At 37.8% G+C, this 144179-nt stretch overlaps 1 protein-coding gene across 1 annotated transcript; it reads right to left on the bottom strand.

Moving 5' to 3' along the window:
* Positions 1-18276: 18276 nt before the first annotated feature.
* On the bottom strand, positions 18277-90080 carry FAM83B (family with sequence similarity 83 member B). Its single transcript, XM_032649504.1, has 4 exons — positions 89637-90080; positions 32391-32555; positions 31573-31697; positions 18277-20578 (listed from the first exon to the last, which is right to left on the bottom strand). Exons 1-4 carry the CDS (start codon positions 90078-90080, stop codon positions 18277-18279), a joined length of 3036 nt encoding a protein of 1011 aa, XP_032505395.1.
* Positions 90081-144179: the final 54099 nt, after the last annotated feature.

Consider the following 144179-nt stretch of genomic DNA (forward strand, 5'->3'; position numbering starts at 1 on the left):
ATGATCTATAGATTATATGGATTACATAATTCCAAATTTTTTATTAAAAATAATATACAAATAACATTTGTCCCAATAAAGCAAAGTAGTGTAGATCCGATTCCTCTCCTCTGCTAATATATACAGATAAAAATATCTCTTAATAGCTGAGCAAGCAAACCTACAAATTTGGCTTAGGTGGATATTAACTAACTTTCAACAGGTTGAAGAAAGAACCATTTTAGTGGAAAACTATTTAAGCTTAAAGATGGAGCAAGCATGATTTATCTCTAACATAATGTCATTCATCAAACATAGGACCTAGGAAACGTGTGAGCATGTGTGTGCACCGAGGTAAAGGAGTCAAATCGATCCTAAAGAAACAAGTTTTAATATTTTATTTTGGTAGAATATACTATAGTTAAATGTTGTGATTTCAACATTAAATTCTGGCAGTGTAAACATCCCTGAAATTATTGAGGCTTAAGAATCTTCTTAGAAGCACAGAAATTTAGCTTCAATGGCTCTCATATTTCTATCCCTAGGCTACCAGCACGAACATCATCTGGGGACTCAGAAAACGCACATTTTAGGCCCCCCTCCAGACCTACTAATGTAGAAACTCTAGGGGTAAAATTCAGACATCTATGTTTTCATGAGCTCTCTAAGAGGTTTAGATGCACACAAACACTTGAGCATCTCTTGTCTAAATCAATTCCTCACAAACGGGAGCAATTTGACGTATGTGCCAAGAAGTCTGGAGCAAACAAAAATCATTAGTTTAAGTAGAATGTTTGCCATTGATGCCTTTTCTAGATCCTTTCAAGTCCTGTCTAGTTATGTTACTCCTTTGACTCAATTAGAGAACGTTTTGTACACCACCATACCTCCTCCCCGTTCTCTCTTTAACAAGCTCAAGCTCAGCTTCATTTTGGTCTTTAAGATGGATCTTGATTCTGGTCAGTGATATTCAGCTAACTCCAGACCCTCCCTTTGAGGGTCAGTGTCATGACGCTCATTGACAATCTGACTCACCCTATTGACTAGTTCTACTTTATCTGGTTATCAAATCATTTCCCTATTTCTGGAAAACAGTTTAACATTTATGCACCTCTTATATTTCCACCTTTTATCCCAGAGGACAGAATGTCCACCCTAGCATGTTCTTCTGACCCCCCTTCTTATTAGCTGTTCTTCAAGGCTGCATTGATTAGTAAGAAGACTAATTAGAGATGAAGCCAATAAACAGGCCACTTTTCACCAGCATGCAAAAAACTGTGTGCTTGTATGAGGGTGAAACATAGTGGGACAGGAAACGGGGGGAAAGAGAGGGAGGAGGACAGTGGGAAGCAAACAACATCCCCCTGGGTGTAAGCCTTAGCCCTGCTTCTCAGCCAAGCCCTGAGTGTGGTACAGAACTAAGGCCAGCATGTCAGGTACTTCCTTATCAAAGAACCCTAGAAGGTACAAGGAATAAAATACAGAATACAAACACTAAAATTTCACTCCCCTAAATCCTAAATTTCTCAGACCCAGCCAGTGTTTTCCCATTTTGTTCTCTGAATCCAGAGTTTTGCTTGGATACCCACCAAAGATCTCCAGTTTTAGAGGAATTTAGTTGTTTTAATAAGTCCCAAAGTTGCTGGAAATCTCTATGGAGGAGCCTCCTTAGCTAGCCATAACTCTCTATGCCAACTACTCCCAGTTAAATCAGCAGTTTATGTGCTTTATATGGTTCACATACCAACCTTTGGGGGCTTCATCATATTCCTTGTTAGTACCATAAAATATTGAGTTCTGTGTTGGACTATCTGTTGTGGTCCCTTGTTACACCTCCAATATTCTAAGTTCTACCTTCCTCTCCTCTTTCCAGCTGGAGTAGCTACAGTCTCCCCATGCCTCATTGGAAGTGATTCTAGTTTATAGCTCTAGGCAGATCTTTCTTTGACAATTCTGCTATAGTTACTCAGTCCATGTCTGATTATATTTTGAAATATAATAACTTTACTTGGCAAATAATATCAGGACAGAAGAGATCCTTTGTGAAAATGCTTCACCACTGAGTTTGTGTTTTTATCATGAAAAACCATCTGGATAAAGAGAAATTCAAGAGATGACATACTTAGGAAGTCATCAAAGCCTTCCTTTGTTGTTACATTTAGCCTAAGGCAGTTTTCTGGTTGCTACAATTGAGAAATTTTGGTGTGTATTTTACACATTTATATCCTCATCATAAATGTGGAGGAAGTATTTAAGATACACAGCCAGCATCTTGGATTTAAATACATGGTTTCTAGGAAAGTGCTCAGGAAAACTCTCATCGACTATTTAAAACATGCAATAAACAGCAAAATAAACATATTTTCAGCAGGGGAGATTCATTGGTTTTGTGGTCACTGGTGAAAAATAATAAGGCTAAAATCACTGCCATTTGCTCTTCTTTCCTCTCTCTCTTCTCTTGATTTCTTTTCTCTTCTCTTTTCTAGCTGTCCCTGGACAATCTTACTCAGTGTAATTATCCACTTCAATGCAGATTACTTCCACAACTATCTCACTCTTCTCCCCTGAGCCCCAGATATACACCATTAATGACTGCCTACAACCTAGTGTCTGAAATATAACAATTACAAATGACTCAGCATCCTTCCCTCCACACACTACCACACACCACGCCTGCCCCTTCTTCTATATACTTTACCTCAGGTAAGGAAACTGCAGCCTTCCAAGCTAAAAAACTCATATGATCAAAACTCATCCCTTTCCTTTAAGAAAAATCATATTTTTGGTTATCAACTATTCTATTCTAATTCCAAAACCTTTTCAAGTTTGTTCCCTCTTCTTCATCCCCCAAGGCCACTGCATTTGTTCATCACCCATTAAAAATTTCTTAGATTTCCACAGTAGCTCCCCAGTTGGACTCTGGATCTCCACATTTTCTCCTCATCCATTTTTAGTAGCACTTCCTAAGATAAATTTTTACAAAAAAAAATTTTAAAGGTCATTCCAAGCTCAAGAGCCTTCAAAGATTTCTCACTGCTTCCAAGATACAGTCTAGACTTTAGCTTGGCACATAGGATGCCTTATAATTTGGCTCTAAAGCTTCTTTTTTGACATTTACTGTTCCTTCTTTGCACCCCCATAAACGCTAAGATCAAACCACACAAACCTCTCCATTGTTTTAGAAAAACACCACACCTTTTATATATTTCTATCTTTGTATACGCTTTTCCTCTGCCTACAGTAGATCCTCCACTTTATCTTACTAGCATACAGAGACTCCACTGTGGCTTTTCACATGGGGTATTAATTGTTTATTTGTGACTCAATCACTAAATTATGCTTCTGGAAGGAGGAGATTGTGCGTACACCATAGGTATCCAGCAAATAATAGACATTTAATTTCAGTGAATGAATACTTAAATAAATCCAAGGCAACATCCATAGTAATTACATCCATAAATAATGATCTTAGTGATGTTAGGATAAGGTCAACAAATCAGTGAGTAGTAAATTGTTCAGGAGATACACATTTCAGGGAGGATGAAAAATCTGGAAAGATACCATTTTCTCTTCTCTTTTTACTTTCAGAATGAAGGAAAATTTGACTCCACATTTAAAAGCAGCCTGGTGAATTCTACTTTACATCCCTATCAAAATCTAACTCAGAAATGATGTCATAAGTTTCCCACACCTAATACTGAGTCAATTCCCCATGTGTAGTGTTAGGGGCATTACTTCTTCTAAGGGAAATGCAGATGGTGATCATGAATGACACAAAGAAACACATTTTGGATCTTTGATGATATTAAGGAATAATTGATAAAGGTATTATAAAAAATATCCTTAAATATTAAGGATATTTAGAAAATATCCTTAACTTTTAGTGATACATAATGAAAACACAGAAGTGACATCTGATATTGATTCAAAATAATATGAAATGGTGAAACAGTTAAGAGTGTGGATGATACATTTACCCATGAGTTAATGGGTGATGGGTATTTATTAAAATATTTGTCCAGGTGTCTATATGTTTGAAATTTTCTCAATAAGTTAAAAAAAATACATTTTCCATCATGACCAATGCCTCCACAATTGTGAACAATTAAAATGACATCAAATATTTGTTCTTGCTATTTGTGAGGCACTCTGATATTTTCTATTCTAGTCTCTCTCATTCTATTTTTAAAATATAATTATGGACCACTAAGTTTATTTGTTTTGATAGTGGGTAATGGCAAACACTCTGTTACACAGTGGAATAATTTTACATATGTTAGTCTCCCCCTGTCCAATTCTCCCTCTAAGAGTTTTCTATATTACACATTAATTAGTAACCACCTCATAAATCGCCCAACCTCTTAAACATCGTATCTTCTTGATGTTGCTCTAATTCTGACAAATGGCTCTTGCCACGAAGTCTGCTGCAGAAAATTTTTCTAGAATTGGACTAAACAGATGAAGATTAAGGCAGGCCATGGATAAAGCTAAGGCAACCTAGGAAAGACAATTCATGACATCATAAAATCGTTTTCCTGACTCAGAACAGGCATAACTTTTTTTTTGTGTGTGTGTGTGTGATATACGGCCTTTATTACGTTGAGGTAAGTTCCTTCTATGCCTACTTTCTGGCGAGATTCTATCATAAATCGGTGTTGAATTTTGTCAAAAGCTTTTTCTGCATCTACTGAGATGATCATATGACTTTTATTCTTTAATTAGTTAATGTGGTGTATCACATTGATTGATTTGTGTATATTGAAGAATCCTTGCATCCCCGGGATAAATCCCACTTGATCATTGTGTATGATCCTTTCAATGTGCTGTTGGACTCTGTTTGCTAGTATTTTGTTGAGGATTTTTGCTTCTATGTTCATCAGTGATATTGGCCTGTAGTTTTTTTGTTTTATTTATTTATTTATTTATTTATTTATTTATGACTGTGTTGGGTCTTCGTTTCTGTGCAAGGGCTTTCTCTAGTTGTGTCAAGTGGGGGTCACTCTTCATCCCTGTGTGCGGGCCTCTCACTATCACAGCCTCTCGTTGCGGAGCACAGGCTCCAGACGCGCATGCTCAGTAATTGTGGCTCAGGGGCCCAACTGCTCCGCGGCACGTGAGATATTCCCAGACCAGGGCTCAAACCTGTGTGCCCTGCATTGGCAGGCAGATTCTCAATCACTGCGCCACCAGGGAAGCCCGTCCTGTAGTTTTCTTTTTCTCTGACATCTTGGTCTGGTTTGGGTATCAGGGTGATCATGGCCTCAGATAATGAGTTTGGGAGTGTTCCTCCCTCTGCTATATTTTGGAAGAGTTTGAGAAGGGTAAGTGTTAGCTCTTCTCTAAACGTTTGATAGAATTCTCCTCTGAAGCCACCTGCTCCTGGGCTTTTGTTTCTTGGAAGATTTTTAATCACAGTTTCAATTTCAGTGCTTGTGATTGTAGACAGGCATAACTCATTTTATTGGACTTTGTCAAATTTGGGGTTCACTGGAGAGAACTACTAAGAAATTAAAAGTTATTACTGACATTATCCAAGTAAAAAGTATTCAAAGCAATGCTAGTGGAATGATAATCGTATTATGCTAATATTTACCTGTGCTCTTCTTTCGAGGGGACCAAATTACAAAGTAGATGTGTTTGATATTTACATACTCGTATGAAGTACAAAATATTACCATTTTCATTTAATATAAAAGAAATCAAGCATAAACAGTGTTTCTTAAAACACTCATGAAAACTGGCTTCACCTCCTGATGATCCAGACATTCTTTCTTCTTACATCAAAAGTCTACTGCAGAGATGGTGGACAAGTAAGATGCGGAGATCACCTTTCTCCCCACAGATACACCAGAAATACATCTACACGTGGAACAACTCCTTCAGATCACCTACTGAATGCTGGCAGAACACCTCAGACCTCCCAAAAGGCAAGAAACTCCCCACCTACCTGGGTAGGGCAAAAGAAAAAAGAATAAACAGAGACAAAAGAATAGGGATGGGACCTGCACCAGTGGGAGGGAGCTGTGGAGGAAAGGTTTCCACACACTAAGAAGCCCCTTCAGGGCGGAGACTGCGGGTGGCGGAGGTGAGGAGCTTCGGAGTCACGGAGGAGAGTGCAGCCACAGGGGTGGGGAGGGCAAAGCTGAGAGATTCCAGCACAGAGGATCGGTGCCACCCAGCACACACCAGCCCGACAGGCTTGTCTGCTCATGCGCCGGGGCGGGCGGGACTGGGAGCTGAGGCTCCGGGCTTCGGTCGGACCACAGGGAGAGGACTGGGGTTGGTGGCGTGAACACAGCCTACAGGGGGTTAGTGCACCACAGCTAGCCGGGAGGGAGTCCGGGGAAAAGTCTGGACCTGCTGAAGAGGCAAGAGAATTTTTCTTCCCTCTTTGTTTCCTGGTGAGCGAGGAGAAGGGATAAAGAGTGCTGCTTAGAGGAGTTCCAGAGATGGGCACGAGCCACGGCTAACAGCGTGGACCCCAGAGACCAGCATGAGATGCTAAGGGTGCTGCTGCCGCCACCAAGAAGCCTGTGTGCGAGCACAGGTCACTATCCACACCTCCCTTCTAAGGAGCCTGTGCAGCCGGCCACAGTCAGGGTCCCGGGATCCAGGGACAACTTACCCAGGAGAATGCACAGCGCACCTCAGGCTGGTGCAACATCCCGCCGGCCTCTGCCACTGCAGGCTTGCCCCGCATCCGCACCCCTCCCTCCCCCCGGCCTGTGGGAGCCAGAGCCCCCGAGTCAGCTGCTCCTTTAACCCCATCCTGTCTGAGCGAAGAACAGACGCCCTCCGGCGACCTACATGCAGAGCCAGGGCCAAATCCAAAGCTGAGCCACCAGAGCTGTGCAAACAAAGAAGATAAAGGGAAATCTCTCCCAGCAGCCTCAGGGGCAGCGGATTAAATATCCACAATCGACTTGATGTACCCTGCATCTGTGGAATACCGGAATAGACAACGAATCATCCCAAATTCAGGAGGTGGATTTTGATAGCAAGATTTATGATTTTTTCCACTTTTCCTTTTTTTGAGACTGTGTATGTATATGCTTCTGTGCAAGATTTTGTCTGTATAGCTTTGCTTTCACCATTTGTCCTAGGGTTCTATCCATCTGATTTTTTTTTTTTTTTACTTTTTATAAATTTTTTTTAATAATTATTTTTTATTGTAATAACTTTATTGTATTATCTTTTATCCTCTTTCTTTCTTTCTTTCTTTCTTTCCAATTTTCCTCCATTTTATTCTGAGCCATGTGGATGAAAGGCTCTTGGTGCTGCAGCCAGGAGTCAGTACTGTGCCTCAGAGCCAACTTCAGGACACTGGTCCACAAGAGGACTCCCAGCTCCACATAATATCAAATGGTGAAAATCTCCCAGAGATCTCCATCTCAACACCAGCACCCAGCTTCACTCAATGACCAGCAAGCTACAGTGCTGGATACCCTATGCCAAACAACTAGTAAGACAGGAACACAAACTGACCCATTAGCAGAGAGGCTGCCTAAAATCATAAAAAGCCCACAGACACCTCAAAACACACCATTAGACTTAGACCTGCCGACAAGGACAAGATCCAGCCTCATCTACCAGAACACAGGCACTAGTCCCCTCCACCAGGAAGCCTACACAACACACTGAACCAAATTTAGCCACTGGAGACAGACACCAAAAACAACGAGAACTACGAACCTGCAGCCTGCAAAATGGAGACACCAAACACAGTAAGGTAAGCAAAATGAGAAGACAGAAAAACACACAGCAGATGAAAGAGCAAGATAAAAACCCACCAGACCAAACAAATGAAGAGGAAATAGGCAGTCTACCTGAAAAAGAATTCAGAATAATGATAGTAAAGATGATCCAAAATCTTGGAAATACAACAGAGAAAATGCAAGAAACATTTAACAAGGACCTAAAAGAAGGAAAGATGAAACAAGCAACAATGAACAATACAACAAATGAAATTAAAAATACTCTAGAAGGGATCAATAGCAGAATAACTGAAGCAGAAGAACGGATAAGTGACCTGGAAGATAAAATAGTGGAAATAACTACTGCAGAGCAGAATAAAGAAAAAAGAATGAAGAGAACTAAGGTGAGTCTAAGAGACCTCTGGGACAACATTAAATGCACCAACATTCGAATTTTAGGGGTTCCAGAAGAAGAAGAGAAAACGAAAGGGACAGAGAAAATATTTGAAGAGATTATAGAGGAAAACTTCCCTAATATGGGAAAGGAAATAGTTAAGTCCAGGAAGCACAGAGAGTCCCATACAGGATAAATCCAAGGAGAAATACGCCAAGACACATATTAATCAAACTGTCAAAAATTAAATACAAAGAAAACATATTAAAAGCAGCAAGGGAAAAACAACAAATAACACACACGGGAATCCCCATAAGGTTAAGAGCTGATCTTTCAGCAGAAACTCTGTAAGCCAGAAGGGACTGGCAGGACATATTTAAAGTGATGAAGGAAAGAAACCTACAACCAAGTTTACTCTACCCAGCATGGATTGCATTCAGATTTGATAGAGAAATTAAACCTTTACAGACAAGCAAAAGCTGAGAGAGTTCAGCACCACCAAACAGCTTTACAACAAATGCTAAAGGATCTTCTCCAGGCAAGAAACACAAGAGAAGGAAAAGACCTACAATAACAAACCCAAAACAATTTAGAAAATGGGAATAGGAACATACATATCGAATTACCTTAAATGTAAATGGATTAAATGTTCCCACCAAAAGACACAGACTGGCTGAATGGATACAAAAACAAGAACCATATATATGCTGTCTACAAGAGACCCACTTCAGACCTAGAGACACATACAGACTGAAAGTGAGGGGATGGAAAAAGATATTCCATGCAAATGGAAACCAAAAGAAAGCTGGAGTAGCAATTCTCATATCAGACAAAATAGACTTTAAAATAAAGACTACTAGAAGACACAAAGAAGGACACTACTAATGATCAAGGTATCGATCCAAGAAGAAGATATAACAATTGTAAATATTTATGCACCGGATGTAGGGGCACCTCAATACATAAGGCAAATACTAACAGCCATAAAAGGGGAAATCGACAGTAACACATTCATAGTAGGGGACTTTAACACCCCACTTTCACCAATGGACAGATCATCCAAAATGAAACTAAATAAGGAAACACAAGCTTTAAATGATACATTAAACAAGATGGACGTAATTGATATTTTTAGGACATTCCATCCAAAAACAACAGAATATGCATTTTCCTCAAGTGCTCATGGAACATTCTCCATGATACATCATATCTTGGGTCACAAATCAAGCCTTGGTAAGTTTAAGAAAATTGAAATTGTATCAAGTATTTTTCCAACCACAATGCTATGAGACTAGATAGCAATTACAGGAAAAGATCTGTGAAAAATACAAACATATGGAGGCTAAACAATACACTACTTAATAACGAAGTGATCACTGAAGAAATCAAAGAGGAAATCAAAAAATACCTAGAAACAAATGACAATGGAGACACGATAACCCAAAACCTATGGGATGCAGCAAAAGCAGTTCTAAGAGGGAAGTTTATGGCAATACAATCCTACCTTAAGAAACAGGACACATCTCGAATAAACAACCTAACCTTGCACCTAAAGCAATTAGAGAAAGAAGAACAAAAAAACCCCAAAGGTAGCAGAAGGAAAGAAATCATAAAAATCAGATCAGAAATAAATGAATAAATAAAAAAGATATGAATGAAACAATAGAAAAGATCAATAAAACTAAAAGCTGATTCTTTAAGAAGATAAACAAAATTGATGAACCATTAGCCAGATTCATCAAGAAAAAAAGGGAGAAGACTCAGATCAATAGAATTAGAAATGAAGAAGGAGAAGTAACACCTGACACTGCAGAAATACAAAGGATCATGAGAGATTACTACAAGCACCTCTATGCCAATAAAATGGACAGCCTGAAAGAAATGGACTAATTCTTTGAAATGCACAACCTGCCAAGACTGAATCAGGAAGAAATAGAAGATATGAACAGAACAATCACAAGCAATGAAATTGTAACTGTGATTAAAAATCTTCCAACAAACAAAGGCTCAGGACCAGATGGCTTCAAAGGTGAATTCTATGAAACATTAGGAGAAGAGCTAACACCTATCCTTCTCAAACTCTTCCAAAATATAGCAGAGGGAGGAACACTCCCAAACTCATTCTACGAGGCCACCATCACCCTGATACAAAACCAGACAAGGATGTCACAAAGAAAGGAAACTACAGGCCAATATCACTGATGAACATAGATGCAAAAATCCTCAACAAAATACTAGCAAACAGAATTCAACAGCACATTAAAAGATGATCAAGTAGGGTTTATTCCAGGAATGCAAGGATTCTTCCATATAGGGAAATCAATCAACGTTATACACCATATTAACAAATTGAAGGAAAAAAAATATATGGTCATCTCAATAGATGCAGAGAAAGCTTTCAACAAAATTCACACCCATTTATGATAAAAACCCTGCAGAAAATAGGCATAGAGGGAACTTTTCTCAACATAATAAAGGCCATATATGACAAACCAACAGCCAACACCATCCTCAATTGTGAAAATCTGAAACCATTTCCACTAAGATCAGGAACAAGACAAGGTTGCCCACTCTCACTACTCTTATTCAATATAGTTTTGGAAGTTATAGCCACAGCAATCAGAGAAGAAAAGGAAATAAAAGGAATCCAAATTGGAAAAGAAGTAAAGCTTTCACTGTTCGCAGATGACATGATACAATACATAGAGAATCCTAAAGATGCTACGAGAAAACTACTAGAGCTAATCACTGAATTTGGTCGAGTAGCAGGATACAAAATTCATGCACAGAAGTCTCTGGCATTCCTATACAGTAATGATGAAAAATCTGAAAGTGAAATCAAGAAAATACTCCCATTTACCATTGCAACAAAAAGAATAAGATATCTAGGAATAAACCTACCTAAGGAGACAAAAGACCTGTATTAAGAAAATTTTAAGACAGAGATGAAAGAAATTAAAGATGATACAGATGGAGAGATACACCATGTTCTTGGATTGGAAGAATCAACATTGTGAAAATGACTATACTATCCAAAGCAATCCACAGATTCAATGCAATCCCTATCAAACTACCACTAGCATTTTTCACAGAAATACAACAAAAAATTTCACAATTTATATCGAAACACAAAAGACTCCAAATAGCCAAAGCAATTTTGAGAACGACAAACGGAGCTGGAGGAATCAGGCTCCCTGGCTTCAGACTATACTACAAAGCTACAAGAATCAAGACAGCATGGTACGGGTACAAGAACAGAAATATAGATCAATGGTACAAGATAGAATGCCCGGAGATAATCCCACACACATATGGTCACCTTATCTTTGATAAAGGAGGCAGGAATATACAGTGGAGAAAGGACAGTCTCTTCAATAACTGGTGTTGGGATAATTGGACAGGTACATGTAAAAGTATGAGATTAGAACAGCCCCTAACACCATACAGAAAAATAAGCTCAAAATGAATTAAAGACCTAAATGTAAGGCCAGAAACTATCAAACACTTAGAGGAAAACGTAGGCAGAACACTCTGTGACATAAATCACAGCAAGATCCTTTTTGACCCACCTCCTAGAGAAATGAAATAAAAACAAAAATAAACAAATGAAACCTAATGAAACTTCAAAGCTTTTGCACAGCAAAGGAAACCATAAACAAGACCAAAAGACAACCCTCAGAATGGGAGAAAATATTTTCAAATGAGGCAACTGACAAAGGATTAATCTCCAAAATTTACAAGCGCCTCATGCAGCTGAGAAACAAACAACCCAATCTATAAATGGGCAGAAGACCTAAGTAGACATTTCTCCAAAGAAGATATACAGATTGTCAACAAACACATGGAAGAATGCTCAACATCATTAATCATTAGAGAAATGCAAATCAAAACTACAATGAGATATCATCTGATACCAGTCAGAATGGCCAACATCAAAAAATCTAGAAACAATAAATGCTGGAGAGGGTGTGGAGAAAAGGGAATTCTTACACTGCTGGTGGGAATGTGAATTGGTACAGCCACTATGGAGAACAGTATGGAGTTTCCTTAAAAAACTACAAATAGAACTACTATATGACCCAGCAATCCCACTACTGAGCATATACCCTGATAAAACCATAATTCAAAAAGAGTCATGTACCAAAATATTCATCGAAGCTCTATTTACAATAGCCCGGAGATGGAAACAACCTAAGTGTCCATCATCGGATGAATGGATAAAGAAGATGTGGCACATATATACAATGGAATATTACTCTGCCATAAAAAGAAACAAAACTGAGCTATTTGTGATGAGGTGGATGGACCTAGAGTCTGAAATACAGAGTGAAGTAAGTCAGAAAGAGAAAGACAAACACCATATGCTAACACATATATTTGGAATTTAAGGGAAAAAAATGTCATGAAGAACCTAGGGGTAATACAGGAATAAAGACACAGACCTACATAGAGAATGGACTTGAGGATATGGGGAGGGCGAAGGGTAAGCTCTGACAAAGTGAGAGAGAGGCATGGACATATATACACTACCAAACATAAAATAGATAGCTAGTGGGAAGCAGCCACATAGCATAGGGAGATCAGCTCGGTGCTTTGTCACTGCCTAGAGGGGTGGGATAGGGAGGGTGGGAGGGAGGGAGACGCAAGAGATATGGGAACATATGTATATGTATAACTGATTCACTTTGTTATAAAGCAGAAACTACCACACAATTGTAAAGCCATTATAATCCAATAAAGATATTAAAAAACAAAACAAAACTACAAATAGAACTACCATATGACCCAGCAATCCCACTACTGGGCATATACCCTGAGAAAACCATAATTCAAAAAGAGTCATGTACCAAAATGTTCATTGCAGCTCTATTTACAATAGCCAGGAGATGGAAAAAACCTAAGTGTCCATCATCGGATGAATGGATAAAGAAGATATAGCACATATATACAATGGAATATTACTCAACCATAAAAAGAAACGAAATTGAGCTATTTGTAGTGAGGTGGATGGACCTAGAATCTGTCATACAGAGTGAAGTAAGTCAGAAAGAGAAAGACAAATACCGTATGCTAACACATATATATGGAATCTAATTTAAAAAAATGTCATGAAGAACCTAGGGGTAATACAGGAATAAAGACACAGACCTACTAGAGAATGTACTTGAGTATATGGGGAGGGGGAAGGGTAAGCTGTGACAAAGTGAGAGAGTGGCATGGACTTATATACACTACCAAAAAAAAAAAAAAAGTCTACTGCAGGGCTTCCCTGGTGGCACAGTGATTGTGAGCACGCCTGTCGATACAGGGGACGCGGGTTCGTGCCCCGGTCCAGGAGGATCCCACATGCCGCGTAGCGGCTGGGCCCGTGAGCCATGGCCGCTGAGCCTGTGCGTCCGGAGCCTGTGCTCTGCAACGGGAGAGGCCACAACAGTGAGAGGCCCGCGTACCTCAAAAAAAAAAAAAGTCTACTGTAACCTGCACACCTTGAAGAAAGTAGGTTCCCAGTATGAGTGGTGAATAAATAAATGAGCTAGATTATTGAAACAGTTATGGGAGAAATGTCCAATCAGACGTGTTATACTTTTCTTTGTTAACTCAAGAGAATTCCTCTGTATATTTCTTTTTTCTGTTTTTAATGCTTTCAGCTCAGGTAAACCTACCTCAGGTAATTCTTTTCCTCAATCAGGATACAAACTTACTTCTTTTAAGGCCGTTCTATTTTTTTCTAGTTCAATTACCTCAGGATGGTCTATGACTCCTTAAGTCAATTGAGCCTATTCATAAGTTTCCTTTAGTATGGCCGCAAAAGTAAAACCTCATCTGTGTCCCATACTATCCCATTGAACCAGAATTTTCTTAAACATCGACATTTATGGTGAATGTAAAAAAAGTCAAAGTTTGTTTTTACTTAACTATTTAAAATTTTTGTTACCTACTTAAAAATCACATTTGCCTTTAAAAGGCCACTATTTAATTCAATGGCATCTTAATCTGTGATATAAGGGACATTTTTTTCTCCTGAGGAAAATGCATTTTGAGTTATAAGTAACTTATATTATAGGTTACTTATAAGTAACTTATAAGTAACAGATTCCAGGTTGTATAATGTCACTAACTGATGCAATACAAATGCACATTCAGAATATCTTACTCAAACTAAATGCTACAAAATTCTACAAAAATCAGCTATCAGTATCTTAACAAAATAGTCTCTATTTTTCAAAATCACAAGTTATTTAAAATAACTACTATATTCCAGTAGAAATAGAAAGAGAATGAGTGTATGTGATACTGTTAAGGGAAGAATACTGTCACTGGATATCAAATGTGGATAAATTATTAAATGAAATGGTTAATCCAAAAAAAAATTAAGCATTAAGAGATTATTTCAAAATTTATGGAGAAATATTTTAAAATGTGTAAAAATCTAAATTCATTATATAATAACTAAGTGAAAAACATCAGTGTCAGTGGCAAAATCCAGGGTATGAAGATAAAAAATAAACAACTTGATGCATAGATTTTGTACAAAATTATTTAATATTCACTTATTAAATCTAATAACAAAAGTTAATTTGGAAGAATATTTGCTAACATTGTACATGTATAGAAAGTTGACTCTCTGGTTTATAATTTCATCTTTTTCTTTTTAAATATTCTAGAACCAAATGAATCTTATGATAAACTTTTTTTTTTTTTTAAAAAAACAGCATCACACATAGGTCACACATTATGTAAAACAATAATTCTAATTTATACTTCTTAGCCATAGGCACATTAAGAATCAACAGATATCCACAAAAGACAAATATCTGTGGGATAGTAGTTGAATAACTGGAAAATCTTGAGTAAAGTTATAGTTGAGTGCAGCCATAGTTCAACCTTATCTGGGTCACACTAGATGCCATCTAGATTAAATAAGATATTTGTTTCCACAAATGTAGATGGCCACCATACACCCAGACCTCAACACATTGCATCAGAATTGTGGCCAATCCCAATCCCTGAAGCAGAGGGATAGCAATGTGTTCAGGATACAGGCACTTAAACTATTCTGAAACTGTCAAGAGCTACTTTGAAATCGTACCTAATTTTCTGAGTTTCTGCTTACAAACTAATGTCCTATGTAGACAGTAAAAATTGCCTCACCAAACTTTAATATAAAATTGCATCTAAGTGACATTATCTTTCCACCAAAATTAATATGGGGAGAAAAAGAAAATATATTGCTTGAAATGATTACCTCCATGAAGCTTTGGTGTGTCTGTTGAAAAATCAAAACCCTGAGTAAATTATCTGAAGCATTGTATGCTTGCTCAGTCTTAACCCTGCGGAGTTTCTCAGACTCAGAAACTTTGGAAAGTTACTGTGTATAGATGCTGACATATAGATATTTCTGGAGGAAAAATATAGAATGAAAATAAGAAAACAGGCAGAGGGGAATAAATCTGCCATGAAAAAGCCCAAGCTACCCGTCACAGGTGGATGGAATGAAACCCTGGGCTTCCAACCCTACCAGGGAGAGGAGGAACTCAGGAACTACTTAAAACCTATCTGTGTTTCCAGAAATGATGGCAGCTGCTGTACAAAAAGGCAACAGGCTTTTGCATATAATTAAACTGATTAAAACTCTATAGTCTTTATGTAATTTCAGCTTTGTGCAGTTTCAGTTGCATTGATGTAAATTTCAGGACTTCCAATTTCAGAGCTGCCTAACCACAGCCCATTAGCCCCTTCACTCTGAAAGATGCCCTATCTCACTATAACAAAGAATGGGTAATATTAAAATCAATCTGGTTTGGTTAACTCCAGATTCTCCTTTGATAAATCAGTAAATGACTATGGTCCAGAATCATAGAAGTGAATTTTTCTAAGAGCAAAATGAAAAATCTCTCTCACTCATTAAACCTCAATTCTAATGCTTTTTAATAATCTGATACTAATCTGTGAAGATCATACAATTGCCAGATGACTCTAAAATTTAAAACGCTAACAGTTAGAAACACTTTTCTTATTGTGACTGAATTCCTTATTTGATTATAAGGAACTACACATTCCAAAGGCCACTTTCTTAAAAAATACATTTTTTTTTTGTAAATATACTTGGCTACTTTTCCTGTGAAAAATGACTGTTCACTCTTAATGTTTATGCTGTTAAATTATTAGGAAGTGTGCAAATTTTCCAATCTTTTACACTCAGCTTTCCAAAACAAGCAAATCCCACGTTGTAGTACTTGGAAATTCCCTATGTTATAGCAGGAGTTTTAAAATCTACTTTTATGAATGATGTGACATTGAGTACTATATTCTGGATTTGTGTATATAAAATGCTATTGCTGTACAGTTAGTTGTATATTTCTGCAACTCTTAAAGAGAGCAAAAGAGAAAGACAACGAAACCTTTGCTAGCTGATCGTTGTTGAGTCAGGAAATATAAACGTTCTCTCATTTAATTCTCAACAGTTTCGGTGAGGCAGGTGTTGAACACATTGGGGAGGTAATAGGATGTGACAGTGTTATAGACACTTTAGTACCATGACTCACTGGTGATGTGGTTTGGGGCATTACTTCTCTGAGTCTCAGTGTCGCAATTATCACCTGTAAATAATGAGGACAATGGTAGCTGCAAAATAGTGCCGCGGGGACTTTAGATTCTAGCTGAGGACCTGGTCTATGAATGTTAGGTTTTCTTCTGCTGCTGTCGTGTATTTTCCTGACATGTTTCTTATCATGGTTTTAAAATACTGTGGAAAATTTTTTTAATGACATAGATATTTCAATATCGTTATTTTAATTACTTAGTATTGACGTAGATATTAATATTTGACTGAATTTTGAAAACAACATGCTGCCTCATATAGCAACTTAGAAGGTGTTAAACGATATATTTAAAGTGTCATAGGGGATTTCCTTGGTGGTCCAGTGGTTAAGACTCCGCTGCAGGGGGCATGGGTTCAATCCCTGGTCGGGGAACTAAAAAAAAAGTTTCATAGGAACACTTTCCACTTCTCAAATTATGCATTGTTTCTTGAATTCTGTTCTTTGTGGATGAAGTAAAGCCAAGTTAAAGTCTCTGTAATGGATATGGAGCTTTTATTTCATTACTCTAAAAAAAGCAAAGTGTATCTTATGAACTGCATATCATCATCAAATTAAGATATAGAAAGATTTAAAACTTTCAGTGAGGCCCCAAGGTCATGGAAGAAACAAGCCAGATAGCACTTCTCATTTTCATCAGGGTTCTCTCAAGAAAACACTATGCAGTCAGAGTGTATTTGGCACAGTATAGAAAAGAACAAAGACTTTTGCAAGCAAAACACCTAAGCACTGTCGTACTAATCCAAGATAAAAATTTATGTAGAAGTTTACATTTCTAAAATCTTCTTTGTATTAGAAAAAAGAGAGGAATAATTCAGGTTTTCCAAATTCCTGTTGGCTTGCTATAAATTTGAAGGAAAGAATGACAATAAAAGTTCAGCAGCTGATGGGTGGAGTGCAGTACAGGCTCCCTTTGTCCAGAGTGGAAATAAGCAAATCCTGAAAATAAATTTCTATGGTGTACTTGAACTACCTGAGACTGATACTTTGCAAACACCTCAGATAAACTAAAAAAATGTGCTGTGCTATACGGTTTAAATTGTACTGTTGCTGCCCAACCAGTTCCACAGAAAAATTAATAAAACATTAATAAAATACAAGTTATCTCATAGAATTTAAAGGTAATTAAAAACCACAAAGGCTTTGTCCTATTTTCTCATAATTTGAAGATATGAAAACCCCACAAAGATGTACTATAAAGGACCGTTGACAGCGTTATGATCCATGATCCGTTTTAATAAGGAAAGCATTTGCAATGAATGGTTAAAATCCATATACCATCTCTCTGCCAAAGTTTCCATTTAAGACTTAAGAAGATCTTCAGTCTGAAGAAAACAATTTCATTACATTTGTCTTACTATTACCATTTAAAAATCATGTATTTATGGACATTCCATCTCTAGTGTAATTAAGCACAACTAAATTTATCACACAGAACAATAACTTTACTATACATTAGTAAGTTGGTAAACATATACTTCACACCCAAAATTCCACCCCCATAGAAATCTATTAGGATATTACAAAAAAAAATCTACAATGTTCTCTGGACAAATATTTATAGCCACATTTATTTTGTATTTTAAAGTCTATTTGTAGTTACAGTATTTCATTTATTTTTGTTTATGAAGTTTCCAAACTTCTGTATAAGTCCTCGAAACTTGTTTTCATTTGGCTGATATGAGTGGTAAACACCAGTGTTGTAATTAAGCATTGGGCTGGACCTGCCATAACTATTGCCCATAGTTGAGGATTTCATTTCTGGGTGGTGTGTACTGGTATTTGGCATGTTGCTTGTTGGCTGAATAGAGCTTTCAATACTACAAAATGGCTCAAAACGACTGTAAACACGCCGGTCAATTGAATGAGTTCTTATAAGCTCATCATTGAGTTTTGGTCTTAGAGAAGAAGCTGGTTTTCTTTCAGGAACAACAATTGCTTTAATCTCCTTCGAATCTCGGTACTGGATCTGCTCAGTGTTGAATCTCGGGGCAGAGGCACCTCCTGCTTTTTCCAAGAACTTGCTTTCAACTGGACCTGAAGAAGGTATAGTTTTGTTACTTTCATCAGATGAAGAATGTATCCCCTGAGATGAACGAACTGCTACATCTTCCTTACCCTTGTGGATGCTGCCTGGAGAGCTGGATGAAGAGGAATGTTTTCTTCTAGGAGATGAATCAATTTTGGGTTCTGATTTTTTTTGTTTTTGATTCTCTTCAGCTTCAGAAACTAAAGTGTCAGAACTACTACACATTCTATAAAAGGCAGGTGCTTTATTTTTGGATAGATTTTCTTTCTTTTCTGGGGTAAGGCTAAGTAATGACCTTAACTTCAGAGATCCCCTTTTCAAAAAACTTGGGGAACCCTTCACTTCTTTCTTGGAAGTGAGTTCTTTGTTGGGTTCTTCTTTATTCTCATCAAGCAAAGCAGCAATGGAAATTGACCTGATAGAAGTGCCACTTGGAGGGTCTCTCTTGGTAACCTCTTCCTCATCCACTTCCATGGCATGGGTCACATTATGAACACTTCTAGAACTTTTTAACAAATCCTCTTTAGTTTTTTCTGGTTGTCTAATTCGATTCCTGGTAAATGTACTATACACATAATGCTTACTATTTCCATGATTTAAATTGTCTTTTGAGTGGTCAGTGAATGGGAAACTTCGCCTTTTAAACAGATTCTCATTTTGTTGATTCTTTAGGTTTTCTGTCTGCTTATTTACAGACAAGGTTGTATATAAATGGTTGTTTGAGTCCGTAGGGCCATTTGTAGTTGGAATTAAAACTGCCAGGTGGCTTTCGGGAACCTGTAGGGTGTGCGTTTTTGGTGCCTCTGACTGCAACGGGAGCTTGGGGGTTGATTCCTGCGAGGATATGTCTGTCGGATGCTGTGCACCTGTTGGGGTGTCTGGGATCTTTTTAGGAGTGTCATTTCCCTGGGAACCAACGACTGTTGAATTTGAGGAATCAGTTGTACAACTGTTAACTTCCTGTTGCTCAGGTAAAGTGGGTTTAAACACAAAAGAAGAACGAAGCCGAGAGTGAGTATAAACGGTATTGGCTTTCAAATTCTCGGGACCGTCGTAGCCCTCAAACTGATCACCTAGAACCGATCCATTGGAATCACGGGAAGCTTCTGAATGATCATTTAAGTAGGATTCAATTCTCCAGTTACGCAAGAATGACTTGGTGGTATGTTCAAGGGTTGGCATGTGTTGTTGCAAAAAGCGAATATGATTATCTGTCCCGTTAAAAGACCTCCACACGTTGGAATTCCTTTCTGGAAGGTTTGTCGTCTTCCTCTGGGCAAGTCGGTCAGCAAAACTCTGGGCAGGTGTGTTCTGGTGGCCTGCATAGCCTCCCTGTGACAAGGATGCCACACTGCGACTATCTGAAGGCCTTTTCCAATTATAGGGAGCATTAACGGTTCGATTCAGAGCCCTGTTAAGCAGCAGGTATGGTGTTGTTTCTGGCTGTTCCCCAGCATAACTATGCCTCTTCCAATTTTCATTTATCTGACTGTGTTGATGCCGATGGATTGGATCATTAAAGTTGGGAACAAAATGAGGTTTGTATGCATGATTTCTTACATTATATCTGTCACGTTGATTGAGAGTATATATCCCTCTGTTTATGAAGTAGCTAGAATCTAGTTTATGAATTTTGTCTTGTGTACCAAAAAGGTTTCTTTGGCTGGAAATGGAAGCTAAGGAAGACACTGAATGCTGGTAAATGCCATTCTTCCAGAGTGCTTTGCTGTGCTTCACCCTTGCTGACTCTTCCCATGCAAATGAGCTGGGGACACAGGACCTGGCATAGAGAGTCCTAAATTCTTCATCAAAGGACTCAACAAGTTGTCCTGTGATTATCTGAACCATGCTGAGGTGTGCTTTTTCAAATGACCACATGTAGCTGGGAAAAAAAAAATAAAAATAGGCAAATTTTAATTGTGCTGACAATATTTAGCTCTGTTAAGAAAAGTGTCATTTAATGTTGACAAAAGAGTATTTTTCTTTATTTTCCTTAACTACCATAATTTAGAACATCTTCAGTCATTACATGCTTGCAGTACATGTCTCCCCACTCCCATATTCATATGTTAAATAACAAAGCAACATAAGTCCTGGCTTTCAATCCATCCATAATTTCAAGAAGTACAAAGAAAAGCCTGGTGTGCATTTTTCGTCTCTGACTACTAAGATTTTATGGAGTAAAATATGACATTATATTCCATATACAACATCCTGGCAGGGTGCAGGCAAGCTGGTATTAGAGGAAAAGCTGAGAGACCTAGCCTCTGCCAAGCTGTCTATTCCACATGAACTTGGACCTCAGTTTCCTCCCAGCCAGAATGAGGAAAAGGACAGCATAATTCGCTACAATTCCTTATGGTCCTAGCATGTCATGATGCAAGAGCATCTGTGTTAATGCATGTATTTCATCTCTGTGGCTTAAGTGTAAGTGTAATTTAGGTGCCAGGGTTTGGAAACAGACAGGATTTGTGGCAGCAGCTTCAGCCACTAAGGGCATCCTTCACTTCACTCAGTATATACAGTAAATTCAGTACTTACAAACCATGCCAATCAGAATGCCAATTAAGACCTTTCCATGTAGAATACAACTGCTAGGGGATTGAAGTTTGTAATTACTTAATAGTACTTTGTGGAACTTCAAATCTCTCTCCTGAAGTTTAGAGGCAACAGTTATCTTGAAGTTTCATATATAATTTTAAATCTTATTTTAGAAAATCTTGATAATGTAACATACAGAGTAACTGAGCTGAAAAGGCCATTGCTAATATGCTATGTCTCAAAAAATGTACATGATATAATGGGGGTTTATATGAAAGAAAAAGGAGACAGAGCCATTCTCCACAATAAAGGAGCTTACTGTTTATACAGGGAAGATAATAACAGAGGGCAGATGGAAATATTAAAAGAATGTGCAGAACAATAATCTAAAATACATAAAATATCATAAACAGCAGTGTATAACTTAAAATTCTTCTTATTGTGATATGCTTAATTTTATCAGTATGCTTACTGAATTCATAGTATGAGAAGAATATTTTTATGTACAGATGTGTGGACCACCAGGATGACTTACAAGAAATAGTAGAAAAGTGAAGCATTTGAGGAATTTTCAATCCAACTGAAGGTATGAATATAAAATTTGTTAAAAACAGCAAGTAAAGGAATAAATATTCAGCTATCAAATAGAAGAAAATCCCCAGAGACAGTAAGAGTTTAGCAGTATTTTGACAGAGACTAGAAGCCTAGAAGTTCAAACTTGAAAAGTGTGGGAAAACAATTTGTGTCGAAGAAGAAATGTATGGAAAAATGAAGGACGCGATAGTGGCTATGTTTTGGTTGAACACAGAAAACAAATTATATTTAGCTGAAATAAGAAGCTATATAAGAGACTGATGAACTAGTGGGGGGAAGTCTTGAAAGCAAAGCAGGGAGATCACAAGATTGAAAAAGAAAGTACAAAATTCTCTCTTAGTCAAATCTGTGGACAATACTAAGTAACTTCCAGGTTTTCCTATGACAATTTCAAATGAGGGTATCCAATTCAAAATTTGATTTACAAACATTGATAAAGAAGTATATGTGTTTTATCTCCTCATTGTTAGTATCAAGATGTAGCAAAACACCTGTTGTGTTTTCCTGATGAAACTGTCCTTGTGACATGTGAGCTGTCACACAGTGTGTGACATGGTGAGTACAGATGCCAGACCTCTCTAGAAATGTTGGGCATTTAGCATTTCAAGAAGTTTTATGGCTAAGAAATTTGAATTAAAGAAGAAGGCATTCTGAATTTGCCTACAAGGAAAACAATAGCAATACTAGAACGGCAGAGATAAAGGCTGCTTTTACCTAAAAGGGAGAGTACATTTTTAACCAGTTTCTACAAAGACTGGTTCATAACAGTTCCACCAGATCCTCTTATATTTGGTAACAATAAGAAAAATCCATAATTATTAGTCAGAAAAAAACAAAAATGGCAAGGGCTGAAAACCATCAATTTTTTAAAAAGAAATATATTTAAAATTAACATGAAATAATAAAGAGAGTAGAGTTGTTAGATAATTGTTTTGATGAATTTTAATAATCTGTGGTCCTATGTATTCCATATTCACTTACACAAACAGCAACTTAAATTTTGACTCTGGCTTATGATATAGATAAGAAGATAAAGAGTTTCTGTTGCTGTTTGTTTGTTTGTTTTTTCCAACACCAATTTTAAAGTAGCTCAGTTACAGTCATCTCAACAGATATCACCTGTTAATACCTAGTAAAACAAAATGATGTGAATTTATTGTTGAAGATAATCTTCAATGTCAAGTTAAATAATAAAAATAGAAAATACTCATATAATAAACACCATTTTATAAGTCAAGTGAACTCCCATTTAATTAAAATTTCAATTAAAACCCCTCTAAAAACAAGTGGGTCTGACTAAATAGAAACACAAATAATGAGTCTTTAAAAGAATTCATTAATTTCAAGCACTAGTTGTAACTTCTGCTCTTAACACATTTTCTTTTAAAATTCCAAAAAGGATTTTCAATATAGGGTCCCTGAGCTCAAAGAGAAATTTAACAAATATTAACAGTTAAAACGGGCCTAAAATAGCAGTTGACATTAGGGGCTTTGGATGAATTAACTCATTTAATTCTTATGACACAAAGTAGGTTCTATTATTATCCTCCTTTTAGAGAGGAGGAAACTAAAGGGCAACCAAGTTAAGTAACTTGTCCACAGCCACCCCATTCAATGAGTTGCCTCCTTCTTGTGGACTTTTTAAGTTCTTAAGAGAAGAGGCAAAATTTGCCCTCACATTGTTCTGTTGACATCCACAGCTCTCCTAGCTGCTTCCTGCAGTCTTTAGTATTGAGTGACCTAGGACTTCACGTGTTCTCTTTTTTTTTTTTTCTGGTCTGTTATCATGATGAATTATATTGACGGATTTTTTTTTTTACATCGTTATTGCAGTATAATTGCTTTACAATGGTTTGTTAGTTTCTGCTTTATAAAAAAGTGAATCAGTTATACATATACATATGTTCCCATATCTCTTCCCTCTTAAGTCTCCCTCCCTACTACCCTCCCTATCCCAACCCTCTAGGTGGTCACAAAGCACCGAGTTGATCTCCCTGTGCTATGCGGCTGCTTCCCACTAGCTATCTATTCTACATTTGGTAGTGTATATATGTCCATGTCACTCTCTCACTTTGTCACAGCTTACCTTACCCCCTCCCCGTATCTTCAAGGACATTCTCTAGTAGGTCTGTGCCTTTATTCCCGTCTTACCCATAGGTTCTTCACGACATTTTTTTTTTTTCTTAGATTCCATATATATGTGTTAGCATACGGTATTTGTCTTTCTCTTTCTGACTTACTTCACTCTGTATGACAGACTCTAGGTCCATCCAAATCACTACAAATATCTCAATTTTGTTTCTTTTTATGGCTGAGTAATATTCCATTGCATATATGTGCCACATCTTCTTTACCCATTCATCCGATGATGGACACTTAGGTTTTTTCCATCTCCTGGCTATTGTAAATAGAGCTGCAATGAACATTTTGGTACATGATACTTTTTGAATTATGATTTTCTCAGGGTATATGCCCAGTAGTGGGATTGCTGGGTCATATGGTAGTTCTATTTGTAGTTTTTTAAGGAACCTCCATATTGTTCTCCATAGTGGCTGTACCAATTCACATTCCCACCAGCAGTGCAAGAGTGTTCCTTTTCTCCACACTGTCTCCAACATTTATTGTTTCTAGATTTTTTGATAATGGCCATTCTGACTGGTGTGAGATGATATCTCATTGTAGTTTTGATTTGCATTTCTCTAATGATTAATGATATTGAGCATTCTTTCATGTGTTTGTTGGCAATCTGTATATCTTTGGAGAAATGTCTATTTAGGTCTTCTGCCCATTTTTTGGATTAGGTTTTTGTATTTTTTGTTATTGAGCTGCATGAGCGGCTTGTAAATTTTGGAGATTAATCCTTTGTCAGTTGCCTCATTTGCAAATATTTTCTCCCATTCTGAGGGTTGTCTTTTGGTCTTGTTTATGGTTTCCTTTGCTGTGCAGAAGCTTTGAAGTTTCATTAGGTCCCATTTGTTTATTTTTATTTCCATTTCTCTAGGAAGTGGGTTAAAAAGGATCTTGCTGTGATTTATGTCATAGAGTGTTTTGCCTATGTTTTCCTCTAAGAGTTTGATAGTTTCTGGCCTTATATTTAAGTCTTTAATCCATTTTGAGCTTATTTTTGGGTATGGTGTTAGGGAGTGTTCTAATCTCATACTTTTACATCTACCTGTCCAGTTTTCCCAGCACCACTTATTGAAGAGGCTGTCCTTTCTCCACTGTACAGTCCTGCCTCCTTGATCAAAGATAAGGTGACCATATGTGTGTGGGTTTATCTCTGGGCTTTCTATCCTGTTCCATTGATCTATCTTTCTGTTTTTGTGCCAGTACCATGCTGTCTTGATTACTGTAGCTTTGTAGTATAGTCTGAAGTCAGGGAGCCTGATTCCTCCAGCTCTGTTTTTCATTCTAAAGATTGCTTTGGCTATTCGGGGTCTTATGTGTTTCGATACAAATTGTGAAATTTTTTGTTATATTTCTGTGAAAAATGTTAGTGGTAGTTTGATAGGGATTGCATTGAATCTGTGGATTGCTTTGGATAGTATAGTCATTTTCACAATGTTGATTCTTCCAATCCAAGAACATGGTCTTCCTTCCCACCTATTTGTATCATCTTTAATTTCTTTCAGCAGTGCCTTATAATTTTCTGCAGACAGGTCTTTTGTCTCCTTCAGTAGGTTTATTCCTAGCTATTGTATTATTTTTGTTGCAATGGTAAATGGGAGTATTTCCTTGATTTCACTTTCAGATTTTTCATCATTACTGTATAGGAATGCAAGAGATTTCTCCGCATTAATTTTGTATCCTGCTACTTTACCAAATTCATTGATTAGCTCTAGTAGTTTTCTGGAAGTATCTTTAGGATTCTCTATGTATAGTATCATGTCAACTGCAAACAGTGACAGCTTTACTTCTTCTTTTCCACTTTGGATTCCTTTTATTTCCTTTTCTTCTCTAATTGCTGTGGCTAAAACTTCCACAACTGTGTTAAATAAGAATGGTGAGCATGGGCAAACTTTTCTTGCTCCTGATCTTAGTGGGAATGCTTTCAGTTTTTCACCACCGAGGACAATGTTGGCTGTGGGTTTGTTATATATGGCCTTTATTATGTTGAGGAAAGTTCCCTCCATGCCTACTCTCTGCAGAGTTTTTATCATAGATGGGTGTTAAATTTTGTTGAAAGCTTTCTCTGCATCTATTGAGATGATCATATGGTTTTTCTCCTTCAATCTGTTAATATGGTGTATCACTTTGACTGATTTGCGTATATTGAAGAATCCTTGCATTCCTGGAATAAACCCCCCTTGATCATGGTGTATGATCCTTTTAATGTGCTGTTGGATTCTGTTTGCTAGTATTTTGTTGAGGATTTTTGCATCTATGTTCATCAGTGATATTGGCCTGTAGTTTTCTTTCTTTGTGACATCCTTGTCTGATTTCGATATCAGGGTTATGGTGGCCTCGTAGAATGAGTTTGGGAGTGATCCTCCCTTTGCTATATTTTCGAAGAGTTTGGGAAGGATAGGTGTTAGCTCTTTTCTAAATGTTTGATAGAATTCGCCTGTGAAGCCATCTGGTCCTGGGCTTTTGTTTGTTGCAAGATTTTTAATCACAGTTTCAATTTCAGTGCTTGTGATTGCTCTGTTCATATTTTCTATTTCTTCCTGATTCAGTCTTGGCAGGTCGTGCATTTCTAAGAATGTGTCCATTTCTTCTAGGTTGTCCATTTTATTGGCATAGAGGTGCTTGAAGTAATCTCTCATGATCTTCTGTATTTCTGCAGTGTCAGGTATTACTTCTCCTTCTTCATTTCTAATACTATTGATTTCAGTCTTCTCCCTTTTTTCCTTGATGAGTCTGGCTAATGGTTTATCAATTTTGTTTATCTTCTTAAAGAATCATCTTTTAGTTTTATTGATCTTTGTTATCGTTTCCTTCATGTCTTTTTCATTTATTCCTGGTCTGATTTTTATGATTTCTTTCCTTCTGCTAACTTTGGGGTTTTTTTGTTCTTCTTTCTCTAATTGCTTTAGGTGCAAGGTTAGGTTGTTTATTCGAGATGTGTCCTGTTTCTTAAGGTAGGATTGTATTGCTATAAACTTCCCTCTTAGAACTGCTTTTGCTTCATCCCATAGGTTTTGGGTCGTTGTGTCTCCATTGTCATTTGTTTCTAGGTATTTTTTTGATTTCCTCTTTGATTTCTTCAGTGATCACTTCGTTATTAAGTAGTATATTGTTTAGCCTCCATATGTTTGTATTTTTCACAGATCTTTTCCTGTAATTGCTATCTAGTCTCATAGCGTTGTGGTTGGAAAAGATACTTGATACAATTTCAATTGTCTTAAATTTACCAAGGCTTGATTTGTGACCCAAGATATGATGTATCATGGAGAATGTTCCATGAGCACTTGAGAAAAATGCGTATTCTGTTGTTTTTGGATGGAATGTCCTAAAAATATCAATTAAGTCCATCTTGTTTAATGTATCATTTAAAGCTTGTGTTTCCTTATTTAGTTTCATTTTGGATGATCTGTCCATTGGTGAAAGTGGGGTGTTAAAGTCCCCTACTATGAATGTGTTACTGTCGATTTCCCCTTTTATGGCTGTTAGTATTTGCCTTATGTATTGAGGTGCCCCTATACCCGGTGCATAAATATTTACAATTGTTATATCTTCTTCTTGGATCGATACCTTGATCATTAGTAGTGTCCTTCTTTGTGTCTTCTAGTAGTCTTTATTTTAAAGTCTATTTTGTCTGATATGAGAATTGCTACTCCAGCTTTCTTTTGGTTTCCATTTGCATGGAATATCTTTTTCCATCCCCTCACTTTCAGTCTGTATGTGTCTCTAGGTCTGAAGTGGGTCTCTTGTAGACAGCATATATATGGTTCTTGTTTTTGTATCCATTCAGCCAGTCTGTGTCTTTTGGTGGGAGCATTTAATCCATTTACATTTAAGGTAATTCGATATGTATGTTCCTATTCCCATTTTCTAAATTGTTTTGGGTTTGTTATTGTAGGTCTTTTCCTTCTCTTGTGTTTCTTGCCTGGAGAAGATCCTTTAGCATTTGTTGTAAAGCTGTTTGGTGGTGCTGAACTCTCTCAGCTTTTGCTTGTCTGTAAAGGTTTAATTTCTCTATCAAATCTGAATGCAATCCATGCTGGGTAGAGTAAACTTGGTTGTAGGTTTTTCTCCTTCATCACTTTAAATATGTCCTGCCAGTCCCTTCTGGGTTGCAGGGTTTCTGCTGTAAGATCAGCTCTTAACCTTATGGGGATTCCCGTGTGTGTTATTTGTTGTTTTTCCCTTGCTGCTTTTAATATGTTTTCTTTGTATTTAATTTTTGACAGTTTGATTAATATGTGTTTTGGCATGTTTCTCCTTGGATTTATATTGTATGGGATGCTCTGTGTTTCCTGGACTTGATTAACTATTTCCTTTCCCATATTAGGGAAGTTTCCATCTATAATCTCTTCAAATATTTTCTCAGTCCCTTTCGTTTTCTCTTCTTCTTCTGGAACCCCTAAAATTCGAATGTTGGTGTGCTTAATTTTGTCCCAGAGGTCTCTTAGACTGTCCTCAGTTCTCTTCATTCTTTTTTCTTTATTCTGTTCTGCAGTAGTCATTTCCACTATTTTATCTTCCAGGTCACTTATACATTCTTCTGCTTCAGTTATTCTGCCATTGATCCCTTCCAGAGTATTTTTAATTTCATTTGTTGTGTTGTTCATCATTGCTTTTGTTCTTCTAGGTCCTTGTTAAATGTTTCTTGCATTTTCTCTATTGTATTTCCAAGATTTTGGATCATCTTTACTATCATTATTCTGAATTCTTTTTCAGGTAGTCTGCGTATTTCCTCTTCATTTCTTAGGTCTGGTTGGTTTTTATCTTGCTCCTTCATCTGCTGTGTGTTTTTCTGTCTTCTCATTTTGCTTATCTTACTGTGTTTGGGGTCTCCTTTTTGCAGGCTGCAGGTTCGTAGTTCCCGTTGTTTTTGGTGTCTGTCCCCACTGGCTAAATTTCGGTCAGTGTGTTGTGTAGGCTTCCTGGTGGAGGGGACTAGTGCCTGTGTTCTGGTGTATGAGGCTGGATCTTGTCTTTCTGGTGGGCAGGTTGACGTCTTGTGGTGTGTTTTGGGGTGTCTGTGGGCTTTTTATGATTTTAGGCCGCCTCTCTGCTAATGGGGTGGGTTTGTGCTCCTGTCTTGCTAGTTGTTTGGCATAGGGTGTCCAGCACTGTAGCTTGCTGGTCATTGAGTGAAGGTGAGTGCTGGTGTTGAGATGGAGATCTCTGGGAGATTTTCACTGTTTGATATTACGTGGAGCTGGGAGGTGTCTTGTGGACCAGTGTCCTGAAGTTGGCTCTCCCACCTCAGAGGCACAGCACTGACTCCTGGCTGCAGCACCAAGAGCCTTTCATCCACACGGCTCAGAATAAAAGGGAGAAAAAGTAGAAAGAAAGAAAGAAAGAAGAAAAGAGGATAAAATAAAATAAAATAAAGTAAGATAAAATAAAGTTATTAAAATAAAAATAATTATTAAGAAAAAAGTTTTTTAAAAATTAAAAAACAAACAAAAAATAAACGGATGGATAGAACTCTAGGACAAATGTTGAAAGCAAAGCTATACAGACACAATATCACACAGAAGCATATGCATACACACTCACAAAAAGGGGAAAAAATAATAAATCTTGCTCTCAAAGTCCACCTCCTCAATTCAGGATGATTCGTTGTTTAGTCATGTATTCCACAGATGCAGGGTTCATCAAGTTGATTGTGGAGTTTTAAGCTGGTGCTTCTGAGGCTGCTGGGAGAGATTTCCCTTTCTCTTCTTTGTTTGCGCAGCTCCTGGGTTTCAGCTTTGGATTTGGCCCCGCCTCTGCATGTAGGTCGCAGGAGGGCGTCTGTTTTTTGTTCAGACAGGACGGGGTTAAAGGAGCCGTTGATTCGGTGGCTCTGGCTCACTCAGGCCGGGTGGAGGGAGGGGTACGACGCAAGGCGAGCCTGTGGCGGCAGAGGCCAGTGCGACGTTGCACCAGCCTGAGGCATGCCGTGCGTTCTCCTGGGTAAGTTGTCCCTGGATCCCGGGACCCTGGCTGTGGCGGGCTGCACAGCCTCCCCGGAAGGGGTGTGTGGATAGTGACCTGTGCTCGCACACAGGTTTCTTGGTGGTGGCAGCAGCAGCCTTAGCGTCTCATGCCCATCTCTGGGGTCCGCGCTGTTAGCCGTGGCTCACACCCGTCTCTGGAGCTCCTTTAAGCATTGTTCTTAATCGCCTCTCCTCGCGCACCAGGAAACAAAGAGGGAAGTAAAAGTCTCTTGCCTCTTTGGCATGCCCAGACATTTTCCCGGACTCCCTCCTGGCTAGCCGTGGTGCACTAACCTCTTCAGGCTGTGTTCATTCTGCCAGTCCTCCCCCTGTGCTCCGAAGGAAGCCCGAGCCTCAGCTCCCAGCCCCGACCGCCCCGGTGCGTGAGCAGACAAGCGTCTCGGGCTGGTGAGTGCCGGTCGGCACCGATCCTCTGTGCGGGAACCTCTCTGCTTTGCCCTCCGCACCCCTGTTGCTGTGCCCTCCTCCATGGCTCCGAAGCTTCCCCCCTCCACCACCCGCAGTCTCCGTGAAGGGGCTTCTAGTGCGTGGAAACTTTTCCAGCTTCACAGCTCCCTCCCACTGGTGTAGGTCCTGTCCCTGTTCTTTTGTCTCTGTTTATTCTTTTTTCTTTTGCCCTACCCAGGTACGTGGGGACTTTCTTGCGTTTTGGGAGGTCTGAGGTCTTCTGCCAGCGTTCAGGATGTGTTCTGTAGGAGTTGTTCCACGTGTAGATGTATTTCTGATGTATCTGTGGGGAGGAAGGTGATCTCCGAGTCTTACTCTTCCACCATCTTCCCCCTCTCCAGTTCACGCGTTTTTGGTGTTTTTATCTGCCTATTGATATAGCCTTACTGTGTTATCCTATTCAGGACCAATAGGAATTTGCCTGGAATTTATAAGGGAGTTTGAAGGTAGCACTTAAACTCTGGAATCAGCTGGACCTAGACAGGGTTGCCAGACCTGAACTGTCTTTTGGCCCTTAACTGTGATGTTTCAGGCAAGTCACTGAACCTTCTAGAACTTCCATTTCATCATTTATCAAATGTAGATAAAAACAACTGCCTTGCAGAGAAGTTTTAAGGACTGGGAATGAAACATAAGAGCCAAGCTAGAACAGAAGTAGATATATTCCAGCAGTGGTACCCTAGAAAGATGCCAGAGAGTATATCTGGGGCTGAAAAACCTTGCCTAGTGTTTACCATGGCATTTTAATAGCCAGACTCTTCAATGATTTTTCAGTAGTCCTATGATGACAACATGATAATCATCAGAGTCTCAATAATACTAAAATAAGAGCAATCCATTAGGCAGGTTCTTCAAGGTGATAGCTTCTATTTTTATGAACAATTATTATGATTCATACTGTTTTCATAAGGAACAAAAACACTTTTAGCATTATAGAGCTTTAGGAAACCTGAGATATAAGTCAACGCTCTCATTTTGGGGAGGAAGAACTTGAAGCCCAAGGAAATTATGTGACTTGCACAATGACTTCACAGCCAGAACTGAAGTTCAAGTTTCCAAGCTTTTCATGCAAGGGTTCTTCTTTTATTTTTAAGAAATAACTAAACAGATTACATTAAAACTTGAAACTCATAACTTCTATAAATGATGATAATAGTGGAGGTAAACACAATGATCTTACCTGTAGGAACCATACATAACTTTCTGGCAGTCAACTAACAAAAATTTCTGTTCCATTTTTCCATGAAATTTTGCTCCTGTTTTGGAAAGATAATCTTGGCCTTTTACTGTCCGCACTCGGATATTCTAGAATTGCATGTAAATATAAAGTAAAAATTATGGCTAGAAAGGGGATATCTTGAAAAGTAAATTATGTCATCGTAAAAACTTAGTAACCAAAAAAGTACACATGAAATAATTTTTTAAAACATATAACAACAACAAATATAGTGAAAAGCACATTTTAAAACACCACCCAAAAAAGACGTACTCAAGGAACATGGTCACTTAAAATAATGTATTTTAACATAACTTACATCATTTACACAGGATGGTTCTATAAGTCACTTAGGGTCCTACTGCAAGAGCCCCTTTCAGGTTATAGTAGCATGATAACAAAATAACTAAGATTAAAATCCACCTGTCTTTTAATAAGTCAAACATCACTGAAAACACTATGCTAAATGATTGTGACAAGCAATATCTGCTGAATGAAAGATTATCACTCAAGCCAGTCATTTCAAGGTTGTAAATTAATTATGACTGACAGCAAAGTTAACTCAGAAGCTTAAGTGCCCCACCATCAAGAAAAGCATCCTATAAAACCATCACGAAGATGGTGAAGTCACAGTCTGAAGAGTACAAGGGACCCCTTCTGTGGTCAGCACCTTAAATATATGGTGTACATTTAGAGTAATATAACTTAACATGCCTTACATTCAATGACTGAGATAAAGATAAAATAGTTGAAGAAAACAAAGCAAAGCATGAAATATTTACTCTGAGACGTTGAACTTGACAGCCCTGTTTCTCGGTCATACTTAGGAAATGATTAAAGTTTGACTCATCAAGCAGAATGTACACAGATATCCCTCGAGTTGATGCCTCCACTATTTCTTTGAAAATGTCCACGTCTGTAAATATATCCATCACTAAAGCAATGACCTGTTAAAGATAAGAATATGAAACAATTTTAGATACCCAATAGAGAAAGATCTAGAAATTGCTTGCTTTCAGGAAAAACTGGACAAAATAGAAAATAGTTCAATGCATAATAAATATATATATATAAATGTATACAGAAATATTTTTGCAGTTTTCTAAAATAGAAGATAGAAAAGTATATTGAAAATAAACAAACTATATACATATTTGTAACACTAAGTGATTTCATACTAGCTTTAAGTCAAAGGGAATCTTCATTTCAGTAGAATGTTGAGTGAAGGGCAGATCCAAATCATGGCAATCAAGGTTGCCTGTAGGGTGAATGGAGGGGACAGGTAGATAGAGGGTAGAAATCGGTGCTACAGTTTTCATGGGAAATATTTCAAGGGAAAAGCAAGATTTCTGTAACTAGTTAAGAATAAAAGTATTGGAGAACTAGGACAGAGAAAAAAAATCTTCTAGGAATAGAAATATAGCTAAGGAAGGACCAAAGATAAGAAAGGGGATAAGAAGACTTGAAGACCAGAAAGTTAAATACATATGCTTAAAATTAGCTTAGCAGACAGAACAAGTAAAAGAAAACAAAATGGACAAAAAGATATGATTAAAAAGGTAAATGCAGAGAGAAATATCCTAAGGAACAGGCCCCTAAAATGGAGAGAGTCCAAGTTAACTGTTGGAAACAGAACCATATTGCCTTTGAGAAGCAGCAGGAGTGAAACGATGCTGAAAGAAAGGGAAATCATTTGACTGACTATATGTCAGATGAGAAGGACAGAATCCCTGCCCTTTGTGAAGCTTACAAAGTGGGAGAAGAAACCACAAGCAATACAGAGAAGAGGTAAATTATGTGATAAGCTATAAGATGATGTTTATTGGGAAAAATTTAGAGCAGGATAAGGGGAAATCACAGTTCCCTGGAAATTGAGAAGTAGGGGTTTGGGGTTTTCAGGGTAAGCCTCTCTGAGAAAATGTCCTTTGAGGAAGTCCTCAAGATGGATATCCTGAGGAAGCATGTCCCAGGCAGGGGGACCCAGCAATGCAAAGGTCCTATATCAGGTTCAAGAAACTGAAAGGGCAGAAATGAAACAAGAAAGGGAGAAACTAATCACAACGCCTTGAAGGCATTAAAAAGCCTTCAGTGGTTTTTCCTGAATAAGAGTGTAAGCTGTTGAGGGTTATTATTGAAGTAATAATATGGTCTCATTTATGTTAGAAAAGGATTTTTCAGGCTTTTCTTTGTTTAAGAACAGAATTTAAGGCTGGAAGGCAGGGTGGAAACAGGGAGGCCAGTTAGAACTATTGGAGCAATTCCAGTGGGAGGTGATGGTGGCCAGGACCAGACGGTACTGGTACTAGCCACTATCAGTGATGAGGAGAAATCGTCAGCACTGGATATTTTGAGCCAAAAGGACTTCTAGATGGACTGAATATGGGATGTGGGAGAAAGAGTGGGAAAAAGAGGATGACTCTAAGATTTTTCAGCTCACCAACCTGAAGGACAGAGCTGAGATAGGGGAGGGTACAGCTACACTAAATTTTAGGTAAAAGACTGAAAAGGCAAGTTAAGTTTCAGGGACTTGGATATTCAAGTGGAATACTGAGTAGGGAGGTCTAGGCCAGAGCTGTCAACTGGGTGTTGTAATGTAGAGATGACAATTAAATCCAAGTCATCCAGGGAGACTGGATGAATAGTTAGGAGATCTAGTACAAGAGGGGCTAGCAAAGGAAGTCTAAAAGAAGGGACATCCTGAGAGGCAAGTTAAGACAGGGTATCAAGAAGAAGGGTGTCCTCAAGTGTGTCATACCCTACTGCAAGGCCAAGTAACATGAGGATTAAGCATTCATCGGATTTAGTAATATACAGGTAATTGATGACTTCACAGTGTAGTTTTAGTGGAGTGGTGAGAGCAAAAGCTTTCTTGGGAGGGGTTTAATAGGGTTTGAGAGGACAAAGTATATTAAAAGAGTCTAGGAGTGCTATATAGAATGCTAACTTTAAACGACAGTTATAAACACACTTATTTACCCTCCTTGTGTAAAGTTTCCCTGCAACCTTTATGTGTATTGTCTGTATCAATCTTTGTGGTTTTCCAAACTGGTGTACAGTCAGTATAATTATTAGAAAGCAGACTTCTTTTTAATTAAACATATTTCATTACAATAATTAGTCTGTGTACTCATTAAGTAGAATTATCTATCATTTTCTTCTAAACACTGGATTTGTTTCACAGCCTCAAACTGTCTCAGGGATCCTCCCACACCAAGTATTTATTAACCTCAGATACTGAAAGCTATCTGCAGGTATAGGTAACTCTTTTTGAGTAATCCGACTACAATGAGAAGCAGAAAAATAGAGCAGTAGCTGTGGGTAAAGCTGGGTCAAGAGAAGTTGTATTTTTTGTTTTGTTTTAAGGTGAGAGAAATAACAGCAGGTCTGTGTGCTAATGAAATGCTCCAGTAAAGAGTAAAAATTAGTGATGCAAGAGATGGTGGGAGGTGGGATGGGGAAACAAGGGATTTCTGGAGGAAGGCCTTTGAGCAGGCAATAAAAGACAGGATCTAGTGCAAAAAATAATTAGAGCACAGGGAATAACGATCTTCAAAAGATCATTGTACTACCAAGCCAGAAGGCTAGGTACAAGGTGCAGGTGCTGGTGGAAGTACAGATGTGGTGGAGGGGCTATGGATGTTCTCCTCTGAATAATGCCACTTTCTCAGTGAAATGGGAGGCAAGGTCTTCAACAGAGAAGACCTTGGATTATGGAAGACACGTTAGTGGTATGAGGAAAGGCGGTTAAGTAGTCAGCTAGGAGGGTAGAAGAGGGAACGGACTACAGAATATAGTGTGACTGCAGAGTGGCATTAAGGACCCACCAAGTCATAAATTTAAAATCAGACCAGTTAATGTGGTTGAGAGCTATTCTCTCTAACCAAGGAACAAAAATTGTCAAGAAATGAGAAGGAAAGAAATGACCTGGGAATAGACACATGGCAACAACAGCTAGGATAATATACTAGATACATTGCAAGTATGTTAGAACATGAAGAAGGTCATGGATAATATATTATTTAATCCAATAAGATGTTAGAACAAAATACTGGGCCATGTTCAATTTATACAAGATGATGACGTTCTTTAAACTACCAGTGAAATATACTTCAATCAGATTTTCTTTAGGAAGAACAATTTCAATCACTCTAATGGCCTCATGTGATCCTTCCCTTATTTATAAGTGGTATGAGGTGGCAGGAGAAGGGAGAAGCTAGTTAGAACAGCCTCACCTGTGTCTTGTGCATATTCTCTATAAAATAAAACATGTGAAAACCTTTCAGTCACATCCACAATTATTAATGAATGCATTTATATACAATAATGAGTGATGTGATAGTGTATGGACATTGAGATAAAGAAATGAAAATGTCCATTTTATAAACTTATTTTACAAAATAACTTTTAAAAACATATGTCTGGAGCAGTCTAGCACTATTTTTTTTTTTAACTAGAAAGGAATTTTTTAAAAGAAACATTATTATACTACATGGTATTCTTTGTAAAAAAATAATCAGTACATCTAAAGAATTTATTTTTAATTTGTCTGATAGTCTCCTGTAACAAATTACTTGAAACTTTGGAAATGAACAAAAACTCATGACCAGATAAATAAAGGGTTTTGTTTCTAAAAAGTAATTGAAGTCACTCAGCCAATGGAAGATTCTAGCACATAAAAGGTAGAACAAATGACAGTCCCTCTTGTATGACAGATAATGCAATGCATCAGGATCTGGGAGACCAGATTACACATCTTTGACAAATTTATGTGATGTCAATGGAGTCAGGTGCCTTATCAGGATTTCTGGTTCCCAGCACCCAGGAGATATCTTGAAAACTTGTATAAAGTCTACAGAAAATTTCAGCTGTGCCAAGAAAGGCAAAATAAAATGTAGCCTTTTTTTTTTTTAATTTAATGGTGGGTTACATTCATGGAAAGGAATGATAATTAGAAATGAGGTATGCCAAACCTGATCTGAAGGTGTTACACTCCCAGCTAGTTAACTAAATCACACTGTGCTGTAGAAATAACCACAATGACTATATATAATGAAATAAAAATGATATACCTGATTAGTACAAGGCTTTTCAAAGGTATATTAATTGATTTCATAAGTCAATACAGAAACCAGTTACATTAAATGGCATTCATTAAACTACCATGTTATATAATTTTAAACTTCTTCTCTTGCTTCTTCATTAATTACTGTTTTATTCTTGTTGATAAATTGAAAAAGTAAACAAGCAAATGCATTCATCAGCAACATGAGACTTAGAAAACTTTCAGGAAGATATTCTGAGTGACTTTTAAGATTTGAGTGAAACTTTGCATCTTTTAGTAGTTTCAGAGAAACTGATTCAAGGATATGAGTTTCCACTTATTTTTCTCAGAGTAGTAAATTTTCCTGAAGTGACCTAGACACACTGAATTAAAATAATATTAAAATTAAATATTAAAATAATATAAACAGTGACAATAAATTTATGATAACTTCATATTCATGATACAATTTAAGCTCACTTAGGAAAGTAAATAATGAGTTGTTATGTAATTCAGAGAAAGGGGAGAAAAAGCTCTAAATGTACATGGTTGTTAGGGTGGGTTCCCAGTAGAATGAAATACACTACCAGGGCTTCATGAATAAGCCTTAAATAATGAATAAAGATTATTTTTAGCCATCCAAGCTGGAAGACTAGCATTACAGAAATAGAGGCAAAAATTAGAATGATGGCAACAGTAATATTTTAATAAATGTTTATTGAATTAACCTAAAGTTAAACACAAAGATTATCACACTTATGAATATGGAACAAATTTACTTAGGATTTATCTGCATAACTGCTATGAAGGATCTTGAAAATCTGACACGTTTAGATTTGATCTTGAGAGCAATATAAATCCTGAAGAGGAAAATATGTGCACAAAATAGTATCTTGGGAAAATGTATCTGATAGCAACATTCATATTGAAAGTATCTAAATTCTAATGAATCATATTGACTAACGAGGATCATGAAGCCCTCTTTTTATGGTAATGTTATAAGTGCAGTGAAATATTTTTTAAAATGTGAGGTAGAAACCAATGACAAGAAAAATGAAAAGTATGATAGATTTGATAGAAAATGTTCATCACAATGTTGACACTGAATTACTTGCATTTCCTTAGAAATATGCCTCACCATCTTCAGAATTTTAATTTTGAAACCCATACTGTGTTTCCCACTATAATCCATTAAGATAGATCACTATTAGCAATATGCTTTTATATGACCTAAATACTTAAAGAAATGTAAGTACACCTTGGGTTAATGATCTGTAGTCACAGAACTTTCAGTATTACCCTCAAAATTGAAAAAGTGAATATTATACCTTTTATGCTTCAAAATACTAAGCACCATTTGAAAGGATTCGGACTTCCTTGGTAATTGCCTACATATATACAGGAGGATTTACCTTTTTCCAACAGAAGGAACGCTAATAAGGAGTTCAAATTAAAAAAAAATCAACAAAACTTTTAAATAACCGTATCTATAATAAAATTCAACACAACTAGAAAACCTTAAGAATTGAGTAATAGAAATCTAGGGAAATGATCACTTAGGAAATATATATCTCTGAGTCTGTAATGCCTGTTAAAAGCAATGTGCTAAATGGATTTCAGAAGAGAGCCCAATATTAAGAATAAGTGCTTTTGGTCCTTATCCTTCTGCAGCCTAAATAAAAGTATCAATTTTCATATATAATATATTGTATGCACTATAATATTGTTTAGTAAGTTTAAGCTTTACATTATGAATGCCATAACTTCTGTACATATATAAGCATCTATACTAGTAGCTAAATTGATATCAATTGGTTTGGTCTGCCATAAATTGTGTAACTTTTGGAAAGTCAGTGAAATGATTCTGAGTCTCACTGACCTCTATTATATATTAAATAAATCACAGATGATCGTGTGTGTACCAAGTTCTAAAATTCTATGTTTCAGTAACTATTCATTCACTCCCAACTACCCAACAATTGGATTAAAACATGCATTGTACTTAGCTTGTAAAAATCTCACCAACCACTACCTGGTGAAAGTGAAAAACAAACAAGCAAAAATCCTGGGTATTGTACTAAAATTCAACAGAAGATGTAAGGGGGAATGTTTGGACTGTGTTATGGCTACAACATAAATCTGTAGAAGTAGTACATATGTTTGACAACTCAGAAGTGTTGCATAATTTTGATATTTCCCTCCCTTTCTGCATTGTGCTACATGATTGAAAGTACTTATACACCAGTATTATGGACTGAATGTTTGCGTCTTCCAAAAATGCATATTTTGAAATCCTGAACAGGCTTAAAAAAAAAACAGCAAGAAGAGCCATAGTCCTTTTACTGATTTCACAGTTCAGCCCTCTTACAAGTTCTCATTTCCCCAGCACTTCCAAAAAGTAACTTCTCCTGAAACTTGACCTGACAAGGGTCCTGAGCATGGGCCCCCAAGCCAAGGTATCAGAATCTAGATCTTGGCAAACTGACCAAAGTAACTTGTTTTCCTGAGACTCTTAGGAGATCTCCTTTAACCTGTAGCATAACTATCCATTAGCTTGGAATAATTATTATCTTATTTAAATTTTTCCAATATGAAGGGATGTCTGTCAGGAAGAAAGGAGTGAAGGGCACTGCAGGTGGAAAGACAAAGAGGGAAGAAAGGAATAAGAACCTATTACTAGTTGTGTTGGGAAAATTGTAGAGTAGCACTTAAAGGGGAGGAAACGTTTGGGTAACAGGAACTGAAGCATTAGGAATACTCACCAGGAATAGCATTAGAACCCATTTTTCTGGGTCATGGAAATCTACTGAGGAGGAGTTAGCCATAAGGCTAGAAAGATTAGAAAGGTCAATTTGGCCAAGATTGTAGAGGGCAGCCCTTACACGCCAGGCTAACTACAGATTCCATAAGGCACAATGGGGAAGCACGTAAAGCTTTTCACCAAAGCGTTATGTGATTGGAAAAATACTTAAGAAGATTAACATGTTAGTATACATGGGATGAGTGAGAAACTGGAACATCTACCAGCAAGTAGAGGAGTTAGGAGGTTTCAATCCTAATGCAGCATAAATGTGTAAGATCTCAATGTGAATGAAGGCAGCAGGGATAGAAGGAAGGGATGGAGGTAAAGCTGCAAAGGATGACTTGACAAGACTCAGTGGCTGAGTGCTTGAGAAAGACAACAGAGACAGGCTAGTCAGGGCTCATCAGGTATTAGAGATCTAAATTACATGGAAAATTATTGTACCATTTTAAGAAAATTTAAAATTTGAAAGGAGTATTTGTATATAAGGAAATTCAAAACAACGTGATAAACACCATGCTAAAAAGTTGTACTATTTGTTTTTCCTATCTACCTATTTATCTATTCATCCATCCTTTCATCTATGCTTTTTTTAAATTAGCCATTGAAACTTAAGTGCTTTTAGGCATACAGGAAAAGTTGGGTGGACATCAAAGGAATAAAATAGGAAATAGGTAATACAGTTGATGGCATACAATCTAGGTGGAGTCAGAATGGGATGGCATTAGCAGAGGAGGATTTGCCTTAGAATTAGGTTCTACGGATGTGCTAAGACTACAGGGAAGAAGAGAATGAGTACTAACTGCAAGAAATGTATTGATGGTGTATAGGGTATTGTGAGAGGAGGAAAGGGAAACAGATTAGGTGACTGTCACTGGATGCCCTCAGCATACACTTCATGGTTGGGGGTAAAGCCTACCTCTGGGGCTGTGGTCAGTGAAGGCTCAGACTGTGGGCTTGCATGGGAATGAAGAAGGTCCAGAACAGTTGCTCTGAGGAATACAGTACAGAGTTAACAGGAAATTAAAAGTTATTCAGTATAACAGTGAGAGGCCAACTGAACTTTTTTTATTTTTAATGTAAACTTGAAATTGACTTTTTAGCAAGTTTTTGAGAAATTTTCCATCAACATTCAACAAATGTCAAAAGACATTTAGGTAACAGAGAAATTTCAATACTGACTAGGTATTTAAGAGTAATGCTTTTTTTAGGTTTGATAATTTATGCTTTTTAAAAAGTCCTTAATTTTTAGAGAATTATATTGAAGCAATTACAGATGAAACGAAATAATCTGTTACATGTGATTTTCTTCAACTTAATTCAGCAGCAGTGGAGGATACGGAGGAAACAAAGTTGAATACAAGTTGATAATTAATGAAACAGGGTGGTGGTACATGAGGAATCATTATCATAGTCTCTCTTCTTTTATATACGTTTGAAAGTTTCCAAAGCAAGATGATAAGTAATCAAGAAACTATCTAAACGTTCACTCTATCCATTGTATTCCTTCTTCTCACTCTTTTCTATTTTTATCTTTTTAGCTCAGATATCGTCCTTGCTAAATTTCCCCTTTAATTTTGTACTCCTTCTTCCTAAGTCACTCTTCAGTGTTTCCTTTACTTCCACAAATATCTGTCCCTACATATCTCTCTGATTCTGTCATTTTTCTAGCGAGGTGAACTAAGAGAAGAACATAACCTTTTTGAGCCTCAAATTTTTCATCTATAAAATCAAGTGAATACCTCCCATTCTGTAGGATTATTGGGAAAATTGAGATGCTGTATATCAAGTCTGTAATAAGTGGCCCATGGTATAAGATGTTACATAGTATAAGCACATGGCAAAGGATCACTGAATAGTTGCTACTATTAATAAAAATGTGGGTGATAACAGAGCTTGAAGAATAGGCATTTTGTTATATTTGAGCAAAATTTTATAGTCCCTAGTTTAAAGAGATGAGTAAAGTGTTTCACATGTTTCAAGCCATTATTTTCTTAATTTATAGCATTGGCCTTAACCAAATATTCCCCAATAATTAAAACAACAATTACAACAAAACAGAACAAAACTTTCTATTCATGTTTTAAGAGGCTGCATTCTTTACTTGAGCAATAACTGTGTTAGTTTAATGTCAACTATTAATTAACCTGACATAAAAAAATCAAACATACCACATGGCAAAAATACCACAGGTCCTATTTATTCAATAGTAATTTCTATCTGGATAAGAAACTTGAATATCAAGGTATACATCAAAGGAATAAAATAGGAAAGAGGTAATACAGTTGATGGCATACAATCTCGGTGGAGTCAGAATGGGATGGAATGAGCAGAGAAGGAAGAGGTATCAAGGAGTTACACGAAAGTTATGAAATATTGCAGAAGCATTTTTGCATTTAGTATAAGTCTTTCCTATGTCTTTATAGTCAAGTTACATGCACCTAATCCTCTGTTTTTAACTCTACTACTCTCTTTTCTCTCTTGGATAATTTTTTTCACCGCTAGCCTCTGAGAATTGTGTATTATTTTTTACTTTGATTCCTGAAAGTTGAAAGGCCACATACCTTTGGTGGTAGGGAAGAGTCATTCTAAAAGCTAAGAGACAGGGGAAATAATTTTCAGGGGCTCATCAAGCTAAATTCAAAAATGTTAACCGCATTACCTAGAATATTTCCTAAATAATCCCTCTCCCACACACTCCAGGTTTCTTAAGTATTTTGAACACTTAATGATACTCATTCTCTTCAGATAAACAATATACAGACACAAAACAGCAAATGTCTTTCAGCTGGGCTACAGAAACAAGACGCAGATTTCCTATTTTACTAGCAACTATGTTATTTTCAAGTCTTCATTAATATGATTAAAATCTCATTGTGAGAATCTTCCCTTTCTCTGCTGAGAAAATTCTAAAGTATAATTTATTTATTTTCCTTATATAGGTTCAGAAGAAGGAACTTGTCAGAATTCTAGGTTGAAAGTCTGTTTCACTTTATTACATACTTTACATCTGAAATTTGAGGTTTTATCAAAAGGAAATGGTCTTTATCAAAAGCTGAAATAGCCACATTTATTCCAGACATTTTTATTAACTTAAACCAAATTGTTTTATCTGTAAAATTAAGGAAGGTCCATGTCCTTACATATCACCCTTGATTAATATTCTATATAAATATGTTATTGAAAACTAAAATATGTTTCATATAACTATATCCTCAAGCAGCTGGTAAAGTTATAGATTTTGGTAAAATGGAAATTAATGATTAAAGAAGAGGAATAGAATGAGATGAGGACAAAAGAGGAGAAAAACTATACAAAACTTCTCTGGGAGTAATACATTAAATTTGGTTCTTATACCAAATTTGTAAAATGACATTTGAAAAGTCATTTAAACTCTAAGTATTTCCAAAGGCCAAATAATTTCATCTTTTACATATAAGGACACAAATAATATTAAAAAGGTACTTCCATTCTAACAAAATTCAAGTTGGAGTTTCAATCTGGGCCAGTTAAATATTTTTGAAACAACTTAAATATGCCTGTAATTTAGGTTTCTTGAGACTTAATTTTTGAAAATAGATCAAATGGCAAAAGAAAAGTACACTGGATAAGCATTAAAACATTCAGATAAAGAAAAAAAATATCCAAATCATTAAAATGTGAAGCAGTTCAGTAAGAAATCTAAACTTAAGCTTTTATTATTGAGCTGATCAAGGGCAACAGAAAGCCTGCCGATTGATAAGGAGACCAAAGGAATCTGTCGTCTGAGAGGAGTGAAGAAAAGGGGTATGCAGAACACTCTCGTGAATTTAATGATCTGATAGGAGGGAACATGTCAATGACATATTTAGTTTCAAATTAAATTAAATTAAAGAAATTAAAATTTCATGAGCATCTAGAAAAGATTTCCAACCACACTTTCTCAGATAGGCTAATTATTCAGTTAAAAGATCATCTCACAGTTATTTTAGACATAATGTTAGATTACTCTTTTTTACTTTGAAATCAAACTTCCTAAGTAAAATTTAGGAGCATTTCTTTCAATTCTAGTATCTGGATCAGAAAGTAAACAAACAAGTGGTTAGCAACATTCTTATGACATGAAAAAAATGTATAAAATATTTTTCATAATTAGACACGAACACATGGGGAGGGGAGAGGGAGACGAGAGAGAGAGAGAGAGAGAGAGAGAGAGAGAGAGAGATTATCTGTCTCGTTCTCTCTACCTTCAGGGGAAAAATTACAAAAAACAGACTAAGAAAGGAAAAATTGCAACAATTTCACAATTATGCCAGGGCCAATGGCATTTTCTTTTATTCTCGGTATATATGTATTTTTAAAAAACTGACATTATTTATGTAATGTGTATGCCATATATTTGTCATTCTAGAATATTCTCCTATTAACAAACTGTCATAACATCACATGTTCAGAAAAGACAGTTCTCCAAAGCAGTGTGAAGAATGTAGTCTGAACACAGAAGGACTGACTAGGAATCTGCTGCAAAGGTCCAGAACCTGATCGGCAAAGTAGGTTATATCATCCAGAGGTTTGCCAAGAAAACATGTTTCCCTAAGAGTTTTCGTTGTTGAGAAATTAATGAAAATATTTACAGAAGTGTGGGTACAGTTAACGGAACTGACTATAGAGACAAGCAGGGAGAGAGCAAGAGAAAAACAAACAGAACATAAACTTCTCTCCAGCTGGTGTTCACTCTCCTGCTGACACCTCCCACTGAGCAGCCTTTCCTGATCAGGGAGGAGGTGGCAAGGGCACCCAGGTGATGCAGTCTATGGCATCAGCGTTTGAAAAGCAAAGAGGGGCAGAGAAAGGTGGAAAACAGATCTGGGATGGGTGGGGATAAAGGATAATGTGCTCAGGGATGCAGAATGGAGGCTAGGTTTCAGAGATATTTAGGAAGTAGGTGGCAAAAATGCAATGTGACCGGCCGCTGGATGGTGGGGTCATGAGTAGAATATACTTCCGGATAATTTCCAGATTTCTGGATTGAATGACTGACTGGTTGGTGTCGTCAATGACAGACACAGGCAGTTGGGAGGTTGGAAAGGAGGAGGCTGGCCTTGGGTCTATTGAGTGTCAGTCCTCTATGACACATGGAAACCCTTACAGGCTGTGGGTTGTCAGGGTCTGGGATTCAGGAGAAAGCTTCTGGCCTCCAATGTTACAAATTTCCAGCCATGATTTAGACTATTTAAAAATATGTAATTTATAGAATCAAATGTAAATTCTTTACAATGGCATGCAAGGTCTATCACAATATGAATGCCTTTTCTTCTTCGTTTCATGCTTCACTGCATCTTCCATGCATCCCACTCTGACGGCCACGTGCTTTCACATCATGCTTGTGCAGTTCCTTTTGTCTAAAATCCCATGTTCTCCTTCTTTATGAAAATCCAATTCATCTCTCAAGGCCTAGCTTACCTGAAGACCTCTTTCACAAAGCCTCTGCTAATTCCCTGAGCCTAAATAAATGGCATCCTAACTTATGCTCCATCTATGGTGTTTAATACATTTAGCATAGCATTTATTTCATCAGCCTTGTGGCTCACTCATTACTTTCAAGGGAGTAATAAACTAGTGGAGGGTGGGGAAAATATGCCTCAGTCATTTTGTATCCCCATCAACTTAACAATACAACTCAATAAAATTTATTAAATTATTCATGCTTTCTCTAAAGCATCAAAGACAGCTACTTTCAAATAGTAAACAAGCAAATTTTTTAAATGAATATTTACAGTTCTAATTTGAATTCCTAAAGATTCCTATCATTTTCTAAATAAAGCACTGTCTCAGAAATCTCTCATGGTACTTTTCATTTACAATTTACCAAGTCTGGGAAGGAGGTGGGTTGGAACACATGGACTGATGTTATTACTGTGTTTACTGGTCTTCTGTTTCTGGGCAATATTTTATGTGTATGTACACCTGTATGAAATAGCAAGAAGATTCCTGAAGGTCATCTGCCTGCTATTCAAATGAACTATGTCCTGAAATCTATCCTAAATGGCACAGGTAGTAAAGGTAGAAAACGTGGGTCCTAGTAAGTGGGGAATAATAACACTTGCACTGTGGAAGGTGTTAGTAAGAATCATCTTTCTCAAAATGGCTCATTTTAGTTGGGCTGGATAAGTTGTATTTCACACGAGTGACATCAGCAACAAAAAGCTAAAGATCATGGAAATTAAAGTATTTAAGATCACACAGTAAATGATGAAACTATGGCTAGAACTGATTTTCTTCTAGTTCAGTACTCTGCCATCAGGCCATATGCCCCCAGACCCTGCCTGAAGCAGGGGAAAATGTATATACCTGAGGAGGTTCCAGAACTTTGTTCCAGACCATCTCTTTTGGTAGAATCCAGTTTGGTCACAGAGGTGTGGTTAATGCTTCATCAATAGTGAGAGGCAAAGAATAGTTTGATGCAGAGTTCCGTTCTTGAAATACAGCTGTACCCCATGTTCTGAATCCTGTCTAAAAGTTCTGACAATCTCCACAATATTACCATTGGGTTAAGCTAGTATTAAATTCTACTTTTTCTCTACAGTCTATCTAGAGCTATATCTGAGCCACTATGGGATAGAATCTTATTTTGAGAGGTTCTATTCCAAATGTATATAAAACCCACCTCACACCTGTCAGAATGGCTATCATCAAAAAAACAAGTTAATAAGTGTTAGCGAAGATGTAGAGAAAAGGGAACCCTCATGCACCATTGGTGGGAATGTAAATTAGTGCAACTACTATGGAAAACAGTATGGAGGCTCCTCAAAAAATTAAAAATAGAACTACCATATGATCTAACAATTCCACGCCTGGTTATTTATCTGAGGAATACAGAAAGAATAACTCAGAAGGATATATGCATCCCTATGTTCCTTGCAGCACTATTTATAATAGACAAGACATGGAGACGACCTAAATGTCCATCAACAGAAGGTGTGATATACATGTACAATGGAATATTACTCAGCCATAAAAAAGAATTAAATCTTGCCATTTATGATAACATAGATGAACCTAGAGGGTATTAGGCTAAGTGAAATAAGTCAGACAAAGACAAATACCATATGATATCATTTAACATGTGGACTCCAAGAAACAAAATAAATGAACAAACATAACCAAACAGAAAGAGAGTCATAGATACAGAGAACAAACACGTGGTTGCCAGAGAGGAGTGGGTTGAGGGGAGGGACATAGATGAGGGGGATTAAGAGGTACAAACTTTAAGTTAAAAAATAAATGAGTCACAGATATGAAATGTACATTGTAGGGAATATAGCCAATAACTATGTAACGTCTTTGTATGGTGACAGATGGTAACTAGACTTATCATGGCGATCATTTTGAAATGTATAGAAATATCAAATCACTAGGTTGTGTACCAGGAACTAACATAGTAGTGTAGGTCAGTTATACTTCAAAAACAAACTCATAGAAAAAGAGATGAGATTTGTGGTTACCAGAGGCGGGAGATGGGGTGTGAAGAGGGGAGGAGGAATTGGATGAAGGTAGTCAAAAGATACAAACTTCTAGTTGTAAGATAAAAAATATAAGGGATTCAATGTACAACATGATAAATATAATTAAGACTGCTGTACGTTGTATATGAAAGTTGTTGAGAGTAAATCCTCAGAGTTCTCATTACAAGGAAAACCTTTTTTTTCCTATTTAATTTTGTATCTATATGAGATGATGGGTGTTCACTAAACCTATTGTAGTCATCATTGCATGATGTATGTTAACTCAAATCATTATGCTTACACCTTAAACTTATACAGTGCTGTATATCAACTCTACCTCAGTAAAGCTGAAAGGAAAATGTATATAAGCCACTATGGATGATTTCAATACATGCATAAATTATATGAGATATGAAAATTATGCCTAGATTTTTTTCTTAAAAAGTATAGCCGAGGGCTTCCCTGGTGGCGCAGTGGTTGAGAGTCCACCTGCCGATGCAGGGGACGCGGGTTCGTGCCCCGGTCCGGGAGGATCCCACATGCCGCGGAGTGGCTGGCCCGTGAGCCATGGCTGCTGAGCCTGCGCGTCCGGAGCCTGTGCTCCGCAAACAGTGAGAGGCCCGCATAGCGCAAAAAAAAAAAAAAAAAAAGTATAGCCGAAAAGTGGTTATTTGAAAAATCTATCTCATTAGTGTAAAAATTAAAAATCAAGTAATCAAAATAAATCATATGTTCATCCATAATAAAATATATAGAATATTTTAAATAAGACAGGTTTCAGAGCGTTTAAAGGAGTTCTTGGTGGCAGAACTGTGCTCTAGGGATATTTCTCAAAATGGAAGAATCTCGCCAGGTAAGGAACCATACTGCAAAAGTAAAAGTAGAATCGCTCATGAAAGAAATTGCTTAGTTTCTACTAAAGAAATGGAAGAAAAAATGAAGTGGGATGAGGGTGTAAGGGATTTGAAGGTCAATGAAATCACTGACTACAATTCTATTAGTAGACTATCTTTTACCAGAATCTTTGCCAGCATTTGCCAGGCTTTTTTTTTTTTTCTCATGAAATGCCAAGAAGGCAGAGATTTCCATTTGGTCAATAAATGAAGTAGCAACAGCTGCCTCGTATTTCACAAGTGTCAAAGTCCATTAATTTTTTCTTCCTCCAAATTTTGGTAAAGGAGAGCCTTAAATAAGTAATGGTAATTTTTTTTTTTTTTTTTATCCCTCGAGTGGATTTTCTTTCATGACAGGTTCTATGTCACATCTGTTCAATGCCATTCCTTGGATAAAAATCATATGGTGACTCAAGCTAAATATGTCATCATAACATTTATGTCATTAGGTCTCTTTTCTGAGATTCCTTCAAATCTTAATACATTCTCTGAAGTTTGGTCCTGTGTTTAACCAAAAACAAACAAAAAAATTCATTTGTTGAGCAAAGGCATGAATTAAATCAACTCTGACCTCTGAAGTGCTTTCAAACTCTGAGATACTATGCTTCTTAAAAAAAAACACAACAAAAAAACTTCATAAAAGATTCCCTATGAAAATATCACTGAGAATTCTCCTCTACTTCTTCTGTCTCAGGCCATCGGCTCCTCATGCTGCAAGCTTATGAGATGTTAGACACAGAAGTTGAAAATCAATATCAAATGGGAGTAAAGAGAATAAGGAACTGAAGAGAACTTCACTGGGCTATGACATCACTCAGAAACGTCAGCCACACTGGCGTCTTCTACTTGTATATTTCAGTAACATTGAACAATGCTTTGGAGTCATTTGGTTGTCTTCCATGGTAATGTTTCCAAATGATTGAGATCAGTAAATAGAATTACACTATCTAAGAAAAATAACACATTCTTAAATAGCATTTGACTGAATAAAACAATGATGGGGATAATCTTCAGTTTAATTAAAAATATAATAAGACTAATCTAGATAATGGCTTTACTACTCAGAAGAAACAACAAAAAAAGGCTGGAATATGTTTCTAACATTTGTGGGTTTTTACCATTAACCAGCATTCAAGAAAAGGCACTGCCTGAAAAGAGATGCATAGCACATATTAAAAAGTAAGCTTTCTCCACATAACTGTAATGAGCTTTACATTTGATGCTCCTGTTTACCCTAAACACATTACAATAATAGAATATAATGGAAATGGACACTTCATAAAACAGGATGAATTTTAATATAACCAGAAAAGAATGTCTAATAAAAGAGGTTCATACATATACATTGAATGAAAGAGATTGCATAATACTTGCCATACCTATGAATGGATATTACAGTATGTGGTTATTTAGTTATAACATTTTACCAGGTCTTAGAGATAATTCTTAGCAACATTATATCAAATCACCATATATATATAAAATCACCTATTAACTGTGGGAATAATCAATAACTTGTTTTGCTTTGATTCTATACTAGATTGAATTCTAAGTCTAGAAAAAAGTTGATTTTTTTCTTAATTTAAATTTAGATGATAAAATCAGAGAAAATAGATAAGGAAGCATAAGCAGCTTCTGGCAGGAAAGAGCTCTCTACAGGGACCCTTACACCAGGCACTCCCATGCTCTACTCATCTCTGGCCCTAGTATACCTTTCAAACCTTAATCACACAATACCTTGCCCAATCTGTTGGTTCTTTCTATAGATCAAAGAAGTAGAAATGAAGAATAAGTAATTAACAGATGACCAGATCTCTTCCCTAACTTCCCCTTTAGTAATCTCGAGAACAAACAGTGTGAACAAGATAGCATCTAAAGAAAAGTCACAAGAAGGCAATAAGCCTGCATACGTGCCTGGGCACAGTGGGGTATGGTGACCAATCTGACGCCCTATCCCAGTGATTAACTGAGATTACTTCCTGTTTCTCTTTAAAACTTTCAAGGTTGAGCAGAATCTTTGGAGTTGGTTTTTGGGGAACACAAGTCCACCTTCTCCCCAGACTGATGGCATTCTGATTAAAAGAAACTTTCCTTTCTACCAACATTTCTCTGTCTATCTCTCTCTCCCCCACACCCCCACTGATTTTTGAGCAGTGGGGAGCTGAACCTGATTCGGTAACAAAATCACCAGTTTAATTCAGCCCATGTACGTTACTTATATGGGATCATTGTCACAGGTTCTGGGACTTTTTTCTGCTCTTAATAGAATAAATGACCTAGCTTATTTCTAAATTGAACCAGACATTCTGTACTTTGTGAACTTTTGAAAATTCCATTTAAATGGAATTTCAATTCTCCATAGAGATAAAACAGGAACGTCAGTTGAAACAAGTCTCAGATTTTCAGTTTAGTCCTTTCAGCACAAAGACACACCCACGGAGAGCTTCATCTTAGAACAAGGGAGGGAAGCTGTTTTCTGAGGCGAGAATCCCAGGCACCTGGTCATCGTGGCACAAGCTGGGAGAGGCACAGCTGGAGCCCACAGTTATTTCAATCTGCTTCACAGCCTTCCATTTTGTCTGTGGCCAATAACCTGTCCTTTTCTCCACCTCTCTCACTTTGGGTGGAAGCACAGAACTTTATTCAGAAGCAGGTGACCTTTGGAGCATGGCTGGCAGCCACTCCCCAGCTCTGCCACTCCTGCTTCCCATGTGGTTGCTGCCTCTGGGGGTCTTTTCCAGGCTTCCCCAGGATGTCCTTCATTCTCCTTACAGGTCACTAATGTCCCCTCCCTCCACCCTCCCCTTCCTCTTTTCTTTTCCTCCCTCTCATTTTCTCTTTTTCAATTGAAGTATAGTTGATTTACAGTGTTGTGTTAGTTTCAGGTGTCAGCAAAGTGATTCAGATATATATATATATTTTTTTCAGATTCTTTTCCATTTTAGGTTATTATAAGATATTGAATATAGTTCCCTGTGCTATACAGTAGGTTCTTGTTGTTTATCTATTTTATATATAGTAGTGTGCATATGTTTATCCCAAACTCCTAATTTATTACTTCTTCCCTTTCCCTTTTGGTAACCATAAGTTTGTTTTCTATGTCTGTGGGTCTATTTCTGTTTTGTATATAAATTCATTTGTGTCCCGCAATCCCTCTCCTGGGCATGTATCCGGAGAAAACCATAATTCGAAAAGAGACATGCACCCCAATGTTCACTGCAGCACTGTTTACAAAAGTCAACCAAACTAAGTGTCCATCAACAGATGAATGGATAAAGAAGATGTGGTACATGTATACAATGGAGTATTGCTCAGCCATAAAAAGGAATAAAATAATGCCATTTGCAGCAACATGGATGGACCTAGAGATTACCATACTAGGTGAATAAAGTCAGAAAGAGAAAGACAAATATCATATGACATTGCTTGTATGTGGAACCTCTCATTTTCTCTTGGTCTTTTTCCCTCTTTCTCTATTTCCCTGGATATACATTTTCTTTGCTTCTTTTTACTGCTTGGCTTCCCCAAAAGTCAGTTTTTGCCTCCCATGGCCACTCTGCCAACGTTGGCTTGCATGAGGCTCCTGGAGCCACAGCTACACTCTGGTTCTCACTCTTTCTTGGCACCACGGCTCTAGTGTTAAAGGTGTCTACTGACACCATCTCTGAACCTCAGTCTAATGTCTTAACAGCCAGAATCTCTTTGGCCCACCCATGGAACAAACACTGAAGTCTGAAATCAGCAGAGGTGGGGTCTCATCCATCTGCTTATTTTTAATTTTAAAAAAGTGCATTGAGCTCTCATTCTTTGCCAGACCCCAAGAGGCATTAAATCCAGGCTGGAGGAAGGGGGCAGAGTCCAGTGGAGAAGTGTTTATCTTATCTTAGAAACGAGTGAGGAGGCAATAATCAAGGTTAGAACAAGATGTAATTTTTGGACAACAGTACTTCTAGGTAGAAATGGTAGTATCTGTGAATTCACTCAACAGGGTCCCTTAGGACTTTTGGAAGATAATGCTACTCACTGCTTTGGGACAAGTTTTGTTTGCTCAGCTGGACTTGTTGATAACTGTCTGCGTATCAGCATATGTACTGACCATCACTCCCTAACACCATTAAATATCTGAGAAGACCAGCTAATTATAGACATTTTAGAAGAAGAGAGAAATAGTCTTTTACTTATGATTTTTTAAGAGCACTGACTTATTACTTAACAATTGGACATTGAACAATATGTAAACAAAGACTTTAAACTTTGTGATTAGTCATAGGAGCCTTAAAATAAGAAGCAAATATCTTTGCCAAATGGAGTGAGACAATAACCTTCTAGGGTGCCCAGGACAGTTTCAGCCTAACAAAGAACTCTTCCCCTGTCACACAGGATAAGGGTTGACACTAATTCCTCAGTGAGGAGGAGCTGGGAAGTGACATTAGAACCTACGCTATACATGCATGATCCATAAGCATATAGAGCAACGATTCTAATATTCACCTGGAAAATAAAATGTGAGTACATAGAAAAATTCAAAGAAAAGGGTAATTGAAAGTGTACTCTTACGCTAGAATAAATAGTATGCTACTGGCATATAAAAACTAGACCAGTAGAAAGAAACGGAGGAAAACTAAAGAAGAATGAGTTAAAAAATATACTGTAATCAAGATTCTGTTAAAGATGATTTTCAAACAGTTAAGAAAGAACAATGTTTTTACATTAATAGGGTTAGAAAATAAGAAAATAAAGACTAATACCCCAATAGAAAAATGACTGAAGCCAAGACACGTGGCCAATAAACATATGAAATGTAGCACAAAATCTCAGTAACAGACAGTATTACAAATTAAACTGTCATGTTTTACCTATCAGCCTGTCAAAAAAACTGAAGTGATTGACAGCACTCCATTTCGGCAGGTGGTGAGAGAAAATCTCAGCAGTTGTGTAAATTGAGACAATTTTCCTAGGTGACAATCTGGTAATGTTCTTAACAGTGAATAGGTACCAAACCACATCCTTTTTCCCACCAGGGCAATTCTCTGGACTCATCCTAAGAGAGATGGTACTCAGAGGTAGAGATGTACACCTTCATGTTCAACCCTGCACTCGCTATGACTACACATATCTGTAAGCAGCCTACATGCCCAATAGATAATATGGCATTATAGTACATCCATATAATGGAAAACAGTGGTGACAATAAGCCAGGTTCAAAGCAGTTTGTAGGATATAAACCCATTGACTGAAATATAGAGGAATATATATGTAGAAAAAATTCTACAATTATAATCACCAAATTTATTTCAGGTTATTTTTATTGTCTTCTATCTTCCTCTTATTCTTGTACTGTATTATTATAAGTGAGACTAGTTCTATTTTTTTGATTATCAAAATGTATTTGTTTTAAATATTTATGAAATCAAACTATATAATTTTCACCTTACGTAGTGAGAGTTCAGTCATTCTGAACAAATCGTCTTGTTTTACCCTAAAGGCTGAAGTTAAAGAGCCCCTCAAGACACTTGTGTACAGAGACAACAAATATAGTAACCAGCACTCCTTGAAAAATTCTGTCCTAATGAGACTTATTTCTGCCTGAGTGCATGAGCTACAGGTTATACATAGATAAGATTTTGGACATCACTAGTAGACAACTAGAAATAAAATGAAAGGACAATTTGACTCTTGTACAAAGTAAAGGAGGTTTGCCCAGAATTCTACGGTTCTTTTATCTTAGAACCCATACAAAAGTTTTGGAAATTGTCAAAAACAAGATAACTGTAATGATTAAGAAGGGCATGTAGCCTCTCCAATAATAATGACAAACTGACAGAATTCTCAGAGAGACTAAGATCATAGCAGAGCTGAAGACTAAATCATGGCAGTCAATTCCTACTAAGGAATCCCCAGGTAAGAAGAAATTCCATATGATAGATATTGGACTTAGGAAATGTCTACCTCTGGAAGTTGGAAGAGTCAAAACAATGGAAATATGATCCAGGATCCCTAAAAGTGAATTCATGAGTTGTAGATTCAGAGCTCTGAAATAGAAGGTGGGGGGCACTTGGGGACATTGTCTTCCACTTTGGGGAACAGGATTATTTTATCTCACATCATGCACTTGGATGTCAATGTCAGGGACAAGACACAGACACAGGACACAATGTTTGACCCAATGTTTGACCCCTTTGCTAAGAGGTGGATGAAAGAAGAAACACAAAATCAAACGTATGGTTACCAAAGGGGAAACGTAGGGAGAGGGATAAATTGGGAAACTGGGATTAACAGATACACACTACTATATATAAAATAGATGATCAACAAGGACCTACTGTAGAGCACAGGGAACTCTATTCAATACTCTGTAATAACATACATGGGAAAAGAATCTGAAAAAGAAGGGATATATGTATATGTATAACTGAATCACTTTGCTGTACATCTGAAACTAACACAACCTTGTAAATCAACCATACTCCAATATTAAAAAAAAAGATATAAGAAAAAATAATGGTAATAAACTATGAAGAGAATTTTTTTTGCACCAAAAATAAAAAGAAACATTTTACACCAAAAAAAAAACAAAACAAAAACAAAAAACAAAAACAAAAATGTGCTGAAAGTGATTCAAGCAAATGGTGGCAAATTCACAAATCATGAATGAAAATGAAGTCAGTCTTAACCTCCTTAAATAAGAAAGACCCAGGGCTGGGAAGACAGCTGGCTTCTAAGACTTGAAAAGGAGGCCGAGGAGGGATGACTCCTGGACTGAAATATAGTCTGTCAAATCAGGTGGCTTGCCTCACCAATGACACACCTGTCACTAAACAGCATCAGCCTGTCAGAGCTAAAGTGCTTAATTACCTTAAATAATTTCTTTATAAATCTGGCTAATAAAAATGAGCTGAATGTAAAACGCTGACTTCTCTTCAAAGTCATTCCAAGATAGAACTTAGTGCCTCAACAGCCTAACTTCAGCAGCAACTGTTATTTCTTTCCTTTATGTTCAATATTAAAGGACTGAATAAAGAAAGCAATGCTATTTTTATGAGAACCTACATAAGTCATTTTATTAACTTTCTATATCATGGCAATGCTGTGTCACCACATTTTTAAAAACTTCTTCAGTTGAGTATATGATGTGTTATATATTCTTTCCTATGGCAGGAAATTCTTTAACATGACGGTTACAGGGGATAAGACGATTGATAATCTACTTGCTTTATTGTAACAGGCTTTCACCATATTTGTTTCAAGAAGATAACAATACACATTTTTTTATAACGGTGAGCAACCTTGTAAACCTGTTACAGTATTACTGACTGAGATTCTATATTGAGCTACATAGTTACCCAATTCCCCAGTCCCGGTGGTATTTCCAGTCTAGGAAAACGTGGTAAATGTAATAAGAGGAGAGCAACAGAACTCGAGGAGGATAGCCTAAAAAGCAGGATCAATATAAATTGAGTTCTGAGACGTGTCATCTTTAAGCTTCAGGCTTCTTCTTTGTAGACTATTCAAGAATACTGATCTGGTGAGATATATAGGCAGATTCTCAATTCTTTTCACACGTCAACGATAGCTTTTGTTGCCAGCAACTCAGTAAATCAGTGAAGTTGACAAGTGCCAAAGAAGTGTCATGATCTATTGAAAACTTTAAATTTTGACCTATGATTGCCCTTTAATATCCTAATACACAATTAGAGACGCTTTGAGTGTTGAGTATGCCAGTGCAGTTACACGTGTGGTCTTGCACACACATTTCCCAGCCATTCTTACAAGGTCAATGGGATGGCCCATCATGCTCACCAGTTTTGGCATCTCTCAGTTTCTTGCTTTTTAAAATAACTTATTTGAGGCATGCTGCCATTTAGCTGCAAGCAGAGTCAATTCAGCCTCCACAATCAAGCATTTTATTTGCTATGTATATTTGTTACACACGTATAAATATACACATATATATATACATATGTTGTCAGTGACGTGTGCTTTTTCTCCCCTGAGTCATCAACATTTACTTGATTAACAGCAAAGACAGAATCTGTGGCACCGAAACTATTATTTTTATGAATGCTTCACTTGAGTATGTAAAAATACAAAAACTGTTTTATTTTTGGTGCTTTTGAAGTATGAAACAGAAATCATACCAACTGCTGACTTCGTTCTTCAATAGCACTCTCACTTTTTCTGTCTCAATATTCTTCAAGAATACCACACTCCCAACAAGTGAAAATTTTCTTTACACATGGAGATTCCTCCCTCCCCAGGCTGTGAATGATCACTTTGAAAAGGCCCCCCACAGATTCTGCTCTGCTGCCACAGGGATGGGATGCAGCTGGGGATGCCTCACTCTCTTCCCATCTCTCCATCCACCGAAAGGCAACGATCTAAAGAGAGGTAAGTTCTTTGCTCCTGCTTTCAAGTTGTGCCTTGTATTTACATGAAGATGCTAAAAGCTGTAAGCCCCACCATTAAGGTGAAGTATGTTACAATATTAATTACATGAATAACTTTGTGTACATAATTGCATTGTACACATCAAATGTGCATTTTCACAAAATCTTGGTTGATTTTAAATGTGACACTGCATTTTGTGAACATTTATAAACTATCATGGGATAAACTCTTTTAACCTGTTTTATATATCAGGTTTGATTTTTGTTTGTTTTAACCCAAATTGTTTCATTTCATTATGATTAAAAAGTGTGCTCTGGGTCATTTGGGCCCTGGAGCTCAATTTGTCTTCAGTCATCAAAATCTGAGCATGAACATTTGAACGGCATTCAGGTTGGCAATTAACCTGAGCTTTTGAACAGAACACTGACAGACCCAAGTAAGGAGGGCACTGGAATTATTGGGTATGACAAAGGATAAAATGTGTATTTTGAATCAGGCTTCCAGTTGCTGCACTTACTACTACATCCTAAAATCTCAGTGCAAGTTATCCTTGCATGCAATTTCTAAAATGCTGAAAAAAGGAAATGTTTGGAAGAACCTTGAACCTATTCTCTCATTCACACAAACGCTGTATGTAATCTCTATTTAAAATATAATAATAAGGCTTTCCTAATTTCTACTTTATCAATTTGTACTGCTGATTTTGGATTTCATGGCAAATCAGAACTCACTTTTCTATTTCTCATTTGTGTTTAAGAAGTATGCTGCACATACACTATGTTCTAGGTATTTTAAAGTATACGAGGTAAAGTTCCTTTCTCAAGGACTTTAACGTTTAGTTGGAGAAACAGAGACATAAACAAAGATTTGAATCACAGCAGGATTAAGGGCTAAAAAGATGTGCATGGGAGCATGGAAAGTAATACCAAGAGAACCTGGGAAGTTCAGGAAATGCTTAGCAAAGATGTGTTAACTAAAACATGAAGGTAAAGAAGAAATCGACAGGAGAGATGACTGTAAAAGAACAGAAGAGAGGTTCCCAAATCAGTCCAGATAAGAGACCATGCAAACCTGAAGTTGAGCAGATGACACTGGGCACTTGCACATCTTGGTGAAAGAACCAACAGGTCTTGATAAAAATTCGGATGGGGGTAGGGAAAGATACATGAGAGAAAGAGTTAAAATGATTTCAAGGTTACTATTTTGAGTATTTTGAGGTTTTTAAAATTTTTATTTTATATTGGAGTATAGTTGAGTTACTGTTTTGAATGCATGTTAAGATGGTGATACAGTCAGAAAATATAAATGCAACATCTGATTTGATAGTGGGGTAGAGATAGGAGTTCAGCTGAGGAAGTACTAAGTTTGGGGTGCACAGGACACTCAGGTGGCAATGTCTGGAGACGCTGGTGTGGACTGGTGATGGGCAGCATGTCATTCTTTCTGGCCTTTTTCCCAGTTCTCCACAAGTAACAAATGACCTACAAAGACCAGCCATCTCTGTGTCTGAGTCTCTGCCAAGTGTAGAGCATCTCCGAGCCTGCTTCACACCTGAACAGAGCTAGCGATGAGCCTCCCAAGGACTCCTGTTCTTCCTGCACGGCTGTGGGGCTGGCAGAAAATTCTCTGAGCTAGAGACAGCGGGGAGGAAAGAGCACCAGACAGAAGCAATAGGCAGGTTTAACTATGTCAGAAGCTTCTGGTTCATTTCAGGTTTAATTACCAGGGGATATACAGAAAATGTCATATTGGATTCTTGGAAACCCTTTTTAAGACAAAAGTATTTAAATATCCAAAGGGGGGGGAAGAAAATAACATTAGCCTCTCTAAGAAAAGCCACCCTGAGTAGAGGAAGGAAGGATGTTTTCCTTATTCTGGTCTTCTCTCAGGCCCAAATAATTGATTATTTTCCTTGAGTATGCTGTAATTACAACACCAAAATTCCTTAACTTTAAAGGTTGCTAATTAGGAAAATAGTACAGGTACTATTTCTATTTTATGCAGGTCTAATCCCTACCTGCTAGCCAAAATCATTGCTGGCTGTGAACAGGTAGGCATGTGACCTGCTTAATTCTTCTGGCAGATGCCTTAGTGTTACATGCATGTCTTTTTTTTTTTTTTCCTGTCACATTATCCTACTAGTTCAGACAAAAAGAGAGTGACTAGAAGTTCCAGAATATTCACCAATCGAAAACTTAAACACGTCGACCTGAATTTGACAGCTAACTTAACAGTTAGGTTTTCATGTTCTTTTGTATTTTTCCAGACATCTGCAGAATTTTTTAACATGAAAATTCTTATTAGAATTTCTGTCAAAAGCTGTAAGAAAATTTCTGAGTCTTCTGTCCCTATATTCTATTTGTAGGGAACACAATAATACATAAGTACATGTCATAAATTTTAATCTCATCTAAGGGCTTTCCTATTTATAACATTTAAGCTACTCAGAATACACAACTATGCAATCAAGGCTTTCATTATCAGCAAGAAGACTACAAATATTATTTCAGATTAATCATGGTACCCAAAGCTGTTTCCCATCTGTGGTTTCCCTACTTTCCAGGTGTTGTTGTTGTTTTCTATTATCAGGTCATGTGATGGGTTACTCCACACCAGTGCAGCAGCAGTATTGGCTGGTAAAGCTGTCCCAGGTCTGCTGAAGGTACTAAGTAGCCTAAAGGGTCTCAAAGAGAGGACCTGGGAAGGAATGTAGCAGTGGTGACTAGGAAAATAATAACAATAAAAACAAGAACAGCAAAGACTCAAGTGAAGGAAACAGAGAGACAACATCTAACTAAATACAAACAGGATGATGTCAAATGTAATTTTATACTATTTTGCATTTGTACTGTTTCCACACAACCTCTTAGAATCTAGACTTGACTATAATATTAAATTATGTTTAATTCTTAACAAATGAAGTTGATTTTTATTAAAGAAGATACTTCCAAGGATTTTGGGTAACATGTATAAATTCAAACCAGGTAAATTTTCCTGATAGTTGTTGAAATGTGACTAAATACCAAAACATTTTGTTGTTTTTATCCTATCAATTTTAAATTGACAGCATTCTTAAATACAGAATAATATTTCCTGATATACACACTACTATATATAAAATAGATAAACAATAAGGACCTACTGTATAGCACAGAGAACTATATTCAATATCTTATAATAATCTATAATGGAGAAGAATATATATATATAACATTATATATATATGGAAAGAATTTGAAAAAGAATATATATATATATATATAAAACTGAATCACTTTGTCGTACACCTGAAACTAACACAACATTGTAAATTAACTCTACTTCAATTTTAAAAATGGTTAAAAGAATAAATCCTCCCTGACTTCTCAAGCATAGTATACTGAATATAATTTAAATCCGATATTATTTAAATGTACTCTAAGACAATGACAATTCTAAAGGCTGTTGGCAGAGACACTTGCTACATGCTAAGGCCTTATGAGGCTATGCTTATGGTATTCGTTTGTACGCTTCTTACTGTTTCTCTCTTGCTATCAGGATGTTAAGCTAACACTTTCTTTTCTTGTCAGTGAGGCTCCTTGTATTCTAACTTGATATTTGTAATTTGATCTGGGTTTGGAAAGAAGATCTAAGAGCTAATTTGAATTTTGTATACTATAAGGGACTAGGAGGCCTGTCCAACCAAAAAGCTATCGTTTTTGCCATGTCTATTTTGGCTGTTCTAGGGCTGATTTGTTTATTTTTTGGTTCTCTGCGTCATTCTAGATGGTGGTATAAACAGGTGGTCACATCTGGAAAGGTAACATGTTGGTGTATACTTTAGGTTTAAGCAATTGATAAAGTATATAGTATTTTAACCAGTGATTTTTTTTTTTAGTCTTTGCAACTGGTTATTGGTTTCAGAATCCATTTTTCCCTAATTTTGATGAAGCCTCTCTCGACAGAAACAACCATTATACACTACATTTACAACACACACAAGTAAAAACTAGGAACGCGAACTTCAAATGTTTATTTTCAGAATATATGATGCCTTGATATGTGAGTGTGTGTTAAAATTCTCTGATGCAACAATCGTGTTTGAACACAAACTGCCTGAGAAGGTAAAAGCCAGAACCACAAACTGGTACATCTACCTGAGGATAGGAAAAAAACACCCGTGTATTATAAAAAGATATGTACAAATCTCAAGGAAGTACAACAAAGTATAATGGTATTTTACACAAGGCTAAAATGATAAAAACTGAAGAGATCTTGATGTGGTATCACATCTCTCCGTTCCGAGGTCTGTTCCCAAGAAAACACACCTGCCCCAGGCAAACCAAAACTTGTCCTGTCCAGGCTCCGTCATGATCATCTCTTCAATATCCCTTTGTAATGCGTATTCTCACTCACCCACATTTTGGATGTTACTGTTGTTGTTTTCCCACACCCCTTCTGAGTTACAGAGTCCGTGGCAATAAAGTATTTGTAAATGCCCTGGCAATAATTAGGTTCCAGGCTTGGAACTACCATGCTAGCTGTGGTCAAATTACTTCACTTCTTGAAACCTCAGTTTTTTTATCTGAAAAATGTGAAAATAAAGCATACCCAACAGTCTTTTCAAGGATGAAATAAAATAGTCTTTTAGGCATGTAGCATCATACCTAACACATGGGAAAGGCTGCGTGGTCGAGCTGAGATTCAAAGCCAGGCAGTCAGGATCCAGGGTTCACGTCCATGTTCATCATCCCTGACCTAAGCTGCCGGATACATTTGCATATTCTGAAGTTTCTTTCTGAAAAGCATCACATCAGATTTGTCCCTGCTTATTTCTAATAGTTTTCCGGCCAAACAAAGCCATTCTTCATGAGCAGCCTAAATTCCAAGGGTCTACTACCATTTCTAATATGTCTACTGAAAACTGAAGAAACAGATTTTGTATTCTATTCCAGTAAAAAACAAAAACGTTAATTGAAACACCAGATGGCTGAGGCACACCCCTGTAGAGTTCTGTTTCTTAGCTTCCCTAAGATGACACATATTCTTAATTAAAATCTCTTCAGGTATGTTCTCTCAAATATAAGACATGACACTTGCATAAACTATATTGTATTTGTACCATTTTTGGCATATGTGTGTTTTTTTATTGGCAGACATCACACACATATGTTAAGTTACAGAAAGTACATTATATTTCCCTAATTTACCTATAACTATCATCCTAAACAAAATCAAGAGACTCATCAGTATCCAAATAGACTATATACACCATCTATCAGGGGAAAAAAAAGTGCTTCTAGGACTTGGAGTTTGTAAATCCTGGGCAGATCCATTGCTTCCTGAATTTAGATATGGAACACTGGGAGAGCCGTTTAAATCACTGGACACCACAGTCACCGAAGGCCATTGGCTACATATGCCACAACACTTACGGGATTCAAGTGCAAAAGACACGCAGTTAAATATGAGCCTGGAAAGAACTCTTCTCTCTCACCCTTAAATTAACCCCCTAAATTAACAGACAAATACAAACGTCCAAATGGAAAACAACAGTTTTCTTCATGGAATAATTAAAGACTGCTCTTCTCCGAGGACCATAAAACACACTGATTCGGATTTGAGTAAGGTGACAAGAAACCAATTATCTTTTAGCACTTGACACACTTAAAGTAATTAGAATGTCAAATCACTTCCAGAATGGAGAGGAGTAGAATGGCTACAGGAATAAACATTGAGGCTTCACGTATATGCACATGTGCACAAGAAAGGACTCCTTGGAGGTTCCTTTTATAGTTTTCTTCATATAAATATTATCAAAGGAGAATCTTAGGTGCTAAACTTTTAGAAGGTTTTTATCAAGTCACATTCCATCTACATCACTTTGTTCAGATATTTGACTTTTGATTTAATTTAGAAATTGGTTCTGTATGTAACTTGATTTAGTAGAAGCAGAATATTTTAATTGGTCCATAGATACTGGGCATATATCAAAGCTGGAAATGTGAAACTTGTGATGCTGAGAATGTCTTTTAAGAACCACCAGTTGATGGCAAACACCATCTCTAGAACCAAGATATGAAGTGTTAAGTGGCTGAACTGATATCAGAAATTTGGTTCATATTATAAGTGCTGATGTATTTTACATAGTTTATTAAACAGTTTAGACTTGTAAAAATTTGTCCTAATACACCAACTATAAAATATTATTAACAAATAACCATGATACGAAGAGTGTGTGTCAAGGAACAAGTCAGTGGTATAAATTGAAAGGGTTCTCAGGATTAATCTCATCTTGTTAGTTCAGATCAGGCTTCCTATAATAGTTATCTATCGCTGCTTAGCAAATTATCCCTAAAATGTAGTGGCTTCACACAACAAACGTTTATTATCTCACAGTCTACATGGGTGAAGAATTTGAGAGCAGCTTAGCTGGGTGGTTCTGACTCAGAGCTAAGGTTGTCGTCATCTGAGCCTGGCTGAAAAGGAGTATCTGCTCCCAAGGGGGTTCTTGGTTCCTGACCCCACGGACCTCTGTATAAATTGCTGGGGGACCTCATGACAGAGCTTACCCCAGAGCAAGAAATCAAAAGAGAGTGAGAGGCAAGCAAGGTATCTTTTAAAACCTGGTCTTACTTCTGCCATGTTCTATTCATTAGAGGGAGTCACTAAATCTAGTCCACACTCAAGAAGAAGGGAATTCAGCTCCACTTTTGGAGGGAGGACTGTTGAAGAGTTATGGACATATTTTAAAACTAGCACACATAACAGTAAGATATGTTGCCGAAAATGTACACAATATTAGTAGGTAGAGATGGAGAAGAGTATTTCTGGAAGAGGGAAGGACAAAAGCAAACATTTAAAGGCAGAAAATGGCAGATGTCAAATCTAGAAGGCAGATTCTGGATGTGGTCAGTGCTTCTGTGGCACTTGAAGAAAGCAAAGACACAAAGGTTTGTAATCAGAAAAGGATGATATTGATCCTTCTAGCAAGAAACTGTAGGGATACTGGAGAAAGCAGAATTGTTAGGGAGCAAGAGGAGTTAAAGGGACTGTTGCAATTAACCATGAAAAGTTGGGAGCACAACTTGGGCGGTAGCAATGGAGAGAATTAGGAGGAGGGAGACGTGGCCGAGGTCCAAACCTCAGGGCCCGATGACAAAACTGGAAGCGTAACATGAGAGGGGGATGAATCATATGTGATTCCAAGGTACTGTGGCCTTGGTATCTAAGAAAGTGATGATGCCTTTCACAGAGAGAGAAGACAGGAGAAAACATTTAGGGAGATTCATAAACTTCTAGCTACTCTTTTGGACATAATTGCATTTGAAAGTCCAGTGAGCCATGTAGGTAAAGATGTCGGACAGTCAGCTAGAATTAAAGGGCACCGTTCAGAAGACAGTTCACACCAGAGTTGTAAAGAGCAGGAGGTGTGGAAGTGGAAAGGGACACCAAGGAATAAAATGCAGAGAACAGACGCAAGGGCTAAAACCTTTAAAACGTTCACTTTCAGGAGATGGAAAGAGAGCTACCAAAGGACATAAAGAAACACTAGAAGTACAGGAAAAGAATGAAGAGAGAGAAATATCATAGAAACCAATGGTAAGAGATGAAAGGTGACCAGTGCCTACAGAGAAGTGGAGGTGGCTGAGGATTGTTAAAAAGTGGCTGGCGTGTCTTGACCATGTGGACAACAGTGGCCTCTGAGGCACTGGGTTAGAGAGGAAAGGAAGACAGACCCAGACTGCAGAGATTAGAGGAAAGAGCAATAAAGAAACAGAGACGCTTGATGGAAAATACTCCCTAAGAAAGTATAATGATTAAAAAGTAAGAGAGGGCTTCCCTGGTGGCGCAGTGGTTGAGAGTCCGCCTGCCGATGCAGGAGACGCGGGTTCGTGCCCCGGTCCCGGAGGATCCCACGTGCCATGGAGCGGCTGGGCCTGTGAGCCATGGCCGCTGAGCCTGTGCGTCCGGAGCCTGTGCTCCGCAATGGGAGAGGCCACAACAGTGAGAGGCCCGCGTACCGCAAAAAAAAAAAAAAAAACAAAAAAAAAACAAAAAAAGTAAGAGAGAGAATGGTAACAGGGTGGAGGCAAGCAACTCACTGAGGATGTTGTACTGGAAAGCAGAGGGAAATAACTATAAACACAAAATAGAGATATAGAAATCAAAGTAATAGAACTGCAGGGGACAGTTAAGATTTTTTTTTTTTTTTTTGTCTGAAGAAAACAGGAGGTTAGGAGAGAGGACGGACGATACTGAGCTTTTGAGGGGGAAAAGCTGGAGGTTGAAAGGGATTCACTTAGAAAGTCTTCACATCAGGGATTTATCCAGGGAAGCAGCTCTTGGCCTCTGAATAGTAAAGATGTTCAATACAGTTTTAAATGCTAAGCCCCATAATAAACATGTGTAATTTTAAAAACTCTCGTCACTGTTTCTTCTTAATATGAGATTACATGAGTTGAATATACTGTGACGTAGGTTACAGCAATCTGAAGCAGTTTCTTCAGCAGTAACCAGGAAACAAAAAAAAAAAAAAAAAAGAAAGAAAGAAAGAAAGAAAAAGAGGAAAGAAAAAAAGGACTTTTTCTACTTCCAGGCTGAAGGGAGAATTTCACATGTGTAATCAATGAGTGCACTCTTTGGGTCACATTTCCTGAAGTGGTATTTTTAAATAATTGGACTCTCAATTTCTTTGATCTTACCCTGAAAAATAAAACTGTGTGGACACACATGTTAAACGTGAAAATAAGCTCTGGGAAATCTGTGACTCTGAGCTCCAGGGATTTTGCTACTGTGAAACTATGCAAATAAATCTTAAAAGTCCTAATGACTGAATCAGAATGGGTCTACTTCTACAAACACATAAAAAGGCAGCTGACATGACAACCTTTTATTTCAGAAGTTAGCTTCATGGTTTTCCAAATTGGATTGTTAACAGAAATAAATTATTTGGAATGTAACTTAGAAAGAGCAAAAGACTGGTGTACTTGGCTCAATGAATACATTTATTTTTTGAATGTGGCAGATGTTTTTTGAAAAAAGGTGAAATGAACATACATCTGAAAAAATTAAGACTACATTTTCCCAAACCTTATGCTTTCTAAAATATAACTTTGACAAATATAATGCTATAAAATTCTTGTATTTGGTTTCACTCAGGGCCATTCATTTCCCTCTTGATGTTTTGAATAGAATCCTGGCATTATATACTTCTGTTTAAAAAATTAGGTTTAGGCAGTTCCCTGGCAGTGGTTAGGACTCGGTGCTTTCACTGCTGTGGCACCAGGTTCAATCCCTGGTCTGGGAACTGAGATCCTGCAAGCCACATGGCACAGCCATAAAAAAGAGGGAAAGAGAGAATATCTCTAAAAAATTAAGTTTAACAGAAATTGTTAAAATATAAAAGTTATTATGTATAAAATTTATACGTAAACTTCACTACTTAATATATCTAAATAATATATTGCTATACATGATATTTATAACATTTATAAAGCCATTTTAAAAAGATACACAGTTATTTTTTTAAGGCTTTAAACCTAGGAGCACTTAAACCCTATTAACTTTCCCATGGAGTTAAACATTTATAAGTGTGCTTTAAGAAGTCTCTAAGATTTTAAACATGATGAAAAGCATGTACATATAAAACATATGTAAATATGAACATCTATCCTTACAGAGATAGAACATCTATACATAAATGTATTCTCACATGTATACTATTTTTAAGTAGTATTTTAAACACAAGACTATCACTTGCAGCTCAGATAGACAAAACTCCATGAAGATAATGCTTGTAATAATGAGTTTGATGATGTGTACTGCATGGAAAAATGTTGGAAAAGTAGGGCATGAGGAGGAAAAATAAAATATAGGATGGTCTCCATTCATAAACATGTTAGAAATTCTTAAAATAAGAGTAAAATAAAAATAGTCTTTAACTGATTCATTGAATGAGTAATATCAATATTTCAGTACTAGACATAAATTTTAAACAATTTTTCTCAACTTTAAAATAGTGATAGCTTACCCTTTATTTTTATTTTTAATTCCATTAATATATATCTAAGATATGTGTAATTTTTTTCTCACATGAAGATTTTGTGATATTTAATCATACTAATTCATTCTAAATTAAATGAAAGGGAGTCCTCTAATACAAGACTATGATAGCTTATATTAGACCAACATTCTTTCTGAAAACAATAAAGGCTAAAAAACAAAAATAAAGGCAGCCAGAATTTGTGGAGCCAAGATCATAGATAAAGGAGAAACAATGAGGAAAGCCAAGTGTTTCCTGCCACTTTTTCACCTAATATTTTTTCACATTTGCCAGTTCACACAGTAAGGCACTGAGGCCAAAGCAGTAAGCTGTGGTGAAGAGTTTTTAGCAATTTCAGAGAGATGAAGAAAACAGAAACTGGATTCCAGTACCATCAATGCAAAAAGGACTTACACCTGATCACAGAGAAAGGGGAATCATGATAAACTGAACTCAGGATTCCATGCAATTATTGCCCTAAAGACATTTGGCAAATCTTAAATTGCACACTGAGTAAAAGGATGAAAAACAAAAGAGAAGAAAGTTGATAAGAGGGTAAAGAGCTTAAGAAAGCTTTTGAAAATCACATTAGGAAGATAAAAATTGGAGTTGAGATTCTTCCAAGAAAGAGAGGCTCCTCTAAATACCTCCAGTGAAATCCCAGAAGAGTTACCCTAGAAGTAGATGAAAACTGGAGATAGCCCACTATTCTGTAAGACTAAATGTCATCCTTATACCTCAGTCCCTGTATGGAATAGGTTGATTTACCCTTACTTTAACTGTCAACTTAAAGAAAACTAAATCCTCTTCAGTGGAGATTACTTCTGCAACTTTTCATACTAAATATTCAGCATTCAATCAAAAATTCCAAGCATGTAAGAGGACAGGGCCAAATGACCAAATACCAAGTGGAAAAACAAAACACAGATAATAGAAATAGATTTATAGGTGATCCAGATACTGGTGCCATCAGAAACAGACTTTAAAATAACTATTATTAAGGCATTCAAGAATTATATGGCTGTTATACCCTGAGAAAACCATAATTCAAAAAGAGTCATGTACCACAATGTTCATTGCAGCTCTATTTACAGTAGCCAGGACATGGAAGCAACCTAAGTATCCATCAACAGATGAATGGATAAAAAAGATGTGGCACATATATACAATGGAATATTACTCAGCCATTAAAAGAAATGAAATTGAGTTACTTTTACTGAGGTGGATGGACATAGAGACTGTCATACAGAGTGAAGTAAGTCAGAAAGAGAAAAACAAATACCGTATGCTAATACATATATATGAAATCTAAAAAGAAAAAAAAATAGTTCTGAAGAACCCACGGGCAGGACAGGAATAAAGACGCAGATGTAGAGAATGGAATTGAAGACACGGGGAAGGGGAAGGGTAAGCTGGGACAAAGTGAGAGAATGTCATGGACATATATACACTACCAACTGTAAAATAGATAGCTAGTGGAAAGCAGCTTCATAGCACAGGGAGATCAGCTCAGTGCTTTGTGTCCACCTAGAGGGGTGGGATAGGGAGGGTGGGAGGGAGACGCAAGAGGGAAGAGGTATGGGGATATATGTTTATGTATAGCTGATTCATTTTGTTATAAAGCAGAAACTAACACACCATTGTAAAGCAATTATACTCCAATAAAGATGTTAAAATAAATAAATAAAAATCCCAAACCTAAAAATAAATAAATATATAAATGGCTGAAAAATACCATCAGAATTAAGAATTCAACAGTTGAGTTTAATAATAAATAATATTCAAAGAAAGGATTGGTTAAGACTTAAAGATACCTATGTAGAAAATATCCAGAATGAAATATACAGGGAGAAAATTATGGAAGATACAAAAATGAATATGAATTATATGGGATGTGTTTAAGTAAAAATAAACAAAGATGTATACACCAGCAATTAGAATTCTTAGGACAGGAGCAGAAATAGAACAGGAGGATCAACATTTGAAGAGATGCTAGCTGAGATATTTCTAAAGCAACAGAAAGACAAGACAGATTCAAGAAGCTCTACTATGTCAAGGAAAAAAAAATTAAAAAATAAGTCCTCATCCAGTTACATCATATTAAAGCTCCTGAAAGTGAGACATGAAAAGGAAGTCTTAAAAGCAGATGTAGAAAAAAGATACATTATCTCTAAATAAGCAACAATAAAAGTCTTTACAACTGCAATGGTAGCTTGTTAAAAAAAAAATTCACAGCAAGTACTGTTTGTATTTCATCCTATATTCAACATTGTAATGGAAGACCTAGCAATGTAGTAAGGTAAATCAAAAATATAAAAAGTTACATGGATTGCAAAAGGGAAAATAAAACTAGCATTAGTTACAGATATGATGATATATCTAGGAAATTCCAAATAATCTATACATAAACTACTGGAATTAATAAATGAATTTATCAAGTCATTGAATCCAAGGTCAAAATATGAAAAATATATTGTATTTCTACACACTAGCAAAGAAGAAAAAATTAGAACAAAAATATTCAAATATTATTTCTAATATCAGAAAAAAACAAATAACCATTAATAAATCAAACAAGTGACATGTAAGACCTATATACAGAAAACTACAAAATCTCACTGAAAGAAAGTATTTATAACTATAAATGTAGGAACATATGTCATTCATGGATTGGAAGATTCAATAGTGTAACATTTAATTCTGTTCAAATACTCTACGGATGCAATATAATACCAATCAAAAGCTCAGATTTTTTTTTTAATTGACAAGATGATTCTAAAATTCCTACAGAAAAGCCAAGGATTTAGAATAGCCAAGGCAATACTGAAGAAGAGCAAAACTCGAATACTTATGCTACCAAATAGAGAGGCTTACTATAAAGCTATAAAAACTAAAACACTGTGGTCTTGGAACAAGGTTAAGAAATAGATCAAAGGAACAGAATACAGTGAGAAATATACTAATATCAAAGTGGTCACTTAAGTTATGACAATAGTGTCACTGCAGTACAGCATAGAAGGGATGATCTTTTCAATAAATGGTGCTAAGTCAACTAGATAGTATCTCTACAAAAATTAAAATGGACCCTGACCTCATATGACACACACAAATCAATAGCAGAAGGATTTGTAAACCTAAATATGAAAGACAAAATAAAACTTCTAAAAGCTAACAAAGGGGAACATCTTCTTGATCGTAGGTAGAAAAATATTTCTTCCATGAAACTCCAAAATAGCTAATCCTAAAATAAAAAATAAAAAATTGAACTACATTAAAATTAAGAACCTCTGTTTATCAAACAAACATACCATATCAGGGTGAAAAAGTAAGCCACAGAAGAGATTTGCAAGACATGTATCAGACAAATAATTAATATATGGCATAAAAAATTCTTAGAAATCAATCTTAAACAAATAACCTAGTTTAAAAAATAAGAAAAGAATGGGTAGAGAACCCTGAGCCCTATGACAGAATGCAAAACATATCTCATCTAAAATCCAAACGACAAGTATAAAGGTGACAATATCATAAGAGCAACTAATCAACATCTGGCAAGAAAACTGATCAGGGCTCAATGTAGCAAGTAAAATTGAACATGGATTTTTTTTTTTTTTTTTTTTAAACATCTTTATTGGGGTATAATTGCTTTACAATGGTGTGTTAGTTTCTGCTTTATAACAAAGTGAATCAGCTATACATATACATATGTTCCCATATGTCTTCCCTCTTGCGTCTCCCTCCCTCCCACTCTCCCCATCCCACCCTTCCAGGCTGTCACAAAGCACCGAGCTAATATCCCTGTGCCTTGCGGCTGCTTCCCCCCAGCTATCTACCTTACTACGTTTGTTAGTGTGTATATGTCCATGACTCTCTCTCGCCCTGTCAAATCTCACCCCTCCCCCTCCCCATACCCTCAAGTCCATTCTCCAGTAGGTCTGCGTCTTTATTCCTATCTTACCCCTAGGTTCTTCATGACATTTTTTTCCCTTAAATTCCATATATATGTGTTAGCATACGGTATTTGTCTTTTTCTTTCTGACTTACTTCACTCTGTATGACACACTCTAGGTCTATCCATCTCATTACAAATAGCTCAATTTCATTTCTTTTTAAGGCTGAGTAATATTCCATTGTGTATATGTGCCACATCTTCTTTATCCATTCATCTGATGATGGGCGCTTAGGTTGTTTCCATGTCCTGGCTATTGTAAATAGAGCTGAAATGAACATTTTGGTACATGACTCTTTTTGAATTTTGGTTTTCTCAGGGTATATGCCAAGTAGTGGGATTGCTGGGTCATATGGTAATTCTATTTGTAGTTTTTTAAGGAACCTCCATACTGTTCTCCACAGTGGCTGAACCAATTCACATTCCCACCAGCAGTGCAAGAGTGTCCCCTTTTCTCCACACCCTCTCCAGCATTTATTGTTTCTAGATTTTTTGATGATGGCCATTCTGACTGGTGTGAGATGATATCTCATTGTAGTTTTGATTTGCATTTCTCTAATGATTAATGATGTTGAGCATTCTTTCATGTGTTTGTTGGCATTCTGTATATCTTCTTTGGAGAAATGTCTATTTAGGTCTTCTGCCCATTTTTGGATGGGGTTGTTTGTTTTTTTGTTATTGAGCTGCATGAGCTGCTTGTAAATTTTGGAGATTAATCCTTTGTCAGTTGCTTCATTTGCAAATGTTTTCTCCCATTCTGAGGGTTGTCTTTTGGTCTTGGTTATGGTTTCCTTTGCTGTGCAAAAGCTTTGAAGTTTCATTAGGTCCCATTTGTTTATTTTTGTTTTTATTTCCATTACTCTAGGAGGTGGGTCAGAAAGGATCTTGCTGTGATTTATGTCATAGAGTGTTCTTCCTATGTTTTCTTCTAAGAGTTTGATAGTTTCTGGCCTTACATTTAGGTCTTTAATCCATTTTGAGCTTATTTTTGTGTATGGTGTTAGGGAGTGATCTAATCTCATACTTTTACATGTACCTGTCCAGTTTTCCCAGCACCATTTATTGAAGAGGCTGTCCTTTCTCCACTGTACATTCCTGCCTCCTTTATCAAAGATAAGGTGTCCATATGTGCGTGGGTTTATCTCTGGGCTTTCTATCCTGTTCCACTGATCTATCTTTCTGTTTTTGTGCCAGTACCATACTGTCTTGATTACTGTTGCTTTGTAATATAGTCTGAAGTCAGGGAGCCTTATTCCTCCAGCTCCTTTTTTCGTTCTCAAGATTGCTTTGGCTATTCGGGGTCTTTTGTGTTTCCATACAAATTGCGAAATTTTTTGTTCTAGTTCTGTGAAAAATGCCAGTGGTAGTTTGATAGGGATTGCATTGAATCTGTAGATTGCTTTGGGTAGTAGAGTCATTTTCACAATGTTGATTCTTCCCATCCAAGAACATGGTATATCTCTCCATCTATTTGTATCATCTTTAATTTCTTTCATCAGTGTCTTATAATTTTCTGCATACAGGTCTTTCGTATCCTTAGGTAGGTTTATTCCTAGATATTTTATTCTTTTTGTTGCAATGGTAAATGGGAGTGTTTTCTTGATTTCACTTTCAGATTTTTCATCATTAGTATATAGGAATGCCAGAGATTTCTGTGCATTAATTTTGTATCCTGCTACTTTACCAAATTCATTGATTAGCTCTAGTAGTTTTCTGGTAGCATCTTTAGGATTCTCTATGTATAGTATCATGTCATCTGCAAACAGTGACAGCTTTACTTCTTCTTTTCCGATTTGGATTCCTTTTATTTCCTTTTCTTCTCTGATTGCTGTGGCTAAAACTTCCAAAACTATGTTGAATAAGAGTGGTGAGAGTGGGCAACCTTGTCTTGTTCCTGATCTTAGTGGAAATGCTTTCAGTTTTTCACCATTGAGGATGATGTTTGCTGTGGGCTTGTCATATATGGCTTTTATTATGTTTAGGAAAGTTCCCTCTATGCCTACTTTCTGGAGGGTTTTTATCATAAATGGGTGTTGAATTTTGTCGAAAGCTTTCTCTGCATCTATTGAGATGATCATATGGTTTTTCTCCTTCAATTTGTTAATATGGTTTATCACATTGATAGATTTGCGTATATTGAAGAATCCTTGCATTCCTGGAATAAACCCCACTTGATCATGGTGTATGATCCTTTTAATGTGCTGTTGGATTCTGTTTGCTAGTATTTTGTTGAGGATTTTTGCATCTATGTTCATCAGTGATATTGGCCTGTAGTTTTCTTTCTTTGTGACATCCTTGTCTGGTTTTGGTATCAAGGTGATGGTGGCTTCGTAGAAGGAATTTGGGAGTGTTCCTCCCTCTGCTATATTTTGGAAGAGTTTGAGAAGGATAGGTGTTAGCTCTTCTCTAAACGTTTGATAGAATTCACCTGTGAAGCCATCTGGTCCTGGGCTTTTGTTTGTTGGAAGGTTTTTAATCACAGTTTCAATTTCAGTGCTTGTGATTGGTCTGTTCATATTTTCTATTTCTTCCTGATTCAGTCTTGGCAGGTTGTGCATTTCTAAGAATTTGTCCATTTCTTCCAGATTGTCCATTTTATTGGCATAGAGTTGCTTGTAGTAATCTCTCATGATTTTTTTTATTTCTGCAGTGTCAGTTGTTACTTCTCCTTTTTCATTTCTAATTCTATTGATTTGAGTCTTCTCCCTTTTTTTCTTGATGAGTCTGGCTAGTGGTTTATCTATTTTGTTTATCTTCTCAAAGAACCAGCTTTTAGTTTTATTGATCTTTGCTATTGTTTCCTTCATTTCTTTTTCATTTATTTCTGATCTGATTTTTATGATTTCTTTCCTTCTGCTAGCTTTGGGGTTTTTTTGTTCTTCTTTCTCTAATTGCTTGAGGTGCAAGGTTAGGTTGTTTATTCGAGATGTTTCCTGCTTCTTAAGGTGGGCTTGTATTGCTATAAACTTCCCCCTTAGAACTGCTTTTGCTGCATCCCATAGGTTTTGGGTCGTTGTGTCTCCATTGTCATTTGTTTCTAGGTATTTTTTAATTTCCTCTTTGATTTCTTCAGTGATCACTTCATTATTAAGTAGTGTATTGTTTAGCCTCCATGTGTTTGTATTTTTTACAGATCTTTTCCTGTAATTGATATCTAGTCTCATGGCGTTGTGGTCGGAAAAGATACTTGATACAATTTCAGTTTTCTTAAATTTACCAAGGCTTGATTTGTGAGCCAAGATATGATCTATCCTGGAGAATGTTCCATGAGCACTTGAGAAAAATGTGTATTCTGTTGTTTTTGGATGGAGTGTCCTATAAATATCAATTAAGTCCATCTTGTTTAATGTATCATTTAAAGCTTGTGTTTCCTTATTTATTTTCATTTTGGATGATCTGTCCATGGGTGAAAGTGGGGTGTTAAAGTCCCCTACTATGAATGTGTTACTGTTGATCTCCCCTTTTATGGTTGTTAGTATTTGCCTTATGTATTGAGGTGCTCCTATGTTGGGTGCATAAATATTTACAATTGTTATATCTTCTTCTTGGATCGATCCCTTGATCATTATGTAGTGTCCTTCTTTGTCCCTTTTAATAGTCCTTATTTTAAAGTCTATTTTGTCTGATATGAGAATTGCTACTCCAGCTTTCTTTTGGTTTCCATTTGCATGGAATATCTTTTTCCATCCCCTTACTTTCAGTCTGTATGTGTCTCTAGTTCTGAAGTGGGTCTCTTGTAGACAGCATATATAAGGGTCTTGCTTTTGTATCCATTCAGCCAATCTGTGTCTTTTGGTGGGAGCATTTAGTCCATTTACATTTAAGGTAATTATCGATATGTATGTTCCTATTTCCATTTTATATATTGTTTTGGGTTCGCTACTATAGGTCATTTCCTTCTCTTGTGTTTCGTGTCTAGAGAAGTTCCTTTAGCATTTGTTGTAAAGCTGGTTTGGTGGTGCTGAACTCTCTCAGCTTTTGCTTGTCTGTAAAGGTTTTAATTTCTCCATCAAATGTGAATGAGATCCTTGCTGGGTAGAGTAGTCTTGGTTGCAGGTTATTCTCCTTCATCACTTTCAGTATGTCCTGCCACTCCCTTCTGGCTTGTAGGGTTTCTGCTGAGAGATCAGCTGTTAACCTTATGGGGATTCCCTTGTGTGTTATTTGTTGTTTTTCCCTTGCTGCTTTTAATATGCTTTCTTTGTATTTAATTTTTGACAGTTTGATTAATATGTGTCTTGGCGTGTTTCTCCTTGTATTTATCCTGTATGGGACCCTCTGTGCTTCCTGGACTTGATTAACTATTTCCTTTCCCATATTAGGGAAGTTTTCAACTATAATCTCTTCAAATATTTTCTCAGTCCCTTTCTTTCTTTCTTCTTCTTCTGGAACCCCTATAATTCGAATGTTGGTGCGTTTCATGTTGTCCCAGAGCTCTCTGAGACTGTCCTCAGTTCTTTTCATTCTTTTTTCTTTATTCTGCTCTGCAGTAGTTATTTCCACTACTTTATCTTCCAGGTCACTTATCCGTTCTTCTGCCTCAGTTATTCTGCTATTGATCCTATCTAGAGTGATTTTAATTTCATTTATTGCATTGTTCATCGTTGCTTGTTTCATCTTTAGTTCTTGTAGGTCCTTGTTAACTGTTTCTTGCATTTTGTCCATTCTACTTCCAAGATTTCGGATCATCCTTACTATCATTATTCTGAATTCTTTTTCAGGTAGATTGCCTATTTCCTCTTCATTTGTTAGGTCTGGTGGGTTTTTATCTTGCTCCTTCATCTGCTGTGTGTTTTTCTGTCTTCTCATTTTGCTTATCTTACTGTGTTTGGGGTCTCCTTTTTGCAGGCTGCACTTTCGTAGTTCCCGTTGTTTTTGATGTCTGTCTCCAGTGGCTAAGGTTGTTTCAGTGGGTTGTGTAGGCTTCCTGGTGGATGGGACTAGTGCCTGTGTTGTGCTGGATGAGGCTGGATCTTGTCTCTCTAGTGGGCAGGTTCACGTCTGGTGGTGTGTTTTGGGGTGTCTGTGGCCTTATTATGATTTTAGGCAGCCTGTCTGCTAATGGGTGGGGTTGTGTTCCTGTTTTGCTAGTTGTTTGGCATAGGTTGTCCAGCACTGTGGCTTGCTGGTCGTTGAGTGAAGCTGGGTGCTGGTGTTAAGATGGAGGTCTCTGGGATATTTCCACCGTTTAATATTATGTGGAGCTGGGAGGTCTCTTGTTGACCAGTGTCCTGAAGTTGGCTCTCCTACCTCAGAGGCAGAGCCCTGACTCCTGGCTGGAGCACCAAGAGCCTTTCATCCACACAGCTCAGAATAAAAGGGAGAAAAAGTAGGGAGAATTAGTAGAAGTATGAGTAAAGAAAGAAGGAAAGGAGGAAAGGAAGGAAGGAAGAAAGAAGCAAAGAAGGAAAGAAAGGAGGGAGGGAGGGAGGGAGGGAGGAAGGAAGGAAGGAGGGAAAGAAGGAAAAAAGACAGAAAGAAAGATGATACAGTAAAAATAAAATAAAGTATAATATAGTTATTGAATTAAAAAATATTTAGAAAAAAAAAAAAAAGGGACGGATAGAACCTTAGGACAAATGTTGGAAGCAAAGCTATACAGAGAAAATCTTACACAGAAGCATACACATACACCTTCACAAAAAGAGGTAAAGGGGGAAAAATCATAAATCCTGCTCCCTGAGACCACCTCCTCAATTTGGGGTGATTCGTTGTCTAAAGGAGGGAAGGAAGGAAGGAAAGAAAGAAAGAACGAAGGTAAAGTATAATAAAGTTATTACAATTAAACTTAATTATTAAGAAAAAGAATTTTTAAAAAAAAAGTCATGGACGGATAGAGCCCTAGGACAAATGGTGGAAGAAAGAGTATACAGACAGGATCTCACACAGAAGCATACACGTACACATTCACAAAAAGAGGAAAAGGGAAAAAAATCATAGATCTCGCTCCTAAATTCCACCTCTTCAATTTGGGATCATTCTTTGTCTATTCAGGTATTCCACAGATGCAGGGTATATCAAGTTGATTGTGGAGCTTTAATCCGCTGCTTCTGTGGCTGCTGCGAGAGATTTCCCTTTCTCTTCTTTGTTCTCACAGCTCACGGGAGCTCAGCTTTGGATTTGGCCCTGCCTCTGCGTGTAGGTCGCTGGAGGGCGTCTGTTTTTTCGCTCAGACAGGACGGGGTTAAAGGAGCCGCTGATTCGGGGCCTCCGGCTCACTCAGGCCGGGGGTTGGGGGATGGGGGTAGGAGGGGCACTACGTGCGGGGCGGGTCTGCGGCTGCAGAGGCAGCGTGACGTTGCGGCAGAGGCCGGCGTGATGTTGCACCAGCCTGAGACCCGCCGTGCGTACTCCCGGGGAAGTTGTCCCTGGATCCCGGGAACCTGGCAGTGGCGGGCTGCACAGGCTCCGCGGAAGAGGGGTGTGGAGAGTGACCTGTGCTCGCACACAGGCCCCTTGGTGGCGGCAGCAGCAGCCTTAGCGTCTCCCGCCCGTCTCTGGGGTCCGCGGTTTTAGCCGCGGCTCGCGCCCGTCTCTGGGGTTCGCGCTTCCCGCCGCGGCTCGCGCCCGTCTCGGGGGCTCGCGCCCTCAGCCGCGGCTCGCGCCCGTCTCTGGGGTTCGCGCTTTTAGCCGCGGCTCGCGCCCGTCTCTGGAGTTCCTTTAAGCAGCGCTCTTAAACCCCTCTCCTCGTGCACCAGGAAACAAAGAGGGAAGAAAAAGTCTCTTGCCTCTTCGGCCGGTGCAGGCTTTTCCCCGAACTCCCTCCCGGCTAGTCGTGGTGCACTAACCCCTTCAGGCTATGTTCAAGCCGCCAACCCCAGTCCTCTCCCTGAGCTCCGTCCAAAACCAAAACCCGAGCCTCAGCTCGCAGCCCCGCCCGCCCCGGCGGGTGAGCAGACAAGCCACTCGGGCTGGTGAGTGCCGGTCAGCACCGATCGTCTGTGCAGGAATCTCCCCGCTTTGCCCTCCGCACCCGTCGCTGTGCACTACTCCGCGGTCCCGAAACTCCCCCCTCTGCCTCCCGCAGTCTCCGCCCGCGGAGGGGCTTCCTAGTGTGTGGAAACTTTTCCTCCTTCACAGCTCCCTCCCACTGGTGTAGGTGCCGTCCTTATTCTTTTGTCTCTGTTTTTTCTTTTGCCCTACCCAGTTACGTGGGGAGTTTCTTGCCTTTTGGGAGGTCTGAGGTCTTCTGCCAGCCTTCAGTAGGAGTTCTGTAGGAGTTGTTCCACGTGTGGATGTATTTCTGGTGTATCCGTGGGGAGGAAGGCGATCTCCGCCTCTTACTCTTCCGCCATCTTCAGGGTCCCCCTCGAACATGGATTTTAAAAGATGAATGGGAGGCAAAGAATATGGAAAAGGATGTTCCAAGGAGGGGAATAATCATGTAGAAAATTAGGAAGCAATAAGCTGTCATGGAAGGCCCACAGAATGGCAGTAAGTAACACTGCAGGGTCAAGTGACAGGAGGGAGGTGGAAGGAGATAAAGCACAAAGGTGAGGATGCAGCGGGAGCCACCTTTAACAGGAGGAGCCTCATATACGCCATGCTTGTTGACCTGGACTCTATCTGGTACATCATCAGGACCCGAATGTAATAGGACCTGTACAAAAGTGTCCTGAGAATTCAGTGGTTTGCCTAGTACCAGCATGGAAGGTCTATCAGGTGCTCTGTTTGGACTCAGGTACCAGCACTGCCTACTTCACATCCTAGTATAAATTATTTAACCTCTTTGTTCTTCACCCATGAAAGGAGGCAACAGAGGTAGCTACCTGAGAGAGCTGTTGTGAATATAAATATTAATACATATAAAGAGCTTAGCACACAGCCTGGCACATACCAGCCAATAAATGCTAGATAGTATTAATGTCATGAACAAATTTAGTTCTCCTTCTCAGTAGAGAAGCAATGTGATATGAGTCTGGGAATGGAAGACCCCTGAACATGATCTGTACTGAGAGTTATTAATCAGTTGGGTGATTTTGCACTTTTGGACTTTCTCAATTTCCAACTGCTCTTTAGTAAAAAGACCACATGGTCACTAACCCGAGATTCTTTTCTTTTTTTAAGTAACTGCTCCCAAATTTCAGCAGGCTTGAGTATGACTATGTACTGTGACTCAGATACTGATTTTTTCTCATGATTATGGATTTTCCAGTAGCACATATTAGATTGATATTTAGCCAAATGGCAATGTTTTTGCATTTTCACATTTATTTACTTATTTAAAATATTTGTTTGACTTCTTAGGGGGAAAATTGATAGGTTATGATTAATAAGACATTAATACAGCCCAAAGGAAAGAAAATGTACACTTACTGATTTTTCTGCTTTTAAAGCTTCGAGATTAATTATTGAGTAGCTAATAATTATGCAAAAATAGTTATGAGGCTTTCTTCATTTCTAAATTCTAAAGGCTTTCTAAAGGAATATTACTGGGAGATGCTCATCATATCAGTACTGGGGTGGGAGGAGAGTAGGTACGGGTCCAGGTAGCAGGGATCCGCCCTGCCTGCAGCAGAGGCTGTCCTGGTGAGAAAGAGCACATTATCTCTGATATTATTTACACGGTCTCTGCCAGCACACGGTGTCATAAAAAAAGCACACACTGCCTTTTAGTCAGACTTATTGTTGTTTTCAAATTCCCAAGAGACAATGAACTTCCTTATTACCTGCACCCAAGCAGCCTCCACTGCCCCTGTTCTATATGCCTTTGCTTATCAGCACAGGAAATCAAGTATTTTATTATGGGAAAAATCCTAAGTGGAAAAAGCAGGAGGCAAATTGTTATACATAATTTCAAATATGATCTCAACTATATTACATGCGAACATTCTATTTCAGCGATCTAATATTGGGTGTTCAGAGATCACACACACACACACACACACACACACACACACAGTCGTGTGCACATGTACTTCTCTATCCATCTATTTATATATTAGAGGGAAGAAAATTTCTAAAGTTTATTTTCTTAACCCCTTCCTGTATTTTCCCCCATATTTTCTATAAGGAATAGGTATACTCTGATAATAAGAAAAAATAAACCTTTATTCTATGCAATCATTGAACTAGTAATCTGTCTCTGCCAGCAAATATTTTGAAGGCATTTCAACTACATCAAAACTTTTCTACTTTGAAACTTCAGGAAGTATCTCTATAACACTCTGATACACAGAGTAAAAAGGTGGGGAAAAAATCCAGCCCCTTTGTAATACATAGGTCACTCACATAATGTCCATACACCCTCAACCTCTTATCTATACATCTCCCAGAAATCTTTTAGCACATCCCCCAAATATTAGACTCTAAACCACTTGAAGTGTTTATTTTTCTACTTGTATGACCTAACAGATTGTCTTGAACATAGCAGGGATTCAATAAAGACATATAAACTATATATAGTATAGTATGTAGTTGAAACTTTTTATACAGAAATAAATTTTATTGACTTAAAATATTAAGACATTTTTAAATAGCTTTAAGACCCACCCCCCAAATCACCTTCTTTAGGGCACAGAATTAAGTAGTTATAGTTTTCTATTCCTGCAGGAAATTGAAGGTATATTCTCATTTCAAGAAGACATCGTCAGCTCCAGGCCATTATCAGCCTGCTGGTGAGCATTATCCCAACATATGCTACAAACTGTTTTATATTTCCCTCTACATTTTAACTAACCAACAAAATGTTAATATATCCAGGATCAGATGTAATGGTATTACTCAGAAACATTTCATGACCTCTCACTGTCCATACCCACAAAGCTGGACTGAAGGACCTTCACAATTTGATCTCAACACACATCCCCCACCGCCTTCCTTTTTCCAGCCCCACTCTACTCCCCCCACATTCCCTGTTGTCTAAAATGTCAAGCTCTCCACAGTACATCTCCTACTCCTCAACATGTATGACCCAAGGTGACCTCTGAAGAAAGTGACGTCCCAAAGGCACCCTCCCAGTTCTTGTTTTTCCCCTCACCTGACAAGCACATGGGGTTACTTAACACTTGCCTTTGGGAGGCTCTGCTTCTCAGCAGGTTATATAACCTCCTGACTTATCAGGTCCTGAGTCATCATCCAGCCAGTCTTCTTATCTCACATGTATTTTTTTTTACCTACTTTGTTGTAACTGAGTCTTATCCAGGTACTTCCTAGGCCGCCTCTCACCTATGAGGTCAGGACAAGAACTATTTCCAAGTCCAGCCACACTGGATGTAGATTCTAATCTGAACCCTAATCTCTATTTAGACACATGTTGCTCTTGGTGGCTGCCGTCACCAGTCAACTATCTCAGGGCTCTGGTGAAAATGATAACTTAAAAGCCCCTGCGCCTTGGTCTCTGCCTGCTTCCTGATTCCAACTCTCTCATGACTCCGAGGCCAAACTCAAAGGACAATGCCATAATCCTAGTTGCTCAGGCCAAAAATTTTGGGGTCATCTTATATTCTTCAACTTATTTCATACCCCACATTTTACTGCCTTCAAAATATATCCAAAATCTGACCAGCACTGCTACCATCCTGGTGATCTAAGACAATATCATCTCACATTTGAATTATTGTAACAGCCTCTGCTATGCTTATTCTTGAACCCCTATAGTCAATTTTCAATACTGCAGCCAGATGTGTCCTTTTAAAATAAAGCATATTTCAAATTGATCATGTCTCTCTTTTGCCTAAAATTCTCCAGTGGCTCCCCATTTTACACGGAGCATAAGCCAATGTCTTTGTAATGGTCCATGAGGACCTCCATGATACCTCTCTGAACTCACCTAACTCATCTCCCCTTTGCTTTCTTGGGTCCAGGAACTGGCATCCATACTGTTCCTCTAACAAACAAGAAGGCATGTCCCTGCCCTAAAGCTTACCCTATGTCTAGTCTGCTCTGCCCTCAAAGAGATGCAGGGCTCATTCCTTCTTACCTCAAATCTTGACTCCAATGTCACCTTCTTGATGAGGCCTCTTCTGAACACCCAATTTAAAATCGCAAACTAACCCCTGCCACCACTCTCAATCAGCGCTCCTTACCCAGCCATATTTGTGTTTTGTTTTTCTCCATAGCACTCCTCATTTATTACACTTATTAAAATCTAAATCTCCCTATTTGTCAGTAAGCTCCATTCAAAAATAGGGTTTCTTTGGTACTTTATTCTCTTCCCTATCCTCAGAATTTAGAACTCTACTTGACACACAGCCGACATTAAATAAATATTTGCTGAATGAATGAGTAGCTTGCCATGCTTGTCACCTGTTAAGACTGGCCAAAGGCTAGCTGACCCAGTCATAGTTGAACAAAGAAGAGGCCAGAGGACAACCTCATTGACTGCCCTTCTCTTACTTCTTTGAATGTCTCCTTTACTTGAAACTCAGAGACCCTGTTTCTGTTCAGTATATCCTGATTTAGTCTGCATTCTAGGTGCTACATCTCATCTACATATCATAACCTTCTGTCATTTCCAGTAGGTCACTTCTGACTTCTAACAGTAACCCCACAATGGCTTTGTACATGGCCCATTTAGAAACCAGTGCTTCCACATCCCCACCAACTGGTCTCCATCCCAGACCCTCTCAACCACGTCTTCTAAAACCTTCATTTGGGAATATGCAGCTATTAATAGTTTCCAGTTATGACCCTTTTAGATCATGACCACTGACTTAGTCACACCTATCACAAGAAAGCAGATTATTCATCAGTAAAGTATGGATAATAAAAGTACCTATTTTCCAGGAAGGTATGAAGGTCAGTTTAAAGTACTGCATGTAAAATACCGACCAGTACATGACACATAAGTGTTCAATAAATTACGTGTTCCTGTTACTAGATAACATAAGATAAATCTTTTACTCAAAATCAGATGCTAGTTCCAGTCCTGATGATAAAAGCAACGTTTTTCAAGATAATTTGAAGAGCGACTAGTTAAAAGACATGAATGATTGATATAAAAGTATATGCCACATGATGAATCTGTGGCAACTATAGGAAAATAGGCAGAATCCTTGGAATACAAACATCCGTCTGGTGTGAGAGCCACCCTCATCTCAAAAGGGTCCCCATAGCAACCCCCCATTACATTTCACATCTCATTAGGAGGACAGATAAGCAAAAGAAAGTTATATCCCTTTATTCTCATGGAAGTTAACATTTGATAAGATGCTTCAATGTGTACCTGAGGTCCTAAGCTTATCATCCCATTCAGCTGCAAACTACATTTTATGTATAACATTTTAAACAAAGATGCCTACAGAGTTCTCTTCATCCATGTTCCTTCAGCTTCCTATTGGAATACTACTTGCCCCGTTCTCCTTTGCAGGGTTATTTTTCTGGCTTGGCTCTAAAGGCATCTGAGTTTGCAAAACTGCTAAATTCTATCCCTATGAACTTTAAGTATTATTTAGACATTAGGAAAACTGAATGTTTTATGATCATAATGTTTTACGATTAGCTTTGCCATTCCAACAAACTACTAAAGGTGTATTATCAGAAAAATATTACACACTTCAATAAATAAATAAGTTTTAAAAAATTTAATCCTATGACAGGAAGGAAAATGAGTAAACAAATTATCATAAAAAATAAACTATTTCAGAGAACCCAGAATACAAAGAACTAAATTTTGTCCCATGGTCAATAACAGGCTCTCTCAAAGTTCAAGAGAAAGATTGTACACACCACATGCAGTCCCTACAGGAATTGCTTCTCACAGCTTATTTTGGAAAAAGAAAAGAAAAAGAATTAAAGAGTACCAAAGGGTAAAAACTGAGAACAGAAAATGGTCTTAAAAACATTTCCCTTAATCAGATAAATCATGCTCACTCTGAAATAATCCAAATTCAATAATAATAATTCAAATCGGTTAAAAATGAAAATCATGGGTGATTTAAGACTTTACCTGATAAGACATAGCCTGGTAAAGCATCTGAAACTCATAAATCACACATGACTTTAGTATACAAACCAAGCTGGAGGTCTTATATAACAATTTTTTTTATTTTTTCATACACCAGATCTTTTGCTTCCACAGAGCAGAAAAACAGCCACTCTATCAGGAAAGCAAGTCTTTTAATCTAAGACTAATTATGGTAGACCTTAAATAATATACCTAATATTACTTTTTGAATTACATCAGAATATTTAGTAAGTAATAATAGTTCATAAACTCAGAGTTACTTAAACCAACTTTTGACCCTAAATGGCAGGTCTATAATAAATATGAACTTTAAAAACTTACAAAAATTTGCTCTTCTTTTTTATAAATATGGAACCCTTGTATAATGTCTTTATTTAAAAATCTAATAAAATTATCACTTTTAAAATTCAAGATGAAAATGGAATGACTACCTTTTTTCCTCTTGGTCTACAGAATGTTCCCCTACCTCCACCTTAGCCTTTCACCAGAACTCCGTATCTTTTCAGATCTTTGGATCTTTATGTAAGAAAGCAGGTTTATAATTTTTTCTTCAACTCTGAATAGCTGTCCATAAAAGAGATGCCTTTTCTGCTCATCCAGAGTATAAAATTCATACATCTAAGCTGTCTTCACAGTGGGTCTTATTTTCAAATATACAAACTTATGTTGAATCAAAATTTTCCCATTTTGAACTTTCTAAGCAGTAATACTGGGAAAATGCTATGTAGATCGCTAATGCAGTGTACATAATCACCATGATATTTCAGAAATGGGTTTGAGTCATTTCAACAACAGCTAATAACCCTGGCTGGCATTCCTGGTAAGATGCTGTCTTGTTAGATACTGGACTTGGTCATTTGTTGCTCTCACTTTTAAAGAAGAAATGCCAAATCACAGTGATGCAAAAATACAGGCTGATAAAATAAATACCGTATATTAATGCATGTATGTGGAATCTAGAAAAAATGGTATAGATGATCTTATTTGTAAAGCAGAAATAGAGACACAGGTAGAGAACAAATGTATGGATACCAAGGGGGAAGGGAGGGTGTGGAAGGACTTGGGAGATTGGGATTGACACATATATGCTATTGATACTATGTATAAAACAGACAACTAATGAGAACATACTACATAGCACAGGGAACTCTACTTAATACACTGTAGTGACCTAAATCGGATGGAAATCCAAAAAAGAGCGGATATATGTATATGTATAGCTGATTCATTTTGCTGTACAGTAGAAACTAACAACACTGTAAAGCAACTACACTCCAATAAAAATTAATTTTAAAAATATAGGCTGATGGATTCTTTGACAAAATAAAGGTCTGGAGTAATGTAGTAAGAGGAAAAGTAGAAGGAGGAGAAGAAGGGGTTACCATCATCTCAACACCACACGCAGGGTATTAAACATGTGGAGGTGTCATGGTAGATATGTCAGCCAATTCATTCCACTCTTGCAAGGATCCTATGGAGTATTAGCATCTCCGTTTTACAGATGAGAAAACTAAAGTTCAGAGAGTTTGTAGTATAATGTCTAGTGCAAACAGCTGTTTGAGTTGGGATTCAACCCAGCCCTAACTGACTCTGAGATTCAGAGCCTTCATGTCATTCCATGAAGTCTCTTTGAAAAAGAGCATTATTTGAAATTGTCAATTAAAAGAGGCTGCAGCTTTCTGCCTGTGAAAGTTATCAAGTCAATCAAGGAAACTCAAAACTCTATTTTGCAATAAGGGTAAAGAGCATCTTATTTACTCTTTCCTCTCCCTTAAGTAACTGTGTTAAAATCATCAGGGTTATTGTTAGTAGTGGAGGATAGGAGTAGAGAACCAGGAGTTTGGCATACAGAGAGTATTCCCACGCAGACACAGTGAGAGTTAACACGGTAAAGTCAGTACAATTTTAAAAAGACTTTTAACAAGATCTCTCGCTCTCTTTCTCTCTCTGTCTCTTTCTCTCTCTCTCACACACACACACACACACTCACACACACACAGGTATATACACACACATATAATGCATTTTATTCAAAGAAAAGCTGTTCAAATTAATGTCATGGGATACTAATGTCATTAAATCTTACTAAGCAAAAGCTATTTTTTGGAAGAAACTAATTTTGACTCAAATTTAAACAAAGAAATATTCTTTGTGTTGGAATAGGGAGGGTGCAGAGAGGAAATTCTTAATAAAAATTGGGACTATCAGGAGAGAGATAACCCTAGTCTTATAAGGGCACTGACAAACACATAAATACCACTTAGCTGGGCAGGATATGGCTGCAAAGTAATAGTGATGAAAGTGACACACTATGAAACAATTATTATTATTCATATAATGAACTAATTCAGTATAACATATTGAAATACCCTTGAGGTGGTAAGCAGTATTAGAGATTTGGATAAGAACATTCGATTTAAAAAACCCTAAAATGCTTTGCTTCATGTCTTTCATTAAACAAGTGAAGATACCTGTGGTGTACAATGACTTGTTCAATCCATAACTAGTTAGCTATCAAGCCTCTAGTCCAGTGCTACTTTTATAACACCCATCAAATCCCAGAAGCCCCCATCATTAGTCCACCTTCCCTTTTGTGGCAATGGGCCACCTGGTAGTAAATGTTTCTCTGTATTACTAAGAATTCTGAGGCCGTAACAGACATGCCTAGGAACAGTGACTCAGGAAGCAACCAAGATCTGAATTCAGGAGATGCAGGACAGAGCACCTCAGGAATCACTTCTGCCCTAATTCTCACTAGACTTTTGCTTATGTATCTTCTCGACTCCATATTTCACAAGAGTAAGAGTCACATCTCATGGAAGATGCTAGCCTAGAATTAGGAAACAGAGAGGCCAACAGCATTCTGGTTAAACATTTACATATTCAAGGCTACCAGAAATGATTACTTTAGGGATATTTATTACTGAGTGGACAGAAGAAAAATGACTTTAGTGAAAGATGACTTTTTAAAGTAATTAGAGGGGACATTTTCATAACAGGGAGTAGCAGTAATTAGGAATAAATGCATATATCATCTTGGGAACACCTCTCGACAGACAGATAATTACCTGGGAAAAGTCTTGCTAGATGCTATCAGACTTTATAAAGTTGAACCAGATTTAATTATGTCAACCACACAGTGAAAAATAGAAGGAAGTCAGGAAAGAGCCAGTAAATAAAAATAAGACCATTTTAGGGCACAGGGTATTACCTGTAATTAGATTTTCCCAAAGGAAAATTGTCAAATAGCCAAATAAGCAAATATACAAAAGAAAAAAAAAAAAAAGAAAGAAATGGAAACAAAAGAAGAAGAAGAAAAAATCTCTCTGAATAGCCTGTGACAACTGACATAAATGAAATGAACAAATACAAACAAATCTATGGATTTTTGAAATACTATAAAGATTATATCCTGCTTATAAAAACAGAAAGATTCAGAGATAATAAAACAAATGCATATAAATTAATGAAATTCAAAAACAAAATATTTTCAGTGGTTATGAGCAGACTTCAAATGTTTGGACCTCTAAGAAAACTGCTTTTGGCTTCTTTTTATTATTTTAAGATTTTTTTTCCATTATATGACATTTATTTTCATAAGCACCTTATCTTAATTGCAAACAGAGCAGTGAAAACGAATTTAAATTCTTCTCTGAGATCACTTCCTAGATTCTGCTTTGCTGGTTCTTAGCTCTACTTGTTATGGCCTCATAGCTCCATAGAGTTTCATAATGTTGATTAACAAAATAATTTCACAGAGGCAAAAAACTTCACTCTATTCACTAAAATAAACATTATTCAAGTACTTTATGAAAAAAAAGATCATCCTCTTCATACATTTTATCCTGTCATGACAATTCATTAAGAGTTACCAATAAAGAGAATTTGTCCTCTGAAAATAGTTCAGAAAAAAGAAATTTATCATAATAACTAACAGGCTTGATTCTGAAGGTTTACAAGAGCCTAACTTACCTGCTGAATAAATAATAGTCATGAAAAGCAGGCAGAATATTTAAAAGGCAACGTGTTCCAACAAGCTGGTATTTCATAATAATATTTGCTCTTCTTATTTTAACATTTTTCACAGGACCTTGTTCAGTTATGGGCTAAATAGTCTAAAATTTTGTAAAAATGTGATCAATAACTTTTTCTTCTCTGGAGTATTGGATCCTTCAAAAATCCTTAAATTAACATAGTGACATATGAAGAAATTTCCAAAATATTCACAAAATATACATCCCATGCATTTATAGCCCATTTAACCTCAATATTTATTGCATCTGTTTAGAAACAAACACATTCTCCAATGCTTTTGGGAAAAAAAAAAAGGGAAAGAAAACCACTAAGTAATCTATTATGATTTATATTCAATTTCAGTATACTCAACTTATAAAGTTCAAATAATTCTCTTTCTTTGAATTCAGCTTGGATATGTATATACAAGGTAATATACATACCTTGGGTATGTATAAAGGTAGAATTCTTTCTTATTTTATGCCACTTAGATTTGGTGAAAGAGAAGCAAAGCATCACATTATTGTTTTACAGTTTGGACTTTGAGTTCCTCAGCTTGCTAATTCAAGTAGGAATTCTAAGCAGACGATGACCAGGCAGAGGATATTACTTTTAGAGGCTCACTAAATAAATAGCTGCCACATTAGAAAGAAAACTACATCAGATGGTCATGACTAATGTTCAGTTTCCAGTAAGTGCTAGCCCAAGAACTCATGCTAGCTCCTGAATTTCATTTTGTGCCACAGAAATGCAATGCCCCATAGGAGATTAGCTGTGGTGCAGGCTAATGAACTCATAACTACTAAGTTTGCCATAATAACAAATATTAAGCTTCACTGATGTATTTTTCAATTTTCAGTTAACACTGTAGTTCAAAAACATATTGTCTCCCCAAGCAGAAATTCACAAATGTTCATACTTGATATTTGTTGTTTTACCTTTACAAGGACTCATATATTTTCTTGACTTCTGTTGTTTCACAAAATACAATTGTATACTTTGTTCTCAGAGCACAGGATAGTCCAGTTTTAAAAATCCTTATGGTTCAATTCAGAAAATTGAACTGACAGTTCAATTCATTCAATGAAAGTTTGGACACCTACCGTGTACCTGATTCTATAGCTAATTTTTAACAACTGGAATAGATTAGTGCTCCCTTGATGTAACCCTGCTAAAGGAGTTAATATGGTTACAAGGTCAGGTTATTTGAGTTTAAAAGGTCCAGGGGAAAAAAAAAAAATCACCTTACTTTTGCAAAGCCTGAGTTTGACAATAGCCTTGGAACACTGTGTCTTCCTAATGTGAACGGGAGGCTCTTAGTTGCCTGTCTTCTAAACTACCGTGTCCCTGTGGGTTTCAAGGGTCTAATATGTCTGTACTTCATAAAAGCATGCTTTCCCAAGCATCTCTGTGTCTTGTTGACATGAAAGAAAGCAATGCCGTGTATGTGTGCATCCCAAGGCCCCTTTTAGGTCTAAATTTCTATACTGTATAGTATCCATAACTAAGAAATAGACACTTCGTAGTTAACAATCATAACGTTTTGTTCACATATTTTTTTTTTTTTTTTTTTTTTTTTTTTTTTGTGGTACGCGGGCCTCTCACTGTTGTGGCCTCTCCCGTTGCGGAGCAACAGGCTCCGGACGCGCAGGCTCAGCGGCCATGGCTCACGGGCACAGCCGCTCCGTGGCATGTGGGATCTTCCCAGACCGGGGCACGAACCTGTGTCCCCTGCATCGGCAGGCGGACTCTCAACCACTGCGCCACCAGGGAAGCCCTGTTCACATATTTTAAAACTCTCAATAAACAGCCTGGGAAATTTTGTTGTAGTTTCCAAAGCATCCATCATGGTGGTGAGTACATAGAAAACTCCCAAGAAGCTTTATTATGTTGATTAAAAGAACATTTCTACAGTTTTATCTGAGCTCTAAAATAGAATTTCTGAGATTTATAAACCAATATAAATATTTAAGAGAGAGTACAGAGGCCCTAAAATGCTAAGCACCTCAGGACTTTACTTTAGAATTTTACATTATCAAGCCTGATTTTTCACTGTTTTCATACAACTTAGGAAATAAATAAGAAAATCTATGCTTTATTTAATAGGATAAACTATATCCAGAGCAAGAATTAGGGCTCAGTCCTGTTAAGAACAAAGAAAAATTCACCGGATTTGCCAACCACATATTTCCTTTCAGAGATTAAGGAAAATGTAAGTGATTTAGGCTATGAATACATCAAATCATCTCTTTTCTGGTCCATACACCTCAGCCTTCATGGGTGAAGATCTCTCATGTACGTGATGAAGAGAAGGAAATCTCCACCTGTAGCAGGAACCCAACACCACTCTCTCAGATATTTACAAGGTATGGGAAGTTACAACCTTTCTACGTATCCATATACATATTTCCTGAAATAGGCATGGTCTATACATATAGAGACTCTTTTATTAACATATATGTCTGTTATACTACTCTGGTGATTTTCCACATTTCAAATTTTTCATTTATAAATAGAAATATTACCTTTCTTGCTTCTTTTATCATCTTCCGAATGGTTTCCTTAATTGTAAGTAGTTGTGCTCTTGGTGGATGAAAGAGGAGGTCAATTTGGGTACCCCTTAAGAGTCCAGGCATCACATACGGCCAGCCCAAGTCAAGATTTGGAGCTTCCACATCAGACTCAACAGGCCAGTAAGTCCCTGAAGATGAGGTATCATCGCAGGAATTATCAGTACCATATGCTGTGCTTTGTGCCACTTTTTGAACATTTTTCAAAATATAATTAATTTCTTCCTCGGCTAGAAAGTCTGACACTCGTTCCTTGGCAAGAAATTCTTGGTATGCTTCTAACCCCTGTTCAATCAGTGTGTCCACAGCTACTCGATACCATTCCTTGTAGTGAGGTTCAATGTAATTGTCTAATTTACATTCGTCATTCAAGGAGGAAAGCATTGATGAGTTCTCCATGCTTGCAAACCTTTGACAATGGCACTTTCAAATGCCCATTCGTGCAGGGATGAGAGGTATCTGGGTATTTAAAAAGAAGGAAATCAAGATCAGTTAGAATTCTGTAAAATGTTTCATAATCCATGTCAACTGTTATTTTTACATTTACTCATAAAAATGAGTACCAGTAGCTCAATATGACATACATTTCATATCCAAAGTGGCAATAATAATACCATAATTCACATATCTATCACAAAGAAGCTAAACAGAATCCCGTTCACAGACTGCTAGCTGATATTCCTTTTCCAAGTTACCTCTAACCTTAGTTTCTCATCTAAGGAAATACACCTTCCTTTTCTGATATCCAGAAAGTCCATCCTTCTGAACTTTAATCTGGGATTACACATGGTGTGATCAGTTTCTTTTTGGTTTTAAAATATTTTAAAATAGAATTAGAAGAAAACCAATGCCTGGCCAGCCATTTATATAAATCTTACTGATTACTTGTTATTCATATATCCTGATGAAATATAAAAAGCACAGAACACTTGTTTTCCAGGAACTTGTTAATTAGATGAAGAGGCAAAATGTACACACAAAACTGTTTGTTACCACTTTGAACAAAGACATATATTGCTAAGGGCCAAAATGAGTACTGTCTGTAGTCAATGCTTTCAGAATAAAAGTAGAGATCAATATGGAATAAAAGAGTTATGGATAGCCTTGCACAGGAGGTGGGCTTCAGGTGAACCTGAAGCAATGAGTAAGAATATCATCAGGTGGAAAGAAGGAATATTTTCATCCCACATAAAAATGTAAAACACAAGAAAAGCACAGAACAGGTATGTGCTTGGTACATTCAGGAGTTAATTAAAAAACAAACAAACAAAAAAAAACCTTGGTCTGCTGGAAATTAGGATTCTTGTATTAGGGGTAGGAGATTTAGTTGAATAGACAAAATGGAGCCAGGTGTGGAGGGCCACTGGCGACTGTTGTGATTCAGCAAAACTTGTGTTTAAAACAATTAGTCTGGCAGCATCAGGGGAGTGGAGGAGAGACAAGTAGCTAGGAGAGTCTTTCAGAGTTCAAACTCTCAGTGAGGACGTGACAAGAATATTCAAGTGATGGTTCAAAGCATGAACTCCTGAAATTTGATGGCTTGACAACATACAGGTGATAAAAAAATTCAGGACATCAAAGACAATTCAGATTTCTCATAGGAATTAAAATCTGCCTATCTGAGCTCATGCCCCATCCCTCATGCCCACAAAATGTTATCTGTTCCATAATTCCCTGCATGAGATACTGGACTGGACCTTATCTCAATCAAATAAGGGACTTTCCAGGCTTTTGAAGTCAGGATCTTCATTGTGTGGATTCGAACAAAGTACAACCCTATGATGTGCTACAAGCACAAAAGGGCTTATTTGACCAAAAACATCTTTGTCAGTGGCCGTGCCCTAGTTTACAATTTTCCACTTCACTCAGACTTTTTGGTCTCAGGTTTACCAAAAATTAAATCTGATTTGGGAGGGTAACCCAGGAAGCCATTACCATTTATTAACTCCTTACCTGAAAATATGTAACAAGAGTCACTACTCATAGACAGAAGTCGTGAAGGAATGGACAATAAATAGGGTCGTAAGTTCTGCTGGGGGAGAAAAGATCAGAAAAAGATCCAGCATATAGGAAGGCAGAGATGAGGAGTGAGGAAGATACAGGGTACCTTATGTTACTATTTTAGCGCAGATAAGCCTATGTCCATCCCTAGGCTCAGAGTTTTTACAGAGAAAATCTAGCAGTAACAAAAGCCTAAAGAGTAAATCTGATACAAAAATAAAAACAGAACATGTTCCTTTCAGTCTCCTGGAGGGTCCTCAGCTTGAGCCATAACTTGATCCAGGCCAAGGAGACTGAACCTGTCCCTGGGTCCCAAGACCATCAGGCTGTGCAATGTGGCATCTGAGTTCTGGGCAATACCGTCTTCCTGCCCCACATGGTATTATGGTGGAGCTTTGGGTAACACACTCTCACTCCTCCATGGGCAGAAGGAGGAACAAATACCAAGCTGTCTACTCATGTGAGAGATACGGTATGAAGAAGTAAACTTTGTTTCTTTTATTACCTAATTACATTTAACTTAATCTATTGACATGCACCAGGAAGCCAATGAGGAAACTTTCATAAATGTCTCAATCTTGTATAAGGTGCCATCTTCTTTCGAATGACATTTTATTTGAGTCCAGTGGTTCTCAACCGGGGAGATTTGACCCCACCCCCATCCCAAACAAGAACAATGTCTGGAGATGTTTTTAATTATAAGGATTTGTGGGGAGGGTGCTACTGTCATTCAGTGTGTAGGGGCCAGGGATGCACAGGACAGCCACCCACGGTAAGGAATTCTCTGGTCCAAAATGTCAACAGTGCCAAGGCTGAGAACTCTTCATCAAGTTGCGCACTTCCTATGCATGATATCATACTACTAATTGATGACTTTTTGGTGTTCATTACAGTTCTCTTTGGCACATAACACTCATTTCTAACAAAGAAATAAGGTTTTTATTTGCTTGAGAAGATCAATACATTTGATGAAAGTATAGTTCCCTAAGGTTTAGTGAGGTGTGGTTCTCTCTTGGTAATTCCAGTCCATGAAGGGACAAATATCCAGTGATGACATGAAAATCACACAGCTTATCTGTAATTGTTAAAAACAGTAGGTAACTTCTGATTGTTCATAACAATCTCAAGTTTTTTGAGCACTCATTTTTAAACTTTTAAAACTTAACTTTTGAATTCCTATAACTTATGATGTTAACTGCCTATGACTTATCTGGAAATTAAAATGCATAAAAACTATATTCATTTCTTAGCTTTACCTACGCATATATATACTCTGCAACTTTAAAAAATTTATTGTTGAACTATGTGTAAGCTGAGATATCATAAAGATTGGAGGGATTAGGAAAGTAAAATAAAACTAGGAGGATAAAGTGGAAAGTTAATTATGAAGGAAAAAACAATTGAAAATGAGAAAAAAGCAAAACACTACAGGACTAATCAAATAGCAAAGCCAGAAATGATGCAGAAAAACACACCAAAGGAAAAATACAACAGCCATAAGCACTGAAGCTGAGATATGATTTATAAGGGTTAAGAAACAAATACACTTGATTTGTCCTGCTGGAGAGAGGTTATCTTTCAATGTCTAGAGATATCCATTTATTGCAAGAGGTGTTTACAAGGGATACTTATAAAGGAGCCATCTACAAACAAATTTCAGTGGAAGAGAGCAAGGTAATGGCACCTACATAAACAGCTACTGCAATAAAATAGCACCAGTATTTAGTTATAGACTTAATATAATACTTTCAAGAGTTCAATTATTAAATATTGGAAGGGCTATAATTGAGGATAAAATGAATTGGGTGTACCTTTAAACATACAAAAAGCATTATTTAATTGATAACCATTAAAAACTCCTAGAAAGTATATCCTTTCAACATACAGGATAGAGTTAATAAGTAGAGAAAAATAAAATCTTGCCATGATATGAAAGCTGAGCAGAGTGCTAGGCTCGGCTGCTTTTTAAGTGACTCAGTCCAGAAAAAGAGCCTTGGAAAATACAGGATTCAACTCCAGGCCCCAAACCACTACACACTGCATTTGATATCAAACCTTTAGTGTGACTTGAGGGAAGTATAAATTCCAAATGTTAAATCTGTAAACACAAAAGCTATAAACAAGGTATAAAAGAATAGATTTCAGTGCACGCGCCACTCTGAAAAACAGTTTGGCAGGTTCATTTATAAAACTGCATATAAATACACAACTAACACACGAGGCAAAAATTGCACGCCTGGGGTTGATCCCAGAGAAATGAAAACTTATCTTCACACAAAAACTTGTACATGGGGCTTCCCTGGTGGCGCAGTGGTTGAGAGTCCACCTGCCCATGCAGGGGACACGGGCTCGTGCCCCAGTCCGGGAGGGTCCTGCATGCCGCAGAGCGGCTGGGCCCGTGGGCCATGGCCGCTGGGCCTGCGCGTCCCGAGCTTGTGCTCCGCAATGGGAGAGGCCGCGGCGGTGAGAGGCCCGCATACCGCAAAAAAACAAACTTGTACATTAATGTTCATAGCAGCTTTATTAATAATAGCTCTAAACTGGAAACAGCTCAAATGGCCTTTGCAGGTGAATATTATACAAACTGTGGTACCCTCAGACCACGGAACATTAGTCAGCTATACAATAAACCAACTTCTGATGCCTGCAGCAACCCGGATGAACCTCACGAGAATTATGCTGGGTGAAAAAAGCCAACTCCCAAAGATTCCACACTGCATGATTTCATTTATAAAACAGTCTTGAAATGACAAAGTTATAAAAATGACCAGATTAGTGAATGCCAGGGGATAAAGAAGGGGTGGATGTGGCTATAAAAGGGCAACAAGGGGCATTTTTGTGGTGATGGAAACTTTCTGGATCTTGACGATATCCACGTCAATATACTGGGTGTGATACAGAATGACTGTTTTTGCAAGATGCAACCACTGAGGGAAACTGGGTAAAAGATAACAACGAATTTCTCTGTATTATTATTTCTCTCAACTTCATGTGAATCTACAATTGCCTCAAAACAAATTATACTGATGAGCAATTTCATCTGCCTTGAATAGAAAGCAAAAACAAAAACAACACATAGCTGGGAGGGTGAGAGCTTGTGTGCAGGCTCACACCACCAGGTTCAAAGCCTGCTTCCCAAATTACAGTAAGTCCCCTACATAACGAACCTTCAAGTTGTGTCGAAGATGCAAACGTGGGTTCCGTCAACATCAGGCATGAGTGAAATTGCAGCTTGCCTTCTGATTGTGTTAGCTGGGTACCTAGGCTAACTTTGGACTTAACGAACAAATTGGACTGAGGAATACACTCTCAGAACAGAACTCGTTCATATGTAGAGGACTTACTGTATTGCGAAGCTCTTGGACAAGTGGCCTATGTCCACAAGCCTCAGTGTGTGTTTGTTACCGAATGCAAGTTCATGTTCCTGACCCCCAGTGAGGCCAATCAAACTGAAACATCAGAGTTTGGAGCAGGGAAAGGCTTATTGCAGGGCCCAGCAAGGAGAACTGGCGGCTTGGGTGGCTCACGCTCAAAAACCCCGAGGTCCCCACAGGGTTCCAGCAAAGCATTTGTAAAGGCCAGGTGAGGGAGGGACATCTCAGGGAATGTGGTCATCTGAGGCACAGTTCTCTGACTGGTTGATGGTGAGGTACCAAGGTGGTGTCACAAGCGTTAACAATATCAATCCTTAGGCTCCAATAGGTCTAGGGACTATATGGTCATGGTCATCAAGTAGTTAATTTCTTCTATTTGGTCGTGGTTTTTAACATCTGAAAAACTCAGGAAATATGAGATGCTATTATTGGGGGGTACTTCAGAGAGGAACTAAAGGAGAAGATAATGGGGTCTGTCCCAGGAAGGCCCCATAGGGTCCTACTCAGTTACATGTTAGTGGCAATAGGTCATTCTAAGGAATAAATGAGGTAATACCCTTAAAATATTTAGCTTTTATCATAATTATACTACTATTGGTATTTTACGTTTTAACAATCTGTTAGAGTATAAACACTATAAAGATACAAAAATCGTTTGTTCACAAGAGTCTTTTAGGATTCAAAAAAAGGTAGTGTTTTCTGTCATCCCATTAATAATGTTATGCACTGTTTTGTCAACTGCAGTATTAAGCAAACAGCCAAACCTAGTCTCCATTTGTTTATGGTTTCTGATCTAAGAAAACTCATTGAAAAGACTTCTGAAATAAGAGGTCAGTGGAAAAATGCTCCAAGGAGAAATTACAAGCTTCTTAAATGACAGATAGTCTGAGGTTATGATTATTTCATGTGCAAGCAGCTGGCCCCAAATCAGGACTTTGACCGAAAAATACCAAACAGATCAGAGTTGCCAGTGTCTTTGAGGTCCTTTTCCCAACTTCCATCTTAGGCTGTTCCTATTCAACTATTGAATGCTGTTATGAATTCAATTGTGTCCTCCAACAAAATATGTTTAAGTCCTAACCCTCAGTACCAGTGAATGTGATCTTATTTGGAAATAGGGTCTTCTTTGTAAGATACAGGACATAGACAAATACACAGGGAGAACTCCAAATGAGGACAGAATAAGAGATTGGAATGCTAAGGATTTCTGGCAACACCAGAGCTAAGAGAAAGCCACGGACAGACTAACCCCTAGAGCCTTCTAAGAAAATGAGGTTCTGAGGAAACCTTGATTTCAGAGTATTAGCCTCTAGAACTGTGAGAGAATAAACTATTGTTTCAGGACAAAATTTGTGGTAGTTATAACAATACAAGGAAGCTAATATAAACACACATAGGATTGTCTTTATTTGTAAACCTTAAAGAATGTAAAATAAAGGAACTTAATAAAAAATTAATTTACCCTCCACAAGTAATTTCAAGTGTTTTTCTAGTTTATGTGGTATTATAAAACCAGTTCTCTGACATAACTTCAATGTTAGGCAAATTTCACTAAGGGACATTTTATAGTCTTTCAAATATTGAGGAAAAAATGCCTCATATCATTCTTTTTTTGGGGGGTGAGAACTGACTCTATGATGTGTATCAAAATGTCTACTTACAGGGCTTCCCTGGTGGCGCAGTGGTTGAGTGTCCGCCTGCCGATGCAGGGGACACGGGTTCATGCCCTGGTCCGGGAAAATCCCACATGCCGCAGAGCGGCTGGGCCCGTGAGCCACGGCCGCTGAGCCTGCGCGTCCGGAGCCTGTGCTCCGCAACGGGAGAGGCCACAGACCACAACAGTGAGAGGCCCGCGTACCGCAAAAAAAAAAAAAAAAAATATATATATATATGTCTACTTACAGAAGATGAGAACATGTTTTATAAAGGATTGTTTCAGAACATCCCTGTCTTATAAAATCATAATCTATGGTGGACCACTGTTCAAAATCATATATCTCTTCTTCGTTCAAATTTGTACCTGCCAAGATAAGTTTGACTTTGATAATCAGAAATTTAAGATGACAATTAAAACATTAAAGAAGTTACTGTTAAATTAAAAATTCACTATAATACTGAAGCTGCCAAGGACAATCTGATATCTAATTTTGGCATCCAAATGTATTAGGAGATTCTAAGCTGGCTTCATAATAACACTTAAAACAAAATGGTCCAGTATCCAAGAGCACAGGTCACAGGCTTCCACAGAGCAGGCCAAGGAATACATGCCTGCGTGGCACATGCAATCAGAGTGTGGGTGTAGATGTCTCCATACGTGGGTCACCTACAGAATCACCCATCTTATCAAACTCATGAAAAGCTCAAAACTAAGCAGCTCCAACTCATTTTATAAATCCCAAATGAGAATTCCATTTGCTCAATATCTAATCATTTATTAGTTTCCTTAATCTCTTTTAATTGGGGATAGAATGATGATCACTTTCACATCAAAATAATTGCAGGGTTTGTTTATATTGGGTGCTCTTCAATATATTTGCACGCCCAGTCTAAACTATAGTTCAAATGTAAGAAAATAAAGGCCACCAATTTATGTTAATGACATTAAAACATAATCCTTCACTACCATTTGGAAGGATTTATTGAGTAATTCCTGTAAAGAAATTTGTAGGAAAAAGAATAAACACTTTACTGAGAGAACGTATACTTAATAGTCAAACTGCAGAGGATTACTCTATGCATGGCTTAAAATGCAAGAGAAATTAGAGTAAAATTACTTTCTGACCAATATCTAACCTGTTCCTGAACTGTGTTTTATTATGATATTAGTACACCAGAAGCTCCAATGGATGAAACAAGGTCATCCTGATGGGTTGTAACTTGTGCCAAAACGATCCATCTCCGCCTGATCCTGATCAATGTGTGTAACAACCATTTGGACCAATAAATAGAAAAACATTGATACAGTTTACGGAATTGAACAGTAGCATATATATTAGATGCCAGAATCAATATTCAAAATGACTTCAAAAGGATCTTAAGTAGTGAAATATAAATTTTATTTAAATTTAATAAATCAACTGGATAGGATTAAACTCAATAAAATAAATTTTAAAGTTTGAATTTACATTTAAAACTAGCTATACAAGTATAGGATGGAGGAAGGTTTGGGAGCAGATTATGTCACAAAGAATAGTTGAATAATTGGAATGTTTAGTCCAAAGAGAACACAAAGATAGGGCATATTAGGGTAGTCTTTAGTTACAAGAAATGGTGAAGCAGAATTATTTTAAAGGCAAATGACAAATCACAAGTTGGCTCAGTGACCCAGAGTGGGAAAGATGGCCCAGGATTTGACTTCTGCTCTGCCACATACTGGTTGTTAAGACCTAGGTCTTCATTATTTCAGGGCTCCAAACCTCGTGTTCCTCACCAGGAAAATGGGTAAAATAACAGTACTGATAGCAAAGGGTTTCTATAAAGACTAAATGAGATTAAAGCTTTACTCTATATCAGCCATAAAAACTGCTAAAAATGGTGAGGTAGTCATATAGGAAGGAGTTTTATTTAGTAATAAGGCTCTATTTTTCTCTTTCTTACTGAGAACCCTCTCTCTGTATGTAATCACACAGGGGACATATTTTTGGATAGAGTCTTATAATGTTTCACAAATTGGCTTCCTGGGGGACCCTTTGCTTTAAAATTTTAAGATGATGCTTATTTGGCCTTCTGAAGAGACCTGGGATACCCACAAACTCACGAACTTTGTTTGGAAGCAAGGAAGTGGTTAGCAAAGCGTTTCTTAGGCGTAACAAAGACCTGCCTACTATGCCCTGTCCTGGATTCTCCAGAGTCAGCCTTCACAGTTTAGCTTCATTCTTTTGAAGTTAAATAAACAACATTATACACAAATGCAAAACAAATGAACAAAAAAACCCAAGAAAGTCAGAAGGTGTCTCTAGTAGTTTTAATAGCAGGCAAAAATACTTCTGTTATGATGCTATATGGACAAGAAGCAGGCTACCAAACTACATAAGAGCAAAATTATAACTAAAGAAAATTCATCCAAAACCAAAAGGAAACACACACATAAAAATGAGCGTGCTTGTCTTAGAGTAGTGGTTCTATGGGTGATGTTTTAAAACTTCTTTACACGTTTCTGTATTTGCCAGATGTGTATCAATGAATATGTATTGTTGGCACTGGGGAAAAAGAAAGTTGATAAAAGAAGTATGCCAACAGTTATTTTTGACTTTAGAATGTCCTCCTCTTTTTTTCAGTCATGTGCTAAGTTGACTGTAATAGGTAATTTAAAACTCTGCATATAATAATTATTAGACTCTGCAGTCTAATAATTATTACAAAGCAACACATGAAAAAGTACAAAATGTCCAGAAAATAAAGCTATGGTCACAGGGACCACAAAGAAAAAACTAAAATTAAACTAACTCCATGTGGTTAACGAGGTCTTACTAAGTAGCTCAGAGATGCACAGTGTCATCCCCAACTCTCAGGGGTCAGGACCAGATCCAGGGCAAGGAGTGCCACAGCACTCGTGGCACCTGTTATCACATCTGATGCATCAATTAAAGGCCTTATTCACTATACCTCCTTCGCTAGACTAGGAGCTCTGGGATAGAGGAGACTCTCTGTTTAGTACACTCATTAATGCTCAGGATGGACATAATTGTTAAATAATAAGCTAATCACATACTGCCTTAATAACTCAAAGTAAGAGAATGAGAGTTGATTAAAGTATGATAGGTCAAAAATTGCCAAAATATAATTTTTTTAATAAAGCAATAATACCCATGCAGAACTTTTAAAGATAGAAGCAACTACTTGTTTATATTAACTAGAGGTTAATTTTTTGACAATACAAAATATTACCCATTTGTAAAGCACTTCTAAGAAAATAATTAGAAACCCAGTGACTGCAGTAAGTCATTAGATAAATCCAGATATCTCTATCAAAAAACACAAACACTTATTTCAAATGAGCACTTTGTCAGGAGAATGGAGATGTTAATCAAGTGTCACTTGGGGATTCTAACAAAAATTTGTATTTGGAAATGTTTAATTATGTTGAAGTCATTCTGAAAACGGTTTCTGTTCATTTAACATCTTTACTAGAGTATAATTGCTTTACAATGGTGTGTTAGTTTCTGCTGTATAACAAAGTGAATCATCTATATATATACATATATCCCCATATCCCCTCCCTCTTGTGTCTCATTCCCACCCTCCCTATGCCACCCCTCTAGGTGGTCACAAAGCACCGAGCTGATCTCCCTGTGCTATGCAGCTGCTTCCCACTAGCTATTTTACACTTGGTAGTGTGTATATGTCAATGTGACTCTCTCACTTCGTCCCAGCTTACCCTTTCCCCTCCCCGTGTCCTCAAGTCCGTTCTCTACATCTGTGTCTTTATTCCATTCCTGCCCATAGGTTCATCAGAACCATTTCTTTTTTTTTTTTAGATTCTATATATATGTGTTAGCATACAGTATTTGTTTTCCTCTTTCTGACTTACTTCACTCTATATGACAGACTCTAGGCCCATCGACCTCACTACAAATAACTCAATTTTGTTTCTTTTTATGGCTGAGTAATATTCCATTGTATATATGTGCCACATCTTCTTGATCCATTCATCAGTCGATGGACACTTAGGTTGCTTCCATGTCCTGGCTATTGTAAATAGTGCTGCAGTGAACATTGTGGTACATGTCTCTTTTTGAACTATGGTTTTCTCAGGGTATATGCCCAGTAGTCAGATTGCTGGGTCATATGGTAGTTCTAGTTTTAGTTTTTTAAGGAACCTCCATACTGTTCTCCATAGTGGCTGTATCAATTTACATTCCCACCAACAGTGCAAGAGGGTTCCCTTTTCTCCACACCCTCTCCAGCATTTATTCTTTGTAGATATTTTTTATACACCTGTTCCATTAGGAAGGAAAAGAACAAATTTTCAAATGCATAAGATGCTAGAAATATATTGGGTTTTTTTGTTGTTGTTTTGTTTTGTTTTTTGCAGAACGCGGGCCTCTCACTGTTGTGGCCTTTCCCGTTGCGGAGCACAGGCTCTGGACGTGCAGGCTCAGCGGCCATGGCTCACAGGCCCAGCCGCTCCGCGGCATGTGGGATCTTCCCAGACAAGGGCACGAACCCATGTCCCCTGCATCGGCAGGCAGACTCTCAACCACTGCGCCACCAGGGAAGCCCTCTTTGTAGATTTTTTGATCATGGCCATCTGACCGGTGTGAGGTGATAGATCATTGTAGTTTTGATTTGCATTTCTCTAATGATTAGTTATGTTGAGCATCCTTTCATGTGTTTATTGGCAATCTGTTATCTTCTTTGGAGAAATGTCTATTTAGGTCTTCTGACCATTTTTGGATTGGGTTTCTGTTTTCTTGATATTGAACTTCATGAGCTGCTTGTATATTTTGTAGATTAATCCTTTGTCAGTTGCTTTGTTTGCAAATATTTTCTCCCATTCTGAGGGTTGTCTTTTCGTCTTGTTTACGGTTTCCTTTGCTGTGCAAAAGCTTTGAAGTTTCATTAGGTCCCATTTGTTTATTTTTGTTTTCATTTCCATTTGTCTGGGAGGTGGGTCAAAAAGTATCTTGCTGTGATATGTCAAAGAATGTTCTTCCTATGTTTTCCTCTAAGAGTTTTATAGTGTCTGGCCTTACATTTAGGGCTTTAATCCATTTCGAGTTTATTTTTGTGTATGGTGTTACGGAGTGCTCTAATTTCATTCTTTTACATGTAGCTGTCCTGATTTCCCAGCACCACTTATTGAAGAGGCTGTCTTTTCTCCATTGTATATTCTTGCCTCCTTTATCAAAGATAAGGTGACCATATGTGTGTGGGTTTATCTCTGGGCTTTCTATCCTGTTCCATTGATCTATATTTCTGTTTTTGCGCCAGTACCCTATTGTCTTGACTACTGTAGCTTTGTAGTATGGTCTGAAGTCAGGGAGCCCGATTCCTCCAGCTCCATTTTTCTTTCTCAAGATTGCTTTGGCTATTCAGAATCTTTTGTGTTTCCATACAAATTGTGAAATTTTTTGTTCTAGTTCTGTGAAAAAATGCCATTGGTAGTTTGATAGGGATTGCACTGAATCTGTAGATTGCTTTGTGTAGTGTAGTCATTTTCACAATGTTGATTCTTCCAATCCCAGAACATGGTATATCTCTCCATCTGTTTATACCATCTTTAATTTTAAAGTTTAAAGTCTTGTGTTTTTCAACGGAAATAGTGATACAAATTAGCTGTAAAGCATGACTTACTTCACCTCTGTTATTAATGTCAGTTATATTATTTAATGGATTTATTTCAGCAGGAAGGAATGATTCATTCTCTGTTTAAATGAATTATGATTACAGACGTTTGGTATATCATTAAGGTGAAACTGGCATCGACGATATATTCCAGAGCAGCCTGGAGAAGTTTAAAAGTCCACATTTTTTTTTTAACAGCGTGATAAAACACAGCAGTGTGAGGCTTCTGATTGTCCAATAAATTATCCTGTTACAAAGCCAGATTATGGTTTCGAGCAGTATGTAAATCTCTCCATTCTAAAGGTACGTAAAACTTGTGTGAGTCACTTGGTGGCCGTCTGGGTTATCAGACCAACTGGGGTGTCACAGGGCTTGTGCTCAAGTGACCCTTATTTTACTTAATAACGACCCCAAAGCAAGAGGAGTGAAGATGGCAATTCGGAAACGCCAGAGAGAGGATGTAAAATGCTTCCTTTGAGTGAAAAGGCGGAAGCTCTGTACTTTTCATCAGGAAAGAAAAAAAGGTGTGTGCTGAGGCTGCTGAGATCCACGGGCTTAGTAGTACAAGATTAGCACTTTCTTCTAGATACCTTGAGATATTTACGAGAATGCATCCACTTTAGGAAGAAGCTAGAGCCATGTGGCTGACAGGGTCTTGGTGCTCCAGCTGGGTGTCAGGCCTGAGCCTCTGAGGTGGGAGAGCCGAGTTCAGGACACTGGTCCAGCAGAGACCTGCCGGTCCCACGTAATATCAAACGGCCAAAGCTCTCTCAGAGATCTCCATCTCAACACTAAGACCCAGCTCCACTCAAAGACCAGCAAGCTACAGTGCTAGACACCCTATGCCGAACAACTAGCAAGACAGGAACACAGCCCCATCCAAAGCAGAGAGGCTGCCTAAAATCATAATAAGCTCACAGACACCCCAAAACACACCACCAGATGTGCTTAGCTAGTTACATCACAGTTGAAATAAAGTGATCCTCTTTTAATTTCTCCCAGAAATTCCCCCTAAAAACATGTGATTGGAAAACTAGCCCATAAGCTTCTTCATCGGCTCCTCTCACTTGTTTATAAAACAATTGCACACGTAGAAATTAGTTAATCAGGTCTAAATAAAGAAACACATTTTTTAAATGTGTAAAATGCTGCTGGATTTGTATAATGGATTCTAGGTCTTGTGGATTTCAGGGAAACAGTAACCTGAGTTCCCTGTGATCTCTCTTTTTAACTGTGCTTTAATCCCTCTGACCGTGGTTCTAACCCGGAAAACTGTAATGACAAGCAATCCCTACAACAATGTACATTTTCACGTGGAAAGACCCTGGCACTGCTCTGAAGGTGTGTTATCACTGGTTACATTATCAAAAGCTATCTTCTCTGTGCTTCAGTTGTAACCATCCTCTGTACAAATCAAGAAAGTCATTCACATGTATGTATACATGTGAATACATGTATACAAAATAAACAACTATTGAGGGTCTCCCCCAGATAATGGTATTACTATGCTGTGATATTAAAATCAAAAGTAACAATTTGTTTCTTTAACTCAAATCATTAATGATTTTATCAAGTCACTTACTGTGCACACACCTACTAAGCATGATCTAGGGCTCCTGTCCCAAATTTCTGGGGAATCATATTTGGGATCCAATGGCCTTAAATAGATTTTATGCTCTTTTCCCTTTAGGTTTCTTGTCCTAACTCTTCTACATACAAGATGCAACCTGCTAACTGGGAGTAAGTCTACTCTATAAACAAAACACAGGATTTAATATAGTTTGAAGACACTGTCTTAATAACAGCGCTCTGAATTAAGGCTTTGAGGATGTACCAGATGTGACTGATTTCTCAGGGAATACCTTTAGATGTGAGTGTACAAGAACTGGCCAATTGCACAAACAAATGCTTTTGTAATAAAGCACTTTTCATGTTACTCTCAGTGTTTAGAGGCTGATGTTTTTTGCCTCACATTAAGAGACATGGAAATTGTAGACATAGGCTATCATTTCAATTTTCTTTAGTATCATTTTTCTATTGAGATTTTTTTTCAAAGAAAGATTCAATTATATGTTTAAGTGGTCCCTTACTTAGTCCTTTTGACCTGTGACTTTTTCTGCATTAGACACTGACACTCAAAGTAACTCTTCTGTGATAAATCCAGTCTTTAATCCATCAACTAAGAAACGTTTCAATGTACTGCCCAGTAAGGCTGTCAGCATGTCAATATGCAGTTTCAAAACATCGTTACCCTCTTTTTACTGTCTTATTTGCACTCTTATTTGAATATTTTATTCCAACTTGAACTTATAAGTTTTTGAAAAATAGATAAATGAAAGTCTCCATGGTAGTGATAAAATGCTTAGCTGATAAATGGAATATAATCAAGGCAAAGATGGAAATGATTGGATATGCCAAATGAGGCAAATCTTTAGTTTTAAACAGATGATCATTATACACCTGTTCCATTAGGAAGGAAAATAAATTTTCAAATGCATAAGATGCTAGAAATGTATTTTTTTGTTGTTGTTGTTTTGTTTTGTTTTTTGCAGTACGCGCGCCTCTCACTGTTGTGGCCTCTCCCGTTGCGGAGCGCAGGCTCCGGTCGCGCAGGCTCAGCGGCCATGGTTCACGGGCCCAGCCGCTCCGCGGCACGTGGGATCTTCCCGGACCAGGGCACGAACCCGTGTCCCCTGCATCATCAGGTGGACTCTCAACCACTGTGCCACCAGGGAAGCCCGAGAAAAATACATTTTTTAAAAAACATCAGGAAACAGCTATTGAATGAGTCAGATGATACTGAGTATTTGGAGCAACACACTGTTTAGAAGTGGAGCCATCATTGCTTCTGCATGTATATAAAAGACAGCCCAGACAGACATCCCATGGTGAGCGATGCTATTACAGCCATTGAGGTGGAAGATGCCGCTTTTTAGTACTCTGAAAACTGCCTTTTCTTCCCCAAGTGAGTAATGCTTATACAATCTGAGAAGCAATGTGATAATAAACAGAGAACTAAAACCCTTTGAAATGAAAGTTGGACAATAGAAGTGGAAATAATGAGATTCCAGTGATACCTTGGGGAGACCTTAGTTAACACTATTTTATGGTACCGTCAATTAAAAGCAATCACAGAGAATTTCAGAGCACAATGGGATACACCAGAGATCATGTATCCAAGCCCTTTCACACCAGTGAAAAACTTGAGAGGTTGAGAGAATTTAAATACTCCGTCCAAAATCACCACTAACTCAGGTCTGCTAATGTTCAATTTCACAAATGATTAATGAACATATACAATATCTGCTGAGATCTTCACAGTATGAAGGAAATACTGAGTAAAGGGACCTGATCATTAATATCTGTTTGTACTTAATAGGTTCCTAACTGTGAGCTTCCTGAGATCCAAGAACAGGATCTTGTTACCCTTACATTCCTGGAGTAGAACACATTGCTTGGTGCATAACTGTCAATATATATATGTTGAATGAATAGATAGGGCACAAGAGCGCAAAGTTATAACCTTTACACATCATGACTGCACAGCTTTTGTATAAACTCTTTAAAATAGGCCACTGCCTACTGGCTGTCATTTATATACATGCACATGGAGGGTACACCAGACCCTATGCCAGTACGCAAGAGGCTGACCACTACCACCACCTTACCTTCCCCAAGGATGAGCAGAGTCTACAAATTATTTGACACATAGCTCAAAGGATAAATGGTGCGTGCCTCTAGGAGGCATCTGGGCTCACTCCAAAGGACAGTGTGAAAATAAAACAATATACAAACTGGGTAGTAATTAGATATCCCCCGAGGAAAAGTTCCGCATAGAAGCCATGATCATGTGACTCAAACACTTTGCAATGTAGATGTGTCCAACGGGTGAATATTCCTTATATTGGTATCATCTCTCCAACCCAGGCTCATCTTCCTCACAGCATCACAGCTGCTCAAAACATCTTTTACCTCCCTGATCCCCGACCCCTACCTCCTACGCATGCTAGCATCCTGACTCCTTAAAAACCCTCCTTCCCAAATGGAAGCCAACTTACTCCCATTCAAGTTCACCTCCACACATACCCTTTCTACTGGAGCTCACCATCCCCACCCCCCCGTCCTGTGTCAGCTGCCCACAGTACTCATCTCCCATGATTGGCAATGCCAACCCCCGTGGGTTCCCGACTCTACCTTGTGGGCTGGGATAGGTACCGCAAACAGTGCCAAAGCCCACTGGCCCACCTCAGGAGGAAGGAAGAGTCATCTGAAGGCTCCAGAAAATTTTCTCAGAGAAATTGGTAGTTGGTGGATTTAATTCTTGATGGAGCTTAGGTGCTATTTGTATAAAATTTAACCCATGGAACCCCTAAAATCCATCATTTAGAATTCTGTTTCCAGGGTTCTGGGGGTTGCGGAGTGTATTCTGATTTTCAAATGATAAATTCACCAACAAAGTTCTAAAATACACTTCACTTCCAGATTAGATATAATTAAGTGATCAAAAGGACATTTTTAACACTGTGTTTAACAGACGCTGTGAAATTGTGAAACATCCCTGGGACACACATACTCGGCAAGTTACAGAGGGAGACACATGAACTTACCTAACTAGCTAAACAAGGGCAACTTGTAACTTTACAAATAATTAGTTAAATTAAGCTAAGAGTGGGGCCTTTTCAAAAGGTCTCCTCCAACCAGATTTACATTACAGAAGAGGCCTGATTTATTGGAATCATAATTTCACTGCAAGATTCACAGGGCCCTGTTACATCTTGGAAACTCACAGGTATATAATGTAATGGAACCGGAAGCAAGGAGGTGAGTTGTTTCTGGTCAGTAAGTCATGGCCAAGAAAAGCTCCACCATAAACTGTAAGGGGTCTGCTAGCAGGAGGGGATGTACTAGAAAGAATAACCATCCCCCAAAAGTTTAGTCAGTTACAGTTAAAGTAACAATCTCCAGAGAGTAACCACAAAAAACATCACTGAGCAAGAGGTGTGATTTGTCTCCATGTACACAACACCTTTCAGCAGTTGTTCAATGGGTGATGCTTCCCACATTACATTCTGAGCATCTGGGGTCTAAAATGTGCCAGCTTGAAAGGCAGGATCCATCCACCCAGCCCCTCAGGCAGGCTCAGCAGGGTGCCGCCAGCATTCTACACAGGTATGTACACGACGTGTGCCGTAAACTCAAAAGCAAGGGGTGAAATTTGGACTGGATGGAGTGGGGGCCTCTATCATGCTAGGAACTGCAGGAAGCCAGGGAGAAATCAAACAAAACCAAGACCCGCTTCACCCCCACCCCATCCGGATCCATGCCACTCTTGTTCTTTTGTTATTTTGCAAAACTGAAAAGACCAGCTTCCTCTTCTGAGTCCCTTTCATCCCTGCTCCCTTTAGTATTTCTTGTCAGGACTGATTCAGCCTCAGTCATGGATTTCCCTGGGGCTTCTGCCTGTGTTTGGGATGAGAAAGGGAAAGAGGGGAGGTGCCTGCTGGTAACCTAGCATTATGTCTATCAAGTGGGAATCTGGAAAGGAGCTGCTGGACATCAGCGTCTGGCCTTGACTGCTGGCTACTAGCACCACTCTTTCCTAGTGTCCTGGCCTCCTTAGCTCTTATCTCCACTGCTGGGGCTGAGACGCTATAATTTATAAGCACATTCCTAGGGGCACAGTCTCCATGCGGTCCTGTGTTCCCAAATCTCCAGTCTCTTCCCTATAAAGCACCACTGTCTCTTCACACACCCGTGATTCCAACTACTAACATACATACATTATCTTCCTCTTCACTGCCCGCCCGCCATATAGGTAATAATTCTCCCAACACGACACAAAGAACAGACCTCAAGTCTCCATGTGGCTTTCCAGGAGCAATCCCCTCTCCTTTTAAGGCCACCACCACCCTGGAGCAGTGGTTCTCAAAATCTGATAGGAACCAGAATGACAGGGCAAGCTAATCAAGGTCACAGATCCAGGCTCAGGGGAACTAAAATTTGAAAAGCACAAGTCTGGATTAATGTGAGAGCAGAAGCAGGATCGGACACAAATAGGATAGTGTGTCAAGGTAAACTTTTATTTTCCCTTTTGAGTTCTGTTCCCCACGCGGGGTCTAAAGGACACCCACGAACTGTGCAGCCGCGGTCCCCACCTTTTCCCAAGCTCCCCTCCTCCATCCAGCCGCCCTCCTCCCAAGGAGGCCTCCTCCAGGACTCTCCCCACCGCCGACCCCAGAGCCAAGAGGAAAATGATCCAAAGTACAGCGCGAACGGGGCCTGTCCCTCGGGCACCCGAACCCAGCTCGCCTGAGACTGAACTTTTCAAACTTTCCAACTCACTCTTACACACACGCTAACGAAAGAAAAGCAGATAAAAGCAAGAGACAACTCTGCACGCCGGCAACTGTCCGATCCCGCGCGCGCTGCCCGGGGAGGTTCGCGCCCTCCTCCTGGCCGGCCCCGGGGTGGCCGTGGTCCCCGCCCCTGCCGCCCCCCGCCCGCCGGGGAGAGGAGGGGAGGAGAGGGGAGGGGACGGGAGGGGAGCCGGGACCCCACTTACCGCCGGGAGCGTCCCGAGCCGCGCGCAGCCGGGCCCGCGCCAAAGGTTTGCGTCCCAGGAAGCGGAGGTGAGGAGTCACCTGCGCGTCAGGCGCTGAGGGCAGCTCGGTCCCGCCCGGGCCGCGCCTCCCGGGCCCAGGTGCCGAGCCAGCGAGGGCGGGGTGGGGACGGGCTGCAACAGGTTTCAAGCTGGGTCGTACCGAAGCCCGCGCAGCCAGCCAGCGCCCCGGAACCTGTCTAACTCAGACCTCCAACCCTCGGCCAGCAAAATAGAAAGCCTTTCTTTCCTGTCCGCCCTCAGGGCTACCAGCAACTACAAGTCACGACATCCTGGCCGGGCGAGCAGAGCCCGGAGGGCGGCAGCGCTCACCTGGGCAGGGGCTGGGCTCACGGAGCGGCATTCAGCTCCCATCCCCCGTGCGTCCCGGGCTCAGGAATGCGCGGGGGCGGGGGGCGGCTGGGTGAAAGCCGGGGTGGTACCACCCCCAGGGAGCGGATGGACTCAGCTCCAGGGAGATAATTCCCATCGGCAGCCCGCAATGCAGACCCTACCCCACCGCCCGAGTGTGTCCGGGCTTGGAGGAGAGCAGGAAGTGGAAAGGTGGAAGACAAACTGCGTGTGAATTTATCTTTTTGTAAGAAAGAGTTTTACGTATCATCAAAGATGTGGGACTGACTTTGCATTGCCTTGATTACTGATTTGGATGAAAGGAATACCTGCGCGAAAAGCAGGTCACTAGGTGGGGTGCTATGGAGCAATGTTATGGACATAGAGACACTATCATTTGGTTTTAATATAAAATAATTGCAACAATTAATGAAATTAATTTTATATTTTTTCTTCTACATCTCAGTAAATCTGTTTCGAGTGTTTTTAATAATTGTATAATCACGTCGTCTTCAAGATCTAGCCATTTGCAGCAAATGTTAAAAATGCAGCCTAGTAGGGAAAGAATGAAACTTAGGAAAAATAGGCATATTTTAAACTTCTGGCATGATGTGTCAATTATCATAAGCTGGAATTGACTTTTTAAATGACTTTTATGGCTATTTTGCCCTGAATAAAACACTTGAGGAAAATGCTAAACTGTTGAGATTTGAATTAAGTCCTGACTGATGAGTAGACACAGGAGAATGAAATGTACATATTCTAGATGTTGAAACAGGGCAAAGCACAAAGGTGGAAAGTAAAGGTAAGTTCCAGCACATCACAAAGATAAATTTCCAGATTGTGGTGTCTGCAATCTGTAGTTTCTTCAACGGCATGTGCAGAATATTCTTGTTTTACTCAGTTAACTTCTTTCTTCTGTTTCTGCTAATTTCCGTGTCTCACCTTTTAATATTTTTGCAATTCTGGTCTTCATTTTTGCCATGAAATCTTCTGACTCACTCAGTCCGTGTTCTCTGTGTGGATCTTCATTTGCTGGTTTTCAAAAATAATGCTGCATTAAGAGAACAATACTTATGAGCATTTTGAAACTATGTTCATAAATATATGCTTACCCTATTTAAAAAAATAGCAAGAACATTTAGACTAAAATTAAAAGGGACCCGTGGGAAGTTGAATTTTATTAACATATGCATTCGTACATAAATCGTGAAATCTATATCTACTAAAATGTTAATTATTCAAAGCAAAATAGAGGAAAGTATCAGTAGAGACGAAGAATCCATTAAGGGCACTATGCTAAGGGCTTTCCATCCTTAGTGGGATGAGAGAATGTATAAAATTGACCTGACACCTTAAGTATCCTGCAAGCTAGGTGAGAGAGGACGCATGTACAGGAAAGGGAGCTACTAGACAAGGCAGTAGAACTTTAAGTGGAAAGGCTCTGTGTTTTACAGGTAAGAGGAAAAAATGATTAACTGCTTAGATTACTGGGGAATGCTGACAGAATAGAACTGTTAGAGTTTGAATTGGGTCCTGACTGATGAGCAGACTTGGCAGAAGATGGAAGTTGACATATAACTAGATGTTGAAATCGCAGACGAAAGGTTAGAGGTGAGAAAGTAAAAGTGAGTTCTGGGACCCTACACAGCAATAGCCACATGTGGCCATGGGTATGGCAGGGCTGCACTGGAAGGTAAGTTTCGGAGAAGAGTTTAGAGATATTTCCTCAGCTGCAGAATGATGTCAGTGTTATTTACTGCCTAGGATTGGTGTGAGAATTATGAATTAGAAATAGTACGTGTAAAACCCTTACCAATAGCACTGATATGTGATATTAAGTGGCCACTATTATTATACTTGGGCTCAGGTTGTGAAGAGCCCTGATTGCAAAGCTGCAAAACACAGACTTGGTATTGACTGATGGTGAAATAATGACTAATCTAACAGTTGATGCCCTTTAGGATAAATTCTAGGGTGTGAGGAAGAGCAGTTAGACCAGCTGTAGTGTAAAAAGGATGACAAGAGTAGCAGCAGTGACAACAGAGAGACCAATTAGACAGCCAATGAGACTGAAAATCAATACCATTGGGGGTCAGAGTGGATGTGGAAGTTCAAGGGTTTGAAATAAGAAATAACTGGAGCTGCTAAAAGTTATCAGTGGAGGGAAGGAAAGAAATAAACTAACCATGTATGTGAAAAGTAGGAAGAGGCAGGAACAGGGTCACGTGGAATTTATTTCTGAGATGTTGGGGACCTCTCTTAAGTCTATAGGCACTCAGGGAAAGATTGTGGAAAGGAAATAGCAAAGGATAGAAAGAATAGTGGTAAGGAAAAAGAGCCAGATAGTGTGGGAAAGCACACATAACCCTCAGTCTTTCCATAGGAAAACTGTGCCTAATACATTCTCACCTCTATGATTTTTTTAAACAGGTTAGATTGAAAACAGGAACTAAAATTTTACAAATAATACTTTAAAAGTAACTAAAAAGATGAGTGAGAAGATGGCATGCTTGACTAAGAGGCTCCCAAGGCAATATTTACTGATCAGACAGCAAGTCCATCTTCATTGCTTCTTTACCCCATTCGACAAAATTTAGGCTGAAGTCCAAGAACAAAATAGTGGCAATGTTAAATTACACTCAACAGATCTTGATCTGTCTCCCACATTGAGTTCACATGCAAAAGGAGATTCCAAAGCAGTATCAGTTTCTTTTTTTTTTCTGATCCTCAACATATTTATAATTTAATTGAGAAGACAAACTATACAAATATGAAATAGAATAACACAGAGTATTATACAGATGCACAAAAACATTCATAAAAATAAAAGATACAGAAATCATAGAAGAGAAAAAGCAAATAAAGTTTATTGGAAAAGAGAATTATATTCTTGGTGACATATTTTTTTTTCTGACTGTTTATTTTGCTTTTAACAAACACGTGTAACTTCAAAACTTCTTAGAAAAATGATAAGAAGCTATTTCAGTGGGCTACCAGATTTCAGTCATTATTTGTAGACCAAAGGAGCACTAAGCTTCTGGTCCTTTCAAGAGCTTTAAAATAAACATTTTAGTGCACTTCAAGGCAATGGCTTCCAGGCAGATAAAGCCATTGATACAGAAAGAATGTCACATTTAACAATAAAAAAACAAGTTGTACTTATCAATAACATTTTCCCTAAGTACATTAGGGAAAGTTAAGAAGCAAAATTCCGTGTCAGTGTTGACAAAACCTATAGCTGGATGAATCATCACATCAGTTTAACTGTCTTATGACATTTCATGTATGACTACTGTGGAAATCATTGAAATGAACTTCATTTTATTTATGTGCCACATTTAAATTGCTATATAAAGTATTATGTAAGTGTCATAGGGCAGAGGGTGGAAAGTTAATAAAGCATAGCAGATATGCCTAGGAATTATCTATGTTTATCTGAATCTTTGATATTTGTGTATATGTTTGTGTGTATGTGTTCATGTGTGTGTAAAAACTTAAATACAATTTAAGGTCCAAAAAGATGGTATGATTCTTTGTGAAAAGAAGTACGGAAACAAATATAATTAAATATTACTAGGTACATATGTAGATTAATAATAGTTTTTTCTGGGGTTTTTTTCTACTGCTAAATTCTTTCAAAAGGATGGGAAACACATTATTATACTTTGTGCTTCCTCCATTCTTCAAAATTAATGTTTATTACTGTGTAATTATTTTTTTAATCTAGAAGTATCTATAAAAGGTTAGATAATTTTTGGGCTGCATTGGGTCTCCATTGCTGCATGCGGGCTTTCTCTAGTTGAGGCGAGCAGGGGCTACTCTTCTTTGTGGTGAGGTGCGCGGGCTTCTCATTTTGGTGGCTTCTCTTGTTGCGGAGCACGGGTTCTAGGCACTCGGGCTTCAGTAGTTGCCGCACACGGGCCCTAGAGCACCAGCTCAGTAGTTGTGGCTCATGGGCTTAGTTGCTCCGCGGCATGTGGGAATCTTCCCGGACCAGGGATCGAACCCATGTCCCCTGCATTGTCAGGCAGATTCTTAACCACTGTACCACCAGGGAAGTTCAAAGTTAGATAATTGTAACAAATTATTTTAGGAAATGAGGTAAAGAGAAATTAAATGGTAATTAAAACACAGAAAACCATCATCTTTTATTTTTAAATCGCTAAACTCATTAGATCCTACCCTCTCATGAATGCATATTCTCTTCCTCTTAGGCAGATCAAATATGGGAAAATATTAGGTTGCTTACGTTTTTCATGACACACACAAATAACTTTAAAAATCTTGCCAGTATTTACTAGTAAAACACACAATCATCAATGAAGTAGAAGAACAGAACATGTAGTGATGCCGATAGAAGATATTTGATATAATCTACTGATTATTAGAGTTACTAATTTTTAATAAATTTCCATTGGTGTTTTGTTACCTGTGTTTGCTAAGGTATATGAAAGTTGTCCAGTTTAAATATCTTTTCAAAGGCTTCACCTAACTTCTGAAACGTCATTAGCTATTTATCATTGTTATGGATGAATATGAATAGCTGTCTTCAAAGGCATTTTAGAGTGGCAGTATGCAACAGCCATGATCATCAAGGTTATTAACATAATCACGGACATCCATCGTTATCCTACATTGTATGAATTATTTAGAGATACTGCAGTAGCGGTCATTTTAGTTGTCCTCAGGATCACTCACTACCTGGACTGGATTTCACAGAGGTCAGCTGAGGTCTGGGATATAACTTGTGCTTTTGTGATTAAAACAATGAGAGGAGAGAGACAGAGACAGAGAGAGAGCAGAGAGGAGCAGTAGCTAATTGTCAACTCCAACTGCCTTTTCTGGAAGATCTAATTTGGGGATGCCTGCAATCCCATATCACTGTCTCCCAGATCATGTTTATTTGCACTTCATGCCTTTGCCCAAGTCCCACAGTGGATCCCCAGCCTGTGATGCCCTCCTGTTCCTTTCTGCCTCTCTGTAGGATAACCATTGCTCAAGACCCATCTCTATTCCTACTTTGTCTAATTCTAGCTTTGACTAGTGTAGGCTCTTTAAAATGCAAAAGACTTAATCCCTTTACTACTTCTCTGCCAAAAATATGTGACCTTATAACATACCTATCATTGTTTTCCAGGGCTGTTACTGAAGTCTTCTGGTATAATTTAACCTTCCCAGCATCCTGTCTTCCAATCAGATCAGTGGTTCTCAGCAGAAGGAATACCAATCCAAAGAGGACGTTTGGAAATGTTACAATGATTGAGGGCTCTCCTGGCATTTGGTGGGCAAGAACCTGGAAAGGAATATGTCCTGCAATGGGTCCAGCACAATGGAAAATTCCCCCCTGTATTGTGCAAGTAACTGCAGTCCTGCCACATAATGAGGGTGAAAAATCCATTAATTATTACCTAAGACTAGAATTTCTTCCTTTTACATACAAGAATTGTTTGCAACTAAGTTAATTTTTGCAAGTAAGTAATTCTTTTTTACTTGTAATCTTTTACAAGTAAAAACAGTTTTAACATACATTGAATTCCAGGAATCTAGTTACAATATATTTTGCTTAATTTAGAAATGTGCTAAGAATGATTCTTTATTCTGTAAATCACAACACTAGCAGAACTGCATCAGTTACCAGTAAAACATATCTGTCTTCCTAGGCAACTGTAGGTCAAGCATCTGATGGCCTCTTCGTGTTTTCTGGTAGAATTCTGTGTGAATATTTACATATTAAAAAAACAGTATTGTTTTACAAATTGCTTGTATTTATATTACAAATGAGGGCATGACATTCCTTTTTAAAAATATGTGTGTAGGTTGTTATTTTATCAATAGTTTTCAGTTTGTTTCAGTATAATGAGGGGACATTAACCTTATTTGTTCAGAAACATAGAGGGACATTGAGTCTGAGAGTTGAGACCTACGGAACCAAATTATACTATTTTGTGGGAAAAGCAGGATCGAAAGGAGGAGTAAGTAAAGTAGAAAACTAGGATTTACTGAGTAATTCCTTTGTATCGGGCACAGTGTCTTAGATTCTAATATACACACAACACTGCAGGACCAACCCAGTGATGGCTGCAACCACTAAGTGATGAAAGAGCAAATAGTTCAAAGGCATAAAACATATACTGAATGATAACAACAAAGTCCTTACCATGGCCTGTTGCATGCACTGGCCTGCCTATTTGGCTACTTACCTGGCATCTCCACCTCCCTTCACGCTGTACCCCCTGCTCTCACCTTCTGAGTTCCAGCCCCATCAGCTTCCTCCCAGTTCATCTGTTCTCCTGGACGTTCTTCCTCAAGGCATTTGCAAATGCTGTTCCTTCTGCCTGGAAAGCTCACTGTCTTCCCCAGGCTTTCCCTCTTTTTCCCTTGAGGAAACCACTCTCTAGAATTATTCCCATGATTTTTTAACGCATGTTTGTTAGTTTGTTTTTCTGGCTCAATATTACTTCATGGAAATCTTTCTGTGTCAAAAGGCAAAGCTCTAATTGATTCTTTTAACTGGGACATGCTACCTTTTGAAAGGATGTTTTATATTATATATGTGGCATTTCTCTATTGATTACAACTTTATATCCGGATTACTATATTTTTCTACTATTCACAGCGTTTCAATAAACATCCTGGTGCATTTAAGAAAAGAGTCTAATATGAACTCCTCCTTCAGAGTTAAACGTTACCCTTTCTTCCACTGGAAAGCCTTCCTGGCTTCTCAGACGGGGTCATTTCCAGGTTTGTACATTTTCATGTGGTTTTTCTTCCTTAAAACTATAGCAATTATAATTTTAAGTTTATGCAAATGCTCAACTCCTCTAGTTCACAGGGAATAAACATCCATCTGTTTCTGTCCACCTCTGAACCCCTAGTGCATAGCAGGGGCTCAAAAATATATGAAGAATGAATGAGGGAATGAATGAAGTATTATACCCAAGAGCACCTTCCCTTTAACTCTTCCAAGTGGTGCCTGCATACTCACGTTTTTGCCTCTTAGCATTTCTGTAGCCGACATTTCCTCTTCTTCTGAAAATTGAGTTGATATGGTGTTGAAAAGAACAAATGTAAGGGATTGTGAGCTTCAAAGACCTGACTTCTATATTGCTCAATATCAGACTTCAAATATCAAAATATATCTCTTAATTTCTACTCTAATTATGAGACTGAAATTATTCATATTTAAACACAGACACACTTTTGAACAGTGCCATGTTCTGCCTTCACCACCAACAGTATTCCAACCAAAAGTATATTATTTCCCCAGTGGGGATTATTTTAAATACACTAGACTTCATTTAAGCAGATGTTCCCTAAGGTTCCAATTCTGCTTACAAACGTAAGCAAAATAAACTCCACCATCATTATGATTATTAGTTGGACAAAAGGAGTTAACAGAGAATGTTTAACAAAGAAAATAATTTATAAAAACCTATAGGATACTACTGCTGTAGAGAGTCAGATTACATTGCTATTTGTTATTATATAAAGAACATAGCTTTTGGTTTTAATTTTAAAAATCTATTATGAAATTCAGTTGGGACATTAGGGCATCTGGAATGAGAAATGGTGAGAAGAAAATAGAAATCTGGATGGAACAGAAATTGAAATCCAATAACATTACCAAAGTTTATAAGCCCAAGTTGTAGAACCAGCTGATTTTCATTCAAATCCTGGATTTGTCATGACCCTTAGCATGGCATCTTAAATGCCTGTGTCTCCAAATCCATACCCCTAAATCTGGTATAATTATAATAATACTGACCAACCTCAAAGAGATGTTAGGTAGGTTAGAAAACCTACAGTTACCATACAAAAGTCCAATATGACTATGGCTATCATTACTGCAGACATTCCACACCTATTTCAAACATCAAAGCCGAGACAAGCTCTAAGATGAATTAGGACAGAAACAGAGCCTCATTCTCTGCATGGCAAAATTCCATTCTGATGGTTCACCTTGTATAATCATGTTCTAAAAAGACAAACTGATATTTCAAAATAACCACCCCCATCATTCGGTTTTCAGCTAGCACACCTACAGACTAGGGGAAGCCAATCAGAGTATCTCTTGGAATTTAGAGACAACTTCAGCATCTGTCTGGAGCTATAAAATCAGTCCGCAAGTAGCCATATTTAGTCATGGAGACAGAAAAGCAAAGAGAACTGGTCTGCAAAGAGAATGAGGACACAAAAGCCCATGGCAGAGTAGAGAGGAAAGATGAAACTGAGTCTTAATTGCTTTCCACTTTCTAGGCTCAGATTCTGTTGTGGGCTTGAGTGCAATCCTGTCCTTGGGCTTGGGAGAGATGCATTCATCCTCTTAATGTATCTTTCACTCCTACATTTGTAAATACAAGCTGGTTTCTGTTAATCATTACTCACAGTCTAAAGAATTCCAACTAATCACCTATTTTAGTATCAGGTGGAGGGCTGAGAATAACAGACCCTCAGAGAATGTGGAACTGGCTTTCAGGAGAGGGTCAGGTTGATTTCTCAACCCAGAGAGAGAAATTGATAAGTAGCATGCAGCAGTGAAGTATTTGATTAAGTAATATGCGTTGGCTCTTGAGATTTAGGCTGAGTGCTTACCAGAAATGAAACATTAGTGGAAATAATAGCAAATAACGATATATGTGAAAGTGTGCTGTTTGCACTCTGAGATGTTTAGTTTTAGCCCAGGATATGCTTCAGTCCTGCATTCGTCTGCAAGCAGATAAAGAAAATCTGGGTCGGTGATTAAAAATATTTGAGATCTAGGCAAAACAATTTACCATAAATCACATGAACTGCAGTGGTGCATACAACAGGTACTATGGATAAGATTGAAGCAATGGTTTCAAAGTACAGAATCGAAATTTGAGGGATAGGTATGTTAAACCTGACCACCTGCCTCCCTTTCCATGTCTTTCAAGCAGTCTTCTAACATTTGTTCCCAGAAGTAATAATCTTTTCATTTCATTGTAAGCCTCATTTCATCACTACATTGTCAGGAGGAAGGTACAGGACCCGATCACGGTTAAGAAAGGCTCCTTCCTCATTCTACTGTTACCCATCCATGGTTTGTGGCCGAGGTCAATCAGCAGGGGATGGTGAGAACTGGTCACAAATCATAATCACAGGAAGGGAACTTTCATGGTAAAATAGGGTTTGGAGAGTATCCTTATAGGCAGTGTCTTGTGGAAATGTTTTTCAGCAATTTCAGTTCCCCCAAATAAAGTCAAAAGACAGCCCAAGAAGTTTCAGGGCAGAGGCAGTATAAAACTCTGAGGAACAGTTATCCATGATAACAAATAGTGCAGGAAGTATTATCCCTTTGGGTCACCCTCAGATCCAAGATCAAGCAGCACTAGGAAGTAAGGGGTGCCCAAATACCTATGTGTATGTGCCTACCCACACCCACAAATAGGAGCCTTCCTCATGCTCCTCCCAGGGGAGGCCTTGAAGAGCACTGCACAAGGAAAAGCTCAAGATTGATTTCATCAAAGATTCATTCCGTTTTTTCCCCCACCATTTTTTTTTAAAAAAATTTATTGGAGTAGAGTTGATTTACAATGTTGTGTTAGTTTCAGGTGTACAGCAAAGTGAATCAGTTATACGTATGCATATACCCATTCTTTTTCAGACTCTTCTCCCATATAGGTTATTATAGAATATTGAGTAGAGTTCCATGTGCTACACAGCAGGTCCTTTTTAGTTATCTATTTTAAGTGTGTTGGCCACAATTAAGATTATAATTTCAGGTAGCAGTATATAAGAACAAACTGAAAATGAACTCGAGAAAGAATGAGTTTCACTTAGAGAAAACTAACCCATTAAAATGCCCCTCAGATGTTTTTGTCCAGCAACATCCGCCTTTTGGGAAAACCATATTTTCCCTGTTCCTTTTGGATCTAAAGGGTCTGAGAACCTCAGTACCTCTTCACTCTCCCCACAGCCACAGTGGTAAGCAAATGGCCTAGCCTTCCATGTTTACTATTAAAGCAAAACAGAGAGAGAGAGAGAGCCAGGCTGCTCGAATCATCTACATAGGGCCAACCAGAGGTTGTCTCTAGAATCAAAATCCCAACATTTAAATTTTTTTAATCATAAAATATCTTGGCCGTACTAAAATGTATAAGGAATAATATAACAAGGATGCATGTAACCAATACAGCCCCTACATACCCCACCACAGGCCATTCTGTGATCTTGGAAAGTTAATCATTCTCCCCAGTTTTCATTCCCATGTCTGTCCTGATACTTGATTCTTTACTTATGTACATACCCCTAAATGATATATAGGATTATGTTGTAAAGTTTAAAATGAGATCCATATATCATAATGCAATTAGAGAAGTTAGAAGCTGCCTTTCTGCTGAGATTGTTAAGCTGAGGTGGGGAAGGATGGCCTCTTCCTTTCCTAACTGTATGGATGAATGTGAAGAAAAAGGAAATTAAGCCAACTTATGAAGGACAAAAAGTTTAAACAGTTGGGAAGTGGAGGGAGAGGACATTTTAGTAAGATGATAGAGTCCTGGATATAGCTAACTACAAAACCATCAATCCAGCTCCTGTTTTAAACAGAATTTGAGTTGGATTTTGTCCCTTGCAACCCAAGGAGTCTTCATATATAAATTGGTATCTTAAAAAGGAATACTTCAGGTAACAAAATGTATGATGCAAGTAGATTGAACTGCATTTTTCTTTAATAGACCAATTGGCCATGGGTGGGCCCATGACCAAAACAATATCAATCGTGAGTCTTCCACTGGATTATATATTTGGATACTGGAGAAAAAACGGATAGCACACTGTGAATCTAATAGTGACCCATTTTCCCTAGACACATGGAGAAAATCCCTCGGTAGTTGAGAACGTTAAGTTTACATACAGAGGGAAGCAGTGGAGGTAGAGGTACACATATTGGAAAATATTTTGAACTCTGAAATCTAGTTGAATCTAATCTAGAGTCAAGAATTTCCAAATTAATGATCTAATAACTTTCCCTTTTGGTTTTAAGTTAGTTTGAGTTGCTCCTGTGTTAAAAGTCCTGATCTATTCCCTATGGTATAGCTCTGTGTAAAGTAAAGACTATTACTTCAGGATTACTCTAATTATGGAGTAGTTAAGTGTTTGTTGTTAGGCACTGGTTGGTTGAATCGTGGATAGGATATCTTTGGATATATGGAAAGAAAGACATAGATGAGCTGAGAAGTCAAGAGTAGGACATGACATGTCTTTTTTGCAGTGCAGACAATTGCGCTGCTGACAATAATCGTCCTTCCTCTGGGAACTTCCCAAGCATCAGGAGGATGAGAGGGCAGCCATCTTTAAATTGCATCAACTCCTGGATCCTAACAAGATCAGGAAGAGCTTACTGAAAAAACCTGGACAGATGACACTTTCTCTCTATTTAGAAATGATCTTGAGAATGAGCTAGTTACTTGTGGCATGTGACTGGAACCACAACATGTAAACTCGGTGGCCGTGGCAATACCATTTCGTCTTAAAGATGAGAAGTAGAGAAAGCCATTATGCAGAAATGGAAAAACCGATGCAGATGTGCAGAGATAAACAAGAGAAGTGGAAGGAGACTTTTCATGGCTCTCCTGGGCCTAATCCCATTTTCTTCTGAGGCTCAATGCCATTCCAGCCCCCTTATGTCGTTTCTCCACCTCTGCAAATTCAATTAACCTTCATTATGTGCTTGCCCAACCATTAGCTGGGTTCTGTTCATTTGCAACTGTATGTTTCAAAACAAAACAGCTGTGCCATTATAACAATAACTTTGATGGCCATGGTAATAGTAATGTTAACTAAAATTAATCAAGCATTTTTCATAACTTTATATGACATATTATTTAATCTTCTCTATAACCTTATGAGATAGATGTTATTATTTTCCCCAATTTAATATGATAAAATGAATGTTAGCATATATTGTTATATCTTTAATTGAAAAATATTCAGGCAAGTTATTAGTATAAATTAAAGAATTAATAAATATTGGGTTCCTTTAAATAAACTGTGATATTATATTACACCTCCAACAGAAAAGGTGAGAAATTATCCCAGGAGTTCTTTTTTTCTTTCAGTTATTTTTTTGATAGTGGTTATTCACTAGCATGGTATGATAGTTATTAAGAAGTAAATACTGACCATCAGGTGGCATTATGAGTCATTTTGACAGATACTATAATTTAATCCAAAAGTCCCCCAAAACAAACAAACAAAAATGATACCCCACTGATACTGACCCTATTTAAAGTTCTCATAGAAAACCTTGTGATTATGTTCAGAGAGATAACACATAGTGCATTGTGGCTTCAGGATCTGGCTTTGTTTTCCCCTGATATTTTTCTTAGTTGAAGCTCTGGTTTTAAATTTTAAACAAATGCTTACATGACTCAGACAATTTGATGTAACATGAAAGAGCAACTTTGACCCTACCTAAACAGAACCTCCGTGGCTGCCTAAATAAAATGTCTGAAAAAAAATTAACCATGGGAAATCTTGCCTATGGCATGACTTATCATAATATAATTTAATGTAAAGACAGAGTTTCAATCTAATATAACATCGTATCTTCTACCATACTGCGTATACTCTTATGTAGCACTCACTACATATTTTTGAGAAAATCAATGTGAGGTGGATCCAATTTTGAACTGTATCCAGGGATGACTTGTATATGACCCAGAATGATTTCATTTCAAAAACCTGCCACTGTCATAATTTCCTGTTGTTAATATTCCACAGATTACTGGAATGCATTTTCACTGCATTAACATTTGTTTTCATGCCTGTCTCCCCTATTAGATGGATTTTCTTAATATCAGAGACTGTGCTGTCCTTATTCACATTCTTTCTTCAGTGCCTAGTACATTGTGAGCACTCAGTAAAAATGGGTGAAATATATCCAACATATGATTATCCCAAGGTTCCAGGGCACTCAACAGAAGGAGTACACAAGTAGTCTAGCCATCTGGTATGTCTCCTTATTGGTGTCATTTACAGACTTCTTAGACACCCACGATTCCTTGAAGACTCTAACATCTGGTTAGCTCTCTGATTCCTGGTGAGTGCAGAATACACACAGGTCATCTTTCCAACACACCCTGGTTACTAGATTTTTGTTGATCCTGTTGTTAATCTCTCCACCAATAATCTTAGCCTGCAACCCATCTCAGGAGCCATGCCCACGGTCATACCCTGGATTTGGCCATTACCAATAATGACACCCTCTCTGTGATGTTCATTTCAAATATCCCTCTCTGACCACCACCTTCATTCTTCTCATTGTTCCCACTAGACCTCTAATATCTAAAACCTTAACTCCATGGGCCTTCAATTCCTCAACTCTGACATCTTTTTACTCCTCTTTGCCTCCCTCATTCCTCATTCCTCTTCTACCTTACTTAGATTCAATGTTCATCACTAGGATCATTCCCTCACCTATACCCTCGATTCCCATAATGCTCTTTCCCTCCATTGTATTCTCCTAGCCAGGTTCCCAGTTCTGGGTGAATATAACTATCTCCTCTGCACATACACCCAAGGAGAGACTAGAGCTGGAGGAAAACCCACCACCATGCTGCCTGGTCCCAGTTCACATCTATGATCACTAACTTCCAGCCCCACGGCACCTCCCTTGTTCATTTCATTCTCCCACTGTTCCTCATGACTATTTCCCAGCTTCTCCTCTGTCCCCAAACCTCTAATGTCTCCTCCACCCTCCCACTCACAGCTGATGATTTTGTCCCTTATTTTACTGAGAAAACTGAAGAAATCAGAAAAAAATGTCCTGACATTCCAGCCACCAAATATAAAACCTAAAAATGAAATTTTGCTTTCACCTTTGGGTGAACTATCCTAACTCCTGGGGAAGGCCAATCCCCTCCACACGTGCACTAGATTCTGTTCCCTGTCACCCACTGGAAGACAGGATGTGGCTTCCTCTCTCCTGCTTCATACACTAATTGTCTCTATTGAATCTTTTCCATGAACATACGAACATGTTATAGTATTTCTCATCTAAAAGAAAATGAAAAAATTATAAAATCTAGTTCCTCAATTCTCTGCTCCTCTTTATGACAAAGTTTCTAAAAAAGTTTCAGGAATCTCTAATATTTGTGGTCTCATTCTTCTTTGAGTTCATTCCCATGAGGTCTTCCCACCCCCTCCCCACCCAAGTGATATGAACAGCTCTTTTCAAAAATATGTGTTTCATTCATATCGCCAAATCCAATGGTCAGTTCTTGATTTGAACTTAACAGGATCTATCAGCAGTGTATGTCACAGTTGATCACTCTGGCCTTCTTGAAACAGAACTCCCGACTCCATGCCCTTTGGCCTCCAAGACACCTCACTGACTGCTCCTTCTGAGTTTTCTTTGCTTATTCACTGTCATCTCTTGGATTATAAACACTGGTGTCCCTTAGCTTGTCCTTTGACCTCTTCTTTATCCATATGTATTCATTAGGTGATCCCTGATGAGTCTCCAACCCAGTCCTCTCTCTTGATCTGCAGAATCATTCATCAGATGCTCCCACTATATTTTAACTTGGAAGTATAATAACATCTAAAACTAACATATCCAAAGTTAAGTTTTGGTTAGGCTTGCCCTTCAAAAATGAAACAAAACAATTCGCCCCACCTGCAATCTTCCCCAAATCAGTAAATAGTAATTCCATTCCTTTTTATTTCAGCAAAAAATATGGGTGCATGCTTGATTTTTTTTTTTATAATGTAATCTGCATTCAACCTACTAACAAATTCTATTAGATTGTCCTTCAAAATACATTCCAAATCTCACCATTTATTATTATTCTACCCCTGCTTAATCCTGGTCATTTTTTCCTTGGACTATTGCAGAAACCTCCAAACTTGTTAACCTGCTTTCACCTTTGCTCCCACATTTGCTAAGCTTACATTCTGCTTTATTTAATAGGAGTACACAAGCAGTAACATGAACAAGATAATAATTTCCAGGAGGTTCCACTGTCATCAGGCACCTGGCATCCTTCTATCTAACTGTTCCACTGCACTAATCTAAGAGGTCTGCTCCAGCTCGGGCATCTGTCTGCATTCTGAGAAGCGAGGGGAGAGAAAAACACAAGGAAGAGATCACTTTCATCCTTTAAGGAGTCTCAGTGGGAGTCTTCACATAAAATTTCTACTTATTATTAGCCAGAGCTTTGTCACTTGGCCATGCCTAACCACGAGAAGTGGGGAAGTATGGAGATGTTCTCATCAACGTGTTGAGTTAATCATCAGTGTTCTGTTACCAGAGAATAAGAAGAAAGTAAATACTGGGAAGGATCCAGCAGTTTTCTGCCACACTTTCCCATTGTGTATTCTTCAGCACCTGCAGTTATTTTCAACAAGAAGAACCATCCAGGCACCTAGTTGCTGTGTGACTAGAAAGAGACTCTTACCTTAGTTCTTGGAAGAGCATCTTAGCTGTTCTCTTTACCTTTGCCCCATAATGTCTATTCTTACAGAGCAGCCAGAGTGAAATTTTAAAAATATGTTTAACATTATCATTCTTCATTATAAAACTGTCCAATGGCATATCATCCCACTCATAGTAGTGGCATATCATCCCACTCACCCAACATCCTTACAATAGCCTGCAAAGTCCTGCACAAATTTTCCTCTGGCTACATCTCTGACTTCATTGACTTTGAATTGCCCTCATGCTCACTGTTCTGCACATGTGGTCCTTGCTGCTGTTACTTACATATTTCACACATAGTCCTGCTGCAGGGTCTTTTCACTCACTGTTCCTTCTGGCTCCAGGATATCCTTTCCTCAGCTTTCTTATGGTTTATCAGACATGACCTTCCCCAACTGCTCTACACAAGAGAAACTCCCCCAGTCATTGTCTAGCCTTTTTCACCCTTTTAATTTTTATTCATCTACTGAAACCACCTGCCTTGGCCAGGCACGATGCTAACCACTTGCATGAGTTGTCTCACAACAGAAGGTCCTGATAAGGAACATGGTGCTGGCATGGAAAACTCACCAGGAGAATTCAGGAGGGGCTGAAAGGAGGGAGGAGATGCCAGCCCATAATATGTCCTACCAGCCTCCCAGAATCCTTTTGCTAGAATCCATCTTGGCTGAGAGAAGCGCGCACCATCAGGAAGGACCCTGCTTCAGACCAAATCTGAGCCAAGCAAGATGATTGGCCAGAGACAACCCAGAAACTACCTCCATTATCATAAAACTTGAGATTGTGAGCCACATGGCAGAGCAGTTCTCCTGGTCTCCCTTACCTTGCCGTTCTCCACCTGGGTGCCCCTTCTGAATAAAGTCTTTTGCTTTGTCAGCAGGTGTGACTTCTCAGACAACTCATTTCCAAGTTTTAGACAAGAGCCCAGTCTTGGACCTTGGAAAGGGTCTCCCTTCCTGCAACACTTACTCTATACATTTTTGTTTGTTTTTATGATTTTTGTGGTCTCTTCTTATCACCATGTAGTCTTTTCAAGGGTGAGGATTTCATCATATTTGTTCACAACTCTATCTAAAAGCATCAAGAATAGCATTTGACACACAGAAGGCATTCAATATATAATAGGGAGTAAATTATATTTATTAATGCGAGTTGGGAAAAAGTTAATATCTAGAGTAGAAAATAACTTTTTGAGTTCATTAACTTTAGCTTTCTGTATCCCTTTACATGAATATTCATTTAATAATGGTTTTATAAGGGAGCAGTTTGCCACACCAAAATATGTCTCTTTGGCATGAGAATTAATTTAGGCTGTTTTTAAAAACAAGACTCAGGAAATTCTTCTCATTACCTCACCCTTAACTGCCTAAAAGGATTTAGACAAAGGGCCCGTTCCTAGAATAGAGCTATTACCAGAGATATCTGGAAAGAATATGGGCTGGGTGTGGTGGGGGAACTTGACAAAGCCTAGAAATCAGAGTCCACTTTGCACCCTGTGAGCCCTGCCTAGCCCAGCAAACGTTTGTCTTTCCATCTCCATGTGAATATGCTTCCTCCCATTTGAAATCCCAACAAATTGCCACAACATCCTGGTTTGTCTTCAGATGAAGGTGGTATTTTAAGGTAAAGGTTTTAGTTCATTTTGGAGAGTAACTCAGTTTTCCTGAGTCTCTCCCATATATATATATATATATATATATATATGTTATTAAACTTTTATTTGATTTTCTGTAGCTAATCTGTCTCATGTCAATTTAATTCTTAGACCAGCCAGGAGAACTTAGAAGGGGAGAGGAAAATGTCTTTCTCCCTGACGGCTTCATAGGGAACATTAGAAGTGCTGCTACATAAATGCTCTTGATCATTCTGATCCCCTGCTGTGAAACATGACAATTAAATACATACGTCCTATATGAAATGTTCATGAAATTTAAATAGATTTTCCTTACCAAGGAGTTTTGCTCAAGGAAGAATCAAAGTTAATGAAGCATCTTAGAATTACACTTAAATAGTTACAAGACTCACTGAAACCAAATTTTTCACAGTGAGTGAAGAGTTCTAGAGATTTTCATGTGTATGAATAATGTGATTAGCTATTTCAACCTCTGATGATGAGGGTGTTGAAAGAGATCCTCTGATAATTTTCTATTGCTAGTATCCAAAATGTTCCAAGGTTTCTCCTTACAAATAGATGTTTGGTTAAAAATGTTCGCTATATTTTTTCGAGTATCCATTCTATAAGTTACTACTGTACTGAACTAACCTGACCATCTAATTCAATAACTTGGTTTATACTTTAATGCCTTAGCCTGGTTGGCCTTAAAGAAATTAGTTTTTTAAGCTGAATTCAAATTTAAGAACAATTTTTCCTTTTGTCTTAGCTGTATGTGGATTGTGTTGCTTTACTTCCTAGAGATTTTGGATAGTTAATGAAAATATGTAAAATTTATTCATCGAAGACTTACTATTGAATCTTTATACCAGCTTAATGAAGTAGACATCATTAGCCTATTTTGAAGATGGATAACCTAAGATTCATACTATCTTTTCATATGCTTAAGATCTATTTGCATTTTCTTTCTTTCTTTTTTTTTTTTTTTTTTTTGCGGTACGCAGGCCTCTCACTGTTGTGGCCTCTGCGCTACGGACGCACAAGGCTCAGCGGCCATGGCTCATGGGCCCAGCCGCTCTGTTGCATGTGGGATCTTCCCGGACCGGGGCACGAACCCGTGGCCCCTGCATCGGCAGGCGGACTCTCAACCATTGCGCCACCAGGGAAGCCCTTTTTGCATTTTCTTATTCTGATAATTTTTAATCATACATTTTGTCCACTTTTCATTGGTTGATGATTATTTTCTTAACTATTTGAAGGAGCTTTTTTCTAAGCTAGGGAAATTAAATCTTTGTCTGAAAGTTACAATTATGTTCTAGTTTGTCTTTATACTGATTTTTCTTAAGGGGATTTCAGCCATGCAGAAACTTAAAAACTTTTCACTTCTGAGTAGTCAAATTTGTCAATATATTATTTCATGGCTTCTCTTTCTGTTTTGTTTTGTTTTTGTATCATACTTGGAAAAGCCTTCCTCATTCTGAGATTAAAAAAGAATTGTCCCCACATCAACTAAAATGACTATTTAAAAAAAATAACAGAAAATGACAAGTGTTAGGATGTGAAGAAACTGAAACTACAGTGCATATCTGATGAGAATACAAAATGATGCAGCTGCTATAGAAAACAGTATGGCAGTTCCTCAAAAATTAAACAGAGAATTACCATAAGATCCAGCAATCTCATTTCTAGGTGTATACACAAAGGAACTGAAAGCAGGGATTTGAACAAAATTCAAGTAGTATTAGTCACAAGAGTCAAAAAGTGGAGAAAACTCAAATGTCTTTCAACAGATGAATGGGTAAACAAAATGTGGTATATACATACAATGGAATATTATTCAGCATAAAAATTGAGCAAAATTCTGATACATGTTACAACATGGATGAAATTTGAAAACATTGTGCTAAGTTAAATAAGCCAAGCACAAAAGGGCAAATATTATACGATTCTACTTGTTTATGGTAACTAGATTAGCCAAATTCATAGAGACAGAAAGTAGAATAGTGGTTACTAGGATCTGGGGAAGGGAGGAATAGGAAGTTATTGTTTAGTGGGTACAGATTTTCAGTTTGGGATGATAAAAAAATTTCTGGACATGGATAGTGGCGTTGGCTTCACAATACTGTGAATGCACTTAATTCCACTAAATTGTACACTTAAAAATGGTTAAAATGGTAAAAATTTCTGTTATGTATATTGTACCATAATTTAAAAAACAATTATCCCATTATGTCTTTTAATACTTTTGTTGTTTCACTTTGTGTTGGACCCTGGTTGCAAGAACCAGGTCAATTTTAAATAAGAAAAGTTTATAGGAAGCCATTTATTTACCCAATTTTATGCTAGTTTGTTTATTATTAAAATGGAATTTATTTTTAAAATACTCATAAAAACCACATTATGGAGACTGTCCTGAAATGTACACTTAAGTAGAAGATAAAGTAAAACCTGCTTTTATTTGTTGTACTTCAAGAAGGGAAAAGGAGGAGATATTTTGCAGGCTCATTTTTTTGCTAGGTATTATCAAAAATTAAAATTGGATAATCATACTAAAAGATAAGTCAGGGTCAAATTTTTATCTTCATAAGTTCTCTCCCTTTAGAAAATGTCAATTTAGTAACATCTCTGGTGTTATGGTTTTATTAACGGTACATTAACATCTAGTTAAAATGAATTTTCTCAAAACTCATATGAGAATTTAAGGGTGACTTTTAATGCTTATTTTTTTCAAATAAATAAACTGTATTTCTCCAAAGACTACAACTTCCACTATAATGATGATTGTTTTCCCCCAGGAATTTCAACCAATATTTTTATATAAAATCCAAGGGTTCCATCTTATTTTAACTTAACACTCAGGGAGTGATACTAAAATTTTAGAAATTACTCTAAATGCACACCTACTAACAGTACTATGTGCCATGTGGCTGTTGCAAAGTTATTATGTGTGAGAGTGGAAAGTGATAAATTCAGAGAGATTTCTGGGGCCAGGTTATGTAAGGCCCTGCACATTCTGGTGAAGCCTGTGGATTTTTATCCAGTGTGATACAGGGAGGCACTAGAGGGATTTTAGCAGAGGACTAATTTATATGAAAGTGAAGGTTGGACTGCAATGTTTGGAAGATTCTGTAGAAAGGTAAGGGTGGAAGCAGCTGGATCAGTTAGGTAGCTATGTCAATAGTCCAAACGAGGCATGAGGGTTATGTGGTCCAGGGTGGTGGCCCGAAAATTGTTGAGAAATGGTTGGATTTGAGGTGTGTTTTGAAGTTGAAGTCAGGGGGATTTGTTCACAGATTGGCTGTAACTTGTTAGAGAAAGAGAGGAGTCAAAGATGAGTCTGAGATTTTGGAATTAGGAAATCTATATTGGGAAGAAGTGGAAAATTAGATAGACACAATGAAGCAGAATAAAAGAGCATTTCAGTGCCAGATGGAGTCGTCTGGGCTTGCTCCTGTAAGCATTACAAAGTTGCTTTAAGATCTTGGGAAGGAGAGCAGCATGATGTAAGAGGTGCTGTTGGAGCACCGGCTGCATTGTCTAGCTAGGCTGAGAGAAGGCTGACGAAGGCAGGACTAAGGAAACAGGACTGTGCTAGTTTCTGTCTGAGGCTGGTAAGACTGGTTCCTTCTCTTCCCGCTTTGGGAATGGAGGCCCTCACTCCCAGTGGTTCCTTGTCTATCTGTCTATCAAATATGCCCTCCAGTTCCCAGTGGAATCTGTCAGAGTGAGAACATGTTAGAATTAGTATGGTGGGTCACACAGCCCCCAGTCACAAAGGGAGTTCACATGCCTCCTATAAAACGTTCCTGGCAGTGCACTGAGCAAGTTTGTGGAAACTCAGCTCAGACTATCTGATTTTGCATTCTGGTTTTACTGCTTCCATTTACCCAACTTTGGGCAAATTATTTAACTTCCCCACATCTCAGTTTTCTCACTTGGGAAATAAGGTTAAAATAGTACTCAACTCATAGGGTCAAGGTGGAAACCAAATGAGCCTTACGTTTTAAAGCATTTGGACAGTAAATGTGAGCTGATTTTTTCTTTATCTTTCAAAAAAATCAATGTGGACTAATCCTTAGGATATGTTCTATAGTAATCTTGGTATGGATTGATTAGGATTTCCAGTAGACGAGAGTGAGAATATTATTTCAAGAGAAGAATAGCTGAATTTGATATCTCGATAAAGGAAATAAAAGTGTAAATGATGACGCTGAGTGACTGGGGAAGAGTGGTGTCCTAAACAAGTAATGAGGAAAGAACCCATATTTCAAAAGGGGAAGTTGGCAAATTCTTTTGGAAATGTATTTATTTAAATCAATATTTTTGGATAACCATATGATGCAAATTATACTTACAACAAAATATGATTCTCTAATTGCCTGTCACAAAGTTTCTCTCTAGCTGTAATGCAGAGATTTATTGATTAGGGGAGAAAAGAAGAACAAAATTCTCAAGGAGAATAAACTATGTGTGATCACTTCCAAATATAAATTTATGAGAAAGGAACTGTTCACCATTATTATAAGGCTGTGTTTCTATTTTAAAATGGTCAAATGCATTTCTCCTGGATTGAGTGTCTATTCTATTACCATGCAGATTTACAAATTGTGTTTATGTTGACTGGGTGATGTTGTTATTGATCATATATGATTACATGATTTTATTTGTTGTGTGTTTTCAAATAACTATCAGCCAGGAATATTTTCATCTTCTTTAATGATAAGAAAAATATTTAAGACACAAAAGCTTTGATTTTCAAAAAAAACTTGTCTAAGTAATTAATGTGACATTTAGGCATACTGAAAAGAGGTCTGAATTTCTGAGATTAATATGCTTATTTATGAAAACTATTCCTATACCTACTACTCATTTGAGGGCCTTTAATTCTTAGCATATGTGGTAGGAAGAATAATAATGACCTTCCAAAGATGTCCATGTTCTAATCGCCCAAACCTGAAAATATGCTACATTATATGACAAAGAAGTATTAAGGTAGCAGATGGGATCGAGATTGATAATCTCCCCTTGAGATGGGGAGATTATCCTAGATTATTGTGTGTGTGGGTGAGGATGTAATCACAAGGGTTATGATAGATGTAAGGTGGAGAGAAAAGAGGGAGAAGCAGAGAGATGGCAATGTGAGAAAGACTAGACCGGCCATTGCTGGACTTGAAGATGGGAGTAGACCATGGACCAAGGAAAGTGGGTAGTTTCTAGAAGCTGGAAAAGGCAAGAAAACAGGGTTCTCCACCTAGAAACTCCAGGGTGAACACAGGCCTGCTGACACCTTGATTTTAGGCCAAAGAGACCCATTTTGGACTCCTGAGCTCCAAAACTTCAAGACAGTAAGTTGTGTTGTTTTAAACCACTGAGCTTGGGGTAATTTGTTACAATAGCAATAGAAAACTAATGTAATACCTAAAAGAGATATTGCAAAATGTGTACAGAATAACGTTTGAGAAAAAGTTTTGGACTTTCAGGAAGTTCAGGAGATGAGAATAATGGAGACAAATGTTTCAGTTCAGGATTTATACAACTCCTAATATCTTTCACCAAAGGAAGTGAAGTTATATTTTATACTCAAGTCTCAATTTAGCATCTATAGCATTTTCATTTTAACTTTATTCTCTGATCACTGTCTCATTCTATCTATAGAATTTTCACAGATTTTGGCACACCTATAGCAGTGAACATCAAATACAAAAACTTTAGAATAAAAAATGTTTTATAATATTCTTCTTTAACACGTGAGTGGCGTTCTTTCTAAAATTTACCAAACCTGTCATTAAATTCTACATAAAACATATAGTTGGGGAACTTCCCTGATTTGAATTTGATTCTATTCAGATTTATACTAGTTAGTTTTATAATCATTAGTCTATATTTCTAGCACTGTCCTCAATTTACAATATTACTTTCAGCACATCACTTGCCCTTATCATATCTTAGATTCCACATTCACAAAGAAATAATTAGAGACACTTAACACAAGAAGTGAAGTGATAGCTAATTAAATTGTGTCTGTAAAATATACATCTAATAACACCTTTCATCTGAGGATCCCAAAGCACAGTCTATAGATATTAATGAGTATTATTATCTCAAATTTACAAGGGGAAAAAAGGCAGAAGGGATTAACTAGACTAGAGAAAGCCATAAATTCCCCACTGGTGGGAGACTCTCATGGCTGTACTTGCTGTACTTCTATCTGCTTATCAGCATTTTAACCTCTATTTGATATCAATAGGAAATAGATACATAATCAATAAATTATAATATTATTTATGAATGTAATATATAATATATTACTAATAGAATCAATACTATCTCAAGTCCTAAAACATATAGAAAATGCTCAAGAGAGCCTAGCCTGTGTTTAACAGTCTGTGGAAAGGCTACTCATCTGTGTAACATTTCCAGGATTATTGCTGTCAGACCTAAGTGTATCATAAAGAGAAAGGAGATTTTAATATTTGTGTCATCAGTCACATTAGCTTTGCTAAAATTGTGGAGGGCTCTCACAACAGACAATGCATGGATTATATATAACAATTGAAACTCCTTTTAAGTACTGTTATTAATTTAAGAGAATTTTGGCTATTGCATAAACGCTGCTCCTATTATCCTTTGCTTTGTTGTCTACAGTTAATAATACTGCATTGGACACTTAAAAATTTAAGAAGGTAGATCTCATGTTAAGTGCTTTCATTAATAATAATAATAATAATAATAATAATAATAATAATAATAATGAAAGTGGTGTTCACAAGTTTTTGGATTACCCAAATCAAGTTTAATACAGCTTCAACTACCTCTATCAACATTTTTCCAGGAGCTCCTTCTCCATCCCTAAGTTTATACAAACACCTTTGCAAGCTCATATGCTTATTTGGTTCAGAAAAAATGTCCACAGCTTCCACAGCCACCTCAGTTCCTAATGGAAGTAGAATACCTTGGTGGGCTCTGGTCTGCTGTCTCTGTCTGATGCTGAAGTATCATCCAATGTGGGGTCTTTCCCACCTTCCTTTCCAAAACAGAGGAACCTGTTCAGCTGGACAGCTCCACTTGTGACTCTTTTCCCTCAGGTCCAAGTTCTATCATGGGGGCCCCTTGCTTGGGCTCTCAGGCTGTGCTGCTTACTTAGTGTCCCCCTCCTCCCCTCTCCACCATATCCTTGGTTCTCACAGCTACTCAGGAAGCTGTGCTTTTTTTTTTTTTTTTTCAGATCTTGATTCCTAAGAAAGAGACTTCAAATAAGATTTCTCAGGCTCCTGTACCTCTCACAAAACTTTCAGTCCTAAAACTCTCCCCTGTCCCTGTGTGGGTATCCCCTCTTCTTATGATGTTTCCCACATACACACCGCATCTCTAAATGCAAAGCTGCCATAACTTTCTCCTTCTGGGATGCCTACCTGCTCCGAAGGTCATAAAGATTTGCCATCAGTGTTTCAATCCCCATTTGCAATTTCGTCACAGTCCTGAAACACAAAAGTCTCTTTTGCCCTGACATCTTCATGTGAAGAAGGAGAATCTATACTTTACAAATAAGATCTGTCTGCCCTCTTGAGAAGGTAAAGGAGAATAACTGTTATTCCTTCTTGAAGGGCACATAGCAATGAAAAGTAAAACCAAGCTAATTTTTCAATAGTTCTTTACATGAACTTGCTATGTTAAATCTACAATGAATCACCATGCTCTAATAGTCTTATACAGTGTCTGTGGAGTTCTGGTCTTGCATAGTGACACACCTGTTTTCAGGTGCCACTTCTGTTACCAAACTTAGGTTCAGAGGCTCATTGCTCAAGAATCCAATGCTGAGATACAAGTATTGGGTAAAAAGGTTTACTGAGAAAACTAGCAATCCTGGGGTGAAGGTGGACTCAAGTCCCAAAGAACCAACTTCCCATTGCCAATCAAGGGGCAAGAACTTTTAAAGGGGAGTTTCAGGGGTGTATAGGTGGAGGGAGGGGGCTACTTGCCGAAACAGTACAGTCAGTTCTGACAATCATCTTGAAATTAATCATGTAGTGGTCTGACCACTGTCATCTTGATTGTTTTAAGTACAGTTAATCTTCAATTCCATGGTTGGTTTGTTACAATTTCTTTGAGGCCAGTTCTTGGAATTGTGGCAGCTTATGTCAAGGCTACAGTCTGGTCATCATGTAGTTAACTTCCTTCACCTGGCGGGGGCTTCAGTATCTACCAAACAGCTCAAAGGACATGACTCAAAATATTAGCTCTAGCCCTTGAGGAGGAACTAAAGGTCCTTGACATTTCTTAATGACTAAACTATTATTATTTGGTCTTGTTTGACTATTTTCCTCTGTTTCTGCATTTTCTCACTTCTCTGATTAAACTTATTCTTTGGGTAAAGTTTTTCTACATACAAGAGGCAGGTGGAGGACATGGGGCATGGGGGTCTCTCATGGGAAGATTGCTCCATTACACCTCTACCAGGAAGTGAATCACCCAGCCAAAGGGAGATTAGGGTTTCTTTTGTGCTGTATCCTCCTTATCCTACATTGTGGAATACAACTCAAGAGCCCTCTTCTCAGAGATACGGAGAGCTGCAGTAACACACAGCATGTGTCAGATTTCGGAGAGGTGGAAAGACTTGTGAAGAAACCTGTTAATGAGCACTAATACTTTGACTAAGTCTATTTTATAATTTAGACATAAAGGTCTGAAAAGAAAGAGGTGACATACCTTGAAAGGCCCAAGTGGCATAGAACAAGAATTACATGAGACATCTGGAAAAGGGAATTGTGTTGGATGTGGCTATTACTTTAGGTGAGACTTTTCTTAAGCTTTACTATAAGGAAGCACTAGAGATTGAAAACATAACCATTCTTTATTCAGTAGAATTTACTATACGTGTATAAGCTTCTCCTTACCAACTAGTGGAAATGAGCAAGGGTCCATTAATACTATTTTCAAAATAGTGTAGCCTCCAGCTATGTGAGAGCAGGGTCTCAATTCCACCTTTTAAGTCTCTCCAAGTTATTCCTGGGAGTTCCTGGAGTGGTCCCAGAGGGTAGCTCACATTTTTCTCAGTCATTTTCATTGAATCTTTTTGTGATGTGTGTAAGGTCCTAAGTTAACAAATTGGCTATCTAAAATGGATGTATCCTATCTTTCCACAAGAGTCAAGATGCAGGTCATTAGAGTGTGCAAACCAGTAAACAGCATCTCTCATGGGAGTCTGTCTTAATGAATATTATTTTTTTGTTTGTTTCATATATTTTGTGTGTGACCTGTTAACATCTGTTTTGTGAATATTTGTAAATATTTTCCTGTAAAAGATGTCCTATATTTTTTATTCAATTGTACTTCACCAACTCATTTGATAAATATTTCTTGAACACCTTCTATGTGCAAAACTTGGGCTAAGTAGATGCATTTGTGAACAAGGTATAATCTCTGCTCTACACTCTAATGGGAAATGAGTACAGACAATGATAATTAAAATAAAAAGATATAGGAGAAAGTCGATATGAGAGATATAAATAAATAATTTGTACTTCAGAGGAGGAAAGTATTAGTGTTTGTTGGTGTCTCCAAGAAGTCTTCAAAGAGAAAGTGGCCTTAAGTTGAGGCTTAATACATGAATATCATGTTTTAAGATAAACTTTATGAATTTATTCTATATTAAAACTGTTTATTTCATATAAATTAGAAAAAAAATCATTTCAAATAGAAGGGAATAAAACTGCCTATAAGCCAGTCAGTCAAAAGTAATTTTGTGGGCTTCCCTGGTGGCGCAGTGGTTGAGAGTCCGCCTGCCGATGCAGGGGACACGGGTTCGTGCCCCGGTCCGGGAGGATCCCACGTGCCGCGGAGTGGCTGGGCCCGTGAGCCATGGCCGTTGAGCCTGCGCGTCCGGAGCCTGTGCTCCGCAGCGGGAGAGGCCGCAACAGTGAGAGGCCCACGTACCGCAAAAAAAAAAAAAAAAAAAAAAAAAAAAAAAAAGTAATTTTGTAATTGTAGAAAATTAAATTATTGGCCACAATTTTTTATCCCCTCCATTTAATACTGTCAATAGTTAATAGTTTCTTTGCTATGCTTTCAGACCATACTGTAAATGCTATTTTGTAATCTGATTTTATCACTCAATATATTGTGATCAACTTTCTATTCTTTTGCATCATTTTAATGTCTGAATAGCTTTTTTTTTTTTTTTTTTTTTAAAGAAACTGCTTTTTATTTACTTATTTATTTTTGGCTGTATTGGGTCTTCGTTTCTGTGTGAGGGCTTTCTCTAGTTGTGGCAAGCGGGGGCCACTCTTCATCGCAATGCGTGGGCCTCTCACTGTCGCGGCCTCTCACTGTCGCGGGGCACAGGCTCCAGACGCGCAGGCTCAGTAGTTGTGGCTCACGGGCCCAGTTGCTCCGTGGCATGTGGGATCTTCCCAGACCAGGGCTCGAACCCGTGTCCCCTACATTGGCAGGCAGACTCTCAACCACTGCGCCACCAGGGAAGCCCTGAATAGCTTTTTTAGCCAGTTCCCCAAAGTAAAAATCTGTATTTGTTAGTTTTAGATTTGGCTGCAAATGAGAGAAAACCAAGCCTAAGAGCAGATTAAACATGGCAGAATTTTTTTCTTACATGCATGAAAGAACTTCTGAGTTGGGATGAAGCCACATGATGTAGGATCCCAGACCCTATCTGTTTCTCAAGTTTCAGGAGGATGGAGTAAAGTTAAGCAAAAGGAAGAACTTTCCCATACATTGCACATTACTATTCTTATTTATATCCAAAGCGTAGAACTTTTTTACATGTCCATGTCTACTTACAAGAGAATCTGAGAAAAGTAGCCTTCAACTCAGGCAACTGAGACCCAGCAAAAAACTAAGGGTTCCATTTTCAAGGAAGAAATGGAGAAAAAAATAGCCCACAATAATTGATATTCTCTGTGATTGACACCCATTTTTTTTCAGTCTTTTAATATCATAAATAACGTTGTGATTAAATTTATAGTTCTTTTGACAGGCAGAAAAGGAGAGGATATTAGATAGAGAATGAAGTGTATTTAGAAAAACTTAGGGAATAGTTTATGAACAAGTAATATAATTTTGTAATAGTGTAAAAGACAAATAGGGGAATAGATGGAAATAAAACTTGTTTTCCAAAGGTATATTTGATCTTGTGTATCTAGAAAGAGAAAAATCCTGAGTTCCAAGATCAATGATATTAGACCCTCATTTTCAGATGGTTATCTAATCAGCATATGAAGCATTTATGTTTAATAAGTGAACTGGTTAAGGCAACCAATGAAGCCATCTTTGAGCATTTAACCCCCTCTAGGCTTTTATCAGAAAGCAAAATCTTTTTCTTTTTCACATTAAAATAGAAAATCTTTCTGGAATAAGTAGTTTAAAATGTGTATGAAAAATATTCTATATTTTTATATATAGTTTACATTACTTGTTATAATAATAGAAATAATAACTTACATTTCTAGAGATCTCTACAGTTGACATAACATTTTTGCATAAATTATTGGCAAAATGAACAAAAATATATTATTTTTTACACATGAGGGAATAAAATCTCAAGAAATATTAAATACCTTGCCAAGGATCACACAGCTAATTAGAGTAAAGAACTGGAATTTGGGCTAAAATCTAAGACTTCTGATTTACATATCATATTATATTGCTCCTCTGGCCAGAAACCATAAATGCTTAATTTGAATGTAACTGGATTTAATATGACTCATTTGATGAGGAATAAATAGCAGATCCTTAGTTAGAAATTAATAATAGTTAAAAATTTTTACACCAAACTGTATTAATATCTTAATAGTATTAATACTACTCAATTTGCCACTACTATTTTTGTGAAATGATCTTAAATTAAAAAGCTAGATAATCAGTATCTCCTGATAAGAAGTATTATCCCTTTACTATTTCCTTAACATATATGGCCAAATCATGTTGTGCCTTAGTTAAAAAACAAACAAAAAAACCCAAAACAACCAAAAAACTCTTAGGTGACCAAACACTTAGTCCAGAAAGCTGTGCTGAACCATTCTTTATTTCAAGATCAAAACCTTTATTGTGATCCATGGAGAGTCCAGGTTAAGTGGGAATCTGGAGGTGGTGCTCATTCCACTAACAGCCTTTGTTATGATACTTGGTGTAGTAGTTTGTTTGAATGTCCCTTTTCAGATATTTTGGGAAGGCTTTTTGTAGTGACACTTCCTCTCCTCCCACATAAATGACCTTGCTGGCCTCCACACACTTGCTGTTCTCTGGGCCTAGTGCAGATCTTTCACTTGGAATGTAAACTATTCAGTTCCTTTAAACTTTACCCCAAGGGGGTGGAAGGGTCTGTGAATATGTCTGATGAATGCCAGATACAAAAGAAAGTAACTTCAGAGTGAAGCTCAATAAAACCAGGCCTTTCATCTCAGTGAGAAGGCAAGCTTCTCACCCAATGATTTTATCTTAAAGTAGTCAGTTTATCGGTCTGGATTTTATTTGAATTATAAAAGTCTGTCAATTACCCTAAATTATGGGTATGGCCCTTACCCATGTACTTCAAAAAAATAGCCTCAATTAGCTTCTGTGATTCCATCAACAACACTACAGTTTCCTGAAGAAAACCTGAATTTTCTTTGATCTCTCTTTCCTCCTTGCTGCTCAGAGGAACTCAGAGGAACTAACAGAAAATTTTCTAACAGAAAATCTAAGGAGTCAACCATCAGTAAAAACAACTAAAATACAATGTGATAAATACAGCTCTTGGACTATGCTCAGAATGCTACAGAAATATAATAGAGAAAATAATGAATTGGGAGGAAGTCAGGGAAATTTTAGAGGAGGTGATGGTGGAACAAGATCTTGGAGATAATATGATTCCACCTAGCAGAGAAGAGAGGAAAGTGACTCTAGCAGATTGGTCTCAATGACTGAAAATTGTGCAGGTGGGACACTATTTAACATGTTCCTGGAATCTTGAGAGAATGGATTGTAGCCAGAACATAAGTATATATATATATATGTTGGGGGTAGGGGTGGGGGCACAGGAGCAACTGAAGATGAGGCTGGAAAACTCTTTCAAATTTTCATTTATTTATAATATTTATAATAACCTTTATAATAAAATATATAATACAATATTATATAATCTTTATAGTATTAAAGGTTAATATTATTGCTAACTCAAAATAACTTTCTTTTGTGTTTATAAAAGCACGGCATATTCATTGTAGAAAACTTCATGATCTGGCCGCTGGACCCATAGCAGCCCCTTCCTTATACTGCTGGACCATAAATTGGATCATCCTCAATCCATTCTGCACACTGTCCCCTGACCAGCCACGCTAATGAGAATTCTTCCTGGCACACTCTTAATTAATGTTACAGACAGGGTGGATGCAGTGGGGCCATGTAGACTTAACTTAGCTAATGTTGTGACTCCCAACCCTGTGACTGCCTAAAAATATCAATACCCATGGACTTTACCACTAGTTTCTGGTGAATTGATCTGTGCTGGGGTTCTGTTGTCAGTGGAACTTTAAACAACTGTCAGGTGATGCTAATGTGAAGACTGAAAGAAAATCTCTGAGTTAATAGCTAGCCTCACAAACGACTGATCATCCATGTTGCACTTGAATATTTCCATCTTCATGAAGCAGGCTAAGCTATTTGCAGCCAACTCTATAAAATATTTCTTATGTAAAGCTAAAACTGGCTTTTATTTATCTTTAACCCACAGAACTAGTTCTGTGCTGTGACACTACAAAGAATATGTTTATCCTTTTCCACATGACAGCCTGTTAATTACTTGAACATTTGCTAACATGGCCTTCCTGAGTGTTCTTTTTCCTCAAGCTAAGCATACAAAAATTTTTTCAAATGTAAAACTGATGTTTTGCTGTTAGCTTAGGCCATCCCTAGCTGGACAGAGAGCTTGTTACATTCCATAGATCAGATAGATTTACATTTCTGAATACCTTGCATTCCTGAAAGACATAGTTTACAGACTCAGGTTCAGATGATGCTGCAAGCCAGAAAATTCCTTTTTTTTGTTATCAAGCATAGGAATGCCTGGCCTATATCAGAATGACTGAAACATTATCCAACTAGATTTTTTTTTACTTTAAATAATCATTTGAAGAGTAAATACAGACAAGATTCACTATAATATACTATACTATTAGCTGTAGGAAATACAAAATATTTTATGCTTTGTATTATAGTAAAAACACTTTAAATATTTCTCTTTTTATTTTGGGACCCCAGTTATTTTGAAAGCTGGATTCCCTTGCGTTTTGCTATACGGTCATAAGAAGAAGAAAAAAACCTTCACTCATCTATCAAAAAATGTCAATGAGCTTTTTCTTTGATGATACATAGACCTTTCTATTGTTCAGTGACAAAGGTTTCTAGTCTCTCATATACTATGTTTACTCATTTGTGGAGATGCCCTCCTACTTCAACTGTGGTCTGCTTAGTGAGGAATTGAACGGAACCCTCAATTCCCTTGCTCCAGAGAAAGTGTCTGACTTAATTATGTAGGCTGGATCTTTGATAACCCATTTAAAATGTCAGCTATGAGAACAGCCCTACAGATTCTGACCACACATCTCTCTTCTGGTTGACATTGGCTCATTAATCATAACCCAGCCTATTATCAATTATCCACAGAAAAAAGCCCAAGGGCTGGCAGATATTCAGGATCATCTATAATTAGGTCCCAATTTAACCTTTCCTCCTTTCTTCCCCATATCTCCCTAAAATTGAGTCCTTATTACATCAGTGTACTCACTATCTCTCTAAATCATGTCAGAGATATTTCTGTCTGCACAACTATACCATTCTCCCTGCAATGCAATGAAGCCTCCTGCCATTCACAGAATCCTTTCTGCCTATACGTAATCTACTCAACATTTAAATATCAGTACAAGACCTGTCTCCTCCGTGAAAATGTCCCAAAATGCTGAAGTTCCCAAACCTTATAGTTTCTTTGAACACCTGTTGCCTTTATTGCCTATAATGGCAGTTGTAATAGTAACAAAAATAATAATCATATATATAATAAGGCCGTATATGACAAACCGAGAGCCAATATCGTTCTCAATGGTGAAAAACTGAAACCATTTCCTCTAAGATCAGGAACATGACAAGGTTTCCTACTCTCACCACTATTATTCAACAGAATTTTGATAGCCACAGCTATCAGAGAAGATAGCCACAGATAGCCACAGCAATCAGAGAAGAAAAAGAAATAAAAAGAATCCAAATAGGAAAAGAAGAAGTAAAAATGTCACTGTTTGCAGATGACATGATACTGACAATAGAGAATCCTAAAGATGCTACCAGAAAACTACTACAGCTAATTAATGAATTTGATAGAGTAGCAGGATACAAAATTAATACACAGAAGTCTCTTGCATTCCTATACACTAATGATGAAAAACCTGAAAGAGACACTAAGGAAATACTCCCATTTACCATTGCAACAAAAAGAATAAAATACCTAGGAATAAACCTACCTAAGGAGACAAAAGACCTGTATGCAGAAAACTATGCAGAAAACTATAAGATACTGATGAAAGAAATCAAAGATGATACAAAGAGATGGAGAGATATGCCATGTTCTTGTATTGGAAGAATCAACATTGTGAAAATGACTATACTACCCAAAGGAATCTATAGATTCAACGCAATCCCTATCAAACTATGAATTTCATTTTTCATAGAACTAGGACAAAACATTTCACAATTTGTATGGCAACACAAAAGACCCCGAATAGCCAAAGCATTCATCAGAAAGGAAAACGGAGTTGGAGGAATCAGGCTCCCTGACTTCAGACTATACTACAAAGCTACAGTAATCAAGACAGTATGGTACTGGCACAAAAACAGAAATATAGATCAATGGAAGAGGATAGAAATCCCAGAGATAAACCCATGCACCTGTGGTCAACTAATCTATGACAAATGAGGCAAGGATATACAATGGAGAAAAGACAGTCTCTTCAATAAGTGGTGCTGGGAAAACTGGACAGCTACATGTAAAAGAATGAAATTAGAACACAACACAACACCATACAAAAATAAACTCAAAATGGATTAAAGACCTAAATGTAAGGCCAATCACTATAAAACTTTTAGAGGAAAACATAGGAAAAACACTCTTTGACATAAACCACAGTAAGATCTTTCTTGACCCCCCTTCTAGAGAAATGGAAAAAAGAACAAAAATAAACAAATGGGACCTAATGAAACTTAAAAGCTTTTGCACAGCAAAGAAAACCATAAACAAGATGAAAAAACAACCCTCAGAATGGGAGAAAATATTTGTAAATGAAGCAACTGACAAAGGATTAATCTCCAAAATATACAAGCAGCTCAAAATCAAAAGAAACAAACAACCCAATCCAAAAACATTTAGAAGAACTAAATAGACCTTTTTCCAAAGAAGATATACAGATTGCCAACAAACACATGAAAGGATGCCCAACATCACTAATCATTAGAGAAATGATGGGCTAAAAAGGTTTGAGCCCAAAAAAGGGCTCAAACCTACAATGAGCTATCACCTCACACTGGTCAGAATGGCCATCATCAAAGAATCTACAAAGAATAAATGCTGGAGAGGGTGTAGAGACAAAGGAACCCTCTTGTACTGTTGGTGGGAGTTGATACAGCCACTATGGAGAACAATATGGAGGTTCCTTAAAATCTAAAACTAGAGCTATCATATGACTCTGCAATCCCACTACTGGGCATATACCCTGAGAAAACCATAATTCAAAAAGAGACATGTACCACAATGTTCATTGCAGCACCATTTACAATAGCCAGGACATGGAAGCAACCGAAGTGTCCATTGACAGATGAATGGATAAAGAAGATGTAGCACATATATACAATAGAATATTACTCAGCCATAAAAAAGAAGCAAAATTGAGTTATTTGAAGTGAGGTGGATGGACCTAGAGTCTGTCATACAGAGTGAAGTAAATCAGAAAGAGAAAAACAAAGACTGTATGCTAACACATATATATGGAATCTGAAAAAGAAAAATGGTTCTCACGAACCTAGTGGCAGGACAGGAATAAAGAGGCAGATGTAGAGAATTGACTTGAGGACACAGGGATGGTGAAGGGTAAGCTGGGATGAAGAGAGAGAGTCATATTGACATATACATACCACCGAATGTAAAATAGATAGCTAGTGGGAAGCAGCTGCATAGCACAGGGAGATCAGCTTGGTGCTTTGTGACCACCTAGAGGGGTGGCATAGGGAGGGTGGAAATGAGACACAAGAGGGAGGGGATATGGGGATATATGTATGCATATAGCTGATTCACTTTGTTATACAGCAGAAACTAACACAACACTATAAAACAATTATACTTCAATAAAGATGTCAAAAATAATCATCATCATCATCACTGTTTAATAAGTTACCATTTTACTGAGCACTCTTCTGGACAACTCATATATATTGTTAACCCTGAGGGTAGATCTTATTTTACCTGTTTTACAGAAGAGGAAACTGGGACTCAAACGGGTTAAGCAACTTGCCCCATATGACAAAGCTACTAAGGAGTGGAATTAGGATCAATTTCTGGTCTATCTGACTCTATAATATCAGGTCACCTTACTTCTATGTCTGCTTGGCCCTGAATCATGCACTGGCTGGTATTATTATTTAATTTTGCTATACTTGAGAAACATTATATTTAACTTGTAAAATATTAATTTAGAGCAAATCAGCATCATGTTAATACTTACGTATGAAGTGTAACTATACAAAACTCAACACTATTTTAAAAGCCTGAAACAACCTGAGAGGCACTGTCTCATTTGCTACC

Source organism: Phocoena sinus, chromosome 11 (assembly GCF_008692025.1).
Source record: "Phocoena sinus isolate mPhoSin1 chromosome 11, mPhoSin1.pri, whole genome shotgun sequence".
NCBI classification, from domain to species: domain Eukaryota; kingdom Metazoa; phylum Chordata; class Mammalia; order Artiodactyla; family Phocoenidae; genus Phocoena; species Phocoena sinus.

Coding starts and splice junctions, on each gene's coding strand:
- FAM83B (XM_032649504.1), bottom strand. CDS start 90,080: ATGGAGAACTCATCAATGCTTTCCTCCTTGAATGACGAATGTAAATTA. Junction 31,698..32,390: donor GTCAAGTTCAACGTCTCAGA/GTAAATATTTCA, acceptor ATGCAATTCTAG/AATATCCGAGTGCGGACAGT. Junction 20,579..31,572: donor GTTATGTATGGTTCCTACAG/GTAAGATCATTG, acceptor TTTTTTTCCCAG/CTACATGTGGTCATTTGAAA.